Below are 137243 nucleotides of genomic sequence, written 5' to 3'. Positions count from 1 at the left end.
AAAACATGTCTAGTTTTCTTTCCACATGGAAGGAACCATTCATCTTTCAACATATCATGATGAAGGTCGGACTCTCGAGTTGGTTTGCACGGATTAAGAGATCAGTCATCACGGGAAATTGCATTAATTAATTGGTCTTAGTTCATACTAATCAAGCAAATTAAAAAAAAAAAAAGTGGAAAATTTTGTAAAATGGGTTAATTTCCTTCATTCCCCAAGATTTTGTTGAGTTTTTCAGTGTGTATTTATATCGAAATCCTATAGTTTTTGAAATTGAAGATCATGATAATCATATTCCTATAGTTTGTTATATAATATACATAAAGGCTGGGGATTTTGTATTTGAAAATCTTTGAACATGCAGTTGAGAGTGATCATGTGCATCATGCAAAGTAGATCGATTGAGTACTGTGCTAATGAAAATAACAATTCGAAGCTGGCACCAACCCATGGATGAAAATGAAAGAAATTAAGATACTCTCTCTCTCTCTCTCTATATATATATATGTATATATATATATATGAGTAATTCTACTCATCATTTCATGACGTGACATTAAATGATTGGAGATTATTTATTATATTTCATTTATGAACTAATCATTTAATGATATATCATGAGATGATGAGAAAATGGTGTGAAAATGCCGTATGATGAATAGATTTATATATATATATATATATTTATATAACTCTTTATAACTAACTAATTGCTCAACCAGCAAATGTTTGAAAGAAAATCGAAGATTATCTACGTACAAGATTGTATTATTACTTTTTGAAAGAGAGATCATATGATCAGATGATTAAGAGCGGGGAGGTCCAACAAAGACCTTATATGATAGTACATATATAAATGCAAAAATAGATAAATAAATTGGGAGATAGATCTGAATAAACTGCATGGTTTCTTGCCCTGAAGACCAAGAAATAGGGCAGATAATCGAACCACATGATGAAAGTGCATGCAGGAATTACGTCGCACGTACGTGAACGTTACATTAATATATATATATATATATATATATATATATATATATATATATATATTTCCACGTACGTGATCTTCTTGTATGTGGAGGAAGCCACTTAAAAGTACGTTATAACCACGAAGATAAATTTCTTCAAGGAATTAAAACGGAAAATGATGTGATTATAAGTACGTCGTTGAACATTTATATAGCATGCATACAATTAAAAATATATCCAAGATTGATAACAAATATATCATTAATGTTTTTTTTTTTTTTTTTTTAATAGCCCTCTAAAATCCTTGATTTTCTTGCACCATTAATTTGCCTAAGGCCTCGTTTAGATAGTAAAAGTATTTTATCTCATCTTATCTCATCATTACAATTTTCCTAAATTTCCACACAAAATATAATAAACAATTCAAAATTTTTAAATCTCAAAACAATAATAATATTAAAAAATAATATTCTAAAAATATTAAAATAAAATCAATAATATTGAAGGGAAAATGATTTTTTTCATGAATAAAAAAAGTGATAAAAATCACATAAAAATAACATTTATCAGAGAGTATATGGACATGAAATGCGATGCATGATGCCATTTTTCTCAAGAAATTGTCGAAAGTTATTAGAGAGAAATTCTCTCCCTCCATCAGTTTGGAATGATTTGATCTTTGTATTTAAAAAATTTTCAGTAATGCATTTGAATTTCACAAAACAAGAGAAAGAGTCTAACCTATGTTGCAATGGATAAATCCAAGAAAAATGACTATAATCATCTATGAAGATAACATAGTACTTGCAACCATTGAGAGTAGCTGGAGGAGAAGTCCATAAATCTGAATGTATTAACTCAAAAGGACCTTTGGACACTCGATGCGAAGATTGAAAAGGAAGACATTTACTTTTAGCCATTTGACAAGATTCACAAACTGATATATTGTCAATGGAGCCAGTTATTGGAAGCTTAAAAGTATGCTTTAACAACTTAAGAGTTTGGACAGTTGGGTGTCCCAAACAAGAATGCTAGATGGAAGGATGAGCAACAACTCCTAGGAATGTTGTGTAGGCTCTGGTCTTTTTGACAGAAGCAGGAAGTTTGATTGGGTACAAGCCATCTCTACTTGGCCTTTATAAAAGTGTCTGCCCTGTATGATTGTCCTCCACAAGAAAAAAATTGGATGTTGGGATAAACCAATAATCATTATCAATGCAAAACTTGTGAATGGACAAAAGGTTGGTGGCAGCAGTAGGACATCTCAAAATATTTTTCCAAGTAAGGTTTCGAGTAGGAGTTTGAAAGTAGAGATGAGCCTATGTGAGTGATGGATAGACCAGATCCATTGCCAACAGTGATCTCCTCGCCACCTTGATAAGGTTCACCAGTGCCAAGATTCTCCATGTCAGTTATGATATGTTGATTAGCACCACTGTCTGCTAGTCAAGTTTGTTCTTCAGATTTTGAATTGCAGTTGGCAACCATGGCAGCAAGCTGGGATGGTGGATGACGTCCTTGATATGCAAAGTCCATCCTATGAAAGCAATCTAATGCTTGATGCCCATTTTGCCACAAATTTGGCAAGGCGTTTTATTGGTAACAAATGGTGAACCATTGGTATTTTGAGGAGTACGAGATGAGTTATTTGAGAAAGACTTTGGCTTGAAACCATGTTGATTATGGTTCTTGGATGACCAGTTTTATTTTTCATTTTTGGAGGGATATGATTTTGGCTTTTGGGAATAGAGAGGAAAAGAACCCGAGTCAAATTCAGAGGCTAACTTTTGATGTGAGATCAGAAGTTCATAATTTAAAAGCTCAGATTGGAAATCAACAAAGGTAAAAGAGACTTCTCGAGAGGCAAAGGAATAAGAACTGATGAAAGGGTGAAAGGTGGGATTTAAACCACTGATGAGATATGAGATTAAATCATTAGAATCAACAGGTTTTCCCACTGCTGCAAGCTGGTCATAAATGCTTTTAGCAGTTTGAAGGTAGTCATTGCAACTTTGATTACCTTGTTGAAGAGTTTGTAACTGTCTCCCCAAATGGTTGATTCGTGATCTTGAATGGAGCGAGATGATAAATAATCCCATACTTGCTTTGCTGCGTTGAGTCCAAAAACAGAGGACAAAATACTATTAGACAAGGTTGAGTTGAGCCAACCTTGTCCAAAAACATAGATCTTGGGATTATCCTGCTGACTTTCCTTCTTGAGCATAACATCTGTAACAGTTGCTGAATTCAAGGAGACTGAACTCTTGGGATTTTTGGCTGCAGTCTTGGAATCTTATGTAACTACCCTAACAATAAGCTGTGCTGGAGCAATGTCAGAAGTCTCTTTTCTTGATGACTGAGAATGCCGTAATGTCGTATTATATATATACAAACATGGTATATTAACCTGGATTAAAGGAAAATATTCACAGGCGAGAGAGAGTGAAATTTCGTCCAAGAAATCGGGAAAATGGCACCTCCGAGTCTCCGACCTCAGAAAGCTTTCAGCTGGGGCTTTGCTTTCCAACCCTGCTAATTCACCTTCCTTCTCCTTGAGCTTAAAAACCATATTATATATATGAGTTTTGCTACACAACCTCCACCACATTCCACATTTTTAAAAATTTTTAAATTTTTTAATATTTTTTTAAAATTGTTTTTGAGTTTATTCTTTTTAAATTATTTCAAATTTTTTATTCATTATTCATATAATAAATATTTGATAAAAAAATAATAAAAATTAAAAAAAATATAGAGTGTGGAGTGTGAGGAGGTTGTGAAGATTTATTTTATATATAATATATATATATATATATATATATATATCGTTTCAGGAAAAAAAAAAAAAAAAAAAAAAAAAAGCCTTAATAATTACTCCATTCCTTAATGTTTTTTCCATGCCTAAAATGCATGCTTTTGTTTTTCCTAGTAAACAGCAGAAATTTAACGCCCTTTAAGGCATGCAGTTCAGATGAGATGTTTTATTAAAAGTTGAATAAAATATTATTATAATATTATTTTCATTTTGAGATTTGAAAATTTTGAATTGTTTATTATATTGTGTGTGAGAGTTTGAGAAAATTATAATGATTAGATGAGATGAGATAAGATAATTTGGTTTTGTGTAACCAAACCAACCTTAAATCTTTTAGTCAAAAACCCAAAAAATAAAAAATGAAATAAAAGTAAAGAAAGAAAGTCATTACCTCAACAATTTACTCTTTGCAAGTACTTGACACGATCACAGAGTATTGAACAAACAACATTGCCGAAAGCTAAACAAAACGAACACATCAAAGACACAACTTGTAATTTAATAATTAATTATCAAATATCTGTCTCTTGAGGATTCTTTAACTTAGAAATTGATAAACAACAAATAAGTTTGTAAGATGGCTTCCTCACCACTCCTCTGCCGATAAGATATTCTATGATGTTAAGATGTCCATTAGCTGCAGCCATATGAAGTGCTGCAATCAAATATCAGCAGGACTTAAAGGTCAAACACAGATCAAACCATGATTAGCAGAATAAAACAATGCAATCTAAATTAGTGCGAGATAATAGTATCCTAAAATTCAAGTTTCACCAATGGCCATTGAGAATCTAAACAAAAACAACTACTGAGAGTAATGCTACTCATCATCCTATGATGTGGCATTAGATGATTGGTAGTATTCAATCATCTAATGCCACATCATGGGATGATGAGAAAGAGAATGATGAATAGATTTGTTTACTTAGTTTTCACCTCAAAGCACCAACCCTAAAAAATTATTGTTGGCTTGTAATTACCATAACATATGACACTATTTCTTCACCAACCTCCAAAAACAAGAACAGCCTCCAAAACATGTCCTTCCCCAAAAACTCTTGGCAAATGAAAGAAACACTCTTCTTTCTAGAGAACCAATTGCAACAGGATACCAAAATCTGATATATGATGCTCACTCTCAGTGTCTGTATTGTGAAAAATGAAGATTTTAGGATTGCCAAGAAGTAGAAAAAGAGAAGAATAAAGAGAAGATTTTAAATTATTGGGCTTTAAAAACCTAAATCCACTAGTATAGACAATCATGAAGTAATTTACTAACCACTCTTCTATTTCCAAATTCCATCAACCCTTTTGTAGGCTGCAGAAGCAACATACTCCACTACTGTTGTATCATTCTTGAATTGTGCTTGCAAAGCCAACTGCCCATGACTTGAAAGGTTGATAATAACCTTACTGCTCGGGAGGACAGCCTAGTTTGGGTACTAGAGTACTGTAGGTATTCTTAGAATATCTCACTACTATTCATTATTTTATTATTACTTTTCACTATTATTCACTACTATTTAATATTCTATTATTATTTTTTCATTATTTTTTTACTACTATTCACAAAATACCTGAGAATAATACCTCACTAGTTCCTGACCCTAGTGACTTACAAAGTCTTTAAACTTACTAGACATGCCTGAAAGAGGAGAGATTCATAACTATCAATGAGGGATTCCAGGGCATTTGATCATTACCTATTTCCTGAAGCAGAGTTGAGTAGTGAAGCTAAAATCTGATAACTGGCCGTGTAAAGTTAATTTTAGAGGTAGTAGCACAATGATCAAAGATTGAATCTAAAATCTCAATTGCCAACAATTTACCTAGAAATTCAAGGTGAACTTTAAGCATTGAAACAAATTCCTCAGCTCACTGAAAGACCATTGAAGTTTAAAACTTCAAAGCATCAAGCCTCGAAATCAGCCCAAGAATACAATCCTTCAGTGTAACTTAAAAGCTGATCAAAATTCGTTCTTGCAAAACTGTATCCCTCCCTGATCCCGATAAATACTTGGTTTCTCTAAATGAGATTTAGATTGACAGCTCAATCAACTTAGCTTTTAACATCATTTCGTTTTACAAAAAAATTATTAAAAATAAAATAAGAAAACGGATAATGCTTTCTAAATATATATAGATATATATAAACGGCACAAATGTAAGACTGTTCCATAATCCATAGCATAAATAATGAGACAATTAAACGGTCAAATTTAAATATGCAGCAGATACAACCAAAGAGAGGCAAGCTTTATACTAAAGTTGTAACCTGTTCGGCCGAGCGAGTCACTGGAATCAAGGGGAACACCAACAGACGCTAAACTAACGAGGTCGTCGAGATCATCGAATCTAGCAGCCTGTGAAACAGAGAAAACGCAAAAAGAAATTGCACGAAGAAGGAGAAAGGAGAGGAAAGGAAAGATAAAAGAGATGGGAAGTGGTGTAATGGCTCTTTGTTAGGGAGGCTTGTGTGGGATTTGTGTTGGGAGATTTTGTGAAGAGGCAGTAGGAAGTGTGAAGGCATCTTGGAGAGCTTAACGGCTACTTTAAACGGTGCGTTGCAATTAAACGATAGGGGGCGTTTTGAGTCTATTACAGTACATTAATTGTGCAAACTAGTTATCCTTGGCTAAAATTAATTTTGAGCTTACTATTAGTGTTCTAAATAGGGTTGTAAAAGAGATATAGTTACAATCGTGAGTATGTAAGTACCGTAAAATTATTTAAAAAATAAATAAATGCGAAAATTATATGAAAATAAATTAATTTTTTAATAATAAATTTTATTTTTTTTAAAATAATTACACGTTATTTATGAATCTATAACTATATGTAGAATTAGTCGCAATGTAAATATAGTTCTGGCTCAAACTTTGAGCACGAGTGCTTTAAAATTAAAAGTGTCTGATGTAGTTATTGTGATAGAGGATATGATATTCCTCCTTGTATTGATTTTCTTCTTTAGAGAAATTTGCTAATAAAACTCATTTGTTTCTTAACAAAAAAAAAATGTAGTCTCTCTTTTACCCTTTCCGTTTCGTGCGCTTACGAATGTATATCTTTTTATATTTTCCTTTTCATTATCTAATCGCTTTTAATTCAAGACTTATCTTTTATTTCTCCGTTACTTCTATTTTAAATAGAAGTCTATCTGCACATATCAATCTCATATCTTTTCTCTTATTTAATAGCATTATCACCCTCTACTTTTGTACCTCTATTCTTCTTGTCTCCTCTGCAGCCAGCCCCATCTCACCCCCGTTCCTTTTCTTTCTCTTTCTGTAACTAGTTTCCTGTTGGCATTTTTCTCTTCTTATTTGGACTTTTTATTTTTCAAAGACATTTTCCATCGTCCAAGATCATGATCTCCAAATACCGTTAAATTCTTTTGTCTTTGTTCCTCGATCCGTGCCTTGACACTCCCTGTTTTCAGAAATTAGTACTAGATCTCGTCTATTTTTGTTTTCTTCACAAGGTTCTTTCTTGGTAAAATGTCATTTTTTTTTTTTGTTGTGTTAGGCACCGTTTGTTTGCCGAGAAAAGAAAAGGAAAAAGCTATTCCTGCCGAGAGTCTGGAGAATGGACCCTGATTGTATTTTTTTTAATCAAGTATTTTATGATTTTTTTCCAAATGATTAAGAAATTAAAAAAATGTGCTAAAAAAAAACTGCACATCTCGGCAAAAATGTAGATGAAGGACTCAAAAGAAAATAGGAGAAGCTAGTTAATTATGAATGGCATGGTTTTTCTATTCAGAATTCACTAACTTCTTCTATTCCTCGTCTTAACTCTCGTTATCCTTCCACATTTTATGATGTGATATTAAATGCTAGGTTCGTAAGTAAAATATAATAAATAATTTTTAATTACTTAATACCACATTATAAGATAATAAAAGGATGATGAAAGTTAAAACGATGATTAGTATTATTTTTTGTTAAAATTTTAAAAAAATATTATTAGAATATAATTTTTTAATATAAATTTTATTTTAAAATTTAAAAAGATTGAATTATTTATTATATTTTGTGTGAGAGTTTGAAAAATTTATAATAATAAAATAAAATAATTTTGTGTATCCAAATCGGGCCTAAGTTTAGAACCTTCTTGGGATTGAAAATAATTGAGTTTTTAGTTTCTCGTTTGTTTTCCTGTTTCGTCTCGGGTAACTACGCAATAGTTTAACAGCTCATTCTAACGGTGGAAGAGAGTCAGAATGCAAATAAATATTAGTACATTTTGTATATGCTAGTTTTGTCTTTTTTGGTAATTTTAGTGATTCTTGCGCTTGTTCATTTGGGTTTTTGGAAATTATAGGGTAAACTGCAGATTAAAGAAGAAATTCAGGTAAACTGTAGCATGTTTAATGGTTTGTCTCATCAATCTATTTATCTGGCTGCCTTTATTATTCTGGAAATTGTCTCATCGCTGATGCTAGTTTTTTGCGTACCTTTGAAATTATGGTTATAGCTGTTAGCCTTCATGTATGAGATGTCCGATAGTTTCTACAATGGAATGTGGCCTGAGTTTATTATGCCTCAAACTCATAGATCTTGATTGGTTTGAGCTCTAGGTTAAGTCTCATAAGTGCAGATACTATCTCAATTGAACAACTAGAGGTTCTGGAATTATAAGGCCAATCATGAACGTTATATTGAAGGCTCAAATCTAATTGATTATTAATTGTTACAACTTAGAAAATCTAATGAATCGGGAATTTGGGATTATGAGGTTTGGCAGCTTAATTTTTTGATATATTTTCTTCTAGACTATTATGAATTATTAATTCATACAGAAAAAATCTATTTGCATGCCTTTTTTTTTAACACTCCCAACGTACTACTGAAGTGAGTTTTCACACAATGATAAAAAATTATTGATGTTTCAACTCTTTTATTACTATAATAAATCTCACAATAATTGGCATGTTGTTTCATAAGCTTGTAAGTAAGAAATAATCAGTGATACATCCTGAATGATATCATCAACGATTGCATGTTTGATGATAGTGTTTGCCTACTTCTTAGAGTCAATTGGTTTAAATCTTTGATTGTGAAGGATCAGGAAGACATTTATGATGATGTTGTAGATTATTATCCATATGAGGAGGAAGAAGATGATCTAGATTCAGTTTGCTTCAATAGTTCAACATGTCTTTGTATTGGTAATCGAAACTGGGGAGATAATGGATATGTCACGTTAGGACGCCAAGAAGCGAGGTCAATCTATCAACCAAATTTTCAAGACTCTAGTGCAGGTTCATCCCTAAAATCTAAGGAGGCTGTGAAAACTGCAACTGGGCAACGGACAATTAGTGCACTCAAACACGAACCAGCTGATAAAGATGTTGAAGAAAGCAGCAGCAACATTTGGTGAGGTTGGACTGGACATGGGGCCATTTCTGTAAGTAGTTGGGCTTCAAACTTGATGTCCTTTGTATAGTATTTTCCTACTTATAACTTTGTGAAATAACGTACAATCACCTTGAAAAAAGAAAAGAAAAATGCCAGGCGAGGTAATTGGTTCAAGATCCCGATTTCTCATAAAAAAAACCTAACTAGAAAAAAGAGACCTAAATGCAAAATTCTTGTTTCTTAAGTTCAACTACAACAAGCTTAAGCGATGATAGAAACTCGTCCGAGTCAACTGAGAAAAAGAGTCTTTATGTGGTGAATCACCAAGTTGTGTCAATATCTTAATCCCTTCTGAGGCTAATCAGAGTTCTCGTGCTTGGCCGGACACTCCAACCTCAAAAGAATAGGACTGGAATCAGAGATGAAAAAGAGTCAAATTTCATAAGCAAAGAGAAGGAAAAAGATAAGAATATGGGCGGTTCGACCAAATTTGGTCAAGTATTTTCAGGTCCACTCGGGAATATCAACATTGTGGCTGAGCAGTCTGCAATGAAGCAGCAAATAGTGGACATGGACATCAGAAGCATGCGCAACAATTTATCAAATCTTTGGCAAAGATGAAGCTTCCAATGGATCTTGATAAACTGGAAAATGAAGTTGGGGGGATATTTACAACCGTAGGTTAGAAATTGACTAGAAGAAGAAGGATGATCGCGTGCAAGTAAGTTTAACTTGCCTTAGGCCAATGGGAAAAGGAAACACAACACAACCCATCTAATCTGGTTCCACCTTTGAGCAAACCTATTGCAAAAAGTAATCAGTCCATAATACTTAATTGTAGAACCCACGGCCATAACATGAAGAATTATGTCTTAGAGACCATAAGTGGCATTGACTTAGTAGTAAAATTCACTCGTGTGAGATTCAATGGATGATGGATTGCGGCCTCAAGTATCAAAGAACAGGAGAACATGAAATTCATCAGACCTACATTGTTAATGAGTCAAATAAATTACTAAAAGATATAAATATTAAAGGACTACATAAGCAAATAATTATAGAAATCGGGATCTTTAACCACTTACCATGCCATTATTTTGCAATGTTATTTTTCTTTTCTTTTTTTAAAGTGATTGTACATTATTTCTCAAAGTAAAAAGTAGGGAAATATTTTTCAAGGGATATCACGATTCAAGTCCGACCCAACTTTAGCAGATGCTGTTGGTGCTTTCTTGCAGTAGCTTTATCAGCTGCTTCATGTTTGAGTACCCTCTTTGCACGTCGCCTGGTTAAACTTTTCGTAACCTCCTTAGGTTCTCGGGATGAACCAGCACCAGAGTTCTGGAAATCTGGTTGATAGACTGGCCTCACTTCTTGGCGTCTTCACATGACATAACCATTGTCCCCCCACCTTCGATTCCCAATACAAGACTTGTTGACTACTAAAGTAAACTGCATCTAGATCATATTTTTTCTCTTCATATGGATAATAATCTTCAACATTATCATAAATGTCTTCCTGATCCTTCACAATCAAAGGTTTAAACTAATTGGCTCTAAGAAGTAGGCAGACACTCTCCTCAAACATGTAATCATTGATGTTGTCATTCAAGATGCGTTACTAATTATTTCTTACTAACAAGCCTTATGCCAATTATTGTGGGACCTGTTATAGTAATAAAGAGTTAAAACATCGATCATTTTCTATCATTGCAGAAGAACTCACTTCAATAGTGCGTTGTGGGTGTTAAAAAAAGCATGCAAATAGATTTTTTTCTACATGAATTAATAATTCATAATAGTCCAAAAGAAAATATACCAGAAAATTAAGTTGCCAAAACTCATAATCTCACATTCCCAACTCATTAGATTTCTAAGTTGTAACAATCAATAATCAATTAGATTTGCGCCTTTAATGAGTGAACGATTGACGTTCATGATTGCTCTTATAATTTTGAAACCTTCCACCCCTTTATAATATATATAAAAAAAAAAAAAAATCAAAGTGTCATCCTAAAAACTCAAATGGATGTTTACCCGGGGGAAATGTTGGTTTGTCACCTTAAGTGGCCCATAGAAGGATGCATGTCATGCTACAAATAATAAATAATCTACAGAAGAACACCGAAAATAGTACAAAGGAATCCCACTATTTAATGAAAAAGGAACAATTATGCTTGTCATATTTTGTTCAAGTTCACAAGCCATAAACCAAGAGTAAAAACCCTTCTCTACAAAATCCCATAAAAAAAAAGCCAATCGACCTTGAAAGCTTTCTATTCTCTAAATTTAGGACTGCAAACGAATCGAGTCGATTCAAGTCGAATTAGAACTAGGGGTCACTAGCTCAATTATCATGTATATCTGCTTGAACTCGACTCGAGCTCGAAAAATATTAGAGATTTCTAATCGAACTCGGCTCACCTAATATATATTAAGATCAAGTTCGACTCGAACTCGAATACCAAAAATAAATGAGAAAATATGAGCTCGAGCTACGCGACTCTGTCTGGACTTGGCGACTTGAATACTTGTTTCAAGTTTCATGGCATGGGTTCAATGGTGGAGGGTGGCAGAGAGAAGTGGCACGACTGAGGGCAATTGGGGTGGCAACAGCGGGAAAGAGAGGTTGCTGCTCGGCGATGACAAAGCAAGACATCGACAGCAACACACATGGATGTAAAGGAGAGAGAGTTGCGGGGAGATGAAAGAGGACGAGGCGTAGCGACAGTGGCGCAAGGTGGATGATGAGGCAGAGGAAAAGGAAAGAAGACAGAAGAAATAAGAAGAAGAATGTGCAAATTCTCTGCAGAAGAAAGAAAGAAGAAAGAAGAAAGAAAAAGAAGAAAACGGGAGAGGGAGGCTGGGGGAACAGGGCATAGAAGAAGAAAAATAAGAAGGGGCTCTATGGTTTTGGTCAAAACGCATAAATCAACTACAAAAAGCCCAAACTCAAAAGACCAAAATAAAATAAACAAAAGACACATTAAAATAAAATATACCATAACCTTAGCAATTAAATAAATAAAATAATATATATAGAAATATATTACGAGTATTGTGATGAGCCCATAACGAATTGAGGCGTATTTAGACGAATTTTCTTTACGAGTCTACACTAAGTCGAGTCGAGATTACATGAGTTTAACTTGTTTAATATTTGAACTAATATTAATGATTGTGAACAGCTCATTTATCAAATGAACCGAATCTGAATCGAGTTTATACAAGTCGAACTCAAGTTATTCATGAGCAACTCTATTCATTTGCAGCCCTATCCAAACTCAAGATATCCAATTAGCTACACGACTAAATTTGGAAAAAGTAGCATGAGACCGGTCTCGAGAAGAACAAAAATAATTTATTTTATATTTTTTGTTTTTTTCATTGATTCTTTTTATATTCTTAAATATTGTATTTTAAAACAAATATTTATAATATCATTAAAAAAATATTTTCTTAATCATAAAATAATAAAAAAATTATCGGGGTCAAATGTCGGTGACCAATTTTCATTTCGAAAAAACTCAGACTAACATGCAGCCCTCAAACGACACGAGGGCCACACGTTATTCTGCATGTAAGGAGAAGTACTGATTATATAAAGGGCATCTCTTGTCGCTACCTGCCGTCAAATAAAGGGTACGTTTTCATTTTATTTTTATTTATAAAGACTACTTTTCCTATTTAGCTATAACTTTTCAAATATAACTTATGAATAAATATAAATAGAAATTATTGTTAGAAGTAACTATTTTATATATATAATATGACATTATTTAGATTATATATCTCTCAATTTTAAAATAAAAAAATAAAAAATTAAAAATAATTATGTAATAAGTATAAAGTATGTACTGTTATAATAATTTCTCTTTAACATTATTCTAATGGCCCCAAGCCAAGATACTGGTAGGAGCAGTAGAATTAAATGCGATGACATAACACCTCATACATGAAACGAATACTCTAGGCGCAGAGGGACTCCCACCCTTTAGTTTCTGATTGCAGGTTACAAGAGGACATGACGAACATTATGAAAAACTTCCTTAATATTTGGCATCGACTATGGGATCTCTCATTTCCTATACTTTAACCAACTTTTCATATGTTTACGGCAGTACGTGCTTTTCATATCGGGAGTAGAAACCATACAAAGCCAATACAATTTGAGAGAGAGAGAGAGAGAGAGAGAGCATTCATGTTGTTCGGTGGTGCCCAAACATTGATTTTGCAAAGGATTAGAACCCATGTCACTTTGTTCAAACACAGGTTCAAGACACCGAGAAATGCAAAATCGCATAACAGAGAGTATTAGTATTGGTCTAGTAAAATCATCTCTTTTACATATCTACTTTGCCATTCAAGCAAAATTCTCATATTGGCTTATGTATATTTAAGACAAAATAATAATAAAATATTATTATTTTATTATTATTAATTTTTTGTTAAAATCAATTTTTTTTTTATATATATTTTGCAATTAGCATCAATTACATACATTTGTTATTAATAATATAAATGCAATAAAAAATATATTTTTTATTGTATTATATTAAAAATATAATAAAATGAAAAAATATATATAATATATTATAATAATAAAATGAATGTGCAAGTGAAGGTTTGTTGTGTTGTTGAAGGAGGGAGAAAAAGAAATGATTTTGAGAGAGAGAGTGAGAGGAAAGAGAAATAATAATTAAAATATAATTTGTAGAGTGAATAGTGATTATCTAAATTTAGATAAGTATTGTTCAAAGATAACTAAATATTTGGATATGTATAAGTCAATGTAGAGAATTTTAGGGTCATATTATATAAATATGACTTTATATATGCATATATATAGACCAATATTAATGTCCTAAAGGACATGAAATGAATTAAAAAGAAAAGAAATTCAAAATCTGGAAATGTAGACATGAAGCCGTTCACGCCATAAACACACTCACAATCTCGGTTTTTGATTTTACAGCTGTTTAATAAACTCATGGAATTGCCTTTAGAAAGGGACCAAGGTAGAAAGTGATGAAGCAGTTGGATATATTATTAACTATGAGTAATGTTATATACAGTCGTAAAGTGCGTAAGCGCCGTGCAGTTATTTTAAAAAATACTGGGTCTAATATTAAAAAATTAATTTCGTTTCGTGTGGGTCTCGTATTTATTTATTTTTTTCAAAGTGATTATACGGCGATTGCACACTCATGACTGCAATTATTATTTCTCTATTAACTACTCATCATCCCTACACCACATATCATATATAATTTTTTATTTTTATTTTTTCTCTTACCAAATGTGTATTGTATAGATGTTAAGTAGAATAATTCCTTTAGTTTAACAAGAAAAAAAAATCAAATGTGGTGTGTGGTATAGAGATAATTAGTAGAATGACTCTATTATTAATGATGACATATAGTGATTCTAAATATCTACACAAAAATAGAAAGAAAGAAACAAAAAATATTAATATAATTGCTTCTCATCACTTAAGTATCTTCAATTATGAAAACTTGTCTTGTTTACTTTTATAGAATTTTTCATCTCATTTCATCTAATTATTACAATTTTCTCAAATTCCTACACAAAATAAAATAAACAAATCAACTTTTTCAAATCTCAAAATAAAAATAATATTAAAAAAATATATTTTAACAAGATTTTATTCAACTTTCAACTTTTATCTCATCTCATCTGTGAAAAAAAACAAGACAGATCGCAATAATTGCCACCTTTAGATATATTGTCATTTTCACAAACAACTTTAGAAGCCATTCAAAATTTTCAAGAGTTTGTGCCCTAGTCGATGTTCTTCCAAGGATCTTGGAGGGAAACTCTTTATCAATTATCGATCAAAGCATCGAATCATGTAAGCATTTTAGTTGATGATGATAGTCGTGGTGCGGCTATAAGATGATGAAGTAATGGAAGGCAATCCAATTTTATCACTTGTTATGGATAAACACCTTCACCCTCCTAAAGGAAAAGTAATCCTCCATAGATAGTATCAAGAATAACAAAGACTCGACAAAAAATGATAATGATTTAATCATATGTTAGGAAGCCTCTATCCCGTACGTGTAAGAGCATTGACATTGAATTAGCCAAATACTTTTTCATCTTTAAATTTAATAAATATCATCCATATTCGCTCCACATTGAATTAGCTAAATTGTTTTCATCCAAACTATAAGCTACAGCAAATCGATTCTTCTTTCCAAATATGAAAAGAATTATAGCAAGTCTAAAAATATTTTTTGAGATTATTATATTATATATATGAGATTTTTATTTATATGAGGTTTTACCATCTATATACATATGAGATTATTATATTATAGATTGTTAGATTGTGAAAATAAAAATAAATATGATTTGTTGGAGGTTATTGAAAATTATGAAAATAAAATAAAAAAATATAAATAATAAAAAATAATAATATTTTATTATTATAGAGAGTGTGATGACTAATCCAACGTAGACTTCAAGTTTTGAATGATTAGCTAAAGATGAAAAAGCTATATATTAGTCAAAATTTGAAGAATAAGATGGCCAATCCAATGCTAATGCTCTAAAAGTCCTATAATATAGACGAGGTCAGAAAAAGTATAAAGGGAATCTCATTGTAATGAAATATGCGAGAAATCTCCATACTTTAATCAATATCCATATTCTTTAATGAATGATGCTGTTATATCGCTCCATTTTATCCTTTCATTTTGATTGCTCATGTATTTATTTATTTATTTTTTTACATTTTTTTCTTTTACTTACTGATTAAAAAAGTGATTATTAGTATATTGATATTTTTTTAATATTTTTTAAAAATGTTTAAAAATACTAAAAAAAATATGAATAAGAAAAATGAAAAAAAAATAAAAAGGGAAATTTATTCTTATTTAATTCACCACTCATGCTATTTTTCTTTAAATAAATTTATTTGTAAGTCTATTTATTAAGACACCAAGCACATCGCTAAAGAATATTGATATTTTAATATTTTTTTTATGAATATAATCGGTCCCACATTAAGTAGTGTGTCACACAACATGCTTATAAATAACTTAACCCTTTTTCTCTGTAGGATAGGGCAATCCATTCAAGGGTAGTTCCATTGGTCAACTCATTCAAGGTCATTAATATAGGTATATGGGTGGTCTAAACAGTGTTTCCACAAAAGTGTTCTCAACTTCTTACAAGAAATTCATTTGGATTATGAGTTATGTTATTATCTTCTAATCAAATTCATTTTGATTAGTGAAGAGTTTAAAATTATAGATATAGAAAGAAGTTTACATGACTGGAACATATCACAGGTTCCAAACAACTAAATTTACAAGCAATCTACATTAGCTGCTAAATTATCGTTTCTAACTGATTACACTAATATGGCAATAGAAAATCAATTTTTTGAACCAAGAATATGAGACACTCCAATTATTTTCTAAAGAATTCATGTAGGCGATAAATACTCCTTTTGGCATATAGACTTGTAAAAACTTAAAATGATTAGGTATTTTCTATTAGAAAAAATTAAAATACTTTTAATATATAGGTAAAATGATTAGGTATCACAAATAATATATTGCAATAGGGTTTGACATTTTGACGTTTCTACCCTTTTTCTCTCTACGAGAATAGGGTTTGTTGCTAGGTCAAAATATGCTCGGTTTGGCCTTTACGTAGGGTTGCATGGCAGCCACTGATGGTGGCACCGGTCGGTCCTTTGCTGACTTGGTGGCCTTCGTTCCTCAACCCATCCCTGAGATGGTGTTGGCGCATAGACCTCCCAAGATGGTAGTTGGGGAGGTGTATTTCCAGTTTTCAAAAGAAGAACTCGCATGGTCTACGGAACCTTTCCGTTTCTCGGTTGTGCTTAAGTTTTTGAAGTAGCATCCCTCCTTGGATGCAGCACGTGCTTTCATTCACAGCAGATGGGGACTATCGACCTTTTCGTTTCTCAGTTGTGCTTTCATTCACAGCAGATGGCGTCCTCGTCATGTGTTCCTACGTATGGCTAAAAGCAGATTCTACCAAAGCCTTATCGTGGGATATGGTTGCGAGATTAATGAAATCTTTTATCGTGCCTTTCACTGGACTCCAGAATTTAATGAAGATGAAGAACTTTCAAAGGTACGGGTATGGATTTCTCTACCGGGTCTTCCTCCAAATTTTTATCACGAAGCCTTTCTGAATATACTTATGGCGCCTATTGGGACGTTCATTCGGCAAGATAATCCGACTCGATGCGCTATGAGAACGGATGGAGCAAGATTATGCGTGGAAGTTGATGCTGTAAAGCCTCCATTGACCCACTTTTGGATTGGGGCTCCAGGGCTACCATCTAGTCGAAAGCAAGAAGTGGTGTACAAAACGTTCCCAACATATTGTTCTACATGTAAAATGTAGGGTCACAATGCTCGGATGCGCAGAACAGGAAAGGCTAGGCAGAATGGGAATGGACAGAAAGGGAAGAAAGGCCATCACGAGAATGGGCAATCTGTAGCTGTCAATGGGGAAAAGCCAAGTTCAAATGAGTCTACGGAAAACTCTCCTCTTGCTGTTGGTGTGGAAAATGCTATGATAAACAGTAAGGAAACAGAGGGGGCAGTGGAGGATTTGGTTACGTTGGAATTAAATCTTCTGTCTGAGCCGATGGGTGATGTTCTGGTACGGAAACAGAGGGTGCAAAGGATCAGGTCGGTGACATGATGATAATTAATGAAAGCTCTGGGACTGCTACGGGTGTTTTTTAGGGGGAGCCATCTATGATGGGCTGCTCAAATCCGATTCAGAATTTGGATTTTTTTGAGGTTCTGATGTCTAGTGAGGGGATGGAACTAGTTGAGGTGCAGACTAAGACAATGGGGGCAGAGGAATCTGCGGATGAAATAGGAGTGGAGCTGCTTCTGCTGGAAAATATAGTTTCAGAGCCAGAGCCAGACATTCAATTAGAGGTATTCAATCAGGAAAAAGAATACCTTATGGAGCCAGAGGCCAATGAAGGTAAGAAAAAATACAAGAAAAAGATGTTTGTTAAAATGCGTAGCTCTTCCCGGGTTCATGCCCTAGTTTCTAACCTTGCCCAATGACTGATTCCATTTTTGTATGGAATATTAGAGGGGTTAGGACCTCTCAGAGTAGATTAAAGAAGTTGATTGGAAAATTGAAGCAAAAAATTGTTGCTCTTTTAGAGCCTTTTCAAAGTTTAGAGGGTGCTCGTCAATTGGCAAGACAGTTGAATTTTGATAATTTCGTTTCTAATGAGGTTGAAGGGGCAAAATATGGATTTTCTGGAATAGTATTTATAAGGTGCAATTTGTTCGGATGGGTATGCAATTTATTTCAATTATGGTTGGTGAAGGAAACACGAAATTTTTGCGTACAGTAATTTATGCCAAATGTACTTTGGCGGAGAGACGATTCCTTTGGGACAATCTCAACATTCATAATGCAGGGTTGTACCCTTGTGTCTTTGTGGGTGATTTTAATGTTATAAAAAATGATTCAGAAAGGAGGAGAGGTAGGCCTCGGCCTAGTATGGCTATGGAGGATTTTAATAATTGGATCCATCAAGCGAGTCTTATGGAAATGGCTACGAAAGGAGTGTTTTTTCTTGGTGTAATGGGCAATCGAGGCTTGCTCGTTCTTGGGTGCGGCTGGATCGTGCTCTCATGGATAGTTCTTTTCTTACTTTGTTTTCTAATGCTATTTGTTCATATTTGTCGCGTCTACTTCAGATCATGCTCCCATGTTCATTGAATTTATGAAAGATCCTTTCTCTTATGGCCTGACTCCGTTCCGTTTCCAGCAGATGTGGGTGGATCACCATGATTTTTTGGATTGTGTACGGACAACATGGGTTGTTCTTGTGGACGGGTCGGCTATTCAGATTTTGACTAGAAAATTAAAGCAAACAAAGGTGTCACTTCAGGAATGGAATAAAAAAGTCTTTGGTCATACTTTGGATCTTATTGATGCTCTTGAAAAACAGGTTGAGGAGATTGAGCAACAACTTCAATTAAATTAGGAGGATAACTTGGAGAGGAAATTACACGAGTTAGCTTCGGATTTGGCCACTTGGAGGTGACGGGAAGAAGTGAGATTGGCACAAATGGCCAAGTTAAAATGGCAGGTGGATGGCAATCAGAATACCAAGTTTTTTCATGCTTGTCTTGCCAATAAAAGAAGAAAAAGTATTGGAAATGCGATCGAATACGGTGATTTATGAGACGCCGGAAAGTATTCACCAAGGGGCAGTGGAATTTTTCTCTTCTTTCGTTCAACGGGACCTACAGGCAGAGCAGCCTAGCCTGAAAGAGTACGTTGCGCCAATCATTTCAGAGGAGGAAAATGCCTCTCTCACTCATCCGCCCTCTCTTGAGGAAGTTTTTGAGGCTTTGTCTTCCATTTCGTTTCAGAGTGCACTGGGTCCTGATGGGTTTGACTCGAGTTTCTATAAGACATGTTAGGAGGTGGTTAAAGCTGATGTGTGGAAAGCAGTTTTGGAATTCTTCATTTCAAAACACCTTCCTAAGTTCTTTACGGCTTCATATTTGGTTTTAATACCAAAGGTGGAGTTGCCTACAGGATTTGATAAGTTCTGCCCCATTAGCCTTTGTTCTGTTTTTTATAAAATCTGCTCCAAGATTATTGTAACTCGCTTAACAGGTCTATTGCCTCGTCTGATTTCTCCGAAGCAAGGTGTATTTGTTCCTGGACGAAGCATCTTTGAGAACATTAGTCTCACACAGAAAATGGTTCAATCTATTAATAAAAAAATCCATGGGGGTAATATTATGTTGAAAGTGGATATGGCAAAAGCTTATGATTGCGTGGACTGGGCTTTTCTGATTACGGTCTTGCATAAGTTTGGATTTTCTTCTCAATTATGTGATTTGGTGCATTTCTGTATTTCTAGCCCTTGGTGTTCAGTTATGATGAATGGTATAGTCAAGGGTTTCTTCCCGGGAGGTCGAGGTCCTCGTCAAGGTGATCCGATGTCACCTTATTTATTCATCATCTAGCAAGAGGTGCTATCCCGGTTGATCCATGGCAGTGTGCGAGAACATAAGTTTGGGATTTTTTCTCAGGCTCGAGGTACGCCTATTGTTTCTCATTTGATGTATGCTGATGATGTTATGATATTTTTCAATGGAAGTCAGAGGTTGGTTCAAGTTCTTCAGCAAATTCTGAGCCAATATGAGAGGTAGTCGGGATAGACTATTAATATACAAAAATGGGCATTAAATTGTTTGAACAAAATTTCCTCTAGGCGAAAGCAGAGACTTTTACGTAGTATTGGGTTCATGGAGGGGACTTTTCCTTTGCAATACCTGGGAGTGCCGATAATTTTGGAGAGACTTAAGCAGGTTCATTTAGAAGACATGATGAATAAAGTGAGGTAAAAAATCAGTGGCTAGAAGATGAGGCCACTATCTACTGGTGGAAAACTCATTCTGTTGCGGCATGTTTTATCCAGCATGATGATTCACCTTTTTGCTGTTTTACAGGTTCCTCAAATTACCATCTCCAAGATCCACAGGTTGATGAGTTCTTTCTTTTGGGGAGAATCAGATAGGCGAGATAAAAGAAAAGGGTGGCGTGGAAACATATTTGCAAACCTGTGGAGGACGGGGGGCTCAGGTTACGGGCTCTTCAAGATGTTTAGAAAGCCTTACAAATGCGTTTTGCTTGGAACCTTATTCAATGTACTTCTTTATGGGCCAATTTTTTCAAAGCAAAATATGTGGGATCAAAGCCTTGGTGCCTAATACAGGCCTCTAAAGGGTCTAGATTTTGGCGAATGGTTGCTAATTGCATTCCGTTATTGTTGAATAATTCTAAATGGAAGATTAGAGAATGTGAGATCTTTTTTCTGGTATGATAAATGGAGGGATAATGGTCCCCTAATGAATGAGATGCCCCTAGTGGGTCCACCCTTGCTAAAAATTAAAGATCGTCGGTTGTCGGACAGTTGGGATATTGATCTTTTGGAAAGTTTAGTAGGGCAGGATAAGGTGGATGAGATTTTAATCTCTTTATCATGGCCTAATTCGGGAAAGGATGTTCTGGTTTGAACTCCTACGGAGACATGTATGTTCTCTGCTAAATCTGCTTGGAATTGTATTCGTGTCAAAGGATCTCCTCTTGATTGGCATGCTTGGATTTGGCATAAGAACCTTCCTTTAAAAATGTCTACATTTCTGGAGGGCTTGGCATATGGCATTGAGCGTGGATGATAGATTGCGCCGTATTGGTATTCCCCTTGTTTCCAAATGTGATTGTTGTAATGTAGGTCATATTGAAGATATGAGCCATGTGCTCTTTGCGGGTGATTTCCCTCAAAAAGTATGATCCTTTTTTGGCACTCTTTTTGGTATTCCTATTGGAAGAGCTTGGAAATAGAATTCTAGGACTTGGTTTAGGCGTGCTAGCTCATCTTCGTAGGTGGGATTTATTATGGACATCATGCCCATCATTGTTACTTGGTGCTTATGGAGAAGAAGATGTCTTGCTCAGATGAAAGGTATTCTGGAATCTCATGAAGCTTTTGTCCATTCTATTTGTGTGTGGTTAGGTTCCCTTTGTCAGGTGGCTAAGCAACCTAAGTGATTATCACTTCGGGATGGCATGATCCTTGAGGCCCTGCGGATTAAACCAGTGGTTCTTAAAGTCCCTTGTTGCAGAGCGGTAAGGTGGGTTAAGCCCCCATCGGCGTGGCACAAATTGAATACAGATGGTAGTAGTTTTGGCAACCTAGGTTCTTGTGGAATTGATAGGGTTATTCGTAACGATTTAGGGCGACATGTTCAGGCTTATGCCTCACATGTTGGCTTTGGTTCCAATACTAAAGCAGAACTCATGGCGCTCCTTCAAGGTTTGAGAATTTGCAAATCATTAAATATCACTAAGGTGATAGTAGAAATCAATTCGAAGGTGGTTATTTCTTGGTGGCTTAGAGGGAGATGTGGTGTAAGGTACCTAAAGGATTTTTGGAAGGAAATTGTTGGGTTGTCCCGTACTATGCAATGCCATTTTCAGCATGTCTTTCATCAAGGTAATAGGGCGGCGGATTGGTTAGCCAAGTCTGGGGCTTCAGGCACAGAATTGGCTTATTCTAATAATTGTAATATGCCTCGAATCCTTCGAGGATTGCTCCGTTTGAATTTTTTAGGCCTTCCCTCGTTACGATGTTAGGTTTGGTTTTTTTTTTTTTCTATGGTTTTTATTGTTATTCTTGATCCATAGACTTGTAATAGAAAAGTTTTTTTGGCTATGGCTTCTTTGGATTTCTCCTTGGGCCTTGTTTTTGTTTCCAAGGTATTCCTCCGCTACAAATGATAATTTTATTTCAATAAAGATGGGAGGGGGTCACTATTGGACATGTGACCTTCCGCTCTTTAAAAAAAGAAAAAACAAAGGTATCATATATAAAGTTGGCAACATTTTAGAACCTTCTAAGTCAATATGGTGGTTGTAGAAATGACATCAATTAGAAGTGCTAGCTTCATAAAGGGATTATACAAAAATAAATTTAAAATCGGCATGTATTGATATAATACGCAAGATCTACTAATTTTCCTGCGATCCAAATAATCAATTGCAACATATGTGGTCCTTTTATAATTTAGTTTGTCCCTAGATAGTTACCTTATATGGTTAATGTTAAATGTTGGTGACGGTCGGTCAATTACTATTCACCCCTATATACGACATTTTGCTAATCGCCCTCCCTCTATGCACCAAATCCTAGTTCTACCCCTACTCTTGGATTCAGGTATGAGATTTCTAATATTTTCTGCCACCTTTGAAGCAAATCAAAATCTAGAGAAAAAGATACTTGAGAGAAAGAATTCTTATTGCTTTTCGTGTGTTGCTTATAGTGAGGTCCTCTGTTTATATACATGTACGTAGATGAGGAGTGGGAAAAAGAGTAAAAGAAAGAAAACTAACTAACATAATTAGCTAGGTTAGTTACAAATTTAATTGAAAATGAATTCAATTAAATCTGTAATAGTCCCCTCAATGTAACTGTACATAAAAGGTTGAAAGATTATAATGACTCAACCACAAGGGTTTGTAATGCAGTGATCAGATCATATGTAAGGTCTTCCTAGCAAGAATGTATTAGTTCAAGAAATGTGCAGATAAATAAAAGATTGATAGTACAAAATTAGTATGCCTTGATGTCTCTATCAACCACTTGTTTTTTAAGGTTGCATAAAAGTTTTCAAAAAGTTTTTATGCGATTAGAGATCGATGACGAGCACTTCCTCCACTAATTCTATGATATAAAGTTGGGCTCTGATGGTGACGATGATCGGGAGAAGGTTAGGGCATTTGTAAAGTTCTTGAGGATATTTTTATCCTATTCTAAGTCAGAGTAAGAGCTGCATACCCATAAACATGAAAAAAAAGTATGATAAGTATTAATGTCGTGTTTCGTACGCCTTTGGGCCATGTTCTAGCAACTAAGGTCTTCAAACCTAGACCTACGAAAATGAAGAAGAAAGAAATTGGGAGAGGGAAGTATGATAAGTATTGGGGAGGGATGGATAAAATTAATTTGATAATATTTGTTGTGGCTTTTATTTTATCCAAGACCCAAGTTGTTCTTTTACAATCTTTGGTTCAGCAAATATATATGAATACTCATGTTGAAGAAATAAAAGTAAAGGCGAAAGAATTGTTGATATAGATCATGTATGAAGAGTATTATATATGCCTTGTATGGGACTTCCAGCACGATTCCTCCAAGCAACGATCCTTCTTCATTTGATCTTTATATACACGATTCTGATTCTTAGAATTTTTGGGAAGATTTTGAGGAAGAATCTATTAATGCTAATTTGGGTAGCAAGTCCACAGTTGATTAATATTTGTCAAAGAGTTGTGAGGTGCGAACTTCCTCATTATACTGAGTTGGTGGATGATCAATGAAGCCAAGTATCTTATTCTTGCGAGAGTTGCACCAGATGTGTTGGCTATTCCAATATCTAGTGTTTCTAAAGAGTCAGCTATTAGTATAGAGGGTGATCATGCGCTTGACCTTTTGGTAGTTCACTAGTTCCAAAAATAGATGAAGCTATCATTTGTACACAAAATTGGTTGAGAGATCCAATTACCATTTATTTACATGTTTCATTAGATAATATCAAGAGTTATGAGATTGAGTTGAGTTTATAAAGCTGTTTAGATTATAGTTAGCTTGGATGAAATTGGAATTGACTATTTTTTTTTTGAAGTAAAAACCCTTAATCCATTCCATTATAAAAATGATACAATACAAGAAGGAGGATCCTCCATAGTTACAATAAGATCAGAAATGGTAAGAGCATCTTTTGCAAGTAAATGGGCTATAAGATTGCCATTTCTCCTAACATGAGAAACTTCCTATCTTGCAAACATCTTAAGATAAAAACCTGGCCTCACTCCAGAACATACTAGAGCTACTTAGTACTTCTCTATCTTCGACCAAGGCCTTTGTGACTTGCAAGGAATCACCCTTGAGTATAATCTGATGCAGCCTAATCTCCCATGCCACTTTAACAGCTTGTAGAGCACCATATGATTCAGCTAGTAAAGGATCAGGGTAAAGCTTTTTCCTCTGCCTCATTGTTGCAATAACCTGGCCAGAACTGTCCCTTATAGCCACTCCTATACCAATATGTCCATTGGCTTTGTCTACTGCCTCATCCCAATTAATCTTAAACCAATCCGCTGGTGGAGCTTGCCAAGAAACTACTGGGAAGGTGGATTGGTTGTTACTGCTGCATTGGTCTAATTTCTTCTCTGCCATCAAGTCTAACACTGATCTTGCCACTCTTACTATGAGGTTTGGATGAGAGAACCCCTTCTTGAAGATAAAAGAGTTCCTTCTCTACCAAATCTTCCTTGCCACCACCACAAACTCTCGAAGTTCCTCAGCACTCAGAATCCTAGTTAGTGAATCAAAAAGCTGTATCATAGGGGATCTAGGAATGGAACATTTATGTAGTCTTTTGGAGCATTAACTCCACACATCCATGGCTGCTTCAAAGCTCCAAAGAACATGTTGCACACTTTCTTCTTCTCTGCAACAAATAGGGCATAGAGGGTTGCTCATAATTTTCTTCTTAAATAGATTGGATTGAGTGGGAAGGGCCTCCTGACATGCTCTCCATCAGAAAGTTTTGTCACCAGGTGTAACATGCATCTGTCAAATCTTTTTCCAAACTTGCTTGAGGCAATTACTAGTTGAGCCTTGGCCTTGAGTAGCTACCTCCCTCGCCTTTTCCATGTGATAAGCACTCTTAACTGAGAATGAGCCATCCTTTGTCCCATGCCAAATGATTCTATCCCTAGTTTACATGGCACTGATAGGAGTTTCCATAATCAACTAAGCTTCCCTCTCCTAAAAAATGTCTTGAATCAGTTCTTTTTTCCACCTCTTAGTTTCAGGATCGATTAAGGCAGCAACTTTTGCATTCCCATCTAAGATCTTAACTGGACTAGTGACTTTCCTTGGGTTAGCAAAATCTAACCATTTGTCTCCCCATATACGAATTTCTGAACCTGTGCCTATCCTTCAAAAAGAGCCAGCCTCTAAAACATGTCTGGCAGCCATCGAGTTTATCCATACAAAAAAGGGTTTAGATCCAATCTTAGCTGTTTGTAAAGTCAAAGAAGGGAAATATTTGGCCTTTAATACTCTAGCTACAAGGGAGTTTGGATCTTGGATTAATCTTCAGCATTGCTTAGATAACATAGCAATGTTGAAGCATTCAAGGTCCCTAAATCCTAATCCCCCTTCTGATTTTGCTTGACCCATTCTCTTCTAGGAAATCCAATGAATTTTATGCTCCTTGTCTTGTTGGCCCCACTAGAAATTTTGAATGACACTATTGATGGCCTGCAGTTGAGTTTTTGGCAGCTTGAAAATGCTCATGGTATATGTAGGGAGGGATTGGATTCTTTGTGTTGCAGGATATGAACATTGCATTCATTAATTGAAGTGGGATAATTGTTCTAATACTTTTTTTATTTTTATAAGAATATAAATGTAGTGTCTGACTTGTATTTGAGTAACTCATATTTCAAGATGTTGTTTGGTCCCAAATGAAACTCTATAAAATTACTTGAAACTCGCATGGTTAAGGCATTTTTGATGTAATATTCTTTGTGCTTGCACTCTATGTAGGTTACTTGTAACTCATATAGTTAAGTGAAGTTCAAAAAAACATAGCTTCCATTGAACCTAGAGCCTTTGTTGCCATTGGTTCTAAGCAAAATGGTAATGGTTTTGCAAGGTTTAATGCCACCTACAATAACACCCACACCAATCCTATTGTTTCGAGATCAATTGCCACATCTCAATTAGCCTTATAGTAGTTAATATCTAGGGTTCTCCATCTACCTATTGAGCGGTAAAGTGATAGGGTCTGTAGTTTCTTCCTCCGTACTTCAATAAATAATTCATATGAATGTCTTGATTTGAGGAAAACTTCATTCGGATTAGTAAAATCCCCTTCAAAGACACCTATTTCTTTGCCAACATATTGATCTTGCAACCACAACTAATAATTCAAACTCTTTCGGATCTAGCTTGTCTAGTAGTTGAGTTACAATCTGGTAGAAATCCTCAGCTTCAGTAATGCATTTATGTGCCTTTAAGGAACTAACATTTCAAACATCATGGGCAATCAGGCATAATCAAAGAAAATGAGCAACATATTCTTCTTGTCTTTCATTCACAAATAGGATACAATGAGTTGTCAACTATCTTTCTTTTAAATAGATTTAACATTGTGGGGAGCCCCATATTACATGCCTTTCACCTGAAGTTTTTAATAGAGTTTGACACTTCCATACCCCATAAGTCCCTTCCGAGTTTTGTTACACCAATCACCATTAGAACTATGCCCATTAGTACCCATTATCCCAATCATTTCTCTCTTTTAGTAAGTTTTATGCACCTTTGAACATGAAATGACTACTTAGAACATTTCCATATTTGGATGTTTGTCTGTAGATAGTATTAGCAGTAGTGAAGACTAGACTAGTTATAAAAGAAATAGTGTACAGGTGGAGCTCCAAATGCATTAACATGGTTTATGGAGTAATGATTGATATGAGAATATCCCTACATGTATCCAGTTATGGATGTAAGTTTCTCTGATGAATGAATGATAACAGTTTCCCTTAAAAAAAAAAAAAAACATTTCCATATTTGTGTCTTCATGCTATAATAAACTCAGAGGCATTTGATAGATTAGTTATTATTGGAGATAAAAGTTGAAATATTCAAAGATCCACTAGAATCGGTTTACGTTGTTGTTACTGATATTGTGCGCATTAGATTTGAAGTATTCAAAGATCCACCAAAATCGGTTTGCGTTGCTGTTATTGATATTCCGCGGATCAGATTGTTGGCTTACGTTGTAGTTGTAATACTTTTGAAGCTGATGTATTGGAATAGAGTTACTGAAAGTTCTCTATAAATCATTCGCGTTGTATACACTTCAAAATTAATGAAATATATTTTTGCTCATGCAACCTTTCCTTTGTTAAATTTTACATGGTATCAGAGAGCCAACAAGACTCACGTCTAAACTATCCTTCCCAAAATGTCTCCCTCCCCAAACTCCTCAAATACCAATGCTTCCAACTCCAGCCTTTCCACCTTCAACCCATCTTCCTCCATCAACCTTACGAAACTCACATGTACCAACTACCCAACATGGAAAGCCACCATATTACCCTACCTCAAAGGCCAGAAAGTCTTTGGCTATATCGATGGCACCCTCCAACAGTCTGCTACAACAATTTCTGCCTCTGATGGCTCCTCAACCTCCAACCCAGCCTATGATTTTTGGAAAACCCAAGATAATCTTATCCTTAGCTGCATTAATTCTTCCCTCTTGGAGGAGGTACTAGCCCAAGTTGCTCATTGGAACAAATCTGCTGAAGTTTGGTTGGCATTAATCTCTGCCTTTGCATCACAGTCTCGAGCCAAAGTGATACATGTTCGCTCTCAACTCTCTACTCTACGGAAAGGGAATCAATCTGCCATTGATTACTTCATGATGATCAAACGTCTGACGGATGAATTGGCTATTGCTGGCCAACCTCTGCAGTGTGACAATATTATTACTTATTTACTTGCTAGACTAGGTCTAGAGTATGATTCCCTTGTGTCTTTGGTCTCTCATCGTGCTAACTCCCTTACCCTGGAAGATCTTTATTCCATGCTCCTAATGTGTGAGTCCTGCATTCAACATAATAATCAACTTCTATCTTTACCCACTACTTCAGTAAATGTTGCCACCAAGCAACAATTTTTAGGAGGACGGGGTCGTCGCTACTCATCTACTCCTCGAGGCAGGGGGCGTGCTCAATTCAATAGCACCAGTGGAGGTGGTCAATCCACCAGCAACTTGTGGTGTCAACTATGTGACAAGTAGGGCTGCAAACGAACCGAGTCGAGTCGAATTCAAACTAAGGGTTGCGAGCTCGATTAACATATATATCTGCTCGAACTCGACTAAAGCTCGAAAAATATTAGAGATTTCTGATCGAGCTCGACTCGCCTAACATATATTAAGATCGAGCTCGGCTCGAACTCGAATACTAAAAATAAACGAGCTTATACGAACTCGAGCTACTCGCTCAAGCTCGAGCTACTCGACTCTGTCTGGACTTCACGACTTAAACACTTGTTTCAAGTTTCATGGCATGGGTTCAATGGTGGAGGGAGACACCAACAGCAACACACAGATACAAAGGAGAGAGAGAGAGAGCTGCAGGGAGATGGAAGAGGACGAGGCGCAGCGGCAGTGGCGCGAGGTGGACGACGACGTAGAGGAGGTGCGGCGGTGTGCAAATTCTCTGCAGCAGGAAGAAGAAAGAAAGAAGAAAGAAGAAAAAAGAAAGAAGAAAGAAGATGAATGAAGAAAAAAGAAAGAAGAAAAAAAACGAAACAAGAAAGAAGACGAAACAAGAAAGAGGAGTGGGAGGCTGGGGGGGGTGGGGATGGCGCATTGAAGAAGAAAAGAAATAAGAAGAGGCTCTAGGTTTTATCATGGTCAAAACAAATAACTTAATCAAAAGGGGCTAGGCCCTTACTTGAAACGGGCTGGACATCAACTTCACACACACAGTCCAAAAGAAATAAAATACTATAAATCAACTACAAAAAGCCCAAACTCAAAAGACTAAAATAAAATAAATAAAATACATTAAAATAAAATACATTAAAATAAAATACACCATAACCTTTGCAATTAAATAAATAATATAATATATATAGAAATATTATGAGTATTGTGACGAGCCCATAACGAATCAAATCGAGTTTATACGAATTTTGTTCACGAGCCTACACCGAGTCGAGTTGAGATTACACAAGTTTAGCTCGTTTAATATTCGAACCAAGATTAGTGATCACGAACAACTAATTTATCAAATGAACCGAATCTGAATCGAGTTTATACGAGTCGAGCCCAAGCTGTTCACGAGCAGCTCTGTTCGTTTGCAGCCCTAGTAACAAGCTAAGCCACACAGCTTCACGCTGTTACAAACGATTTGATCCTCATTTTCAAACACCACCACCCTGCCCAAATCCACAAGCCAACTTAGCCCCCAACCAACCTTAGCAGCAGTCTCATGAACAAGAATGGCATCCCGATACTGGTGCGACACATCATCTGACCAACAACATGAGTAATCCGAATATCCGAACTGACGAATTTTCTAGCAATGATCAAATTCAAATTGGAGATGGTACATGTTTGAAAATCACTCATATTGGAACTACTTCTATTTCTAATTCATCTTCTACCTTTCTTCTATTCAAGGGCCTGGTTTTCCAGACTACCGAAAAATTGCAGCACATGGGATTTGTTGGATCAAAGGCAGATAACTCATTATTCACTCTTCACAAAACTGATTTTTCTATCTTCCTCCTTATATATGTTGATGATATAATCATCACTGGAACATGTTCAGCTGAAATTAATCTAGTTATTCAGCAACTGGGCTCTATTTTTCCAGTGAAAGATTTAGGCAAACTTTCCTATTTTCTAGGTGTGGAAGTATTGTTCGATGGCCATGATCTTTATTTATCACAAAGGAAATATGTAGCCAACCTGCTACAACGGGTAAACATGCATGAAGCCAAGCCTTGTTCTACTCCAATGAGTACCACTTATGCTTTATCTAAATATGATGGCACAGATTTTTCAAATCTGCAACTTTATAGAAGCACGGTTGGTGCTTTACATTACTTGGATTTTACTCGTCCAGATATTGCTTTTGCAGTGCATCGTGTTAGCAAATTCATGCATCAACATAAGAATATTCATTGGCAAGCCGTCAAATGTATTATTCGGTATCTAAAGTTCACAGTTGGCTATGCACTTCATTTCCATAATAACTCAGATCACTCTCTTCAAGGATTCAGTGATGCAGACTGGGCTGCCGACAAAGATGACAGACGTAGTGTTGGAGCCTACTGTATTTTTCATGGATAAAATCTAATCAGTTGGAGATGCAAACAACAACCAAAAGTTGCTCATAGCAGCACATAATCAGAATATAAATCACTCTCCAACACAGCAGTAGAATTAAATTGGATCCAATTAGTTTTGCATGACCTACAACTTCCCTTAATAACCAGTCCAAAATTGTGGTGTGATAATATTTGAGCAACTTATTTGTCATCTAATCCAGTTTTCCCTGCAAGAACAAAACATATTAAAATTGATTTTCACTATGTTCAGGATCAAGTTTTGGTAAAAAAACTTCATGTCTCTTTTCTTTCCACAAAAAATCAGCTTCCTGGTCTACTAACCAAACCACTTTTCTCGATTCGCTTTCAATATTTACGTGACAACCTTCATGTTCAAGAATTGCTTATTCGATCGAGGGGGCATATTGGAGATAAAGGCTGAAATATTCAAAGATCCACCAGAATCGGTTTACGTTGTTGTTATTGATATTGCGTGCATCAGATTTGAAGCATTCAAAGATCCACCAGAATCGGTTTACATTGTTGTTACTCTTATTGCGCGCATCAGATTGTTGGTTTATGCTGTAGTTGTATTACTTTTGATTTTTAAATAGCTGATGTATAGGAACAAAGTTACTGAAAGTTCTCTATAAATCATACACGATGTATACACTTCAAAATCAATGAAAGATATTTTTGCTCATGCAACCTTTCCTCTGTTAAATTTTATAGTTATTAACTCGTTCAGAATAAAAAACAACATGTAGGGCGATAAATGCAAGCAATGAGAATCCCAATCAATCATCTTCTTAACATAAGCTTCCTCATTCAACCTCCCAACTGGTGTATGAATAAAAAGAGAGAGATGGACCTCTTAAATTAAAACCTAGTTCGACTAAATTTACTGTAGAACACATGCTTCTCTAAGCAAAAGAAGGTTTTATTCCGAGATTAGCATTCAATACTGATCCATAAGGAAAGTATTTGGCCTTGAAAACTTGGTCCCATAAGAGAATTAGGATGTTGTAATAGTCTCCAACATTGTTTTGCTAACAAAGCTTTGTTGAGACATTCTAGATCTCAAAAACCAAGATGATGCACGTGCATATTTTGATATTCTCATTTTATCCCAACCAACCCAATGCAAACCATAGTTCTTTATTTGGAAACGTTACCAAAATCTCTCGATCATCTTACTTAATTCCTGTCATTAACTTTTTTAGGAAGAGAAACATACTCATACTGTAAGTAAGAATAGCCTGTAAATTAGTTTTGATAAGGATCTCTTTTCATGCTTGACGAAGAAACTTAGTATTCCAATTGTTAATTATATCCCATATTTGACTTTTAATGGAATAAAATGCTTGAATCCTTGATTTTCCAACTAAAATTGGCAAACTGAGATATTTTTCAAAGCTCTTTGTTGTGTTGATACCAGTAGTAGCCAATAGAAGCTCCCTAAGTTGAATTTTTGTATTTTTGGTGAGGAACATTGCGGACTTTTTTTATTTAATCTTTTACCATTTAAGAGCATCCTCATTGGCTTGGCCATATTCATCTTTAAAATTTAGCCAATATCACATTTTTTTACATTTGGCTATTCAATTTAAATTCAACCTTCATATTGGATTATCCATTCATTCACTATATAATAATAAAATATTATTAATTTAATAATTTTTTTATTTAATTTATTTTTATCACATTTTGTATCTCTACTAATTAAATATTAATAATAATTATATTCTAATTAAATTAATATTAAAAAAACATATTTTCAAAAGTCATTCAATGCTAATAATAAAAACTATTTGATTAAACTCATCTAAATTTATATCTAAATTTCTTAATTACAAATCAAATAGTATTTTTGTTTGGAGTGAGAAACTAATATTTTAATATTTGTTTGGAGTAAGAAATTAATATTTTAATATTTAGTGAACTAATTATGATTGTCTATATTTGGTCAATCACTGTAGCAGAAATCTAAATTATTTTAGAGATAATCAATCTAATGTAGAGTTTTTTTTATATAAATTATCTAAATTTTAATTAATTTTCTCATTTGATCAAACTAATAAAAAATTAAATTTGCAAAAAAGATAAATGAGAAGCTAATGATGAAAAGATTGATAACAAGAATGACCCTTTCATTGTGCAGCCCATTGTTAAGATATGATTTCGAGAACTAGATGCTAAATGTCCCATCATTTTTCTTTTTAAATCTTAGTTATAGTACGGCTCCTTAAGATCATGTTTTTTATGAATTAAGATACTGCATGCCTATTTAGTTTAATGATGATAATGATTCTTATTTTGTCTGCAGAAAGATTTTCTCCTATGGTGTTGTGGTTCGAAAGCAACAACTACAATACTATACTGTGTACATCTATTGAGAGAAAAAAATAATAAATAAATAAAAGCAGATACGTGGAGTAAGATTACTTAATAGAATTTTTTTTTAAAAAGAATATCAAATCAAAAATTTTATTTTATTATTATTTTGATTTGATTTTTGTAAACTCACTAAGATGCGATTTTGATAGTTAGTTGAGATGAAAATTAAAAGTTGAATAAAATATTATTAAAATATTATTTTTTAATATTATTATTGTTTTGATATTTAAAAAAGTTAAATTATTTATTATATTTTATGTGTAAATTTAAAAAAATTGTAATGATAAGATGAAACACTTCTTATATCCAAACAAGGTTGGTGAGATTTAGATAATGAGTTGAGGTGAGTTAAGTAATAAAATGAGATGAGTTGAGATGATTTGTGAATAGTAATAAAATTATTGAGTTAAGATGAGTTAAAATGAGATATTTTATATGTGTTTGAATTAGAGCTGAGATGAGATGGTTTTAATTTTTTTTAAATTTGAGAATTGTGGATCTCACTAATGATTACATAATCTTTGTAATAATTTAAGTATTATTTTTAAATAAAATTTAATGAATAATTGATAAATAATAAAATATATAACCAAAAAATTTTAACCACTATGAGGCACGGGGTGGGTGGATTTGAAATTACTCAGCATTAGACAAATTGAAAAAGCTGCATCTCGTCTGAAAAGTAAAAGAAAGAAAGACGTTAATTTGTCTTTTGTGAAAACAGGTGAAACGCTCTGTGTTAGCGTTTGGTTACGAAGATCATCTTTTCGTACGAACAGAGTTGAAATGAAACTCTATATCCAAATCCAACCACCTCATTTTTCTCCCTTCTCTGTATCCTTTTATTTTATAGGTTGTTTCCCATCACAAATACAGTCAGCAGCTCATAGGATAGAATCATAATCGGAGGTGAAACTGTTAAAAGGAAATTAATCCAGGCAACTGCCTTATACTTTTCTTGGTAATGGGAAGTTTCCAAATTGAACCTCGGCTTCTACGAATCTTCCTTGTATTTCTAGGAGTACTGACATTAGTCTCTTCAAAATGAATGGATCTTCAAAATTTGAAAAGGTTTGGGACTAAAATGTTGGCATTGGATTCGGTAAACCATAGAACTTTACCTTTTAGCTACAGTATATTTACTTTCATCTTCATATTTAAAGACCCACGATATAATTATTTTATTACAAAATCCTTCCTCCAACCGCTTTTCTCTTTTTCGCCCGTGATTCCGTTTTTTCTCCCAGACCCTTTCTCTTCTTCTCCCTTTCTTCCCTCCCAACAGCCCATGAATCCGTTTTAACATTTTTCTTTTTTCTTTTAATCTCATTCATTTCCTTCCCCATTTCTATCTCCCATCTCTTCTCGACTTGAAGTGTTGACCAAGTAGGCGAAATCCTATCTCCAGCCCAGTTCAAGGTCCATTTTCGTTGAACATGACCCAATACATAGAGATGAAGGAGCTCACAGCTCCCTCTAATTCAGCGTCTTCCTCTCCACCGTCAACTCTCCACTGTAAGATCATCCTAAAGTATATTATATGTATTTTGAGTCTAAATCTCTGTTCTTCTTGTTAAATTTCTTAATTGGTTAGTTGGGGTTTGATTGTGTTTTTCATACTAAAAATTTGGTGTTGAAGTTTGAATGTTTGATTTGGATTGGGCAAAATCTGTATTTTATGGGTAATGCTTCAGATTTGAAGGAGATTGCGTCTCTCATTGAGACTAGTGCACATGCCCAGGAGGTCCGATGAATTGTGTGTGGTCCGACTCACCCCGGGATGCACAGTCGGATGCCCTCGTATCTTCTAAAGGTAACATTAGAGGCCTTGTGATTTTAGTTCTTTTTGAAGTTCCTATTCTCGATAAAATGGCTGCTTTACTTTTTTTTTTTTTTTAAAAAAAGCACTTCAACTATTGAGGATTGGTTACATGACGATGTACATGACATGGATGTTGACCCTGCAACAACCACAACTCAAACTCCTGAAAAACACTCATTACCAGAGCTGGAGATTTACTGATTGATTATAAGAGATATAATGAGGTAACATTAATAGATTGAGGTTTTAAAAAGAAATAACCTTGGACACATGGTGTAAAACATAACATTGTTGTCTCTCAGGCAAAAGCTTGTGCCTCAACAAGCATCGCCCAACTGAAGAACTTGAATATGAGAACTGTTGATGACCTAGCATCCAGGCTCTACTTCTATTACTCTCTTTGCTATGAGCTAACTAGAGATCTTGCTGAAATTAGAGGGTCAGTTTTCCTATGTCATGAATACTTTATTCTCATCATGTTTTATCTGTGTGATTGAGCCAAAGATGTAATGGATGAATGTTATGTCTTATATGGATCCAATGTATGAAATGGGGTTTGCTGTGTGGTCTGCAAAATGTATGCTCAAGAATAAGTTGGTTTGTATTAAGATCTGATTTGTTAAATTAGTCTGTATTAAGAATAAGTTGGTCTGTATTAAGATCTAAAATGGGGTTTGCTTACCTTAAAAAAAAGAAGAAAAATAATGAAATGGGGTTTGCTTGGTCTGTGCTCTGTGGTCTGCTATGTGGTCTAGATGAAACAAGTAAAGATCATTCGCATGAAAAGAACCTCAAACAGAACAAAAGGCCTTCTTGCAATCATTTAAACAGATGTGTTTGTTGGTTTCAAAAATTGTATATGTGATTGTTGGGTAGAAGAATGATTAAAAAAAATGTGTTTGTTGGATAATTAGGTTTAGAAAAAAAATAGTTAGAAAACAATAATTTAAGTATAAATTAAATTATTAATTAACATATAGTTAGTGTAGTTGCAAAAAATGAAAAATATTATTATTAAAAAATAATATTATATTATTATTTTGATGAATCAAATGATTAACCTAATGTGAGGTTATGGATAGAGAGGTTTTGGATTTATGGAAAACATGTACTTTTCATTAAATTTTGAAGATAACTTTGATGAAGTCAATGTTAATGCTTCAAGCACTTCACAAGCCGTAATAGTCTTTTACTGTTGGTTGCGCTTGATCTCTAAGTATCGATCAGGAAAAATCTTTGAGTGAATTGAAGCAGGTAATTAAGAAACCAAAATGACTGATTTTTATAAAGGACAATGTTAGACTACACCCCAAATATGCACACTAGTGTAAATGAGTTTTTTTGTTTTTGTTTTTTTTTTTTAAGCATTTTTTAAACATCCTTAACTTCTAAGAAAAAATTCAAAAAAATATATAAATTCACTAATAGTCACTTTCTTAACTATTAAAAAAATAAAAAAATATATAAATAAGCACATTTGGTGATCATATTTAAAAGTCATAGTATCATTTTATTTTTATAAATTTATACATCAACATATACGTGAAAATGCACACACACGAATTCAGAGAAATTAGATGTAGATATTTAGGCCCAATTCAGTTAGCTCAAGAAAGGAAAAGTCAAGTTTGGCCCAGTAAATTAGGCCCGTTAGTTTTGGTCCTTTGCTCCAGCGGATTCATGGGATGGGGCGAAGCCTTTGTGGAGCCCGATTTTGAATCGATAACATGTTGATTGAGGCCCAGCCCATCTCAACAACAACTCGAGTTAAAGACACAGCTCTGAAAATGGCGCTGCGGTGTCGGCTCCAAAACCCTAATGCCAACGAAGTGGTTCATCTTAGTATGAAGGGAACAGCTTATCGGGGGTCGCATTGCTGTAAATGTAAGAGGTAAGCTTGGATTGTTCGAGTTCTAAATACTACAATTTTACTATCGGATGCGTATGATTTCTTCTTCAACACTCCCTTCACTAAAGAATTGATAGGAGTAGAGTAGAGATGAGACTAATAAGAATCTGCAAAAGCCTTGTCTCACTCTCTCTAGAAAACCCTCTGTCGCATCTCCACAAAACCCCAACTCTCTCTTGCTTAATCTCTGTGTTATATTTCTCCTCCTCTAAACCCAAGAAATCAACATCCACTGTAACAGTCCTGGACTACTTGATCAATCAGCACCAATTCTCCCCTGAAGCTGCTCTGAAAGCTTCATCAACCTTTACTTACCTGAGAAATCCAGAAAACGCGGATTCCGTTCTTTCGTTCTTCAAGGAGAGCGGTTTCTCCCAGACCCAAATCGAGCAAGTGGTTAAGAGAATACCCAAGGTTCTCTCTGCCAAACTTGCCGTTGCCATCAAACCCAAAATCAAAATTTTCCAGGACTTGGGCTTTGCACCCGACGACATTGCCGAGATTGTATACGGTGACCCGTGGATTCTTACTCGGAGTGTTGAACCCTCAATTTTGGTGTTGAAGAGTATTCTGGATTCCAATGATGACATCGTTAGGGTCTTAAAGTCTTTAGGGTGGTTTTTGAATCATGATTTGGGTAAGACTATGATGCCCAATATTGAATTTCTGAAGCGTTGTGAAATTAGTTCTTCGCAGATCGTTAAATATTTGTTTAATTTCCCGAGGTTTTTTCTGCATAAGCCGGAGAGCATTCAGGCTTTCGTTAAAACGGTTGTTGGAATGGGGTTTGATAGAAAGTCTAAGATGTTTCTTTCTGCCATTCGGACAGTGAGTTCAATGTCAGAAGAGAATTGGGAACTCAAGTTGGAACTTTTCCGAAGTTTGGGGTTTTCAGAAAAAGATATTCTTGATGTGTTTAGGAGGGTGCCTCATGTTTTTGCTATATCCGAGAGGAAAATTAAGGAGGTAACTGGGCTCCTGTTTAGCGCTCGGAATGTAGATATCTCTTATATTGTTGACCATCCAGAATTGCTTATTTTTAGCGTTGAGCGCAGGTTAAAACCCCGTCTACGGGTTTTGGAGATTCTGGAAAAGAAAAATGTGCTTAATAGGAAACCTTGTTTAACTACAGTCTGCAAAATCTCCGAGCAGAAGTTCTTAAACAAATTTGTACTTCCTTACTCAAAAGAACTTGCGGAGGTAAATGAGGCTGGTGGGGGTTCATATACAATTGGATGCGTACTACGATGAGCATCTTCAGGAGGGCGCTATTCAAATCAATGTATGATCTTTGACGTCTTGGCTAATTCATTTATTAATGCTTACAATTGGCATGCATGGCAAGTTCAGTTTTGGAAGAGCCATAACTAAAATTTAGAATCATTTTTTGTTTGTTGATCGGTAAACAACAAAGATTAGAATGATGATGTGTAATTAGGTTATCCTCTTTTAAGGAGATAACTTTCATATTCTCTTTTGGTCAATTTCAGTTATAAATAGATGCATAATTTTCTGCAATTTCTTCAATATGGGCCCTATGTTCAAACAGGGCTATCGCTGCATGAGGAGGGCGTCTATATAGTTGGTTACTTTAAACGTTATTTCATTTTATTTTGTCTGCGTCTGTCTCTATGATTTTTATATAAAAAAAAAATTCACCAAATGAAATGTACTGCAGGATACAAAATTTTCTTATTTATATGATGCCATATGTAAGGTGCAGAAGATTCATTATTCATGCGATCCCTATAGCGAGCATTGAACTGAAGCACAGGTTGTATACACATTTAGAAAATTTAATTATCATTTGCTTATGAATAGATGCTGGTGAGCAGTTTTGAGAGGTTGTGGCTTTATTATGAGCAAACACACAAGAATTAAGAGTATACACTAGTCTTGAAGTTTCAATTTGGGCACTTTGATGAGGAGGAGCAATTTTCAATTGTTTGATATTTAATGTTCTTTTCTTGTAGCATTATAGAGGATTACAACGTGGCAACTAGGCGAACTGTCCTTGTACTGAATGAGATCTCCTCTAACTAGGGATGATTCTTTTGCGAAAATTTTCTCGTTCTCTGTGGGCTTACTGTCCCGATCTACTTCTATGTTTCTGTTCAAAGGTGATCCATCTTCCGTACAAGTTGGATTGTTCCTTCATTTCCCCCTTTCCATCATTATCTTACTGCCTTAACGATATCTCAAATGACTTGTGTGCTATTACCATTACAACCTTGACTCTGCATTCAATCGGGACCATATGCACCAAATTTTGGGAGTAATATCTACACTACCGGAGGGAGGGATTGATAGAAGGTGTATGATGAATCTAGAAATAAATTCCTTGTATAAATCAAATCTCATTGGGATGAACTCAGTTAATTTTGATATCAGAACCATTGTTTTGGTGTGTTTGATAGTAGACAACATAAGGCTTTAGAGATAATCAAAAGATAAGGAAAATTATCCTCTGTGGCATCAAGATTAATCAGACCAGAAAGAAGAGGACAACCATTTTAAGGAGTTGAGTACGCTTCAGTTGTTGAAGCACAACCTGTAAAATAGGAGAATCTCCATTTACTGTAGAAGTTGAGTATCACATGATAAAGAATCTCCATTGCTTAACCAAATATCCATATTCTTCTTAGAAAAAAGCTGGGAGCAGCTACTGTTTGAAGAGCAACCACAACACACCCTACGTGACTTAAGTAAAATTATAAAAAACACCCAATAATAAAACTCCACCCATTCCCTCTCTGATTTCTCTTTCCCCCTTCCTTCTTTCGCTACTCTGTGATTTATTCCCTCCCCGTGCTTCATTCCAGCTCCCCCTCTTTTCTGATGAGAGAGAGAGACCCGAGAAAATCATGTCTATTAATGAAACACAGACTACCTTTACTTACAGAATCGAATCGTATGTGTTCGCTGAAATTACATTGTTGTTTATTTTCGTCTGAATCTATTGTACAAATGGGTTCCCATGGATCAATAAGCTTTAATTTAATTGAAGTCTTTACCTCTATTAGAGCAGGACGAAAGATGAGATCGTGGGTTGGACTCCCATTAATTAGACGAAGGTAGGAGAGAGAGAGTTGATGAGAGACTTGAGGAAGGAGAGAGAGCTTGATGAGAGAGAGAGAGAGAGGAGAGAGAGAGATCTGAGGAAATCATGTCCATGAATGAAATATAGACTACTTTCATGATCCGTTTCTTACATAATCGAATTGTATGTGTTTCCTGAAATTACGTTGTTGTTTATTTTGTACGAATGAGTTTCCATGGATTAATAAGCTTTAATTTAATTAAAGTCTTTACCTCTATTAGAGTAGGACTAAAGATGTGATCGTGGGTTGGACTCCCATTAATTAGACGAAGGTAGGAGAGAGAGAGAGCTGATGAGAGAGAGAGACTCGAGGAAGGAGAGAGAGAGAGAGCTTGATGAGAGAGAGTGAGAGATGTGGTTTGCGTTTAGAGAGAAAAAAAAAGGCTAGCTAAGGTGTGCTGTGGATTAGCTGTGAACAGTGACTAATTCGTAGCACAACTTAGGGGTGTGCAAAATTCCGAAAATTCCAACTCCGTCCGACTTCCGCTCCGACTCCGACTCTGACGGAGTCATCGGAATTCAGAGTCGGAATTCGGAGTAGCTCCGAATATCTATTCGGAGTCGGAGTCGGAGTCGAAGCTCCAAGAAGCTACGATTCCGACTGCAAAATTTTTTTTACTGTACACTTGCGCTCGAGTGAGGTGTCGAGCGCAAGTCGAGCACACGTTGTATTGAATATTGGCTCGATCGACATGTCGAGCGGAAGTCGAGCGAACCTCATTCAGAGAGGACCTCTCTAAAAGAATTTTGCTCGAGCGTCACATCGAGCGCATGTCGAGCTCTGATCTTATGTCAGAGCTCCTATAGGAGGTCGGAGCTCCGACCTCTGATCGGAGTCGGACTCGGAGTCGGAGTTCCAATTTGGCTCCAACTCTTATCGGAGTCGGAGGTCGGAAACGAGCACTCCGACTCCAGCCCTAGCACAACCCATTGTTCTTAAAAGAGAATTTGGACAACAACCTTATCTGAGACTCTACTGTTGCGTAATTACTTTAGGATTAACACCTCCAACTTCTGAATTAGTACCTCTGCCACAAACTCTATCCATCTTAGTTAACGGAATATACATGCCCTCTAGTGAGCTTGCCACGTGTCCAGCTCTTTTTCTTATTTTCAAAAATTAAAAATTAAAAATAAACAATAAAAATTATAGAAAAAGGAACTTGAAGGAGGAAGAACCCCCACGGATTAAATTTTTTTTTTTTTTTTTTTTTTAAGATCAAGTAAGTCATTAACATTATTTTTTATTTTTTTAGGATGGTGCGTGTATCCTGTTAGTTTCTTTTTTCAAAAATGAAAAATCGAGTAAGCTTTTTATTTCACTCGAAACAAATAAACTACTAAAAAATTTTAAGTTTAGTTTATTTTTACAGATGAGATGAGATTAAAGTTAAAAGTTAGATTAAAGTTAAAAGTTGAATAAATTATTATTAGAATATATTTATTTAATATTATTTTTATTTTAAAATTTTAAAAAATTAAATTATTTATTTTATTTTATATAAAAATTTAAAAAAAATATAATAATTATATAAGGTAAGATAAGACGAAATGAATTTATTTAAGATAAATTGTGAAAAAAAAAATGTTACTCTTCCCGCTAGTTCTTCATGCTGGAAGTTACCGTTGATACTTTTTTATTTTTATTTTTTTACTTAATGATTAAGTAAATATTTTTTAATAAAATTACGATTTTTTATTTTTTTAAAATATTTAAAAGTGTTAAAAAATATATGTAAAAAAAAGTTAAAGAAAAAAAAACACAAAACAACTAGCGGGAGCTCGAGCAGTGTGAGTAACACTACCAGTGAAAATAGAGTCGGGCTATTTTGCCTCCCAGAGTAGCCTGTTCAAGTTGACTGCTTAGTACTTTTTGAGTTTTTTTTTTTCATTTTTCTTTTCACATTTTGTTAATATATCTAAATATTTTAAAAAAGATAAAAAAAATATCTCAATATATTTAAAATCACTTTCTTAATCATTAAATATTATTTTTTTTATATCAGACGGTCAATGGTCCAACTTGAAAGATAAAATAATTTTTTCAGTAAAAAAAATGAGAAAATATTTACAGCAGCCTACTGTGTGCTGCAGCCGCAGCACACTTAACATTGTAGGTTAAAAAAAAAAAAGTGATGCCATGTAAAGTGTGTGGAGAGTGTAGACTGATGTATAGTCAATCTCAAAAAAAAAAAAAAAAGAGTGGGGCTACTATGTTGCCCCACTCTTACTGCTGGGTGTGCCGCCCAGTGATTTTGTTTTTTTTGTTTTTTCCTTTTTTTTTAACATTTTTTTAATACATTTAAATATTTTTAAAAAATAAAAAAAATACACCAATATATTTAAAATCACTTCTTTAACCACTACGTAAAAAAAAAAAAGGAAAAATTTTGACCAGCGGTCAAATTGAGTGGTTATAGTGAGACGGCATGGTAGACTTTTTCCAAAAAAAAAAAAAATACCTTACACTCGAAACAAGAGTCTGGATAGATGCGAGACTGTCCTCAATCCAACAATGTTTACCTTAGAAGAATCCATCGACGTTCCCTCCTTAGCTTGGGTTCCGACTGACGTGGCTCTAGCCATGTGGCATTTTTATTTTGTAAAAGGAAAATGCTAAGCCTCCCGCTCTCATCTTCCGTTTAGAGTTACTGCTTGCATTAGTTTGTATTTTTTTATATTTTTTTTTAATTATTTTTATACAGATTTTTTTAATAATTTTAAATATTCCTTAATCACCAGCGGTGGCTCATGGCAGTACTCTTTAAAAGAATTGAAATCTGGCAAATCCCTTCCCTCCCGACCCGTCTCTCATTTTCTTCGGAAGGTCCATTTTTTTGCTCGTTTCTCGTTCTCTGCAAATCCTGGAATTTCGACCGCTCCTTCCTTCTCCAGCTGGTGATTCTCATTCATTTTCTGCTGCTCAGTCTATTATTACCTGCCTGCTTGGCTACCAAGAAAATCTTCCAGCAAGAAAGCATAAGTTCTCACGGAGCGTTTCATTTTTTGGTCAATACTGGTTTTGTTATTCATTTTGGTGGCAATTTCTGAAGGTTTTTGGATTAGACAACTGCAAGTCTTCCAATGGAAGACGTGTTAGAACCAATGGAAGTCTTCCAAAACTTCAGTATATATGTATTTACAAGGGCTCTTATTGTACACAAACTACAAAAATCGTATCTTTTTTTCCTTCATAGCCGCCATCGATGGACCCAGAGGAGGTCATAGAACTCTTTGATTTTTACTGGTTCGGCCTCAAAATCTTCAAGAAACAGCACCCAAATCTACATAATTCTTCGGACTTTGAAGCAAACACAGATCATCAAATTCAAGAAAACCAGCGAAAACCAGAGATTTCTCGTGTCCCAACCCTCCATAGAAGGTCCATGAGAGACCAATTGAGCTCCAAAGCAAGCTTCAATTGCGGCTCTGCTGCCGCGCGGTGGAGATGCCGATGTCGAACGGAGGGAGAGGGAGGATATCGTGCGTGCGTGCGTGCGTGCGTGGATCTTCGTTTGCAGGAAATGTAGTTTGAATAAAATATAATAGATTTCGATTTCCTCTTTTTTTTTTTTTTGTTTAAATAAATCCACGTGGCACAGTCGGGATCCAGCCTCGGGAGATGGTCTCGGTGGCTGTAGAACTATACGAAATTCATTGCTGACCAGAAAGCATTGCATCCTGCTACAACTGGTAGCCCCATCCTCCTCCTCTGATCTCACCTTCACTGTCTCTAATGATAACTCCAACAATACCAGTGGTCTGATTCTTTGATAAAGCTGCATCAAAATTAGCTGTAACATAGCCCCTCTCTGGCAAAAATCTGTGCTTTATATTCTTCTATTTGTACTCATCTGAGAATCTGTCAAAAGGGTTTCTGCAACTTCTGGTCTAGTGGTTCTTGGGCCTTTTGATTTCGAAACTTGAAGAACTGGTAATTTACTAATTTCTTCATTTGGATTTCACTGGGAACTACTTCATATACCATACGAGGGGTTACAGAGGGAGGGGTTACAGAGGGCGTCGGGAGGGATGAAGGGTTCCGAAAGGTGTCTATTCTAGGGTTTTCGACGCTGAATTTTACATTTTTTTTTTTAAATAAATTAATGCTGCCAGGTGGCTTAGCCACGTCAAACGGGCAAAACGAGCGGTAACGTTCAGGTGGCCCGGTAGCTTTACCCTGAATGGAATGGGTTGAGTTCGGTCGGTGGCAGCTATTCCTTCTCTTTAAGTTTTTGTCCACCATAAAGTCCTCTGTTGTCGGAATCTCGGTGATGCACGACGTGAATTTTTTCAAATGGCGTCGTTTCTGGTCGCTCGCTCTTTCCGTAGGCTTCAGAAACCCTCCCGCTTTTCCTCTTCCTCTTCATCCTCGCTCTATCTTTGTCCCTCCTTAAATTCCTTGTCCTCTTCGCCTATCCCAACACCAAACCTTAATCCTAACCTGAAACCTAATTATTGTAACCCGTTTAGGCAGTACTACGGGCTCAATCCCATTTTTGAATTCTCCCGTGAGAACTTCAAACTCAATTGGGATTTTAGATCAGTTGCGCATATTTCGACGAGCGTGAGGGAGAGCGAGGAGGATAAGGGAGGGTCGAGACCGTTGAAGGCGGAGGTGTCTTGGATTGACTTGTACTTGCCAAAACAAGCTCGCCCTTATGCTCGTCTTGCTCGCCTCGATAAGCCCATTGGGACCTGGTTACTCGCTTGGCCTTGCATGTGGTATGACTGCTTTACTCTTTTTCTTTTCTTTCCTTCTTTTCTTGTCTTTTTGTGCGTGTGCGTTTTTTTTTTTTTTATACTTTTAAGGATTACATGAGAACTGGCGAGGAGCTTAACCGTGAATATATTGAACTTCATAAATTGATGATGGTAGCAGTGACTTGGTGTTTTTGTTTGCTTTAGTTTTCCTGTTGGAGAACGAAGCTGCTTCAACTCTCTTAAATTCAGAATTTCTTTTTCTTGTTCGGCGTCTCGTGTCAATTAGTATTCAAGTCTGTAGTTTAGGTTTTCTATGTGATTGGGCGCTTTACTGAAGACTATATCCAGTTGTTCGATAGCTATGGTTGGTGACATCAGGAATATGCTGAAAGATAATATGTTTTGGCCTTCCTGAAGAAGTAGTAGACCAAGCACAATGTTTCCCACACCCCAATTCCAGCTGACGGTTTTATTGTTTTGTATGTAAAACTTTGAATAGAAGACTACGGAGGTATGAAATAGGAGCAATAGATGGTAATACCTGGTAATTTTTTTGCAGACTGTGCACTAACTTCTCTTCTGCATTTCTAGCTGATTGAAGCAGGCATAGCCGTTGCATTTGGGAAGTAATTTCCCATGCAATAGTGTAGTTAATAGACAGAAAATACTTTATCAAGAGGCTTCGTTTGAATGCTAAACTTCTCTCAACTCATTTTAACTCATTATTACAACTTTTTCAAATTCCAACACAAAATATAATAAACGATTCAACTTTTTCAAATCCCAAAATAATAATAATATTAAAAAATAATATTCTAACAATATTTTATTATCTTAACTCAACTCAATTCAACTCAGTTCAATATCCAAATGCAACCTCAGTAAATTTAAAAGAACTCTTTTACATTGTTGGAAATTAGAACTTGGATGCTTGTTTTATAATTCACCTTTATCAGCACAATAGGGCTAGCTCCTGGCCTAATTGTAGGGTTAAGTGGGAAGCTCTTGATTCTGCAATGGGTTGATTGCTTGAAAGAGGAAAATGCTTTCCAACATTGTGTCCTCTCATGATCTTTGAATGTGCAGGCATTATGGTCATCTCTAATAGACCCCATTAAGCATAAAGTGACCATTCTTCAAACTTCTATTTTCTTATGGCTTCTGAACGGGCTCCACCAACATACCTACATAACCACCAACTGTTGGGAACGATTTACACTATCCCAAAATTACTGAAACCTAATTTGAAGCCCATAACTCCCGAGCCACCTCCCAATGAAATAGGAGGCTCTTTCCTCACACTACTTACACATACAATGCTACTCCAAGACTATGGTATGCCTCTTCCACATATTGTCTATCATTAAAATCTTTCTTAAAGCTGCCATCCAAGCAAAATAAGTTGCCCTAGAAATTATCTTATTTTTCGAAATATTCTTCCAATGAAATGAAGAGATAACTTGGCTGCTTGAGGGACAGGTGCAGTAAAGAAAGACTTGGCCTCAAAGTACGCTTTTGGATGGGATCCAATAGTTGTTGTCAACACCATCTCTTCTCCACCTAAAAGAATATAACTTTTCAAAGAATGCAAAGAACAAATCTACCTCCCAGTCTATGCTAATCTAATAAAAGTAAGATTCTATAGTGGTATGTTATTAGAGTTTGGGAAGTGTTTTGCAACCGAAACCTACTTACAACAATTCATATGAAACAAATCTTGGAAGATTGTCTTCAATGGTTGGGCTCTACACCATACATAATATCAAAATCTGATTTGGATCCATTGCCCACCTCAAATCTAATAATATGACAGAAATCCCCTCAACCCCTCTGAATATGTTTCCGCACTCCAGAGCTTATACCTACTTTTTTGATCAATAAAAATTTGTTTACCGATAAAAAAAAAATGTTTTTCCGCACTCCAACGTCAAGAGGCCCGTTGACCTCATATGAACACAACCCTTCATACCCTGACATTACCATACATGGTATCCACCACCAATCTCTACAAAATCTCTCTCCCCATTGCATAATGTCATAACTGTTTGCTTTGGAGAGTTTTCTGAAAAGAAAAAAAAAAAGAAGAAAAAATCCCCAAACCTCCTTATGCTATGCGTAGAAATCTTAGACCACTTGATATGGTAAACTCATTGCGACCTCCACCCAACAAGAGGTCCCACTAGAGCTTCTCAAGACATTGGGCTACACGAACGAGGATAGTGTAACGATTGAAGGAAGGCCCAAGCCACATTTGGGCCATACTCTGAAAGGACTATTCAATGGTAGAATTGGAGCTTATAGAAATCATCATAAAGAGCAAGAACTTCTCCCTCCCAAGTAATATTGCCACCTATATTCACTTACCACAGGGTATCGCAATCTCCCCCCTTAAATTCCTTATGTCCTAGTCATGTCTTTCTATCATAGGTGACACAGCTCAAGAGTATAACACACCCACTATTAATAGAGTAGCTTCCAACCAACTAGGCAATGTTGTATTTTCTCGATAATGCCATCTGAGATGGATTGTACCTCGAAGGATGCCCCCAATGAAAGTTTCAGATATTTCATGGGCAAGCCTCCATAATTATAAACTGCTCCTGCTGGTATTGATTCTGACTTTGCCAAATTGATTTTCATCCCTGGGATGGATTTAGAGAAAAACATTGTGTTGTTGTTGATACATCCTTATAATTATATATTTGAATTTCATAGACCATTCAGCCATATTAAATTTTTTTATTTTTATATCGCAAGTAGTTTGGGTGCTGTGTTAAATTGTAATTTTGATAAATGCTATTAACTGGGGATCTGAAACTGTTGTTTATTGGTTTAGGTCAATTACCTTGGCCACATCCCCAGGACAGCTTCCTGATTTTAAGATGTTGACGCTGTTTGGTTGTGGAGCTTTGCTTCTAAGGGGTGCTGGATGTACCATAAACGATCTTCTTGATCGAGATATTGATATAATGGTAAGTCTCACTGATTTCTACCCCTTCAGGTAAATGTAAACATGTTATTTATACTGGGATACAATGTTTGTTTTAGTTGCTAAAATTTGTCTCATGAGTATGTTCTATGCATATTTGTGGTGATTTGGAGCATTATGTGTTGTCATTTGGCGAGCACATCAAATAAGCGAAATGGCTTTGCTTTTTTCATGACTAAATGTTGTTTGTTTTCTTGAGATTCCAATTTTTTGTGGGAAATGAAACATGTTTAGTTTAAATTAGGATTCATGCTTACTGGATGTAACAAAATCATAAACTTTTCTATTGGTTGTCAATCTACCACAACCTTCCCCCTTTATTGGGGGACCGGCTGTTTATTGGTAGGACATTAAAGAAAAAATTATTTACTTTGTTGTGAGTGCTGTTGTTGGACTTAATTGATGATGGGATAGTGTAGCTGTTATTATTTATATTCCCAGATCTATCTTCAGTCGTTGCACATGTTCATTTTCATATTTGGAGGTGGAGATTGTTTTACCCATTTTTGGGAGTTCTGAAACTTGTAATTGAATCTGTTTTCTGAACAGTGTATATATGTTTAGTGTTATAACCTCATATTTTTTATGGAAGGTTGTGACTCTTTCACTATTAGATTTGCTACTTGGGTAATGATTATTATCATTATTATTATTTTGCTTGAGGTTGAAAAGAGTGCACCATAACAAATACCATTGAGGCCTGTGGTGGATAGTTGGCCTATGGTCTTTATGTATCATTGAAGCCACTTGATGCAGACTGTAGCACCTGATTTGGTGAATCAACAAGCGATTTTCTATTTTTTTTTTTCAAATATAATATGTATTTTCACAGCACTAAATCACATGCACAAACAAAGCATAAATAGATAACTAAAGAAGGAGAATAAGTTTCACCATTGATCCGGCCAAAGACATTGTGTATTTCTAGTAGGAAAGTGGACATTGTTTAACTTTTTGTGGGGACCGCTGGAAATGAAAAACTCGAGAGTGAGCCTAGCTGCCCTTCCTGTAACTACTGAAAGTACCTGAAGAACATATGAAAAAGAAGGAATTCTATGATCTACGTTAACTGCCAACCGCTCAGTAAGACAATCGGGCATACCTCAATATCGAGATATCCTTGCTTTCCCCCTAAAGTTCCTAGAGCCCCGGTTTGCCAGTCTACATAGGTGTCTAGTCTAGCCTAAGAAAACCAAACTCAATCAGCTATATCTGCAATCGCTTATGTTGGTCTTATAGTGTATTGATAACCATCTTTCTCACCCATCCCACCATTTAGTATGAATGGAGTAAGGGACGACCTTTTTTCTTTCCTTTACCTCGTTTGCAACTTTTAGATTAGGTTACGTTTGAGTAGTGAGAATATCTGAGAAGTGTTGAGAATGTTTGTGAATAGTTATGAGTAGAGATTGAAGTAGGTTTGTGGGTCCCATTGAAAGCATTTTGAGTTATTTGGATGTATGAAATATGTTGAGTTGTTGACTTTTGGATAGATAGTTGAAAAATGTGTGGGTCTCATCAATGGGTCTGTGAGAGGTGGAGGTGCGGTGGCCTGGGTGGCCGTGTACGGCGGCGCAAGTGGACAGAAATGGGTGAAACCCATTTCGGTTGGGTTACCGCAGGAGAGAGAGAGTTGCGCGTGAGGGAGATTGGTGGTGGCTGGCTTGGTCGCCTGCATGAGGGGGAGTCGCCAGTGGTAACACAAGCCGCACCTCCACCACCTCTCGCAGACCCATTGATGGGACCCACACATTTTTCAACTATCTATCCAAAAGTCAACAACTCAACATACTTCATACATCCAAACAACTCAAAATGCTCTTAATGGGACCCACAAACCCACTTCAATCTCTACTCATAACTATTCACAAACATTTTCAAAACTTCTCAGGTATTCTCACTATCCAAATGTAGCAAGTCTAAAAGTTGCAAACAAGGTAACACAAGCACGGCCAACCACTACCACCATTAGCTTCACCGACATCTCTAAGCCATTCCATAGTAATCTCAAGTCTTCGTTTGGCCCCATTCGAAATCTTGCATTTTTAGACCCACAGCCACAATGCATTTTGCACTGTTCTGTAGTTGTGTCGCCACCTTTTGCACCTCCGTGATCATTTGAAAATTATACTATAGCGCTGTAAGCATTTTTCCAAAGAATTTCTGTGATTTAAATGTATTTTTGCACTAACTCATTTTACTGTAATCTGGTTGGTTGTGTCGGACTGAGTCCGAGGAGTAAGGGGGTCGGATGTACTGGAGAATGGAGTTGTTTGTGTGTTTGGATTGTGTTGTGAATTGTTGGATGTTGGATATTGCGTTGTTTCATGTACATTGCATATTTGCACGCATTATCATGTTTGTAAATGAAATTGGGTTTTCGTGTAATTGCATTCATGTTTATGTGTTTATTGAAAACTGAGTTTTCATGTGAAAGGATTTTTGGGTGCGTGTGTATCACGACCCCAAGCCGAGATGGAGCATTATCTCGATGGAGTTCCTCTGGTCACTCGAGAGCGGAATATACTGAGTGACGTCCCCTGGGTTGTCGCTGGGCGATAATGGGATTGGACGGGATGGTAATGCTCTCGTGCCGACTCCGTAGTTCCTCTGCTGCCGGGGGTTAAAGGATGTTTGGCCACGAACGCGCTGGACGTGGAATTGAGCTTCGCTCGTTACGAAATCACTCGCACGGTCGTTACCCGTGGTGTGACAATGGGAGCCAGGGTGTGCGGATGATCCCTAGGAGAGATCATGTTGCATACGGTTAAAATGAATTATTGGGCTATTTTCTGGGAAAATAGCGTGTGCTGGATAAAATGATTTTGTGTGGGTCATTTTCTGGAAAAATGACGGATTATTATTTTTGGGGCAAATGAGATTTTGGCGTGCGTTGATAAATGTTCATTTTCGGAAAAAATGTTGTTTTGAGAATAATGCATACTTCATCATATGCATGCATATTGGTTGCATTAATGCACTTTTATCTCGTGGGTTGTTTGGATCAAATTTACCTGCGGTACCGTTTTATGGTAACGCAGATTTCGATATAGATGAAGCTGAGGGTGATCCTGAGGATTCGGCTCCTCCTGAGAAGTGATATGAGATCACTCGTTATTGTATTTGGACTTGTATTATATTTTTTTTTTGGATTAATTGTATAACTATTTTTAATCATTTTACTTATGTTAATTTGTATTAAAAATTCTGGTACTTAGTTGACTTATTTAATTATCTGCTATGTTGTTCATTGTACACTATTGCATGTATACACACTTGGCACTATCGTTAGAATGTGTGACCGTGTTGTCATCATCTGGGTGTCTCGATTCCCGTGTTCCCGTACATGAGGGTCGGGGGCTTCACAGGTGGTATCAGAGCGGTTCGGCTCTGGGTAAAACCACATTTCCCTTAGGTGAGGTACCAGAAATATTAATTTTTTTTAAAGTTGTAAATTGAAATTATTTATTTTAAAGTATGATATATTATGGGTTTATTTGCATTTTATTTTATGTTATATTATTTTATTTTATTTTACCTTATTTTATTCTTTTGGCGTTACTTTTGGTTGTGTTTGATTTTGTCTGGAGTTTTAAGCAGGGTTAATGATTGCTCTATGACAGGAAGATGGTGAGACCAAGAAGGTCAACTAATGAGCCCAAGGATGAGTTACCGAGAGGCGATGGGAATTACGGCATGGCAAGGGCATTAAATCGGATGACGGAGTTCCTCCAACAGAATTTTCGGCCGCCACAAGGAGATCAGTATAGAGCGGTGCAGACCGGGTGCACCTATGAACGCTTCCTAGTGCATAGGACCCCTGGCTTTACTGGTGAAGAGGATCCACTATAGGCTAGAAGGTGGATTGAAGATCTTGAAAGGACATTTGAAGTCTGTGATTGCATGGAGGTCCAGATGGTGTTGTATGAGAGTTGCTTGCTGCAAGGCGAAACAGCAAATTGGCGGTAGACTAAGCGGCAACTCCTGGAGATGGAGTTGGGATCTTTTGCAGTTGTGTCTTGGCAGCGTTTCAAGAAAGAGTTTGATGACCGTTTCTTCCCTGTTTCTGTGAGACGGCAGAAGACACGAGAATTCAATAGTTTGGTTAAAGGAGATATGACTGTTGAACAATATGCCAGAAAATTTATGGAGCTTGGGCGGTTCGTTACCCACCTCATTGCCACTGAGGATTTGCGAGCTGAGCGTTTTCAGGAGGGTCTGCGACATGAGATACGCAGAGAAGTAGCTTGCCACTAGATTTTAGATTTTCAGAGGTTGGTGGATTTGGCCATTATTGCGGAACGTGAAAATAGTTTTGCAGTAGACTCCCTCCGGGTCAAAAGAGGCGGTGTTTTGTTGGTGATGGGAGTAGTTCTGGGTCACCACACAAGTTTGTACAGAGGATTGAGGCCCGATCGCAGGCACCCTCCGATGTTCTTGTAGGAGGTCGAGCTCCTGTATGTAATAGGTGTAATAGAGCCCAAGAGTGCGACTGTGGTCAGAGGGGAATCCAGTGTTTTAGATGTGGCCAGCCGGGTCATTTTGCTCGTGAGTGTCCCAACCAAACTCAAGGAGGTAGAGAAGGTCGGCGTGGTGGGAGGAACAGCCAGAGACAACTGGTGCAAGCTCGGGTCTATGCTGTGACTCTCGGTGATGTGGATTACGAGGCTCCACAGACTCACGATGCCGGGTTGATTACTGGTATGCATTTAGTTTAATTTTTGGATTTGATGTTTGGTGTGGGTTGATTTTTTTGAATTTCATTGGTGTATGTGTTTGCCTCAGGTAGAGTTTGTCTATATGATTTTTATGCATGTACCATGTTTGACTCTGGGGCATCTCAATCTTTTGTGTCCGCCACTTTTGCATGGATGTGCAATCTAGTCACAGAGCTTTTATCACAATCCTTGGTAGTGACTCTTTCAAATGGTGAGATTGTGTGGTGCTCCAAAGTTGGTTTAGGCTATCCTTTGGATTTTGGTGGGAGGACACTTGAGGCAGATTTAGTTGTCTTCTAGTTGCTTGGGTTTGACATAATTCTGGGTATGGATTGGTTGCATCGATATTCTGCAAACATTATTAGGCAGGTTTGGGGGGTGAGATGAGAATTTTGTGTTTTGTTTTGAAGTTTAAAATATTATGTTTTAATATTATTATTGTTTTGAGATTTGAAAAATGTGTATTGAGATTTGAAAAAGTTGAATTGTTTATTATATTTTGTATGGAGATTTGAAAAATGTGTAATGATGAGATGAGATGAGAATTTTGTATTTTGTCTTGTGCCCCAAACCTGCCCTAATTGTAGAAGTCAGGTAATTGGCTTTCAACTTTCGAATGGAGACTATTGGAATTTGTGGGAAGCAAGTTGAAGGCAAGACCAGCAGCTATATCTGCAATTCAAGCAAAGAGAGATATAGCTTGTGGAGCAGATGCCTTTTTGGTTCAAGTGGTGTCTACGCCATCTGAGAAGAAGTCTTTAGTAGATATTCCAATTGTGGAAGAATTCCTTAATGTGTTCGTGGATGAGTTACCCGGATTTCCTCCAGTTCACGAGATGGAATTTGTTATTGATTTGGAACCTGGAGCGGCTCCTGTGCATAAGGCTCTCTACCGTATGGCACCGGCTGAGTTAAAAGAGTTGAAAACTCAATTGTAAGAACTAGTTGATAAGGGATTTATTCAGCCTAGTACTTCGCCGTGGGGAGAGCCTATTTTATTTGTCAAGAAAGACGATACTCTCAGAATGTGTATAGACTATCGAGAACTTAACAAGGTGACTATCAAGAACAAGTGCCCTCTTCCTAAAATCGATGATTTGTTTGACCAGCTTCAAGGAGCAGTTGTCTTCTCGAAGATTGACTTGAGATCAGGGTACTGCCAGTTGAGGATAAGGGATAAGGATGTGTCCAAGACTGTTTTCAGGATGAGGTATGGACATTATGAATTTAAAGTGATGTCTTTTGGGTTAGCTAATGCCCCTGCTGCTTTTATGGATTTGATGAATCGGGTGTTTCGACCTTTTTTGGATTCATTTGTGGTGGTGTTCTTTGATGACATTCTGATTTATTCTTAAGATTTGGAAAAGCATGTTTGTCACATTCGTTTGGCACTTGGGAAGTTAAGAGAGCATCAGTTGTATGCTAAGCTAAGTAAATTTGAATTCTAGTCGGAAGAAGTTAAGTTTCTTGGACATGTGATTTCCCAACACTGCTTTGACTAGGAAGAATACTGAGTTTGTATGGTTAGATAGATGCGAGAGAAGTTTCTCGTAATCCACATCACCGGGAGTCACAGCAAAGACCCGAGCTTGCACCGGTTGTCTCTGGCTGTTCCTCCCACCACGCCGACCTCCTCTACCTCCATTGAGCTTGGTTGGGATACTCGAGCAAAGTGACCCGGCTAGCCTCATCTAAAACACTGGATCCCCTCTGACCGTAGTCGCCCTTGTGGGCTCTATTACACCTTATTACATATTGGAGCTTGGCCTCCTGCACGAATACCGGAGACTGCCTGTGATCGGGCCCCAGTCCTCTGTACAAACTTGTGTGACGACCCAGAACTACTCCTCTCACCAACAAAACTCTGCCTCTTTTGACCCTGAGGGGAGCCTCCCGCAAAACTATTTTCCAGTTCCGCAATAGTGTCCAAATCCACCAACCTTTAAAAATCTAAAATCTGGTGGCAAGCTACTTGTTTGCGTATCTCATGTCACAGATCCTCCTGAAAACGCTCGACTCGCAACTCCTCAGTGGCAATGAGGTGGGTAGCGAACCGCCCAAGATTCATAAATTTTCTGGCATATTGTTCAACAGTCATATCTCCTTGAACCAAATTATTGAATTCTCGTGCCTTCTGCCATCTCACAGAAACAGGGAAGGAACGGTCGTCAAACTCTTTCTTAAAATGCTGCCAAGACACAACTGCAAAAGATCCCAACTCCATCTCTAGGAGTAGCCGCTTAGTCTGCCACCAATTTGTCGCTTTGTCTTGCAGCAAGTAACTCCCATACAACACCATCTGGGCCTCCATGCAACCACAGACTTCAAATGTCCTTTCAAGATCTTCAATCCTCCTTCTAGCCCGTAGTGGATCCTCTTCACCAGTAAAGCCAGGGGTCCTATGCGCTAGGAAGCGCTCATAGGTGCACCCGGCCTGCACCTCTCTATATTGATCTCCTTGTGGCGGCCGAAAATTCTATTGGAAGAATTCCGTCATCCGATTTAATGCCCTTGCCATGGCGTAATTCCAATAGCCTCTCAGTAACTCATCCTCGGGCTCATTAGTTGGCATTCTTGGTCTCACCATCTTCCTGTCATAGAGCAATCTTTAACCCCGCTTAAAACTCCGGACAAAATCAAACACAACCAAAAGCAACACCAAAAGAATAAAATAAAGTAAAATAAAATAAAATAATATAACATAAAATAAAATACAAATAAACCCATAATATATCATACTTTAAAATAAATAATTTCAATTTACAATTTAAAAAAAAATTAATATTTCTAGTACCTCACCTAAGGGATATGTGGTTTTACCAAGAGCCGAACCACTCTGATACCACCTGTGGTGCTCCCGACCCTCATGTACGAGAACACGAGAATCGAGACATCCGAATGATGACAGCAAGGTCACACATCTCAACGATAGTGTCAAATGTGTGTACATGCAACAATATACAATGAAGAACGCAACGGTTAATTAAGTAAGTCAACTAAGTACCAGAATTTTTAATACAAATTAACATAAGTAAAATGATTAAAAAGTTATACAGATAACCCAAAATAAAATATAATACAAGTCCAAATACAATAACGAGTGGTCCCATATCACTCCTCAGGAGGAGCCCAATCCTTAGGCTCACCCTCAGTGGTACTGCAGGTAAGTATAATCCAAACAACCCACGAGATAAAAGTGCATTAATGCAACCAACATGCATGTATATGATGAAGTATGCATTATTCTCAAAACATCATTTTTCTCGAAAATGAACATTTACCAATGCATGCCAAAATCCCATTTGGCCCAAAAATAATAATCCGTCATTTTTTCAGAAAATGACCCACACAAAATCATTTTATCCAGCACGCTATTTTTCCAGAAAATAGCCCAATAATTCATTTTAACCGTATGCAACATGATCTCTCCTAGGGATCATCCGCACACCCTGGCTCCCATCGTCACATCACGGGTAACGACCGTGAGAGTGACTTAGTAACGAGCGATGCCCAGTTCCGCTCCAGCGCGTTCGTGGCCAAGCATCCTTTAACCCTTGCCAGCAGAGGGGCCACGGAGTCTGCACAAGAGCTTTACCATCCCGTCAGATCCTATTGTCGCCCAACGACAACTCAGGGGACATCTCTCAGTATATTCCGCTCCCGAGTGACCAGAGGAGTTCCACCGAAATAATGCCCTATCTCGGCTTGGGGTTGTGATGCACATGCACCTAAAAATCCTTTTTAATAAGAAAATCCAGTTTTCAATAAACACATGAATGTAAATGCAATTACACGAAAACACAGTTTCATTTACAAACATGAATGTGCATGCAAATATGCAATGTATATGAAACGACACAATATACAACATCCAACAATTCACAACACAATCCAAACACACAAACAACTCCATTATCTAGTAGATCCGACCCCCTTACTCGGACTCAATCCGGCACAACCAACCAGATCACAGTAAAATGAGTTAGTGTAAAAATGCATTTAAATCACGAAAATTGTTTGGAAAAATACTTACAGCGCTATTATATAATTTTTGAAGGATCACGGAGGTGCAAAAGGTGGCGACACAGCAACGGAATAGTGCAAAATGCACTGTGGCCGTGGGTCTCAAAATGCAAGATTTCGAACGGGGACAAACGAAGGCTTGAGATTACTAGAGAAGGGGTTAGGGATGTCGGTGAAGTTAATGGTGGTGGTGGTTGGCCTTGGGTGGCGGCGTGAGAGGTGTTTGGAGGCCAAAATGCTCAAAACGGAAATGTGGATGATGGAGCTTCACCGGTGGCGGATCGGAGTTGAGGATGGGTGGGTTAGGTTGTTGGGAGGTCAAAGATGATGTGTTGAAGAGATGGTGGCCGGAGGTGGCGCGATAGCTGCGCTGGAACAAATGGTGGTTGGGGCTTGAAGTTGTGCGTGGAGGTTAAAGGTGGCGCGGGAGGAGCTGAAAACATGGGGGTGGTCGCCGGCTGGTGAGGAAGAGAATGGGAGGGGCGGTGAGGCTCATGGCGGCGGGTGGAGGACGATGCAATAGACGGGGAGAGAGTGGCTGCGCGCGGGAGAGAAGAGCGAGAGAGGAGAAAAGAAAATGAGGGTAAAAGAAAAGAAGAAAAGAAAAAAGAGGAAAAGAAAAAAAAGAAAAAGAAAAAGTGAAGGAAAGAAATAAGGTCCAATCCTCACAACTTGGGTCACAAAATGATCAAACAAAAAAGATTTCAAAAAACCAAGTTAAATAAAATAATTTAAACATAGTGATAAAATGAAAATAAAATAATTAAATCCAACAATAAATTAATTTAAAATAAAGAGAAATTTAAAGGCATAACAATAATTAATATTAAGGAAACATATCAAATTAATTTTCACAAATTAAAATTCATAAAAATGAACAAACTAAAAATACGATAAACTTAAAACAAGAGAATCAATTTTTAAATTAATAAAAATAATCATCTAATTAAAAATACACTAAAATACGGGGGTTACAATCACGAACCTCCCTCTCCCTCTCCGTCACACACTGGCATTCGCACGCGAGCATTGAACTCTCGGCTCATAGTGAAACACAGTGGCAAGAGACTTTGTTCAAACTACTTCAAACATGTTTGGCATGTGAAGTCTCTTGATCCGTATGAAAATATTTGGAAAGTGTTGAGAAGTGTTCGTTACCCAAACACAGCCTTAGTTCTTTGAAGGCCAAATAAGGCTTTTGACACCGAATGGAGCCATCTCGCAATATAGTATAGCATCTGCAAGCCCAAAGCACACTTTAGTGCTTGCTCTCCAGCTAGAGATGTTTTGATTGAGTTATTTAGGCTACATTTGGATGCTGAGGTGATCTCAAATAATATGAATTGATATGTGATGGCAGTATTTTGCGGATCTCATTGAGATGTGTTTGAATGTAAATAGGTTGAGATATGTGTTTGAATATATGAAGTAGGTTGAGATGAGATTAACTTTTTTATGAAAAGTTGAATAAGTAGTGGGTATCATCAATGATTGGTTTGGAATGAGTTGAGCTCACTCTAACAACCAAACATAGCCTAAAAAGTTTAAGATGGGCATCAAAGTTGATATGATTGATATCGCAGTTCTAAAATCTGGTCATATTGTAAAGGAAATCTTAACCTAACACTCCCTCTGATATGACCATAGCCCCCTGTGGTATTCGTTTATTTGAAATAGGTCTCTTTGTCCATTTTTAATAGAAACCACATGGACCAATCAGAGACAGTTACGTGGCTAGAGAATTTTAGCTAAATTTTATTTAAAAATAATAAATATATTTTTAATAGATTGTTTTTGAATTTTTTGATAAGTAATAATTTTATTCAAAGAAATAGGTATAAGCTCAAGGACACAGGACATATACAAAGGAAACACCTACTACTTCCAAAAACAAAAAGAAACTGACACCAGAAAAACTAAAACAGAAGCAGAAAATTATCCGTCATTACAAAAGCTTTAGCCCAAGAACTCAATGTACTCTAGAAAAAATCCCTAAGATCTCCCAAAGAGCATTCTTTATCTTCGAAGCATCTCCCATTTCTTTCAAGCCAAATGCACCACATAAGACAAGGAGGAATCATCTTCCAAAACCTCACCGCCTTCTTGCAGCCCTTCAAACCTTTCCACCCTACGAATAAATCCACCACTTCTCTAGGCATTACCCAATGTAATCCTGTCCAACTCAAAACCTCATTCCACAAGAATATTGTCACTTCATAGTGAAGAAAAAGGCGACTTACAGATTCTCCAACCCTTTTACACATGACACACCAATCAACAATAAACATATCTCTCATTCTAAGATTATCAGTAGTCAAAACTTTGCCCAAAGAAGCCACCCAATAGAAAAAAGCAACCTTAGAGGGAACTTTCACTTTCCATATACTTTTCCAAGAAAAAACACAACTACTTTGGCTTGACAAAATTCGGTAATAAGTAGAAACTGAAAACTTAGCATTTCCAGCAAGAATCCACACCATGCTATCCTCTCTTTTTGGCACCAACTTTGAGCTATAGAGTTTAACCAACAGAACCTTAACTTCATCCACTTCCCAATCATTAACATCCCTTATAAAAATGATATTCCAATCATCCTTGTTGTTACTACTACAGTAAGAATCATAAATAGTTGCATTATGATCCCTAGAAAATCTGAAAAGGGTAGGAAATTCCAGCTTAAGAGCACTATCCCCACACCACTGATCATGCCAAAAGAGAATCCTCTTTCCATCTCCAACCTTCAATCTGAAATTATTGGAGAAGGAATCCCATCCTTTTCTAATAAATTTCCACAAACTAACCCCATAAGCTCCACTAGCTGCTTTAGTACACCAATCTCCCCTCAAACTTCCATATTTCACTTCTATCACTGATAGGCCACGACGTTCGGGGAGGGGCCTACAACCAAATCCCAAGTATATGGGAGGAGGTTAAACGTGCAAAGGCATGGACGTAGTGCATGGAAGGCATGGACGTAGTGCATGGACCGAGTCATAGCTGTTGAAGTCACATGCGTGCATGGACTGAGTCGTAGCTTGAAGTCAGTTTCTATTTTCTGCTGCATTTATCTTTCTGTTGTTGCATTTTATCTTTCTGTTGTTGCATTTCTATTTCCGTTAGAACGTGGAGTGTGTAGGCGTCAGTCACTAGTAGTGGCTCTAGGTGTTTCCTTTGTTTTCGGCAATTCTGTTTTCACTTTGTAATTTCAGTTTTGTGAACATGGACTGCTATTGAAGCAGCCGTGGGTCATCAATAAGAACACAGAAAAATTATTCCAGCAAATAATTGTGGTACATCCTCACCCGAAGAGGACATATACTTGAGTTTTATCATCTACAATTATAAGGGACCTATCATTGGCATCATAGCCAGGTTCTTATGGGCACTAACAAGGAACGAATCGAACACTTGGAGTCCGGACTTGGTACAGTTCAAGAAGGACTTCAGCGGATGGAGGAAGCTCTCACTCGACTCTCAAATGTTTTGCTCACCAATCCGGAATCCTCAAATCATGGCCATCACCACTGAGACAAACAAGAGGGAGGTAGACCGATCGTTTCGTCAAAATCAGCCAAGCTAGAATTTCCACGCTTTTCTGGAGAAGACCCAACAAAATGGTTCAACCGAGTGGAACAATTTTTCGAATACCAGGGCACTGCAGAAAACCAAAAGGTTTTCATGGCTGCTTGTCATCTAGAAGGGGAAGCCAACCAGTGGTGGCAGTGGCTTCGAAGAACGTTACAGGAAGATGGACGAGCGATTCCATGGGAACAATTCGAAGAGGAATTATGGGCTCGCTTTGGACCATCAGAATGTGAAGACTTTGATGAAACACTCTCAAGGATCAGACAGCTAGGAACGTTGAGAGATTATCAACGTGAATTTGAGAAGCTGGGCAACAGGGTGCGTGGATGGACGCATAAGGCGTTGGTGGGAACATTCATGGGGGGCTTGAAGGCAGAAATTTCTGATGGGATCCAGATGTTCAAACCGCAATCCCTCAAGGAGGCTATTAATCTAGCACGAATGAGAGATGAGCAGCTCACAAGACAGCGGCGGTTCATGCGACCACCACCTACAAGAGTTCCACTAGCTCTCCCACAAACCAATCGGGTAGCTCCCGTTACCTCGTCAACTCCATTCAGGCGTTCATCATGGGACGAGATGCAGAAGAGAAGAGTGCAAGGTCTCTGTCTTAATTGCAATGAATGATTTACAACTGGGCATAAATGCCAAAAACCCCAGCTATTACTCTTGGAGGGCTATGCGGACGCGGGTAATGTGATCTGTGAGGACATCACTGATCAACATACGGTGGAAATTGACCAAAGGGGAGACACGGGAGAAGTGCAAGAACCAGAACTGGAACCTGAAATCACGCTCCACGCATTGACGGGATGGACCGCCCCAAGAACAATGCGTATAACTACAACTATGGGCTCCCGCGAAGTAATGGTGCTGATCGACAGTGGATCCACGCATAACTTCATTAGTGATCGCTTGGCAAACTCACTGCGTCTACCAGTGGTGCCAACAGAACCGTTCATCGTTCGAGTTGCTAATGGCGAACAACTAACATGTCAAGGACGATTCGATGAGGTATTGGTGAATTTACAAGGCACTGAGTTTTACCTCACCCTTTTCTCTCTACCTTTATCAGGTCTTGATCTATTGTTGGGCATTCAATGGTTGGAAATGTTGGGTTCCGTGGTATGTAATTGGAAGAAATTAACCATGGACTTCAACTGGAATAAGCAAGCCCGCAGATTGCAAGGATTGGACGAACAAGTTGTTCAAGAGGCTACATTAAAAGAAATGTCAAAAGAATGCCGAATGGGCCATACGTTGTTTGCACTATGCATTCCGTCGACCACGAAGAATAACTTACAAGGTGAATTTTCTGAAGTCAAGCATCAAGACTTGCAACGGGTTATACAGGAATACGAGGATGTGTTCCAAGACCCCTCGTGTGTACCACCTATGTGTGAAGTAGATCATTGCATTACACTCAAAGAAGGCACCGAACCGATTAACGTGCGCCCCTACAGATATGCCCATTTTCAGAAGGAAGAAATCGAAAGGCAGGTCCAAGAGATGCTGGATTCTGGGCATATTCGTGCTAGCACCAGTCCATTTTCTTCGCTTGTACTACTCGTAAAGAAAAAGGATGGAAGTTGGCGATTTTGCACGGATTACCGCGCACTCAATAAGTTCACTATCAAGGATCGATTTCCCATTCCAACAGTGGAAGACATGCTGGATGAATTATATGGCGCATCATACTTTACAAAGTTGGATCTCCGAGCCGGCTATCACCAAGTAAGAGTAAATCCTCCTGATATTGCTAAGACTGCTTTTCGTACTCATAATGGCCATTACGAATATCTCGTAATGCCTTTTGGCCTTTGTAATGCACCCTCGACATTTCAGGCCATCATGAATTCTATATTTCGACCTCACCTTTGAAAGTTCATTTTGGTTTTCTTTGACGATATTCTCATCTATAGTTCGACGTGGGATAAGCATGTGGTGCATGTGGCACAAACTTTGGAGATTTTGAGACAGCATAAATTTTTTGCAAAAATAAGCAAATGTGCCTTTGGACAGCAAGAATTGGAATATCTGGGGCATATCATTACGCCTCAAGGAGTGAAGGTGGATGACAAAAAAATTGCAGCCATGCTCGCATGGCCACGACCTACTAATATTTCTGAATTGCGTGGTTTTTTAGGCTTGACAGGATATTACAAAAAGTTCGTTCAAAATTATGGCATTATCGCTCGACCCCTCACCAATCTACTCAAAAAAGGGAAGTTTGGATGGCATGAAGAAGCCGAAACAGCTTTCTCGACTCTTAAGCAAGCAATGACCACTACCCCAACTTTGGCTATGCCTAATTTCAATGATTTTTTTACCATAGAAACCGACGCATCAGGCGAAGGAATTGGCGCAATCTTAACTCAACTAGGCAAGCCCATTGCCTTTATGAGCCGAGCACTGGGAGTCACAAAAAAATCATGGTCAACCTACGCCGAAGAAATGCTTGCCATTATAGAAGCCATTCGCCTATGGCGACCTTATTTACTGGGAAAGAAATTTTTTATCCAAACTGACCAACGCAGCTTGAAGTATTTCCTGGATCAACTTGTAGCAACTCCGGAGCAGCAAAAATGGGTAGCCAAATTAATGGGCTACGACTATGAAATTAATTACCGTCCGGGACGTGAGAACTCAGCTGCAGATGCTCTGTCACGCAAGCCAAACAGCCCAGTAATTAATCATCTACACGTAGCAACGGTAACTTTGTGGGATGAGATTAAAGAGGCTTACGAAGGTGATCGCTATATTCAATCTATTAATCAGACGGCCAAGACTCAAACCGAAGGACCCTATACACAACGTCAAGGACTTTTGTTCTTTAAAGGAAGGGTAGTCATTCCATCGTGTGAGTCATTACGCACTAAGCTGTTGCATGAGGCACACAATACCAAGATTGGAGGGCACTCAGGCGTCTTACGTACATGCAAACGGCTATCCCAACAATTTTATTGGCCGAAAATGCACCAGTCCGTCCAAGAGTATGTCAAACACTGTGAGGTATGCCAGAAAATGAAATCTGAAACACTTCTCCCTGCTGGGCTCCTGCAACCTTTGCCCATCCCATGTCAAGTCTGGGATGATATTTCTCTTGACTTCATTGAAGGTTTACCAACTTCCCACGGCAAGGATACAATCTTAGTAGTAATTGACAGGTTAAGTAAATCTGCACATTTCTTAACTCTCACTCATCCATTTACTGCTAAGAGCGTGGCTGAAAAATTTGTTGAAGGAGTTATTAAATTGCATGGTCTCCCTAAATCGATTGTTAGCGATCGAGATCCCATCTTTATTAGTCGATTTTGGCAAGAATTTTTTCATATGTCTGGTACTCAGTTGAAACTCAGCTCCACCTATCATCCGCAAACCGACGGCCAGACGGAAGTGGTGAACAGATGTGTCGAACAATATTTGCGCTGCTTCGTTCATCAATGGCCACGCAAGTGGACCACCTATATTCCGTGGGCTGAACTATGGTATAATACAACATATCATGCGTCTACTGGAATGACTCCGTTCCAAGCTTTATATGGTCGATTGCCTCCTCTGTTTCCCAATTACCATAGTGGAGACTCTTCGGTCCATGAGGTAGATCAGAATCTCGTGTCCAGAAATGAGCTGCGGCGTCAACTAAAAGCAAATTTGGACACTTCCATTAATCGCATGAAACAATCAGCGGATCAAAAGAGAAGGGATATGGTGTTTCTCAAGTTGCATCCCTACTGCCAGCAATCTATCTTCAAACGTGCTCACCAGAAACTTGCTAGTCTCTTTTATGGACCATACCCAGTCGTGCAAAAAATAGGAGCAGTTGCTTAAGCTTCAGCTGCCGGAAGGAGCCAGAGTTCATCCGGTCTTCCACGTTTCACTGCTAAAAAAATTCGTGGGCGATCGGGTGGTACCATCTACGGAAATGCCGCCAGTCACCGATGAGGGCCTTATTGTTCTAGAACCAAAAAAAATATTGGACACTCGCTGGGTCAAACGAGGAAACAAATTTGAAGAAGAAAGCCTGGTTCAGTGGAAACGTCTACCCGAAGAAGAGGCCACGTGGGAGACAAAGCAATCGTTCCTAGAGCAGTTTCTGAATATGGACCTTGAGGACAAGGATCCAATTGAGGAGGGGAGTATTGATAGGCCACGACGTTCGGGGAGGGGCCTAAAACCAAATCCCAAGTAAATGGGAGGAGGTTAAACGTGCAAAGGCATGGACGTAGTGCATGGAAAGGCATAGACGTAGTGCATGGACCGAGTCATAGCTGTTGAAGTCACATGCGTGCATGGACTGAGTCGTAGCTTGAAGTCAGTTTCTATTTTCTGCTGCATTTATCTTTCTGTTGTTGCATTTTATCTTTCTGTTGTTGCATTTCTATTTCCGTTAGAACGTGGAGTGTGTAGGCGTCAGTCACTAGTAGTGGCTCTAGGTGTTTCCTCTGTTTTCGGCAATTCTGTTTTCACTTTGTAATTTCAGTTTTGTGAACATGGACTGCTATTTAAGCAGCCGTGGGTCATCAATAAGAACACAGAAAAATTATTCCAGCAAATAATTGTGGTACATCCTCACCCGAAGAGGACATATACTTGAGTTTTATCATCAACAATTATAAGGGACCTATCAATCACATTTTTCCAAAGGGCTTTACTCTCCAGTTGAAATCTCCAAAGCCATTTCCCAAGTAAAGCTCTATTAAAAATCCTTAAATCTTTAATCCACAAACCACCACGATCCAATGGTTGACAAACCTTCTTCCAACTAACCAAATGAAACTTCTTTTCCTCACCTTTGCGTTCCCATAAGAAATTTCTAAATAAACTCCCAATTCTCTTTTCAACCCTTGCCGGAAGAGGAAAAAGAGAAAGGAAATAGGTGGGCAAGTTGGACAACGTACTCTTTAAAAGAGTTAGTCTTCCCCCCTTAGACAAGTAGATCCTCTTCCAACCAGCTAACCTTCTTTCAATTTTTTCAATCACCCCATCCCATATGCTAACAGTTTTAAAAGAGGCTCCCAAAGGAAGCCCAAGATACCTCAAGGGCAAAGAAGAGATTCTGCACCCCAATAAATTAGCCAAGTCTGATAAATTCTGAACATCACCCACATGAACAATTTCAGACTTCGATAAATTAACTCTTAACCCCGAAACAGCTTCAAAACACAACAAAAGTGCTCTTAAAGCACGTATATTATCCAAATCAGGCTCACTAAAAATCGAAGTGTCATCAACAAATAACAAATGAGAGATCTTTAAACTATTCCTAGTTTCATTACCCACCACAAAACTGGACAGAAGATTACCCTCCACAGACTTCTCAATCATTCCACTCATAGCATCCATAATCATAACAAAAAGAAAGGGGGAAATGGGATTACCTTGCCTCAAACCACGGGAGCTACAAAAGAAACCAGCCGGATCTCCATTCACCAAAATTGAAAATTTTGAAGTCGAAACACAATGCAAAAAGTTTTTGAATTTTCAAAAGACTTTAAAAATAAAACTTCAAAGCCACCCGTGGTGGTTGGTGGGGCCATCATGGAACCCATTGGTGGCAGAGATTTTTTTTATAAAAAAATTTACTTGCCACATGTCGGTCTCTGATTGGTACTCATGGTTTCTGTTAACAGTGATTGATGGGAAAATAGATGGAAGGTCCTATTTCTAATAAATGCATACCATAGGGGGCTATGACTAATAAAAAATGCATGAGTATCTAAATTGAAATAGACCACAGCAGAGCGGGGTGTCTACCCAAAATATCCTATCGTAAAAGATGTTATAGTTTGGGGGATGGTAATGTGTAATTTTGCCCCCCAAAAAGTAGAGAGGAAAGTAATAGGGATCTGAATTTTCTCCAGCCATTTTAAAGTTAATTTAGTCCTCATTGTACTGCCATAGTCTTGATCCCTGCAACCGTGTCATATTGAATTTGTATTTTTGGGAAACTTTTTCAATTTGGAGACAGTTTATTTTGTGATTGATATTTTTTCCCTCCATCTTTCTTCGATTGAGAAAATATGGGAACTAAGGATATTTCTATTTTATTTTTGATTGATGATTTTTCATTTGACTCCAACTTATTTTTTTATAAGTATTTTACTCTGCATGATTATGCAAGAACCTTCTATAATGCAGGTGGAACGTACAAAGTTGCGACCAATTGCAAGTGGTCTTTTGTCACCATTTCAAGGACTTTGTTTTCTTGGGTTTCAATTGCTTTTGGGCCTTGGAATTCTTCTTCAGTTGGATAATTATAGGTTAGTGGCATTTTCATGTGTGATCCTTGAACTGATAAATTACCAACTTTTTCTGTATCATTTTGTGTCTAGAGCTGAGAGCATCTATCTTCATGTGAGAAGGATCCTGGGAAACAATCAGTAGGATTTTTTACTTCTCTTCAACAAATGTTCATTGAAATTGAATATCTAACCTTTTAAGGCTTAAGAGAGTAATTTATGAAGAATATCAAATTGAGGCAATGACTATTTTCCTTCATATAGAGGCAAGTTCTCATGGTATGACATCATTGAATGGGGGGAAGCTAGCAATGAGTTTATTATCTTACCAAACCGTGAACAAGATAGGACTGATTTCAAGTTTTTTCAAGATCTTGATACAACTTTTGGTTTATTCTTTCTCCGAAACCTGGCTGAACAAAATTTTTCAATAGATGCTTTTTAAATATAGAAATTTCATGTCATCTATGAATTTTCTTTATATCCTCAGTTTTAGTTTGCAAATTGGTTAAATCAGCTCTTTACTGATTCTATTAAGTGTGTGTGGTTCTTGCAAATTGATGTGGCTTGTCTACTTCTGCCAGCCGTATTTTGGGGGCTTCATCCCTGTTGCTAGTCTTCTCCTATCCCCTTATGAAGAGGTTTACATTTTGGGTAATGTTGTTTGCTGTCCAATTCTGCTAACCCATGCAAGTAAAACTTTGTTTTTTTCTTTCCTTGAATCAGCATTTTATGAGTTTTGACTAGTATTCTGACTAAATGCAAATATATCACTGCAGCCTCAAGCCTATCTAGGTCTCACCTTTAACTGGGGTGCTTTATTAGGGTGGGCTGCAATTAAAGGAAGTCTAGAACCAGCTATAGTGTTCCCATTATACATTTCTGGAGTATTTTGGACTCTTGTGTATGACACAATATATGCACATCAGGTATAATTTTATATCTCTTGGAGACTATAATCATACTTGCATTCTCCAACTGCTTCATGTAACCGAACTGGCGTGCATGAATACAATGAGATTTCCTAAGACAAGCTCTTCTAATGGTTTTGTCATTTCCTAGATGGATTTGGATTATTTTTTTTAAAGATATTTTTAGATAATCATTTAAAAATTTAGACTAGAGCTTTTAGAGTTAGCATTCAGCAAATCCAAATCTTTGTTTATTATTTACCTGGGGGTGTCACTGTAGTTTTCTATTTTTTTTTTAAACTTTTATTTTAAAATGAAAATTTTCAGCTGTTTTGACTTTTATCATGGAAAAAGTAGTTTTTTTTTTTTTTTTTTTTTTTAAAATCTTAGGAGGTTGTAAGTTATTCCGAGGAGTTTAGTTTGTTCAAGCTGTGTTTCTTAGACTTTTTTATTATGATATGAAGGGTCCGTGGCTTACAGAACTGTCAAGTTTATTGAAATATGAAATAATTGTTAAGAGTAAATGCATTTCTCCTTGCTACCTAATAAATACTTTATCTAACTTGCATTCAGGATAAAGAAGATGACTTGAAAGTGGGTGTTAAATCTACGGCTTTGAGATTTGGGGATTCAACAAAGGGGTGGATTACCGGCTTTGGAATTGCATGCATCAGTAGCCTCACCCTCAGTGGATTTAATGCTGGGATTGGTATTTATTATGCTCTCTATGTTTGCTACTTTCTGTTAGTGTAATTCACTTATGATAATCTTTTTCTTTTTCTGAAAAAATAAAACATTCTGGAGCAGGGTGGCCATATTATGCATTTTTGGCAGCTGCGTCTGGACAATTGGCTTGGCAGATATGGACGGTGGACCTATCATCCCGTGCTGATTGCAACAGGAAGTGCGTAATTTTTATTTAATAGATTTTTTCGGGCTCTAGTAAAACATAGGTTTACTGTTTATATTCTGTTGGTTGTTCTTTGGCTCACATGATGCATAAAGTCGTTCTATAATTCCTCTAGGGGCCTACTGATAAAAAAAAAAAAAAAAAATTCCTCTAGGGGCGGACTTTCAAAAAATGCACATAGCTAGAGATCGTATTCTGGGCATAGGGTTTTTCTTGTCCTTTCGTTCAGAGAAATGCCTTTGCTTTTTGTAATCTATAGATGATGAGTGAGCCTTGTTTAGATGAATTTAGGTGTATCAGCTAATGCAGCTATTTGCCGTGAAGATCTAGGAGTGTGAGCAGTACAAGCTGAAAGGCTCCCATACGAATATAAAATCTGAAATAATAGACGTAGTGCTTGGCCAATAACATCATTTGAAAGGGCTCATACATTAATTTTAATTGAACACTAAATATAGTGTGCACGCATGTGAACCTATGCTTTCGTGTATCACCTCTTTCTATGGAGAAGAGAAACATTATCACTGGAAAGATTTTTTGAGAAATGCATAGTAGTCCTGGCACTCTCGTTATAGGAGAGTATCTTTGTACTCTTTAGGAGAGAGAAAACCCTAAGGTACCCAATCCCCGCCGTCACCTTGCCACTACCATAGACAAGATCGTCGGGCTCCGGCGACACCGCTAACGGTAGTCCAGCGTCAGTCCTCCATTTGGTGACCTGGAGTGTTTCTTTGGGGATAAATTGATGAGATTCTCGGTGACAAGGAGATCTCCCAGAGGCGACATCGACCGTTGAACCTGTGCCTCTGTCATCGCCACAGACAAGACCGACAGGCTCCGGTGACTCCTCTGAGTGCACTCCGGCGTCGGTCCTCCCTCTAGCGACCGGGATTTTCCACTCCTTTGGTTCGTTGGTGCAGATCTGGGGTAGTTCCATAATTCTTTTCTCGTATAACATCTCTGATTTGCATTTTATTCTCGTATAACATCTTCTTTCCTTGAGATGATCTTGGGAGATGATCTTGTGATTTGGGATCAGAGGATGATGACGCGCGATGTGGATTCGTCTCAAATGGATGGTGAGAGGTGGAATAAAAAATTTTCATTTTTACGAAAGAGGGAGGAAATAGTTTTTGCATCTTTGAATGGAGTAAAAGGATGGCTAAGTTCATGTGTCTATGTGAGATGGCAACTTCATGGGTAGCTAAGGGGATAGAGGATTGTTTAGAACTCATCTGTCATGAGGGATTCTTCCAGGAGTTAAGGATGGGTAATGGAGTTCTCATCATTCAACATCATATTAACGCAGTTGGCGGTTTTTTGCAACTCTCAGATTTCTGAAATGGAAGGAGGAAAGGCTTGTTGGTGATCCTGGAAGGTACAAATGACATCGGATGGAAAGGTTTTCTGCATTCCATTTGATTTGTCACTGGGTCCAAAGCCGTTGTTCTGAAGCAAGCAAACAGAGGGGGAGTTTGTTGATGGAAAGACAGTGGGAAGGCCTCCCTCGGTCAAAGGTGCCTTGTATCCCTTGGTGTTGAGGTCACCGGTGGGTAGTCTGAGCGAGAATAGCTCCGCGGCGAAAGGAAAGGGTATGACACTTGTAGGAGACGAAGGTTGGTAGGTGACATTAGGAGAAGTGGAAGGTAAGCCCCATGTGATGGTTGCCTCTGTCGGGTGTTTGAGGGTGGGAAGTGGAAGGGGGTCTTGTGGGCTGTCAGAGCTCAATTGACGGGAGTTATGGAGTATGTGAGAGATCTTATGCTTAAAGTGGATAAGGGGCTGGACATAGTCACAAGTTTAGGTGGTGGATCGAAAACGGACAAGAGGGGGGTGGGTAGATCCTACGGGTTTGAAGGCCTCAAGTGCGCTAGCACAGGGCATCTCAATGCCATCACAGATAAGGTCGTCGGATGTCAACATCATTGTTCACGCCGGTATCACTTAGGACATCGGCAACTTGCTGTCTGATTGCCCTTAGTCACCAGTTGCAAATGGGGTTAGTACATTTTTCCAGGGTTCACTTTCAGTTTGGGAGAAGCAGACTAGCCTCTTTCAGAAGATGAAAATGGGGTAACAAAATGTAGTGCTTCCCCTACTTATTCTATGCCTCCTGAGGGAGCAGTAGGGTCTAACAAAGTGGCACAAAAAGGATCGTCGGGGGGTTGGAGCACCTACAAGCAATGTCCTCGTCATTGGAACGACGACACCTATGCTGAAGGTGAAGGAACCCTTACTAGTGACAACAACAATGGATAGCAACAATATAGCTGTGAAGGAGGTTTGAGATTTGAATGCAGGACATGGCGGGGAGGAAATTATGGGTTTGTCGTTGGTGCCTTGTGAGGTGGAATATCGAGGGTCGGAAGTGCAGTTGGGAACTATCTCTGGGGATAATGTTGTTCCATTGGTTTTTCTTCCTCCGATAAACAATATAGTGGGTTCACCATTAGATTGGGTTTTGCATAAGGTTTACGAGATTTAGCATATTGTGGGGCTTTCATATGGAAGATGTGAAGACCAATTTAAAGCACTACTCACTGCGATTGAGGTGGGTCACTCGCTTGAAATCAAATCAAGTTTTAAGAAAAACAGGGCGTTAAAAAGCGTCTTCTTGGGAAATCAACTACGACGCTAAGGGAGGTAGCTCCAGTCGAGGGAAGACTGAAGGGAGGGCATTATGAAGACGTCCTCATAGAGGGAGTTTAGGCTGGAGTATTAGTCTTACGGGAAACAAGTGGTTGGGGTTGGGAGGTGTGTTCTATTCCAATTCGGGCTTAGTGTATTCTATTGTATTCGGGCTTGGGGTCATTAGGAGCTCTCTAGTATGGATTAGGTGTTTTTTTGTATACGTCTAGTGTACTTGGTTACTCCTATTGATATATATAATATTTTTACTTATAAAAAAAAATATGCTTTCTTGTTATCGGTTCATGTTTTGTTTGATGTATATTAAAATTTGAGAAATTATGATAACAACACCTTTGCGTTTTGGTTTTTTAATGTTGAGACCTCAGTTTTCAGTGGTTGAACTTTAACACCCGAGTTTCATAACATTTGAAATTCTAGACCTTCATATAATGCTCCGAGACTTTATTGGCTAAAATTGTTGACATGGGCCATAGTGCCACTTGTAACGTAAGCATTCATTAAAAAATAAAATAAAAGAACGACTTATAAAAAAAAAAAAAATAAATAAAAGAACAAAAAGAGGAAAAAAAAACTTGGAGAACCCTCCATTGCCATCAATAGGGCTGGTAGGTGCAACTCGGCGGACTGAGGGGGAGAATCCCGTCCACCTCATGTCTCCCAATGCTGCAAGGTGAGGGAGATCCCTCCCTCTTGCATGCTAGAGTGATGTCCACAACTTTGGTACCACAATGGGGGAGGCCCTCATCACGCATTAGATGAGGATTCCCCAACCTGCGAACACAGTGGAGCATTATTTTTGTTACACTTAGAACTGCATTGCTACACTTGTAATTTCTGTCAAGAAATTGACGGCAAATAGACTGAGGTATTGAGTTTCAAATGTTATTGAACTTGGGTCTTAAATTTTCGTAAGTGAAATATTGGCTCTTAATTTAGAAAGCAAACCAAAAAGTATAGGGGAGTGTTATCAAATCAGTTGATTGCATTACAATTTGTATAAATCTGATAAACATTACAATTTGTATGATTGCATGAACACGTCAGTTGAAATTTATCAAATCATATTAAGAAGTGGATAATGGATCATTTAGGAGGCCTTTGGTAGGAATGAAAACCAAAGGATCATCTTATGAATCACATTATGCTGTATTTAAGTGTTAGTTAAAATTAATGTATTTCCCTCAGGTCTAATGTTCAAATCCTTGAGTGCAAATAATTTTTAAGGGCTACATCCCATTAGTGATATGCAGATTATTTACCTAATCTGTGTAATGTGGGCACGTTACACGGTTTGGAGGTTTAATTCGGTAAAAGACATGTCAATTGCAGAATCTCCAGGGATCGTTGTAAAAAAAAAAAGATATATATATATAAAACTAATGTAGGATCCCCTTTCAAATAATGTATTTTCCATATTTAAATCTATGGATCATCATGATGTGCTTGCATTAGTCCAGACTCTAGATTCCAGACTCCAGCCTCCTAAGATGTCATTTAAAACAAGGGTTATCATCTTGATTACAACAATGGAGTCATTCTCTGAGAAGAAAGATTGGGTGGCTTCAGTGGAGGGTGTTTTTTTTTTTTTTTTTTGAAAACTTTTGGTTGCACGATGCTCTTTATGGCCACATCAGCAATTTCTGTCATAAAGTTCACTGAAAATTAGTCGAAGGTCTTGAATATCTGATATTACAAAACTCGGGTCGTAAATTTTTACAATTGAAAACTCGGATTTTGATGTGAAAAACCATAAAGCAAAGAGGAGTATTATCACCATTTCCTATAAAATTATAACCATAGATGATGTACATCACTCAAAGATCTAGATTACTTGAATTACTGAACCAGCATTAAGGGCAACCAGGTCAGCTCAGCCAATTTTTACTTCTGTGTTCATTTGTTTTTTCTCTATTTTTTAAATGCCCCTTTCATACTCATTAAGAACATCTAATGTAAACAAAGGCAGCCTGTTGTCTCTTATACTCCCCCACCTTTACGCAGTTGAAAAGTACTGAAACTCTGATGATCCATTATTTTCTTGTTATAATGAGATCCATTAACTATTGTGTTTATGCTATATATATCTGACAAGTTGTAATGGGTCTCAATTTAGTTTCTGTTGAATTTTTCTTTCTTCTCAGTTGAGTTTGATCATTATGGTTTTTTTTTTTGTTTGGTAAGCTTTCATTATTATAAACTCATCTTTCTTTATCGAATCTTTACTTCTCTCAGATTTGTGTCCAACAAGTGGTTCGGTGCTATCCTTTTCAGTGGGATCTTATTTGGAAGAGTTTTGTCATAATGGTATGGTTACATTTTCCAGAAAAGATGAGATGGGTTATAGACTTCCAAACTTGCTTTCCCTGCTCCACTGATTAATATCACATTAAGGTCAATTCTTAAATATGCACTCTTCATTTTGCGCTCATTCCATAGACAGTTACAACATTAGTTCTTTGAATTTCTTGGATTACAAAGGATTTGCAGATACGTGTCTCTCTCTAAAGAGGCCATCCGTTTGTTAGTAGTGGTTTTACTTGATCTCCTATTTACAATTTGCCCTTCGTTCCCCTTTATTTGGGCCATTTTTTGCTCTTACTTGATGCTTCAAATTATGATTTGCCCTTGTTTTCCATTGTTTGGGCCCTTTTTTTTTTTCGGGGAGAAACTGTCTCTTTTACTTTATGCGTGTATTTACAATTCTGTCTTTTTTTTTTTTTTTTTTTTTTTTTTTTTTTTTTTTTTCTCTTTGCTTGGGTTTTTTGCTTTTGTGGAGGAAACTGTCTTAACCTTGTTATCTTATATCTTATATAGCGAGATTTGTGAATAGTGTCGTTTTACTTGAAGAGTGGTTTTACAATTTTATCCTTCTTTGTATTTGATGTGTCCTTTTTCCTTATTATGGAAAATATCATCCTCTTTTACTTGATGCGTTTGTCTTAAACTTGTTTTTCTATATCTCATAGATATATAATCTATATATTATATTATATCTTTAATGTTTAACTATAATAAATAGCTTATAGATTTATGAATAGTTTTACTTGAAGAGTGGTTTTACGACTTTGCCCTTCTTTGTCTTTTGGTTTGTCCTGTTTTCTTATTATGGAAAAGTTTAAAAATCATATTATTATTCTGATATAATTTAATTTTTAAAGTTTAATATGGATGCAAATTGAAATTAATATTCTTTTTTATATCATTTTTTAGTGTTAAGAATTTGTCTTACTATTTATAAATTTAAAACCTAAAAATATTAATGTTTAAAAAAATATTTTAATTTTGCAAAAATGATATTACCATTATGAAATTTTAAAAAAATAATATTATATTTAAATTTCAAAACCAAAATTGTCTTTAAGGTTGCAAAATAATTTATTATTCCTATATACTATTGTTTTAAAAAATAAAATTTATATTTGTATTATTTGCAAAATAATTGATAAAGCTAAATAATACTACTTAATCTGATATCATTTTCTCATTTAAGAAAAATAAAATTATATTTTCAGATTTGAAATTTAATCATAAAAACCTTGCATTGCTTATGCAAGTGAGAATTATAAGTGGATTTGCAGCTAAACTCTGTTTTATAAAAGTTTATATATATATATATATAATTTGAGCACAAAAGCAATTAATTTTGCTTTTGCTTTAATTGTCTTATTTAGCAATTAATCTCCGTCTCGTATAACAGTTGTTCAATTGATATCTTGCAACATCTCTACTATTCACCACCTTATAGCTAAGCGTGGTGAACTAGGCATGTGCCACGCACCTGCTATCTCTACCATTACAACTATTTTGACTTCCATCTAGAATAGATCTTCATTTTACTAAAAGAATATTCTCGACCTAAGAACACTTTCAGCTTCACAATCTTTTTGGTAATGGAAATTTTATTGAAAATTCCGAAAGCATAAATAAACTATTACAAATTTTAAAATGAGCAAAAACTCGAATAGAGAGAGTTGATTATGTAAAAATATATACCATGGGAAAAGGGTAAAAGTTGTAGTTTAGAACAAGAAATCTGCAAATAAGACCCTCAAAACATCTAAGTATATTGTGCATACCACGTTCAGGGAATGAAGGCTCAAGATCAAATGAATGAATGAAGATACGTAAGTTAATTGGCAGCACTATAAGCTGCTCTCTCTCTCTCTCTGTATTTTTTTTTTTTCTCATCTCTCTCGCTCTCTTTCTCACACACCAACACACATGCATGGGTGCAGGCACGCATGTGTACAATGGGGTGCTCAAGGTGAGCATCAATTGAGATACATTGCTAAAGGTCCCCTTTACTAGCAAATCACGTTGCTTTCATAACAATGTAACTGTTTGTGTATATGTTAATTCAGGTGTTGAATGGTTTCCTCATGCAGTGGGATTGCAGAACATTTGATGTTGCTGATGTTACGTTGTCCGGAGAAGGTTCTTTGCGAAAATTAGGAATAAAGGGTAGAATATTAAAGCCCCCTATTTTTGTTTCTGGTAACTGAGGGAGATAATTTGCTTCTGTGAGAAACATAGGCAGGTGCTAAAGTGAATTATTTTTTTGGAGTCCAGCTTTGGAAGCCCAATTTTGTCGTTGTAGGTTGTTAGAGAGAGCATTTGTTTCACAGGCGAGAGGTAGGATCAGTCTGATCCTTTGTTTTTAAGGTATTGATTCTAGTACAGCTGCAAGTCATTTTTACAGAAACGTAGCTAAAAAGGCAAAAAAGGTCTGAACATCATTATTATTTCTAATGATCAGTTGCTTGTGTACCAACGACTCAAGTTGCTTGTAGGAGGTTTAATTTAACAATCCTCCACTTATTTATTCTTTAAAGATCAGTAAAGTCGAGTATTATTCCAGCATTTAATGTGTATATGTTCGGATTGAAATAGGATCATCTCCATTTTACTTGAAATGGAGGGGATCTTTGTCCATGTCTCGAGAGAGGCCTAAGATACATTTGGGTTCATATTCTAAAATAGTGGTAGAATTGGAGTTCCATTGAAATTATTCCGAATAGCTTCTTCCTCCTAAGCAATGCGAGATGTAAAATAATGGTTATTTTGGTCATTTCATATCATGTTGACAAATGAAATGACTAATTAAGATATTCAATGTTTTTAGTGTAAGATAGTGGCAATTTTGGTCTTTACATATCATGTTGGACAAATGAAATGACTTAAATATCCATGATTTACATTAAACAAATATTGTCTATTTCACTTGCAATGATTAATTTTGTCTGTTTGGAATTGTACATCATTCGTAGTAGCAGCAAATGAGGTGAATTAGATTACGAATGAGCTGAGAGACCAGTTTGATTCGCTTCTTTTTTCCTTATATTTAATTTGTCATGCTCCCACTCAACTCTCTCTGTATATATATATATACACACGCACGCACAACTATGTTACACTGGATGGATCTGTCCCGGCTTGGTGAGGGGATTACATTTTCTGATATTAGTTGGTACCATATCCGTATGGTTTGATTCCCTGGTTAGGGGATGAGAATCGATTACCTGTCGGAGCTTCTTTATCTATGCGTAAAGCTTTCGTGTAAGTGCCGTTTCAAGCCCGTCCAACTATCATAGAACTGACCTCTCTACTGTAGAATGCTTGGAACCTGAATTGTTTGGGTTTTGGGAGCCAGAATTGCCATTTGAATTCATGATGATGAAATTATTATGGTCACATGAGGTGGTCCATGGATGGGGTGATGATGAGATTTGTTTTTTTGATACATTTGGGGGAGGGGGGTTTCGAATTCTAGACCTCCATTTTAGAGACTGAGATTTATGCCAATTAAGCCAGAGGCCTTTGGCAGCGATGATGGGATCTTAGTCAAGAAGCAATGCAAATCTTTATTTGGCATCTTCTACCCAACCTCTCTTGATAAATTTCCTTTCAACTTTTATTATGGTGTAAACGAGTCAACATCGAACAATAATGATTCAATGAAGGTTAAGTCTTAATCGTTTAATTTTTATTCACACGAGTCAAGCTTGGGTCTATTATCTAAGTTACATTTTATATTCAGGAATAGCTTATTTATCATTTGAGTTCAAATTGATTCACGAGCTACTTAGTTTTGACAATTATTTATGTTATATTTTATAATTTTATCTACAAACAAAAGCATTTTTTTATTGTTTATATATAGATATCAACCATTACATTCATATATTTTCAAATCAACACATGCAATATTATACAAGCTTGTTAAGACATATTTATTAATAGAGTCACCTAACGCATATTGACGAAGGCAAAGGCTATATCTCTCTCCTGTACCCAAAGACGGTCTCTACCTTTCAAGCCATCACATCCTCTCTGGTTGTACTCATCCAATCTCATATGGCTGAACTACCTTATCCTTAACTCTTTTGAACTCTTCGGTTTCATTTTTTGCATTTTTCTTTCTATCCAAAGAGAACGCTGAAGACCTGTTTTGTGGCTCTCCAACCTACACCACCTCTCCTGGACCAACAACCCATTGTAGTGTGTATGGATCAAATTTACCCATTTCCAAGCCCCCATTACACCCTTTTCGCTCAAAGTGGTAGAGTAAAAGTAGGACTTTCACCCTCATTGGGCAAAACTACCTCATCTCATTTTCTTGCATTTTTCTTTTCCTCCAAAGAGAACTTTGAAGACCCATCTTGGCACTCTCTGACCTCCACCACTACATCCCATGCATAAGCAAGCCATCTTCTCCTCCCTTTTTTATTTTCATTAGCACATGAGCCATGTGGCCGTTGCTAGTGCATGTGGATTTTACCCACCATCCCATGCGTCTCCAAATATCCCCATTCCATTTTCGCAATAGATCTATGATCCTACGTTCACTGATCACATTTTTTTTTCTTGTTACAGGAAGCTAGATGTGTCAACTTTTGTCAACAAAGGGCATATATACACATACCACTACCAAACTCATTGCCCTTCGATCAACCACACTAAGCAGCCTCATTTGTTGGCTACACTAACTAGCGTATCAAGCTCTTCCATATCCACATTTGCATCAAGCTTATTTTGATATCTTGATTGTTAACATTGTGTTTTGCACACCCTCCAACAATTCAGGTTTTCGAAAATGGGCCCTGCACAAGGTAAAAAAGATTGCAGCTTTAAGATGGCGGCCTAGGAGCCGGGTAACCTCCGATGCCAAAGTTAGTAAATATTCTTGGAGGGTAGCAAATAAGTAAGAGTCTTGGGATAAGAGAGATATTCTCGTACCTGGGATCTGCTATTTATACTACAAGTCTGAGGAACAAATCGTGCCTGCTTTCATGAAGTCCGTGTTTCCTGTACTATTCCTTTTGTCAAAGTCTTTAAATGCGGTGTGGCTCTGTTACGGCGTCATTAATGTGGTGTATAGTTTGGGTGGCAGAACCATTAATGCGGCTTGGTTCTCCAACCTCCTCCTCTCAGTCTGCCTTACATTTGATCCATTCATGCCGTCTCTATTAGTAGATCAATGGTTCCCTATATATCACGCCTGTTGTGTGGGTGGGCATTCGAGGACTAGACACTACTTGAGGGGTCCTCAAATCGATGAGTTTCATCCCTTGCAGCACCATCCTTCCTACAGGTCATGTAGAGAGGAGTCTCCTAGTGGGCCGGGTTAATGGCTTTCTGTTTCGGGCTGGGCTTGATAGGGTCTTGTGGGAAAAATCCCCTTACAGTGGGAATTTATCATGATTCAATCCCGCCTTCTTACCAAGGCCAGGAACCCTATTTATGCTTTTTGAGGTCCGGGAGGCCTCTGCGGATTGGCATTTTTGACGTCATTCTTATTTTCTATGATGGGCTCTCCTTTTCATGACATCTTTTTAGCCTCATTAATTAAGGGGTGTTAGGCGGCTTTTCATGTTTACGTTGCTTCGTAAACCATATCCTCCGAATCCGAAACGGTGAGTATCCTTGTTGCCACGGTGCATGAGAGTCTAACCTTCACTTTCTTTTTATAAAACGTGGGAGTGGGACCTGGTTTCCGTCCATTACATTGTGATTGTCCTGCTATTCTAGTTCTCTTGATTTTTCTTCTCTTCGACCAGTCTTCTTTGCTACTTCGTGTTCTGGTAGTAACGGCCTCTGAAAATTTATTCAACCCAATGATTCCGGCGGGGGCTCTGCTGATATGGGGCCATTGTTTTTGGGCAGCGGATGGCGCTCGACTACCAACAAACCTATGCTGGCTTCCTTAGCCCTCACCTACCAAGTACTAGCATCCATTTTCTTCGAAGTTCCTGGCCCTGATGAAGGCGTCGTCGATGTAGAGGGTCATTCTGCTAGGGTGGCCCTATACCCTTCCATGTTTTCATGCGGCTTGAGACTACCATTCCCTTGCCTTGTATGTGACCTTCTAGATCGCCTCAAATGCCTAGAGATTATTGATGTGCTGTAGCATTATCTGGCGGAGGGCTTTATTGGAATCCTTCCCAGATGACGCAGACCTCACTAGTCTCAAGTTCCTTTTTGCCCATAGGGTGCTACGCCTAAAGGGGAATGTCTGCAGCTTCAAGGCATCCCATGCTCTAGTCACCTTGGAGTCGAGATACCGCAAAGTGAAAGACTGGTCTCCCAAATTCTTCTTCGTATCTGGCTGCGACTGGGAGTTTCTGGTGGGCCACGTTAACCGCCGGGAGTTCCCATTATGGACAGACTGGGGAAAAGTCCCGGAAGACAAGGCTATGTATCCAACATACACTACTTACGAAGTGAAACGCCTCGCCATTGTGTGAGAATGGGTGCAGAATCATCCTGACCCTATTTTTTTTTTTAGGTCGTCCTTTTCGAGGATAGTTTGAGGAGCTTTCTGCCTCATTTGGGACACCTTCCTTCTTAGGCTGGTTGCTATGCGGCCCCAAGTTGCTCCGCTTCTGAAGTGTTCCTCGAACCTTCCTCTACTAGACAAGGGGAAGAACCTTCATCGGGAGAGTGTTCGGGCCGAGGATAGGCCTTTTCCTGGTGTACGAAACCCCTTAACGCGGGGACCAGCTACATGGGAGGCCAGCCATCTGATTACTATGGTGGTTCCAGTGCCGGTTGCAGCAGGTGAGATGGTGAGTATTTTTCCCATGATGCCTTTATCGGTGGTGACTGTTGAGGTGCCTGGGGGCGAGGTCGAGATGGACGTGCTCCTCTAGAGTATTTTCGTGTCTACCACTCCTGATGAGGGACAACATTCTTCTTCATGGGTTTCTCCTCCTTCTTCATCTCGTTCGGTCGTCGGGAGTCACTTTCTTGAGGCGGCTGATGAAGGGGTGGAGGCTACTTCTAGCAATCACGAGGAGGCATGGGATTATACAGGGGGTAAGTCCCTTCCAAACGTTGCAATCCTTAGGGTTTCGACAAGTCCTCTTGTGGATTCTTTTATCCAGGCCGCACTCCTATAGAGGGGGAGTCCCTTTCTGTATATTCTAGTCGACGATGGTCCAAGGAGTCTAGTCGTCGACCCGCTCGTCCAGGTGGTGTTCGCTGAAGGTGGCGACTCTGTAGGTGATGCAGCTAGTGAGGGTCTCAATATTGAATTACTCACCTTGGCTGAGTATTCAACGGGAGGGTTAAAGCGGGGACCCACTTGCTCCAGCAGAAGTCTCTGTAGGATTGCCCTAGTTTGCTGGCCTTGCGAAGGCCATTTCTTCTCTATCCTGACTGGCCATGGAGGGGTGCCGAGAGGAAGCCATTGGTTGGGTTGTTGAGTGCTTGTCGAGTTTTTTCCACAAGGTTTGATCCCTTCTTTCCCTCCTTTTACTTCTTGTTTTCCTTCACTCTCCCTTTTCTTAGTCTTTCCTTTATGTTGCTAGGGCACTTCTCAGCTTGCGGCTTTCATCGTGGACAATCAGGAGGCAGCCGTTCAGGTGAGCTTGGTCTGTGCTCGTGGCAAAAAGGAGGAGAGGGAACAATTGAAGTGCGAACTCGAGAGGATGAGGCTCGACCTGATGAGCGCAAAAGAGTGAAGAAGCTAGAGCACCGCCAGAGGAAACACAAGCAGAAATGGTAAGAGGAGAAACCCGATTAGAGTAGCTTAACCAAAGTCTTCAGAGCGACTTATCCCAAGCGTAGGAGGAGAAGGACCGGTTGGAGCAGCTAAACCAAAGTCTTCAGAAAGCCACCCACTCCCTACAAGGGCAGCTGAAGTAGTTTCTAAAACTTTGCGATGAAGCATGGGAGCATGAGGTCGTTGAGGGCCATGGATCAATGTGACCATTCCTTCTGGAGCGTCCAGAGCTGCGTTCAAGATCTTTCACCAAGTACCTTCAGCGGCTCGTGCTTGCCAAAATTCCCACCAATGGGGCATCCTTTCAAACCAACTACGACCTGGAAAGGAAAGAGATGCCAGATGCTTTCCCTGGTATAGTCGTTCGTGCGCTGACATTTGTGGAGCCAGCCAACCTTGCTTTTGTTGTTGTTGAGACCGTTGCTCCTGATGCTGAGGCTTGAAGATTTAACTTGTTTCGTTGTATTCTTCTTTTTTTTTTTTTACACATGTACCCACATTTTGTCACCTAGCGACTTGTATATACATACATACATACTGACTAGTGCACATATCTTGTTTTTCATGTCTCTCATTTGCCCCTTTTTCCTTTCTTCTTTTTGTTTTTGGGTGGCCAGCCTGGGGGACCATGGTAAAAGGGCCCGTAAAGCTCCTACCTACCTCGTTGGCCAGTCACGTTGTGTTTGCTTATCCTCTATGGATAGTCGTTCTCAGAATATGGCCATCATTTTATTTGTTATTTGGGTGGCTATGCCCGGTCGTGCTTTTGAAGTTTTTTTGTCTACCCTACTAGCATCCGGTTTAACTTTTTTGACTCCGCTAATTGCTTAGCCTTTTGAGATGTCTCTAATACTGACTTTCTTCCTCTGCATTTTTGCTGCGCTCTGTGCAAGTTTCTGGGTTCTGAAAGTGGCCATGGATTGTTAGGTTGACCTCCCTTGTTGACTATTCAGTGCCCCTGGGCCGAGTAATGGCTAGAGGCCCAATGGGCTTTAAGTAGTGGGAATGAATCCGTTATAGTTACCATGCTAATTCTTTCCGGACGGGTCCAAGAAGAATTCTTCTTATTTCCTTTGACCTTATGCCCTATCAAGTTCCCGGCCTACCTGGTCGTATGTTGGGCAACCATTTGCATTTCGCATATGTGGCAACCCCATATCAATTACGCTTCCACATTGAATGGCGCCCCTTCGATTTCTCCGTCATGACTCAATTTTTCACAGCCATTAATTTAACACATCGTATCAGTAGATATGCTCTGCAGCGGTTGTGATAATCAAGGAATTTTGGTTCTCTGTGGGGACACATGGTGATTCATGGAGTTATGGCGCCTCGGGAGGCCAAACGTCAACCCCACCTATATAAGGAACCCTTATTCATGTTAGGAAATCCATTATACTCACTCAACCTTTTCTCTTTTACTTTGTGACTCTTGCTTTACTGCTTGAGTTCACAATTCCTTTTTCCTTTGCTTTTTCTTCTGAAGTCTCTTTGCATTTTTTCTACCTTTCATGGCTTCGACGAAATCTTTACACCCTAGTGCGCGACAGGTCTTCTGGTGGCACTCAGGTCACTGCTGGTCGTGGCAGCCTGTGCGACAGAGGGTTGAATTGCCAATCCTCTGTTGTTGGGGTCCCAGACCCATTGTTCTCATTTTTGCCCTTTTGCTTATTGTGCCTCACTCGTTCTTGCCCTTTTGCTTATGAGGCTCAACTTCGAAGCAATTCTCTAAAACTGGCTACTTGCTTGGTTGCAATAGTGAATGACTTGGTTGTCGTGGTGTCGTGGAGACCATCACTGTCTAAAACACACACAACTGCAGACCCTGAGCTCATTTTTTTTTTCACCCAGAAACATGGACCAAAATCTCAGAAACAATCCAGAGATTTTCAGCTTAGTCCTTTTGGTTTCCTTCGATTTGAGAACAGTGAGGTCTTCTGGATCTTTTAGATTATCCATGGCCGTTTTACGGTCTAGGTCTAAGGTTAGACACTAGAACTTGTTTTGTTGAATATATAAGCTTCACGGTGTAACTTGCTCTTTGTAGTCCTGCATCCTTATGATGTAACTTGTTCCTTGTAGTTTTGCAACTTTATGATGTAACTTATTTCTTGTAACTTGCGGCTTTATGATGTAACTTTCTCCTTGTAATCCTATAGAATTAATAAAACGATTTTGTGTATCCGACTGTACGGTTTCCGCATTTTTCTTGCTGTATTTCTCTCTCTCTCTCTCTCTCTCTCTCTCTCTCTCTCTCTCTCTCTTTGCATCATTCCGAACTTACTACCTTTTGCTGTGTGCCGTTGTTGCTCTTGCTTGTTGATGCTTGTGCGACCTTTTTGCGAGACCTTGCTTCCCTTTTGGATGCGCAGTCATAAGACTTAAAACCCGCACTCCATCAAGGAGAGGTTAGGCTACCTCAAATTAGCCCACCCTTTTTGGTTCCCCAAGGAGGTAACTTCTTCGGGTTGCTGCTAGGACAGTCCGCTCTTTCGCTATGATAGGAGTCAGGATAAGTTCTTCAAACCGCCTTAAAGGAAAGGCCCGCTCTCCTCTGTGGGAGGGATAAGGCTGCCTTTAGGTCGGTCTTTCCCTATTGGGTCCCATAAGGAGGTAAGTCATTTGGATAGTCTGTTACTGAACCCGCTCCCGCTCGTTAACATCACAGGGAAATGTAGCATTTTGGGTCAAGCTGGTGCTGGACCCACTCTTCACTCGTAGTAGAGGTCGGGGTAAGTTTTAGAGTTGCCGCAAGGGCCAAACCTGCTCTCCTCTGCGGGGTGGGGGGGGGGGGGTGGGGGGACAAGGTAACCTTTTAGGCTTACCATTTCTCTTGTATCCTGCGAGGAGGTAAGATATTCGGGCAGTTTGTCATTGTACTTGCTCCCGCCTGTTGACACTTACGAGGAAGGTATAGTTTCTGATTTCGGGTAGTTGTGGACTAACCCACACTCCGTCGCGGAAGGACAAGGCAACTTTAAGGCCTACCTTTCCCTGTTGTATCCCGCGGGTAGGTAAGTTCGGACAGTGAGTTGGCTGACCGCTCTTTGCTGTGATAGGAGCTGGGGTAAGTTCTTCGAGTCGCCGTGAAGGCAGGACCCACTCTACTCTACGAGAGGGATAAGGAGACCTTTAGGCCAACCTTTCCCTGTAGAGTCCCGCATGGAGGTAAGTTGTTCGGGCATTTTGTTACTGGACCAGGTGCTGATCCTACTCTTTGTTGCGGCATAGGTCGGGGTAATTTATTCGGGAGGGCTGTGAGGCCGATCCCGCTCTCTTCAACGGGTGGGATAAGGCCAACATTGAGTTGACCTTTTCCTATAGTGTCTTGCAGGGAGGTGATTTCAGGCAATTTGTGACTGGACCCGCACCCGCCTGTTGACGTCTGCAAGGAAGGTAAATTCTTATCTTTGGGCCACCGAAGGTTGACCCGCACTCTGCCGCAGGAGGGATAAGTCAACCCTTAGACTTGCCTTTCCCTATGGTGCCCTGTAGGGAGGTAATCTGTTGATGATCTTGTTGCTGTAGATTTCCCTAGCCGTGCTTTTTATTGTTGGCACCTTACTAGTAATATGAAAGCGTGGAGCAAATGTTTTGCATTGTTATGAAAAGTCAAGTTTTATTAAATTAAAAGGAAAGTATAAGTTAGATGAAAAGGTGTTACAAAACTAAGGGACACGGAATCTTGGTCTGGGGGGATTGTCGTCCTTCTTTCTCTTCAATGTCGTGCACCATCCTTTCCCCCCTCAAAGTTGGTAGGGCAAGTTGTAGACGGAGGTCTGCCACAGCTTCTTCGGTGGTGCCCAGCCTATTTTGTTCTATTAGTGTCGTCCGTGGCGAGCCCTCCATCCTTATGCTTTAACTCCTGGATGTATCATTCTCTTGCTAAGACTTGCTCTTCTCGGACTTTCCCCACTCCTTTAGGAGTTGGGAACTCCATTTTGAGGTGATAGGTTGATGTGACGGCCTTTAAGTTGTTGAGGGTGGGCCTCCCGATGATGGTGTTGTATGCCGATGGAGTCTTCACTACCTGGAAGTCGACCATCACAGGTGCTGTGCAGGGGCTACTCCCCACAAGGACAGATAGCGTAATGGTTCCCACATGTTGGACAATGCTTCCAGAAAAGCCTTTTAAGGGCATGGGGGTGGGTAGGAGCTGAGTGGGCTCAATACCTATCCTGGTGAAGGCTCCCCAGAATAGGATGTCCATGAAGCTCTCGTTATCGATGAGGATCCTGCGGGTGGTGAAGCTGGCGACAAGCATTGTGACCACTAGGGGGTCATCGTAGGGGTACAAGACCCCTTCTTAACGAGATTACTAGAGTAGGGTCACCCATTCATTGTTTGGTGAGATGATACTTAGTCGAGATATTTTTCTCTTGAGATGTTTGTTGTCCATTATATTTATGGGTAACTAAATTCTCAAGTAGGGCTAGGGATGAACATGCACATTAGATGGTATTTTCAATCTATTTTTAATTTATGTATTTGATTTTCAATTACTAAAACTCTTTTGTTTATTATTCTCAACTCATTGTTGATGTTTTCTTCTCCGAATAATCATAGACTTTATTCTGTTTATGGATTTAGTCATGCTTTTTCTATTGAATGGATTAGCTCTTTGATTATGTTTGGATCAATTATTTATCTATATTGATTTAATTTTTTGCTGCAATATCGTTCCCTAAGTATATTGTCGTCGTTGGATTTTTTCAATAGTGATAATAATTTTGTATTTTAAAAGTGGTGAATGATTTTTCAAATGGTTACATTTGGTTTAATTTTGGTTTATAAATCTATACCTCCCGATTGGAAATTTTGGGAATTGAGTTCCCAATTGAGTTATTCAATAAATTAAGAATAATTAAAATATCGGATTTGTGCAAGGAATTCCCAACGCTATACTGCTCATCAAATTTGAGTACTTTGTCCGTTAGTCACTTTGCTTTACTTTAATTTACATTTAAAATTAATCTTTGTTCTCCATTAATTATTTAATATTTTTCTTTAGTTTTTTTGTTCCTTCTGCTATTCTTTTAATTTATCTCTCTGTGGAATTGACACCCCAAAACTGTGCTACAACTACCATGTTATTCTTTTGGTAATCAAATTTTGGCGCAGTTACCGGGGAGACGGCAGAAGAATTGCTAGATAGTCTTTCTTTACAGCAGTTTGTAAAGTCGGTAACTTCGTTCATTCTTTTAGCTTGCTGCATTATTTTTTTGTTCTTCTTTCTTTTTATAGTATTTTTATTTTTTTAGTATTTTGTTACCTTGCATGCACATATATAGAGACACTTTGGTTAGATTTGCTTGTAGGCCTGCGCTAGAGTTAGAATTAAACTTTTTAAATCATTTATTTGACAATCCATCTAGTTTTGAAGAAATGAGTGAACACGAAGATCAACTCATTAGAACTCTTCAGGATTACCTCCACCCTACACACACAACCAAACCATCATGCATCATGTTTCCAGCTAATACACGCAAACTAGATTTTAAAATAAGGATGATATAGTTACTCTCTACTTTTCGTGGCTTGGAAAATGAAAATTCATATGTGCACATTAGGGAGTTTGAGAAAGTAGTTGTGACTTTTCATAGTCAAAATGCAACTGTTGACTTTGTGAGACTTAAGTTCTTTCCTTTCTCTTTGAATGTTAGAGTTGGCTATACTTGCTGAGACCACGATCTATTGGGTCATGGAATGAGATGACTCAGGTATTCTTTAATAAATACTTTCTCCAACATAAGACCAACGCTTTAAAAAGGCAAATCTCTACTTTTGCATAAAAGGACAGTGAGACTTTGTATCAGTTTTAGGAGAGATTTAAGGAGTTGTTGAGTATGTATCCTCACCATGGGTATGAGAATTGGCGCTTAGTGAACTTTTTTTTATGAGGGACTTACACCTAGAAAACGCCAATTTGTGGAGATGATGTGTAATTGTGAGTTCTTACAGAAAGATCTTGACGAGGTCATAGAATACTTCAATGAGCTTGCTGAAAAAGCTCACACTTGGACTGAACCTAGTGCTACTGAGAGCACAAATAGGTCACGGCCTGCAGGAAACCCAAATGGTGGTAGAATTTACCATCTCAGGGAAGAGGATAACCTAAAGGCTAAGGTTGAGATACTCACTAAGGAGCTAAAGTGTTAAAGACTAAGGAGTTAAAGCCAACACACGTGGCTAATCATGTAGAGTCTTTTAGACCATGTTTTGTGTGTGGTTGGATAGATCACCTCACCTAAGAGTGTCCCATATTTGCTGAGATGAGAGGGATGTATGAGGAACAATGTAATGCCTTAGGTATGTATAAGAAGCCTTTTATTCTTTTCTCTGATACCTATAATCTGGGGTGGCGTAATCACCCCAACTTTAGCTGGAAGTCTGAAAACCAGCCACTTGCATAATCCCTAGATCATATCCTGCACCATATCATGCACCTTCATCTTCAAGGAGTCCTTTAGAAGACACTTTGCCTACTTTTATTGAGGTACAGGGTAAGACTAACCAAAAGTTGAAATCTTTGATTACGCAAGTTGTTGAAGAAAATAAGGAAATGAAGAGCCAAGTGTCCAAATTGATGAGTTCCTTGAGTGTGAATGAGCGAGGTAAGTTCCCTTCTCAAGCTCAGTCTGCACCCCATGGTCAACACATGGCGCAAGAGAATTTGAAGGATGTGAATGCCATTGTGATACGAAGTGGTAAGTCATTACACAACCCAATAACGAACAAATCAGAGGATGTGAAAAAGAATCAAGGTACTAGTGATGCCAAGCTGCCTAAGGAACCTGACGTGACAAAGTGTCCTGTTAACATACCATTCCCTCCAACTTTAAAATCAAACAAGCGAACTTTGGATCCTAAAAATGAAATCCTAGAGAATCTAAGGCAGGTAATAATCAATTTTCCTCTTTTGCATATGATTAACAAGTTCCTACTTATGCAAAAGTTCTCAAGTATTTGTGTACAATTAAGAGAAAGCACCACGTGAAGAAGACAGCGTTTCTGATAGAGCAAGTTAGTGCTCTAATTGAGTAGCAGATTCCTCTCAAGTACAAGGATCCTGGTTGTTCAACTATTGCATGCAGCACTGGAAATCATGAGTTTGGGCAAGTTTTGCTAGATTTAGGAGCTAGCGTGAATCTAATGCCATATTCTATTTATTTGCAATTGAGGTTGAGAGAAATCAAACCAACCACTATGGTATTGCAATTGGCTGACCGTTCAGTCAAAGTACCCCGGGGTGTGGTAGAGGATATTCTAATTCAAATTGGTAAATTTTATTATCCTGTTGATTTTCTAATCTTTGACACTAGTTCTGTTGTTGATACTACTTTTAAAATTCATTTGATTTTAGGTTGGCTTTTCCTTGCCACTGCTAATACTCTTATTAAATGCAGGAATGAGCTTATGAAGCTGTCTTTTGGAAACATGACTCTCGAGGTGAATATCTTTCATATTGCAAAATAGCCAGAAGATGATGATGAGGGCCACTAGACATACATGATTGACTCATTCATGGATAAGGGAGTTTCTACAGCTCATGATTTTGATCCCCTTGAGTATTTTCTTATTAATTTTGAGTTTGATTCTATCAGTGATCCATCTGATGTAATTGATATTTGTGCTATTTTTTATAGAACTCAGGATTATGGCACTCGGGCATGGCAACCGAAGTTTGAGGAGTTGACTGAGAAAGGTGAAAAACAAATTCCTTTAAGTGTGGAAGCACCCAAAGTTGAATTGAAGCCTCTGCCTAAGGGTTTAAAGCATGCTTTCCTTGATCTAGGTGATACTTTTCATGTTATTATCTCATCTGAATTGTCTGAGTCTCAAGGTGAGAAATTAATTCGGACCCTAAGTGAGCATAAGTTAGCCTTATGTTGGAGCACTGTTGATATAAAAGGTGTTAGTCCCCTGGTTTGCTCTCATAAAATTAATTTGGAGGAAGGAACTAGTCCTCATAGAGAGCCCCAGTGTATACTTAATCCATTATGAAAGAAGTGGTGAAGAATGAAGTGCTGAAACTATTAGATGCATGAATCATTTATCCTATTGCTGATAGTAAATGGGTAAGTCCTACACAGGTTGTTCCTAAAAAGTCAAGTGTTACTGTGGTGAAGAAAAACCTGAGAGGGTTTAGTCACTACAAAACTTGTGACTAGGTGGCAGATGTGCATTGATTACAGAAAATTGAATGCTGCCACCCGGAAAGACCATTTTCCTCTCCCTTTTATTGATCAAATTCTTGAGCATGTGGCTGGTCATCCTTCCTATTGTTTCTTGGATGGTTATTCTGGTTATTATCAAATTGAAATTGCTTTGGAAGACCGGGATAAAACCACTTTCATGTCCTTTTGGTACTTATGCTTTTCGTAGAATGTCATTTAGATTGTGTAATGCACCTGCTACTTTTCAACGTTGTGTGATGAGCCTTTTTGGTGACATGGTCGAAAATTGCATGGAAGTTTTTATGGATGACTTGTCTGTTTTTGGATCTTCTTTTGATGCATGTTCATTGAATTTAGAGAGAGTGTTGACTCGTTGTGAGGAGAAGGAATTGGTTTTGAATCGGAAAAAATGTCACCTTATGGTACCTTCAGGTATTGTCTTAGAGCATATTATTTCTTCTAGGGGGATAGAGGTTGATCAATCTAAAATTGAATTAATCTCTAAGTTGCCTACACCTAGGACAATAAAGGATGTGAGATTCTTTCTTGGTCATGCGGGCTTTTATAGGAGGTTCATACAGAATTTTTCCACCATATCTAGACCACTATGTGACCTCCTAACTAAAAATGCCCCGTTTGAGTGGACACAAGCTTATCAAGAGGCATTTAAAATGCTAATTGGCAAGCTTATCTAAGCACCCATAATGAAGTCACCTGATTGGACTTTACCTTTTGAGATCATGTGTGATGCTAGTGTGCTGTATGTATTGTTCTTGTACAGCAAAGGGAGGGGAAGCCTTTTGTCATTTACTATGCTAGTAGAACTCTAAATAGTGCTCAGATGAATTACTCCACCACTGAAAAAGAGTTGCCAGCTATAGTGATTACTTTGGATAAGTTTCATGCTTACTTGATTGGTTCTCCTATTATTATTTTCACAGATCATGCAGCCCTTAAGTACCTTCTTACAAAGAAGGATGCTAAAGCGCGACTAATACGAATGATTTTACTTTTGCAGGAATTTGACATCACCATCAAAGACAAGAAAGGAGTGGAGAACGTAGTGGCTGGCCATTTCTTGAGGCTTACATTTGAGGACACGTCTGGCCACCTACCAATCATGGTTGATTTTTCCAATGAGCATTTACTTTCCATTACTTCTCTACCATGGTTTGCTCATATTGTGAATTATTTGGCTGCAGATGAGATATCGGTGGATTGGAGCGCTCAGGACAAGAGGAAGTTCATGACTGAGGTACGTAATTTCTATTGGGATGACCCTTTTCTTTTCAAATACTGTCTTGACCAAATTTTAAGGCATTACATCCCTAATGAAGAGATTGCTAGCATCTTAAAATTTTGTCACTTCCAAACTTGTGGGGGCCACTTTTCAATAAAAAAACTAGTATAAAAATTTTGCAGTGTGAATTTTATTGGCCCATCTTGTTTAAAGATGCAAACATCTATTGTTGCTCATGTAAAAAGTGTCAAAAGTTAGGACTTATGTCCCGTCGTAATATGATGCCCTTAAACCTAATTTTAGTGATTAAAATTTTTGACTGTTGGGGCATTGATTTTATGAGACTCTTTCCTCCTTCTTTTGGATATCAATATATTATTGTGGCAGTAGATTATGTATCAAAATGGGTAAAGACAGCAGCTTGCAGGAGCAATGATAATAGGATGATAATTAAATTTCTCAAATAGAATGTGTTATCTCAATTTGGTACACCGCGTGCTATCATTAGTGACTGGGGGTACACATTTTTGCAACCGTTTTTTTTTAGGCTTTGATAAAAAAAATATGGGGTGGTACATAAGATTTCTACTGCCTACTACTCCAAACAAGTGGACAGGTAGAACTTGCAAATAGAGAAATTAAGCAAATTTTAGAAAAAAGGGTCAACCCGGATCGCAAATATTGGTCTTTGAGACTAGTTAATGCGCTTTGGGCCTATTGTATAGCTTTCAAAACTCTCTTAGGCATGTCACCTTATAGACCTATTTTTGGAAAGCCTTGCCACCTACCTGTGGAGCTCGAGCATCGAGCTTGTTAGGTCATCAAGTATTTCAATTTTGACAATGGAGAAGTAGGTAAGTTTAGAAAATTTCATTTGATCGAGCTAGAGGAGTTGAAAAATGATGTTTATGAGAACTTTAGAATCTATAAGGTTAAAATGAAAGTGTTCCATGATAAAAATATTTTGGGAAAAACATTTAAGCCCAATGATCGAGTGTTCTTATATGATTCTAGACTCCATAAGTACACAGGAAAACTTCGGTCTAGGTGGACCGACCCTTTTGTAGTGAAGAATGTTTTTGCAAATGGGCCGATAGAAATAGAGGATCCTAAGGATGGTCGGATCTTTAAAGCAAATGGTCAACACTTTAAAGTATTAAGTGATAGGCAAGTTTTGGAAGTGGAAGACATTCCACTTGTGGATCCTGTCTATCAACCTTGACCACACCTTGCAGGTATGTTTTTCTTTATTTGTTTTGTTTTGTTTTATTTTTGTTTTCTCTTATTTTTTTTCTTTTCCTTTTTGTTTCCTAATTGTTTTCTTTGTTTTTCTTTGTAGGTTAGTTTCATTTTGTCATATCAGGTTATCATCTTTGGTGCTTAGTGAGCTACCCATGTCACTCATCAGGTGTATTCTACCATTTTTAGTTACTCCCCATTCAAATTTGATTCTTAAACATTGCGGAAAATATTTCATTTAAGTTGGGGTGGTGGTGCAGATCCAGTATTTAAAATGCATATTGGAATTTTGTGGCATGTTTTCATGTGTCAAATTTTTTTAATTTACATCACACGTGTATCCTTTTCACATGTGTACTCATTCTCATTCATAGCCATCTTCGTGAATTTACCAAACCTACCATAATCATTTTTTGCTGAAGCATTTACAGAATTCCTAATGCATTCATCCAAGTTTTGTAGTAAGATAGTGGTTTGACACATGTATCTAAAGAACTCTTTTACTTAAGAATTTATTTGTGAGTTTTAGAGAGGATTGAGAGCCTACAAATGTAGTAAAGTGCGATTTCATTGATCTGTTGAATTGATCACCTTTTGAGAATATTATTACATGGTTTGTGGTAAGATGGTGATATACTTAGGATATGATGAATGTCAACGTAGAATTAACGTTTGAGCCTTTCAAGCCAACCCTTTGAAGTATAGATCCCTAGTCCCCAACTTTGAACCAAGAAACACATATAACCTTTTTTTTTTTTTCCATATACCTACATTATCCATACCTCTCCACATTGGAGTATAACCTATACACTGATTTTCCCTACCCTTGTTATTTTCAAATGTGTATTAGATGTGGAATTCTTTTTTTTGCAAAGAATTAAAAAAAAAAGAGAGAAAAAAAGGGAAGAATATGAGTTACAAGGTGCTCAAGTGAGTGAGCTTCAAAGGTAAAAATACCAAAGCTAGGTAGAAATAACAGAATATCAGGGTGACATATATTTGTTCACCAAATTGTTTAGCTGAAAATAAAAAAGTCACAAATGAAAAAAAGCGTTATCCGGTGATTTGAAAAGTTGAAGAGTACATTAAGTGAGAGATGTGGTTTATTGAGATGTTCAATAAGATTCCTTAAGTATGTAGTTGAAAGTTTTTGAATCATTTTCCTTTTCTTGTCATATAGCCTATCCTAAGCCACATTACAACCTTTTGTTTTGATCGTTTTGATCCCAAAATAAGCTTGTGGAAAGAATAGTTGAATTCTCATTTGTTAGTGTTCCTATCGCAAGATCAATGCTTGCTTGTTGTTTCTTCACAATTACCTAAATCTCCATGTGATTGTGTGTACACCACTTGTCAACTCATAGAGAGGATCCTTACACGAAACGCTATTATATTCATGAGTTATGGAGTTAAACCTTTTTCTTAAGACGTTCTTGATGTTGCATGTATCAAGGTTAATGATAAGATGATTATGGTTTGGGGAACACACACACACTCTATGAATTGCTATAAGTAGATTGATCTTGATGGGTTATTCGATTCCTTAGTTTCTTTTGATATGTGAATCTGGAAAATGTGAATTGTTGGCCTATGTTAGTAATTCTCATTTCTTTCATCTCTTTAGCATTGATATTGCTATGGACTAGCAATAAGCAAGTTGGGGGGTTGTGATGAGTGTACGAAAGTGCATTCTAAATACCCTATTATTGGACTAAAATGCTAAAATATGAATATAAATTATAGGAATTAATGTGTATTCTTGAATTGAGTTTCTATTTACTTTGGAATAATCCTAAGCAGATTTTTACGTTTAATTTCAGGGTCTATAAAAGAGCATATCAAAACCCAATCAAATTCAAAGCACTTTCAAGTGGGCAAGACGTTGGAACAATCTAAGAACTTTCAACGAGTGTAGGACTTTTCAAAGAAGGATAATGATGGGGTTTGAGGATAATTCGGATGAAGAGAAAAAGTTGGAGTCAAAAACTCGCTAGGAGATAGCCTGAACATACTTTAGTATTTTGATCTTAACTTTTCACTCAAATATCGAATTGATGTGATTTTTAACGCGTTGAAAAAGATATCTTAAAGAGCTAAACATTTTGTCTCTAATAAGGATTTTTAAATTCAAACTCCTGAAGTGTGTACGTGGCTGCCAAGATGAGTCCTAAAATTTAGGCGATTTTTTATGCGGGAATCATGAAGACATTAGGGTTTCTTTCCTATCCTATATAAGCATATCATTAGTGCGAAATTGGGGAGTTTTGAAGAAGAGAGGAGACGGCCTAGCATTGAAGAACGAAGAGACGAAATAAATTTTCATGGCCTTCGTTTGTTTTAATCTTCTCTTGAGATTTTTATTGTCTATTATATTTATAGGTAACTAAATTCTCAAGTAAGGTTAGGGATGAACTTGCACGTTAGCTGTTATTTTTAATCTATTTTTAATTTATGTATTTAATTTTCAATTATTAAAACTCTTCTTTTTTTTCATTCTCAATTCATTGTTGATATTTTCTTCTCTGAATAATCATAAAATTTATTCTATTTATGGATTTATTCATGCTTTTTCTATTGAATGGATTAGCTCTTTGATTATGTTTGGATCAATTATTTATTTATATTGATTTAACTTTTTGCTGCAATTTCACTTATTGAGTATATTGTTGTTGTTGGATTTTCTCAATGGTGATAATAATTTACATATTTTAAAAATGGTGAATGATTTTTCAAAGGGTTGTATTTGGTTATAAATCTATACATTTCGATTGAGAATTTTGATAATTGAGTTCCCAATTGTGTTATTCAATGAATTAAGAATAATTAAAATATCATATTTGTGTAAGGAATTTCCGATGCTTTACTGTTCGTCAAATTTGAGTATTTTTTTCATTAGTCACTTTGCTTCACTTTAATTTGCATTTAAAATTAATATTTGTGCTCCATTAATCATTTAAAATTTTTCTTTAGTTTCTTTGTTCCTGATTCTATTCTTTTAATTTATCTCTCTATGAAATCGACACACCAAAGTTGTGCTACAAGTACCGCATTATTCTTTGGGTGTAATCATCACTGAGTAGAAACCTACCAGGAGTTGGTAAACGTGGCTGCAATTGTAGAAGCTTACTAGAGAGGTTTGGCTATCTAGATCAATTTCAAATGAAAGAGGACCATGTCGTTTACTGCAAGTGGTAGTTCCGAGAAGAGGAGATATTTTCCCAGCCCAGCTAAAGGCAAGGAGATTGCAACAGGAAGACAGACACCGTCTTTCCACCCGTAGTGCCCAAAGTGTGAAAAGCATCACGCCGTATGATGCCTTTACAGATATGGAGTTTGCTTTAGATGCAAAAAGCCCAAACACTTGATCAGATATTGGCCCAACGTTGCACAAAGTAGTGGAGCTGGTGATAACAAGCCAAGGCCCCACATGCATATATGTTGTAACCCAGGGTGATATCGATGCGAACGCATCCGAGACAGAGGAAGTTGGTATCATCATTGGTATTTCATTATTTTTTCTTTTGTTTTTTGCATGGATGATAAGATTGGTATTAATAGTAGTATCACGTTATATCATTATTTGGAAACGTCAACCTATGACGGCTTGTGCACTATTCGATTCGGGCACGGATTTGTGTCTGCAGTGTTTGCATAGATTTGTAGTTTGTGACCAAGCTATTACCTTGAAGTGTTGTAGTGACAATCCCTAACGGGAATATAGTAGCTTGCATCCCTTTAGCTAAGGACTGCCTTGTGGAGTTAGACATCAGGACATTGAAGGCTGACTTGTTTGTGTTCAGTTCGATGGAGTTCGACTTAATCTTGAGAATGGATTGGCTATTCAAGCACTATGCCAAGATAGATTGTCAGAAGAGAAAAGTTGTGTTTGAACCCCCAAGTGAAGACAAGATGAGTTACGCAGGAGCGCCAGTTAAGGCCACCCCTCTAGTGATTACGACTTTGCAAACCAGGAAGTGCATCGAGGATGGTGCCTCAACATTTCTATTAATGACTGTGGAGATGACAATCGAAAGTGAAGAAATCCGTGGATACCCATAGTTTAAAACTTTCTTGATGTTTTCACCAACAAGTTACCTGAATTACCACCGGAGAGAGAAATGAAATTCGATATAGAGTTGGAGCCTGCGACAACTTTGACACACAAGGCGCATATCGTATGGCCCCCGCTAAATTGAAAGAGCTCAAGGTGTAGTTAGAGGAACTGGTAGAGAAGGGACTTATTTGGCCCAGCACTTCACAATGAGGAGTATGTATACAATTCGTGAAGAAGAAAGATGGTTCCATGAGGATGTGCATAGACTACATAGAGTTGAACAAACTGACGATCAAGAACAAGTATCCGTTACCACAAATCGACGACTTGCTGGATCAACTACAAGAAGCAACAGTGTTTGCAAAGATCAATTTGCGATCAGGATATCATTAACTGAAAGTCAAGGAACAGGATGTGCCAAAAACTTCCTTTAGAAGATGGTACAACCACTACGAGTTTTTAGTGATTCCTTTTGGGTTAACCAATGCTCTAGCCGCATTCATGTATATGATGAATAGTATATTTAAACCCTATTTGAATAGTTTTGTTGTCGTATTCATTGATGACATCCTAATCTGCTCGAAGAGCGAGGAGGACCACAAAAACCATCTAAGTATGACTCTGCTAGTTCGTTACTACTTCAATCTTGCTAGGTCACATAATTTTCAGTGGAGGAGTGGCATTAGACCCTAGCAAGATTGAAGTAGTAACGAACTAGTAGAGACTGACCAGTGTGCATGAGATTCAAAGTTTCTTAGGACTGACTAGTTATTACAAGAGGTTTGTGGAAGAATTCTCCAGTTTGTTTGGACCACTTACCACCTTGACTAAGAAGAATGTGAAGTTCATTTGGAATGACAAGTGTGAATAGAGTTTCCTTGAATCGAAGAAAAGACTTACTACAATACTGGTACTTACACTGCTGAAGCCTCTTAAGCCTTTTGTGGTTTATAACGATGTATTTAAAGTAGGACTCAGATGCGTGTTGATGCAGGAAGGGAATGTAGTCGCTTATGCTTCACGTCAATTGAAGGATCATGAGCAGAATTATCCAACTCAAAACTTGGAGTTAGCTACAGTGGTTTTTGCTCTTAAGATTTGGAGACACTACTTGTATGGTGAAAAGTTTGAAGTTTTCACGGATCACAAAAGCCTCAAGTACCTTTCTGAGCAGAAGAACCTTAACATGAGGCAGGGGAGATGGTTGGAACTAATTAGTGTCTATCAGTACAACATCAAGTACCATCTCGAAAAGGCCAACATGGTAGCTGATGCTTTGAGTCGCAAGAGCAGATCAGAAGATTCGTCTATTCCATCAACAGAAGTAAGTTCCCTTTTATGTAGCAAGAGGAAATTGTTGATTAAGAGTCGTAGTCAAGAAGTCATTCTAACCTCAGTCCAACAGTTCATTCGATTGGATTGGAAAGAATTGAAACACCGTAAAAAAGAAGACATCAAACTTGCAGAAGTCCTCAGAAAATTCAAAAGGCCGGAAGGACAGAAAGACTTCAGTGTCAGAGGAGACATAATTTTGTATTATAAGGGCTAGAGAGTTATCGCAGCAGAGCAAGAGTTAAAGGAAAGGGTGTTAAAGGAAGCTCATAACACTCTTTACATTGCTCATCTTGGTAGAACGAAGTTGTACCAGGATCTGAAACAACATTTCTGGTGGTAAGAAATGAAGAAGGATGTAGCAGAATTTTTGAATAAGTGTTCTGTCTGTAGACAAGTTAAAGCAGAACATCAAAAGCTAGTAAGTGAGTTGTAGTCACTACCAATCCTAGAATGGAAGTGGGAATATATCTCAATGGATTTTGTGGGGGTTTCCCAAAGATCTCACCTATGAATAATACTGTTTGGGTGAAAGTTAACAATTTGACGAAAAATGCTCACTTGATACCCACCAAAAATACATATTCTTTGGAGATATTGACGATAATTTATGTATCGGATATTTTCATATTTCACGGAGTACCTAAGATGATCGTGTCAGATAGAGACCCCTCATTTTATGTCTCGATTCTAGTAGAGTTTGCTGAATTTGATGAGCACTAGTGTGAAGTTCAGTAGTTCCTACCATCCACACACAAACAAGCAAATAGAAAGGACGATTTAGACACTAGAAGACATGCAAAAAGTCTCTGTAATGGAACATGAAGGAAAAGCCAACCTGACCTATGAGGAAAAGCCAATACAAATCATTGATTGGAAGGAAAAAGAATTATGGAGCCACAAGATTCCATTGGTCAAAGTACTTTGGCAAAATCATAATGTTCAAGAATCGACTTAGGAGAAAGAAGTTGATATGCGAGCCAAGTACTCCCAGTTGTTTGAAACCTAATCCTCTCTTATTTTGTCTTGGTCTTGACTCAGGCGACGTTGTTGTATTCACCAATGTATGAAGTTGTTTTGATTCAGATCTATTGTGGATTGTCTTTAGTGTGTGCTGTGAATTATTTTCTCTATATTTGATTAAGTATTTTTGCAGTTTCATGGCACACGAGCGAAAGACTACTAGGAAATCAACCCTTTCTGCACAATGAGTGCGAGAAATAAGGGAAAATGCCGAGGGAAGTGACTTGCTAACTTGCAGATAGTTGGCTATTGGCAGAAGACAAAATGCTAGGAGCACCAACGCACTCACGTAATGGATATAGATAGAAATAAGGTAGGTTACAAGGGAGAGGCTTTGCCTCACGAAGAACATTACCAGCCTCTTCACCCGATCGTTGGATGGCTTGGGATAGATTCAGAGTGAGGATGTCGCGTGACAGAGCTAAGTCTAGCTGGGCAGCTGAGGAATTCGCTGCGGCTATTGATCTTGAGCCTGAGACTTCAGGATCTTCTATATTGTCAACTAATCGAGGATGACTACTCGTAGTAGGTCACGTGCCTGATAGTGATGACGAGGAGGTTGAGCAGCACCTTGGCCCTAGACATTTTGGTAATGTGACAAATGATCTAAGGATGATGTTCTACCACTTACCACATCATATTGTACCTATGGATATCGACTCACCCCCGCCCGCATCGACCAGCGACAATACGTCCAGTAATGGACAGTAGGCTTGGTGAGCAACATCCTCTCCTTTAATTGGTATGGTTGTTTTTAGTACATGCGTAGATTTTGAGGACGAAATAGTTTTTTTAGGAGAGGAGGATGTAATAGCCCACCATAAATTCAATAGAGGAATTTTTTTAGGTTTAGGAATCTCGTGAAAACCCAAAAGTTTTCACAAATTGAGAAAATCGTGTAGCTCTTAGTCTGTCAACATAGTCAGTTTTGCAACTTACTATGGTGCCTGAAATGCTATTTTATTTATTTGAGGTACTTAGAAGCTTGAGAATGAGAAACGGTCTGCACCTTTAGTCTGAGAGGAATATTTAGGATTTTGTAGGGCAATAAAACCACTTTCAATTTCTGGAATAACGCCTGCTCGAAAATACATTTTGAATTGTTTGAGGCACTTAGGAGTTGAATTTCTCAAAACGAAGTATGCTCCTAGTTTCGTATGAATATTTAAGATTTTATGGTGTAAAGTTATTTTCACTTTTTTTTCGAGTGAATAGTAGTCTCGGTGTTGGACCTAGATTGATATTCTGATTCAATTTTTACCATGTGATATTGAATTTAATGCTAAGATATCTTTTAGGTTACGAATTTTAACCATATGATGTTTATAATTTATGACTTATTTCATGAAATATTTTAGATCCAATGTTGATCAAAATCAAACCATATGGATTCGGTTTTGGTGAAAGTGTTAAGGCTGAATGCTTTAAGTTGGATTTTTATAAGTTTTGTGGTTTTGGTTTAATGATTAAAAGCATGATAGTTTTTAGGAGATTGTTACGGATGTATTGGAAGCATTTTATTGAAGTTTTGGAGTTCTTTGAGTTATTTGGAAAAGAGAGAAAACCTTGAGAACCAAGGGTTGTGTTTAAGGTTACAACTTGAAGTGTTGTATTGAAAAGATTTGTGACTTTTTTGAAGTGACTTTTGTTGACTTTTCTTTTATGTTTTTTGAACATGGGATATGATTTTGTATGTTGCAATAATTTGGTTGAAGCATGAAAAATGAGGTTTGATAGATTTGAAACAAAAATCAAGAGATTTTGGCAAATGTATGTTTCGACCTAGGCATGTTTGACATAGTTGTGATATGTTTTAAATTTTTCTAATTTTTTATTTGGATGTAGGAAAGAATTTTCATGAGAAATTTAAATTTTGGTGAGTTTTGAAGTTCGGATGTGAAATCCTTAAGTTAGGGATAAAATGTTCATTTTCCCACATGTAGAGGGGTAAAATGGTCATTTTAGTCTAAGATGTATTTTTATGTTTCTAAACTATTTGTGATGAGTTTTTGATATTTAGAAATCTCTACTTACAATATCTCATATTTCATGCATTTTGATTTGTCATGCGACAATCACCGTAAGTTAGTTTCAAATTTACTATCAAATTATTGTGTATGTGTGTTGGTAAGAGAACAATTGTCTATGTTCTTACATTATTATATATGCCATGCCATTCCATGTCACTACATGTATGTCTATTACCCGTTATATTTTGTCACGTAATGTTTATCTATTAAATATTTTATTCTGTCATGCAATTTTTATCTGTTACACACTATATTCTATCAGGAAATGTTTATTCATTACACATTATGCCATGTCACAAAACATTTGTCTATTTCATGTTATGCCATGTCAAGAAACTTTTGTCTCTTTTATGTTATGTCATATCATGAAATGCTGTCTGTTTTATGGTATGTCATGTCATTCATCTCACGTACATGTCACGTTACGTTATGTTAGGTCATCTGTCATTTTGTTTCATGTTACATCACGTCTCGAGTACAAAGTGTATTTCAAAAACAGATTTTTCACATCAAGTCAAGTTAATTTATGTTTATCATGATCCTAAGTGCTACAATGTGGTAATATTCTTGTGGAACCCCTTTATTCACACTAAAGTGTCTAAATTAGTGTGAAATCCCCTGGATTGACAAGGTAAAGATCAACAAACTTCAAATTAGGCCTAATTAACTGGTCACAGGAGCGAAGTCAGACACTAACGCCAATGGTGTCTCCCACACGTTCAATTTCATGTTATACGTACTTGTGTTGGTACAGATACCTGTCACAGTCAATAAAGTTAATCTTAAACTATTTAAGTATCAATATGCTCATGATCCTAACACTTCCTTCTCAGACTGAAACTTCTAAAGTATGTTCAAATCTCTTAAAAAAAAAAATCATCTCAATGCCAATATCTTTAGTACCTTTCACCCCCAACTAGGAATAGACATTGTCCTCAATGTTGGTACTGATTCACTTAAGATGTAAAAGCAGAAGTTTGAAGATATTACTTGAGCTACAAGTTTTAACACATTTGGGTAGTACTGAACTTAAAGGAAAGGAAAATAAACAGACCCTGCAAAGCAGATTAGTGAGAGCAAAAGAAAGGAAGGTAATAGAAAAAAAACTTGAAGCTAATTAAAAATACAATCAACTGAAAGCATTTTTTTTTTTAGCAGCAATCTGCATTATCAGTGGGGTCCTGAAGTGGGATAGTGGAAGTCTCTGATGCAAAGTGTGCCAAAAATAGTTTAAATCTTTGGCCATTAACTTTGAAAGTATTTCCATTTTGTGGGTTCATTATTTTAATGGCACCATGGCGGAAAACTATTTTGACTAAGGCTGGCCTAGTCCTACGAGATCTCAGTTTACCAAGAAACAGATGAAGCCTAGAGTTGTATAGGAAGACTTGTTGATTTGGTTCAAAAGTTTTTCTGAGTATTCTTTTATCATGTAATGCCTTCATATGCTCTTTAGTTAACTTGGAATTTTCATATGCATCTCTTCTCAATTCTTTCAATTTAGACAATTGTAACCTTCTTAAAGACCCAGCTTTTTCCATATCAAAATTGAATTTTTTCACTACCCATTAGGCCTTATGTTCAGTTTCACAGGGAGGTGGCATACCTTACCATAGACTAACCTATAAAGAGACATACCAAGTATGGTCTTGTAGGCAGTCCTATATGCCCATATGGCATCAGTCGACCTTAATGACCAATCCTTCCTAGTTGGGTTCACTGTTTTTTCAAGAATGAGTTTGATCTCCTTGTTTGCTAATTCAACTTGGCCATTTGTTTGTGGGTGATAAGGTGTGGACACCTTGTGATGAATGCTATATAATTTGAGAAGGGATTCCATTGGTTTATTGCAAAAATGTGTCCTATTGTCACTAATTATAGCTCTAGGCATGCCAAATCTAGACACAATGCTATCCTTTATGAACTTAAGCACCACTTGGTGATCATTCTCTTTTAGAAGAGAGTTTTGTAGGGTTTATTTATTTATTTATTTTTACATTATTACATTGTACAGTGTAAATTGGTTGAGGACTTTGATTGTTTAATTAATATTTGGGGTTGTGATTGTGCAAGTTGTTTGGGGGCTACTTTGCATTTTTTATTTCTTTTGTGTTTGTTATTGAGCATTTACTTCTCTTTGGTTTTGTAATGTATGTAATTTAATCATTGTATTTAAGTTTTTTAATTGATTTTTACAGCATTTTTTGGAAATTGGATGCCCTCTAGGGTGTTGGTATTTTTTTTTTTTTTTTTACAGTATTTCAGAAGTCCAAATATTATAACGGGCGTTGGGCCTTCATAAGTGGGTCCAGGTATTCGAAATTGGGCATCTGTGCTGACTTTGAAAAATCCTACAACCATGCATGATGCTGACAATAGGTTGATCTCTTGAGTAGGGGCATAATTGATCTAGTTAGGTGATCTGGTTTTGAATATATTTTAGAATAGAATTGGTATACACTAGTTTTGATAATTGGAGAATCAATACCGGACGGATTTATCACTGAAACTGGAACTTCTGGTGTTACCTGTTCATGTCTAGTTCAGTCCGATTAATCTGGTATTGTCTTAGACTTTTATCCATAAGTTTTTTTTATTTATGATTTTTATAATTTTTTCAACACTAATTTTAATTATTAGAATTTAGTATTTATTATTAATAATTACTAATCTATTATTTTCTAATTATACTAGTATCGAACTTATTAGTTATTAGTGAAATAAACTTATTATACTACACTTATTTCTATACTATATTTCTAGTAAGTAGTGTAGTGGTGTTTAATTTATTTTTATACTATAGTGTCTAATTCCATATTATTATACTAGGGTAGTTACCGGACACGTGCGGCACAAGCATAAAGTCGCAGGTCGAAAGTCGTTAGGAAGAAAGTGGTAGTTGTGTGAAAATCATCACGCGTGGTTCTCATGCGACAGGCCATCCATTCTGACAACTCTTTTCGACACATGCACCAGATCACTTAACTCACCACCACCAGACCTTTTAGATCTAACATTTGTGGTTGAAAAGAGACAAGTGCATTGCCTTCATGGGCCGTCACAGATTCTTATGTCTATCGGAGTTGGTCCAAATTGTAATCCTTCACTTTCCATATCTATTTTATTGCTTTCCTTTTTAGTTTTCTTATTATTAATTAAAATTAAAAAAGAATTCGAGAGATGTTTGTTTGTAAAGGTCGAGTCCTCTCTTTCTATGAAGGGTGAGGTTGAGTCTCTATTTAGACAGAGAGTGTTATCTCTTGGACAAATTATGTCTTGGAGAAATCAAGTAGAGACAAAATTAGAGGGCCCATCACTTCTTGCATGATGAAGTGGAAGTATCATCCCACACAAATAAATTTTTCTAATAAACTTTCTCATGTAATAGCCGTGAGCCCAAAAAGACCCCACAAAACCTGTGCCATAACTACTCACGTACGCAACCCAATATATGATCATCCTTTACTTGAAAAACATTTTTCTTAAATGCAAGAAATGCCAAACTATCTTTCTAAAATCTCGTTCTTAAATAAATATGGTTTTATCCAATAGTTGAAAGTTGCATACCAGGTTAATTAGAGGAACTAAATTCTTCTTTAATAAATTTTACATAATATAGTTTTTCAAATATAAATTCTTGATAGAAACTAGGCCATAATATTGTATACAAATTAACTATCATCCCAAATTGTGTTTGGGTTCTTATATATATCTTTCTTTTTTTAGGCATCTTGGAAGCGGATAATTTCTTTCTCAAAGTAAATATATATCCATGCTTACGATCTACCCAAGTGATCCATCTCGTATCTCCAATAACTCTCAAGCTAGGATTTCATTTTATTGGAAATTAGCTTGTGAGAAGGATTTAAACATCTAAACAAAGACGCAATATGTGTGTGTGTATATATATATATATATATATATATATTATATTCAAGCTTAATGATGCAGTTGCATGGTAGCAAAGTACATACTTTCTCCTAATTGGCATGAACACCTGAGTTTCGTGATCGATGCATGTTAAAGCACCTTCGGGAGGAATAATGATGAGCAACCCAATTCGAAGGAGCTTTTATTTCATGCAATCTCCATCAAAGGAACCGACATAAAGATGAAGCAACGTACGTACGAACGATCAGTGCTGACTTTGAAAAATCTTACAACCACGCATGATGCTCACAATAGCTTGAACTCGAGTAGGGGCATAATTGATTTGGTTCAGTCTGATTTTGTATATATTCGAGAACTAATACCGGATCGATTTATTGTTGAAATTGAAACTTTCGATTTATCAGTTCTAGTCTAATTCAGTTTGGTATTTGTCTTAGACTTTTATCTATAAGTTTTTTTATTTATGATTTTTATAATTTTTTCAACACTGATTTTAATTATTAGAATTTAGTATTTATTATTAAAAATTACTAATCTATTATTTTCTAGTTATACTTATATCTAACTTATTAGTGAGATTAACTTATTAGTTATTAGTGAGATTAACTTAGTACAGTATAATTAGTGAGATAAACTTAATATACTACACTTATTTCCATACTAGACTACTAGTAAGTAGTGTTGTAGTGTTTAATTTATTTTCATACTATAGTGTCTAATTCCATATTATTATACTAGTGTAGTGACCGGACACGCACGGCACAAACAAGTTCACAGGTTGAAAATCATTCGGAGAAAAGTAGTGGTTTTGTGAAAATCACCGTGCTTGGTTTTCACGCACCGCCCACATCTAGTTGTGGTCCTCACGCGCCACCCCTTCCGGTAGCTCTTCTCGACACATGCACCAAATCACTGGTCACACTACCACCAGACCTTTCAGATCTGACATTTGTGGCTGAAAAGAGACAAGTGTGTTACCTTTTTGGGCCGTCATAGATTTTGATGTCTACTAGAGTTGGTCTAAAATGTAATTCATCATTTTTCGTTTCTATCTTATTGCTTCTTTTTTGGTTTTCTTATTGTCAATTAAAATAAAGAAATAGTTCATCTCTTAGGTGTTTGTCTACAGAGGTCAAGTCCTCTCTTTCGCTGAAGGGTGAGGTTGAGTCTCTGTTTAGGCATAGAGTGTTTATCTATTGGACGTTTGTCTGTAGAGAGTATCAGCAATAGTGAATACCAAACCAGTCACAAAAGAAAATAGTTTACTGGAGGAGCTCCAAATGCATTATTTTTATTTATGATATCATGTATGATATAGTGACATCCCAAAATGTATCCGGTCATAGATGTAAGGTAGTTTCTCTAATGAATGAATGATGACAATTTCTCTTCAAAAAAAAAAATGTTAGTGATAATGTGATAGTTACATATACTAAAACTATTGAGTTTATTTATATTATAATATACACGCATTATTTTATAATAATTAACTCATACTAGTATAGTATTGAATTTAACTATAATACTATGGTCTATATAATTAGTTAGACCATACACTTTTTATGTGAGCATTTATGATCAAATCGTAGAAATATATTTATCAAAAAGAATATATATATATATATATATATATGTATATATATTATAATTTACGTAATATGCCTTAAAGTGTATTTAGGTTTATATTAATAACATAATATTAATGTCTATGTTATAAAATTAAAATTTATATGTTATATCAAATGTTATATTAATTTTATATTATTAGATTATTATACCTGAATAATAAGATTTTAAAATCTCATATTATATTAATTAGCAATTTAGTATATAATATATATAATATGAAATAAAAAAATTAGATAAAATATAAAAAACCATATAACATATATTTTATATAATATAAAAATGATAAAATAGTATATTTATGTACCGGTCCGGTTCGATTCGAAAAAGTGTTCTAAAAATCAAAATTGGAACCAGTTCGAATCGGACATGGTTCGGTCCGTTCACTTGTTGAACGATTTCTTGGAAAGTTGAAACGTATAGTGGGTAACAAGACCCGCCCATAAGGATCAATTGCAGAAACATATATTGACGATGAGTGGAATACCTTCTGTTCCAAATATTTCTACGGAGTTGACACTCGGTTTGACCAATTATGTGTTAACATTACACTTGATGACAAATATTTTACTAATTGAATGTATCAGTTGTTTGAAATTATGCCACCAAAGAGAAGAAAGTTTGCAACTCATCTCCACCTGTTCCTAGCTCTCATTCAGACTCACCATTAGAGATTGACTCTACAGAACAAGATAAAAATCTAATACTCATAAAAGTTATTAATTAAGGTCTTATAATAGACATATAATAAAGATTGATTACAATGTTATATTTTATAGAGTCTACAGTACAATCTTGTCAAAGGTTGAGGCACCACTAGAGGCGTGACGTTGGAAAAATATCGTAAAGTGAGTAAAATCAAGGTTAACATTCCTGATGAACATATTGGAGGCAAAAGACAACCAGCAGCTTGGCTTGCATCGCATGTGGGTGCTCTTATACCAACTTATGCACCTTTGGCAACGACTTCATGGAAGGAAGTCCCCAAGATGTTAAATAGCTTATCAAGAAACGTTGTTTGGTAATATTTAAAATATTGATTTAGTAGAATAAATTTCTATATTTTACTTAAATTTAGAATATTATAAATGATAATATGTTTGTGACTTTTTTTACAAGGATGATTTCGAATTAAATTTTGGTCGAAAAGAGGAGCGTAAGACTGTGTAAGAGCTTATGGACTGTGTAAGAGCTTATGGGTAATGCATTTTGTAAATATAAGACGAGATATCATGAGCATTATAATAAGTTTGAGAATAAGAAAGATGCATGCCAACATCATTTTTAGGATGTCCGACCTTTTGAGTGGAAAAAACTTTGTAACATGTTTGAGGATCTATCATATCAGGTATAATTAAATTTAATTATTTTACTTTTTCTATTTTTCATTTCGCTTCATAATATTTTCAATTTCGTTGTAGGAGCGAAATTCTATAAACAAAACAAATAGATCAAAATTGAAATTAATCATCATGCAGGCTCAAGATTTTTCCATCGCCTCTCTAAGAAATTGGTATTGCTATATTTTTTTAATGGATATAGTTAATTATTTGGATGAATCGTAATGACTTTATATCTTAACACATATTTATTGTAATAAGATTCAGATACCAATTATGATCAGACAAAATTATATACTGCATCGCACATTGATATTAATGGAGAGTGGACTCATCCTGATGCCCGTGAAAATTATCTAAGTATTATAACCTGTTTTAATTAATATATTAGAATATTTATGACGATATTAATTCTTTATCTTATATATGTCTAGGATAAAATGGTTGCCCTATGTGTTGAATTTGTATCAGATCAAAATTCCTTAACAAGTGATATTGATATTTTTACACAAGTCTTAGATCAACGTTCAGGATATTTGAAGGGTTTGGATCGCTGTGTAAAGCCTTCTCCCTCTTCTTCTTCTTCCGGGTTTGCATCTATGACTTCTATAGCGCTAGAGAATGCGAATTCCAGAATCGAAGAATTGATTGCAAGGAAGCATGAGTTATAGGCTCAATTGGTGAGACAATCAGACATGAAAATGCCTATCAAACAACATGAAGAACAACAAAAGGAGTTTAGAAGACATATGCAACTCCAAATGCAGCAGCTTATGCAACAGTACAAGCCTCCAAGCAGTTGATGGTTTCTTACGTACAGATTTTGGGATTATCTATTTATTTACGAATAATACCAGTCTCACGGTTATTTATTTAATTCGCACTTATTATAAAATATTTTAGAGTATCAAACAGTTTGTAATGTATTTTTTTCTAATATTTTGAATGTCTATTTGGTTTTTTATTATTGAGTTTAAATAAAATAGTTATCATTTGAACGACCACATAACGTTCGAACGCAATTTATTAAATCGTTCAAACACCATTTATTTTCGTAGCGTTCGCACATAACTTCTCCCGTTCGACCGCTTATACTGTTCGATCTGCCCCTTTAACATTCAAACGGAAAGCTAAATTTATACCGTTCAAACTGGTGTATAAATTATTTTTGTTCGAACATATTTTACAATCGTTCAAACAAATTAATCTTGTTCGAACGTAAAATTGTAACCGTTCGAACGATATTCTGGGATGAATTTCAACCGTGACAAAAGAAATTTCCGTTTGAGCGTGCTCAAACGGTTTCCTTCAAATTCGTCCCAAAATATATTTTTTGGGACGAAATGGTGATTTTCGTCCCAATATATCTTTTGGGACAGTGTTGTTGGAACGAGCCCTGGACAAATTTTTTTTGCCCCAAAAAATATTTTGGGATGAAATGACTATAATTTGGGACGAAAAATTTCATCCCTAAAGAGCGTTTCTGTTGTAGTGTATTCATAAGTAGATATGGCCAGCTCTAGCCACAAACCTCAAGACTAGCAACAACTAGCAACCAATGTACATGTACAATTGGCAGCGAAAATTAACGTACGTTGCAGTGAGTTTGAGAAAAGGATAATGCATGCTAGAGCCACCGTTGAGCTTCCGCTAGGTTCTAGCATGTGTTTTTTTTAAGTGTTTTTTAAAGTTATTTTCACATACAATTTTTTAACACTTTTAAAAAAATAAAATAAATTTAGAACATCATTACAAAACACTATCTTGCATGATGAAGTGGAAGTATCATCCCACACAAATAAATTTTTCTAACGAACTTTCTCATGTAATCACCGTACGTGAGCCCAAAAAATCCCCATAAAACCTGTGCCACAAGTACTTTTTTTTTTTGATAAATAAAACTTCATTGAAATAACAACAATACATCAATTGGTGTCAAACCAAAGTGCATGACTAAAAAAGGAAGGGATCTACTCTCACCAAACATTAATATCAACAATATTCCACGCGTGTCTAGCTAAAGAATGAGCAACCCCATTCCCAATCCGACCAACATGTTGGACACAAATCTCCTGGAAACGCCCCATTAGCAACTTGGCTTCGTTGATCATATTACTAGCACCAGCCCATGATTCCTCTGTTGACTACAACTCCTGTACCACATTCAGACAATCACATTCAATGATTAATTTAGGAATACCAAGTGGAAGGCAGAGTTGTAGGCCTCTCAACACAGCAATGGACTCTATATTGGTTGCCCCATCAACGTCCTCTTCTTGTTTAGTGGCAGCCATCACAATTCCTCCACACATATCTCTTAGTACAATCCCAACGCCTGCTCTTCTCAAATCTTCAAACATAGCACCATCTACATTCACTTTGAGAAAACCCTCAGGTGGGGCTTGCCATTTAGAAACCTTTTGCATCTCCCGGACTGTTACATTACGCACCTCATTAAAAACTTTGCAAAGGGATAAAGCATGGTCAGCTGCTTGTAATGGTTGTATCAACTTTGCCTTCATCTGCCAAAGATTCTGCCTGTACCATAAGCTCCAGGACAAAATAAGGAACACAGTTAAGTCATCTTCACTTCCTTGCCTAGTAACTGTTCTCACCGTATCAATAAAGCTGAAAGAGGACTAAAATTGCTATAACATTGGAAGAAATTTTTGCCATAGGCTAGAAATGGTAGAACAAGTGATCAAAGCATGACTAATATCTTCCTCATGAACATGACAGAAACCACAAAGAGACTCCACTTCAACCTTTTTTCCTCGTAAGATTAGTGAGAGTTGGTAATATATCCTTGCAAGCCTTCCAAGCAAAGTTTTTAATCTTCTTGAGAACTTTCATATGCCATATCCTCCTCCACAAAGTTCTGTCTTGCATTTGCATAAATGATTCACCCATACATCTAGCCATTAAATTCTGAATAAGCTTGTACGCACTCTTGACAGAAAACTTACCAGTTGCTTCCTTATCCCATATCCATCTGTCCAAAATCTGAGTTGGTACCAATCGAATTTTGAGGATCTCCTCAGCTATGTTTGGATTAAAGAGAGCTCTAACCACCTATGCATTCCAAGTTTTACTAGTAGCATCAATTAGACTATTTACTGTCTGTTCTTCATCAAGAAGTGTCCCATTTCTGCTATCCAATTCAGGATATAAAATTCTTGGTCTGGGTAACCAAGGTACCTTCCAGATCTTCACTGCCTCCCCACTACCAGCCCACCATCTACATCCTTTCAACAGCCATCTCCTTGCCTCAAAAATACCCCTCCAAGCATAGGATGGATTTGACCCTAAAGAAACTTGGAGAAAAGAACAATTTGGGTAATATTTGGCCTTGAAAATTCTGTGTAGTAGTGAATTTTCGTTTTGTAGCAACCGCCATCCTTGTTTCGCCAAAAGAGACATATTAGACATGTGTAAATCCTTGAATCCTATTCCACCTCTAAATTTTAAAACACACAACTTCTTCCAACTCAACCAATAGATTTTCCTCTCATCATTCCTTTGACCCTACCAAAATCTTGCCATCATCATCTCAAGCTTTCGGCACAAAGTCAACGGCAATTTAAAACAACTCATTGAAAAGGTGGGTATGGACAAAGCCACTGCTTTTATAAGGATTTCTCTACCCCCTTGAGAAAGAAGTTTGCCTTTCCATCTCTAAAAGTTAGTCCACACCCTAGTCTTAATCCCTTCAAAAGCTTAGGCTTTAGATCTTCCTACAAAATTTGGCAAACCAAGATATCTATCATACTGCTGGAAAGTGTGCACACCCCATAACTGCAACAATTCACGTTATTTAATAGCATCCACATTCTTAGAAAAAAGCACAGCTATTTTGCTTTTGTTTATCATTTGCCCTGAAGCTATTTCATATTTATCCGAAAGACCCTAAATAAAACTGGTTGTGGCAGCATCGGCATGACAGAAGAGAATACTATCGTCGGCAAAGAGAAGATGAGTAACCATTGGTGAACCTCTACAGACTTTAACACCAATCAGATTCCTCTTCACCTCAGCTTCCCTCAACAAGGCTATTAAACCTTTAGTACAAAAGAGAAAGATGAAAGGGTAAAAGGGATCCACTTGCCTAATCCCCTTTGTAGGGACAATGGAGCCATGAGCAGTCCTATTAATTAAAATTGAAAAATTAACAGTTTTAATACATTCCATGATAAGGTTAACAAAACTGGATTCAAAACCCAATCTAAGCATAATGTTTTCTAGAAAACCCCATTCAACTCTATCATATGCCTTGCTTATGTATAACTTAATAGACATATACCCTTTCTTCCCAATCCTTTTATTCCTCAGAAAATTCACTAGTTCATAGGTTGTCAATACATTGTCACTGATCAACCCCCCCCCCCCCCCCCCCCCCCACAAATGCACACTGAGATTTAGAAATTATGGCAGGTAAAAAAACCTTTCAGTCTATTCACAATGACCTTAGAAAACAACTTGTAAACCACATTACACAAGCTTATAGGGCGAACAAGCTCACATGTTTTCTTTTTAGGGATCAAACTAATGAGTGTATAATTGAGTTGAGAGGGCAACTTACCAGTGTTAAGTGAGTCCAACACATCAGTTATGATGGAATCTCCTACAATGTGCCAGTAGGATTGAAAAACAAAGCAGAGATGCCATCAGGCCCTGGTGCCTTGGTAGGGTGCATTTGATTCAAAGCTGTTGTTACTTTAGCCGCTACAAACGGCCTTGTTAGCTCAGCATTCATTTCTACTGTTACTCTTCTATCAACAAGACTCAACACAACCTCCTGATCCCCTGATGCCAAAGTAGTAAAGAGGTTCTTGAAATAATCAACAACCAGCTTATCCCGTTGTCCACCCTCATGCCATGTTCCACCATCATCCTTAAGACCCCTTATAACATTTCTACGCTTCCTGAAAGATGCCTTTGAATGAAAATATTGGGTATTTTGATCCCCCTCTTTTAACCACTGCACACGAGATCTTTGACGCCACATAACCTTTTCTCTTTGAAGCCACAACTGAACTTCCTTTCTAGCCATACTAGACCATCAGGAACTGGATGACAAAAGTTAAGGAATTGCAATTTCTCAAGCTCATTACGGGCTTCATTTAGTTTCCTCCTAGCCTGGCCAAAAGAGACTCTATTCCAGCTTGTGAACTCTTCGCCATAGCCCTTAATAAGATTAAGAACCTCCTCCATCCCAAAACTATTACCCCTGTTGCTCCAAACATGGTCTAAAATTTGTTCACACCTCTCTTTTCCCACCCACATGGCCTCAAAACGAAATTGTTTCTTCATAAGTGGCCTATCCTTACAACCTAAAGATTCGAACATCACAGGCAAATGGTCTGAGTATGCAATAGTTCCATGTAAAACCATAGCTTGCGGGAACAAACAACAGAAAAGAGTATTCCCCAAATACCTATCAAGATGCTCCAAAATATTATTAACACCTTCCCTTCCATTCCACTAGGTAAATTTGGGTCCTCTTAATTCCAAATCTCACAAATTACACTCTATTAACACCTCCCTGAAAGCCCCAATCTGAGTAATGGGTCGAGGTCTTCCACCACGCTTTTCATGCAAGTGTAAAACTTCATTAAAATCTCCCCCTAACAGCCAATGAATTTGCTCAATAGAATTTAAGGTTCTAATGAGATTCCAAGTAGAAGATCTACTGGAAGCCTCCGGGTTGTCATACAAACCCCTAAATCGCCACTCCTGTAGATCCTCAGTTTTGATATGGACATCAATATGATATTTCGAAAAAGATTTTAGTTCAACAACCAAATCAGAGTTCCACAACAAGCTCAAACCACCATTATGTCCAATAGAATCAACTGAGAAACAGTTCATAATCCACAATTTAAATTTACAAGCTTCCATACCTCGCGCCGTAAGCTTTGTCTCCTGCAGAAACAGCAGATCGGGCCCTTCTCTTGTGATTAAATCACGAAGAGCTCGAATTCCTAGTGGGTTCCCAAGCCCACAGGAATCCCAGCAAATTGTATTCATGGTTGTTGACAGGGCTGGAAATCAGCCACTGCCGTTGAAACGATAGGTACCTCATGAAGATCACAAATCTGGACATCATCAGAAATGTGTCTCCCCTTCTTCGCCGAACCCTCCTTCAGCTTCGTTGATGATCGCCGCTTAGCGTGTGGGGCGAGGGTTTTGGAAACCCCCAAGATCAAAGACTCCCTCACGTGCTGCACCTTTCCTTTCCGTGTACTAAGTGATTGAGCCGGACCCTGTAGAACAAATTTCTCTCCCGGAAGAGGAAAAGATGAGGAGCCCACATCGCCACGGCCCATATTGGAAAAAACTTTATCGAGGCCCATTTCCTTCTCCTCACTACCCTCAATAGTCGTCTTCTGCAAGGCAAAGTCCACTAAACCCCGAGAACTACTCGTAGCATTAAAACCGCCCTCGTCCGCCATTATAGCCGCATTAGAGGCATTAATCGTCCTAGTTAACGTTTTCATTATCTCTACTTGTAACTGATTTCCCACCACGTCCGAAGTTACTAGGCCTTTCAAAACAGATTCAACCGTGTCCGTAACCATTGCAGGTCCTATTGAAACCAATGGTAATTCACAAACCTGACCTTCCGTACTAAGATAGACCACCTTAGACGGTTGGCAGCGACCATTTTGATCCGCACAGAACTGCGAGGACCAAGATCTCTCAGCCATTGGCCATAAGGCAATATTCCACCCACTCCCTCCTTATGGCCAGTCTGTTCACAGTCCCGTTGTTGATGCCCAATCTGACCACACATATAGCAGAATTCCGATAATCATTCATCTGAAAACCACACCCAATAATCCGTAGTCAACCCCAAACTAAGTCGTTTCTCCCTCAATAGAGGTTTAGAAACATCCATGCAGACTCGCACCCTTATGAAGTCACCCCATTCATACTCATCCTCACGCAAATCCACTTCCAGAACCTTACCCAAAGCTTCACCAATTTTCTGGCCGATCTACTTACTCCGAGCCATAAGTGGGAGATTGTGAATGAGATCCCAGAAAAGAGCTTCCATCAAAGTAATTTTAACAGTTTGAAGGAGCCCAACAAATTGCTTCAATAAGACCAATTGCTTGTCAAAAGACCATGGCCCATCACGCAAAACTCTCTCTTTATCTTTGACATTCTCAAACTTAGCGATAAGTAAAGAAGAACCCAAATCTTGCAACCTAAGAGTCCTCGCCGGCTGTCAGATCTTCCTTAGAACCTGCTTGAATGCCTCCTTGTTATAGTGTTGAATAGTAAGCAGTTGTACTATCAAACACTTTTCACCACAAACTAAGTTTTGCTGGACTACGGCACCATCAATTGAGATAGCTTTTTGTTCTTGCTCCATTAACGATAACTCACCACACATTGCTTCCAACTCCTCTGCCATGGAAATAAAGGAAAAACCCCGCAATAGGCAGGAGAGCAAACCTCTACTCGCGAAAAGCTATAGAGGAAAAAGTTCTGTGCTATAGAGGAAAAAGCTATAGAGGAAAAACCCAATGAATTGTATGATCATCGTTTATCATGAACTATTTAGTACTCCTAATTAAAAACATCTGGATTCTGTGCATGTGCTTCCACGCTATAAATGCCAAACTATCTTTCTAAAATCTCGCTCGGTCTTAAATAGATATGGTTTTATCCAATAGTTACAATTTGCATACCCGCTCAATTAGGGGAATTAAATTCTTCTTTAACAAATTTTACATTATATAGTTTCTCAAATATAAATTCTTGGTAGAAACTATGCCATAATATTGTTTACGAATTAACTATCCTCCCAAACTGTGCTTGGCTTTTTGTTTTTGATCAAAAATTTTAAATTGTGTTTGCATGATCTTTACGGTACCACCTTCAGAAATGTTAGAAACTATTAAAAACAGAAAGTGAAGATGAGAAGAAACTGATTTGATAAGAAACTGATTCTCATTTGATATGTTTTGATTACACAAGGGTCATATATATATATACACATTACAAAAAGCAGAAAAGTAAAAGGAAGCTACTGAAATTTAACTTTTGATTATGTACACAACATCAATTCAGAACTTTTGTGGACAGTATGGTAGAGGCAGCTTTATGCATCATGTTCCTCATATTTCTTTGTATGCAACCATGCATTTCTTTAGCTGAGCTTATTCTTTTCTGTGCCATCCTTTTTGCTGTTGCTGCTGCCTTTTTCTTTCCATGTACTGCAGCATACTTTATCAGCTTTATGCATGTCTTGAGTGCTACAATGTATTTCAGCCATGCTTTGGTTGTTGTCCTCGTGTGGAACCAGATTGCATTTCACTTTATTACATTGTATTCTGTAAGACTCCCCCTCATGATGGGCATAGATGTTAACAATTCCCATCTTGGATAGTAAGAATTGAAATGTAGAAGTTGGTAAAGCCTTAGTGAAAATATCTGCCAACTGAAATTTTGAGGACATATGCATAGGTGTGATAATACCAGCCAATACCTTTTCTCTAACAAAATGGCAATCTAGTTCTATATGCTTGGTCTTTTCATGAAAAATTGGATTCTTTGTAATGTGGATGGCTGCTTGGTTATCATATAAGAGGGAAGCAGATTGTGCATGGTCAACATTAAATTCCTTTAGCAAACCGAGAAGCCACATGATCTCACAATTTGTAGATGCTAATGCCCTATATTCAGCCTCAGCTGAAGATCTAGAAACTGTTGCTTGCTTATTAGATTTCCAGCTTATTAGTGAATCTCCAATAAATATATAGAACCCTGTGACAGATCTTCTTGTCTTGGGGTAGGCAGCCCAATCTGAATCACTATAGGCCCTTAGATGTAAAGTTGATTTGGATGAGAAGAAAATGCCTTGACCTATGGATCCCTTGAGGTACTTGAGAATCCTATAGGCTGAGTGCATATGAGATTGTGAGGGTCTATCCATGAACTGGCTTAGAACACTTACAACATAAGTGATGTCGGGTCTAGTGATGGTTAAGTAAATTAACCTTCCAATGAGTCTTCTATAAGCTGTAGGATCTTGGAGGATTTCTTCTGTCGTGTGACTCAATTTATGGTCAGTTCAATAGGTGTGGAAACTGTCTTTGTGCCAAGTAGACCTGAATCTTCTAATATCTCAAGGGTGTACTTCCTTTGACAAAGGTTAATTCCAAGTGAGGACCTAGCAACTTCCAATCCTAGGAAATACTTGAGGGGTCCAAGGTCCTTAATTTTGAACTTGCTGTGAATGTAAGATTTGAGTGAATCAACTTCTTCTTGAGAGTCACTTCCAACTATGATGTCATCCACATAGACTAAGAGTGCTGTAAATCCATTGGGACTGACCTTAGTAAACAAAGAATAGTCAGATTTTGATTGATGAAATCCAATGGCAGTGAGTGAATTTGAAAACTTTGAGAACCATTGCCTAGATGCTTACTTAAGTCCATAGAGAGACTTATTTAACTTGCATACCAAGTTCTCCCCCTCAATCTGCTCACTCTTGATGTGATAGCCTGGAGATAATTGCATATAGATGTCCTCATCAAGGTCTCCATGGAGAAAGGCATTGTGAACATCCATTTGAGTGAGGGACCAGTTTTTAATGGCTGCTATAGCAAGGAAAACTCGAATTGTGGTGAGCTTTGCAACTGGACTAAAGGTCTCTTGGAAGTCAAATCCTTCTTTTTGAGTGTAGCCTTTGGCCACAAGTCTGGCTTTGTGTCTTTCAAAAGATCCATCTGATTCCAGCTTGGTTTTGTAAACATATCTACAAACAATTACAGTTTTGTTTGGGGGTAAGGTGGTGACAGTCCATGTGTTGTTTTCTTCTAGAGCATGAAGTTCAGCTTTCATGACATCTTGCCAATGCTCAAACTTGACAGCTTCATTATATGACTGAGGTTCATGAAGTAATGAAAGGGAAACAGAAAAATGACTGATGAGAGGGAGAAAGATTTTTATAAGTCATGTAATCATGAAGGGGGTGATTTGTGGAGGAGGAAAGGAAGGGTTGAGATGCTGCAATCAAGCAATGATATTGATGAAGATAAGCAGGTTGGTTCCTATTTCTAGTGGACCTTCGAAGAGGGAAAGGTTCTGAGTGGGCAGGTGAAGGAAGAGGGAAGGGGTCAGCTAGTGAAAAGGGTTCTTCATCAGCTGGTGAAAAAGGTTCTAATGAAGAAGGTTCTTCATCATTGTGTGATTGAGTGAGGGTTTGAGAAGTTTGGGGAAAGGAAAAGATGTCATCTGGTGGTGCATGAGGAAGGACAAGGTTATTGGGGGAAGGAAAACAGGTCATTGTTTGAAGGGGAAAATGGATTCATGAAAAATGACATTTCGAGAGATAAAGGTAGAGTGAGATTCAATGTCATATAGGTTATAACCTTTGACATTAGCAGGATATCCTAAGAAAATGCAAGGTTTAGCTCTATGTTCAAATTTGGTTCTGTTTTGTTTGAAAGTGCTAGCATAAGAGAGACAGCCAAAGACCTTAAGGTGAGAATATGAAGGTGGTGATGAGAAAAGTATCTCATATGGGGATTTGTTGGAGAGGAGAGGTGTGGGGATTCTGTTAATGATATAGGCTGCTGTTAAGATAGCATCTCTCCAAAATTGGATTGGCAATGATGCTTGAAAGAGAAGGGCTCGGGCAACATTCAAGAGATGTTGGTGTTTTCTCTCAACAACACCATTTTGTTGAGGGGTATATACACATGATGTTTGATGAATGATGCCATATTTTTTGTAAAATTTAGTCATAGCAAATTCAAGTCCATTGTCAATTCTGATTTGCTTAATATTTTTGTTGAATTGGGTTTGTATGAGATGGAAGAAAGATTGCAGGAGAGATCTTGTGTCTGATTTTAGTCTCATTAGGAAAACCCAAGTAACTCTAGAATAATCATCCACAATTGTTAAAAAATAATGAAATCCTTGAAGGGAAGCATGGGAGTATGGACCCCATATATCACAATGGATTAAATCAAAGGGAAATGAACTACTTGAAACACTTGAAGGGAATGAAAGTTGTTTCTGTTTAGCCAAATGACAAATTGTACAATGAGATTTTTCTTTGGACTTTACATTAGGTACATTAGAATGAATTGAATTCATTCTTTGAGAGGATAAATGTCCTAATCTGCAGTGCCATAAGTCAAAATCTTGATGTACAACAGCTTGGTTGACTCGAGTTAGACTAGATGGGCTTGAAGATGGAATATTGGAGTTGTCTGGTGGTGAAGACAGTAGGTAATAGAGACCAGCATGGACTTTAGCAAGTTCAATCGTCATCCATGAAGAGAGGACCTGAATGAAACAAAGATTATTTAAGAAAAATAGACAAGTGTCTAGCCATTGAGTGAGTTTACTGACTGAGATGAGATTGAAAGCAAATGAGGGAACACATAGGACATCAGTAAGAAAGAGAGAGTCTGAAAGTTTAACAGTGTCTATGTGTGTGACTTGAGCTTTTGTACCATTTGGAAGTTGTACAAAAGCTTGAATGCAGCAGGAAGAATTAGTAAAAAATGAGGTGGAGCACACCATGTGATCAGTGGCTCCTGTGTCCATGATCCATGGTGTGTGATGAAATGTATCATGCTGGTCTTGTGAAAGAGTAGTGAATTTATCATGACTTGTGACATTGAAAAGAGAGGGGTTATGAGAGATGCTAGGACTGGAAAAATAATGATGATTACCTGCTAGATTGGAGTGAGATGTTGTTGAAGGGGCAGGTTCTGAAATAATTGGTGAGGGATGCACAGGTGGTGGCATGAGAGGTTTATTGTGTCCTGAGGTCAGCTGAGGGAATTGAGCATTGACAAGAGCTACGAGGTGTTGTGCTTGTGCTTGAGAGAGGTTTAACTGAGAGGTACTTGGTGCAGGAGATGCATGGCTTGATGCAACAGTTTGATCCATATTGGAACCATCAAGAGCAACCTGGTTTGCAGAGTGAGCAGCAGGTTTACCAAAACCATTTCCAAACTTAGATTTGGTGAATTTGAAAGTGGGTGAAAACCCTATTAGTGTGTAGCATTTCTCCTTTGTGTGTCCCATCTTCCCACAATGTCCACAAACCAAATCTATTTTCTCCTTTTTCTTTGAGAAATTTTGATAAGCAAGCAAGGCAGATGGTTATGTGGTAGGAACATCTATGTTTCTTGCTTGCCTTTACCTCTCTTCTTGTAAAATAAGTGAGAAGGTCTTATCTAGAGAAGGCAAGGGGCTCAACAAGATAATTTGCCCTCTAAAAGCATCATAGCCATCATTTAAACCCATTAAAAATTTGAAAACATAGTCCCTTTGCTGAACTTCACCAACATTCCTTAAAGCATCACAAGTACATAAACCACAAGAGCAAGAAGGAAGTGGTCTATAGCTATGCAGTTCTTCCCAAATGGCATTAAGTTGGGTGAAGTAGTCACTTACAGAAAAATGCCCTTGAACTATGCCACTGAGTTTGTGTTGAAGGTGATATATCCTAGCTTCATCAGGCTGTGCAAAGCGCTCCTTGAGTTTATCCCATACCTGTTTAGCTGAAGTCATGAAGAGCACATTAGAGGCTATGTCCTTGGAAACTGAATTTAAAATCCAAGCAAGCAGGATGTTGTTGCATCGTAACCAAGATACATAAGAAGGATCTGCAAGGTCAGGAGTGGGGATGGTGCCATCCAAGAATCTTGACTTATTCTTGATTGAAATGGAAAGAAGAAAATATCTGCTCCAAGAAATGTAGTTGGAGCCAGTCAAGGGTGGTGAAACAATGACAGTGTTTGCATTGTCACTGTGATGCAAGAAAAAGGGGCTATTTGGATCTTCTGCAGGAGAAGAAGAAGAGGAAGATGAGGAGGCCATAGGTTCAATGAAAGATGATTAAAAAAACGAGAAGGTATTGCAGGAAATTATTTCTGCTATGATACCATATTAGAAACTGTTAAAAACAGAAAGTGAAGATGAGAAGAAACTAATTTGATATGAAACTGATTCTCATTTGATATGTTTTGATTACACAAGGGTCACATATATATATATACACTACAAAAAGCAGAAAAGTAAAAGGAAGCTACTGAAATTTAACTTTTGATTATGTACACAACATCAATTCAGAACTTTTGTGGATAGTATGGTAGAGGCAGCTTTATGCATCGTGTTCCTCATATTTCTTTGTGTGCAACCATGCATTTCTTTAGCTGAGCTTCTTCTTTTCTGTGCCATCCTTTTTGCTGTTGTTGCTGCCTTTTTCTTTCCCTGTACTGCAGCATACTTTATCAGCTTTATGCATGTCTTGAGTGCTGCAATGTATTTCAGCCATGCTTTGGTTGCTGTCCTCGTGTGAAACTAGATTGCATTTCACTTTATTACATTGTATTCTGTAAGAAGAAACCTAGCTCATGTTTTAACATCTTTTTTGTTTTTTTGGCAACTTGGCGTGGAAGCACATGCATTGTAAAGACATACAATTAGTAAAACCATTAGATGATAAAGAAGCATACAATAAATAATCATTTAATGGTGATAAATGTATCACATCTTACTTAGTAGGATGAAAGTGAGATGGTAGTATGGTGTATAGAATTTTCCATATATATATAATAGGATTTAAACATTATCTCTATGTCGATATATATAATATGCATTAGGCAATCCATGCGCCGTTCATAATTTTGATACTGCCCAATGCATTTTGATCTCAAAAGATGTACTTTAAGTAATCAATGCATCAAATGCAGCAATGCCAATAAAGAAATGTACATTAACATCAAATGCGCCGTTTTATTTCTTTCTAAAATAGTAAAATATAGAGCATTTTTATTTCTTTCTAAGCAAAATAAGGGAATATTTTGGTTTGGCTTGTACGACATTTATTTTCGAAAGCAGCGGTATTGCTAGTGAGATATAGCCAAATTACCTTTTGGAAAACCGAGTGATCTCCAAATATAAAAAAGAAATGGAAAAAGTACGTAAGGAAATATTTGTATGCAATTTAGTACAAATGACATATTTGATCAAGTTGAAGCTTCAATCACGTAACCGTATATATCCATCATTCTTTAGTCTTTAGGTATGGGTATGGGATGAATAAGCAATGCTAAAACACGGTCCTTAGTTTCACGGTCTTCAATTCCATGCCCATCTCCGTGCTGGTACATGCATTGGGACACTCTTGCAGTACTGTTCATTCCGATTTCAATGAAAGTTTCTCTGAAGGAGGAACTTGCACCACGTTCCTCACTAATCAAAGATCTTATGAACTCACGAGCATATATCTTTCTCACTAGCACCAGTATCATTCATGTAACATTGTATTGATTTAGTATTATCACCCGTCTCTATCTCATCCTGATTTTCAAAATACAAATATATAAACATATTCTCCTATGTTAATGTAAAGTAGCATGAAAAATTCATGATTAAAGATTAGGAAAAAATGGTTTGCAAACCGTAGATGTTCCGAGATCATCTGCGAGTTGCACAGTCAATGCTATCCAGCGAATTATATCTGGATACTCCTCCAATAAATCCAAGGCTTCCTTTGTTATAGGGTTGGTCCCAAAAAAAAAAAAGAATGCACCAGTATATTTGGTCCTGTTATTGTAATCCATGCATTTCCAAAGTATTCTAGAAGGCTTGGTGTATATATTTTGTAGTACCACTTTGCCTCCAACAAATAAGATCGACATAAATCCGCCCACTATACCATTTGAGGTGGATCAGCAAACCAAAAGAGTTATTATACACAATCAATATTAGAGTAAATGATGATGCATATAAAAGTAATGGCCATATATACCTCCCTTTTAAGGTACCGAACACTGTTGAATCCTTTTTCCTTGAGAATGTTAAAAGCTATTTCATTAATCGAGTTGTAGAGGGTAATTAAGGAAACAAATCTGCATATAATGAGGAAGCTGTTCCATTGCATTGATATCCCATCTACATCACAAAGATTACACTTTAAGTACTTGCAGAAACGATAAGCCATATATGAAGCTTTCGAGGCTTACTGCTACTAATACAAACCTTTCAACAACATCTGTGAAAAGCTCAAGTTCATCCAAAGTGCCATATACATCATACACATCATCTATTGCCGTAATCAATGTAATGAGCCTTGTTAACATTCTCCTCTCATACCCAAATTGAGGTTCAAATGATATTCCCATTGTCCATAAGAAACTCTCCACCACCCTATCCCTCGCAAAGCTCAATTCTTCAAGGCCAGTGCTCTTCCACCACCTTTGTTTGAGCCAAATAAATAATATCAGTTCATAACTGTAGATACACAATTTGTTAACTTTCTAATAATAAATATATATATATATATATATATATATATATTAAGTAAATGCCCTTGTGTCTATTCTCGTACTTGTTGTCCAAATTACCTCGATACTGCTTTTAGATCTTCTTGGTGGATTGCTTGTACCATGTTGAAATCTAATCTTGCAAGCTCAAGCAAGCTAGGGTTCAAATCTTCTCTAATACTATATACATCAATGAACCACCTTGCTTCCTGTCAGAATAAAACAAATAAAGAGCAGAGTACACAATGAAATTGGAATGTTTTCTCTGTAGTATACAATGCGATATTGTACAGGTATATATATACGCTGTAAAGGAATCAAATAAGGAATAAAGTTTGTTATGGGCAACCGTAGAGAATAACAAACCTATTGTCTACGGTATTTACACAGAGTGCACATTATGTGTTTGAGGTAATGCTCAGCTCATGTATTATCTAAGGAACATCAAAACCATCTATTCTAATACTTCCAACCTTATCATTCTCCAACGCAATGGAAGCTCTAGAGCGTGGTTCACCATTGCCCGAAGATTTTGATCTTTGCTTTTCTCTACAGTCTTTGAGATGTTTGGTTGCAAAATGTCTTGCTTCCTCCAAGATGCTTTCACCTTCTATCAAGAGGAAGGACGCTTCGTACAAAGCCAACACTTCTTCAGTATTATTACGAAGACAATCTTTGAAATCTCCATTTTCATCGGTGAAACTCTTGAAAGTCTCTGTAGTCAACACAAATCGCCAAATATATTTGAGGGGTTACAAATCTGACATTTATTTATTAATATTTTACAAAGCATTTGCAGTATATTGTTTACCTTGAGGTACTTTATATCCGTGTTGTCTTAGAAGTCAAAATTCAAGAGCCGTGGCATATAAACTCTGCTTCTTGCACACATGATCACCAAGTCTTTGCAAGACATCAATCAGTTTGAGTTGCTCTAAAGGATCCACGACAACTTTGTGAAACATCATTGTAACTTCTCCCTTCAACTTATCAACTTTTTTGGTGAATGTCTCCCCCAGCCAAATCATGCAATTTTTTCATCAGTCGAATCACTAGTATTCCAACAAAAATGATAAAAACTACGAACTAAGACAAACAATGAAATGAAAAACACAAATAGCATAATTTACCACATATTCACTACTTAATGATTGGATGTATTCATAATGCCAAATGGGTGGATGATAATTTGCTGATCATCGAACAATAGTAACATCATGACATGAGTTTTCTTTTCTTAGATATGAGACAGGTGTTTTAGATGGGAGTAGTATTGTAACACCCCGATTCCCAAAAAGACATTTTAGAATTTTTGGAAAGACAGTGTGCTACTACTAAACTTAAACTTAAAAACTTTTCTTTTTAACAAAGCGCCAGATGCGAAAGATTTCCATAAATAACAAACTTCAATAAATATTGAAAATCCAAAATAAAGTCTACGGAAGCACTTATTTAAAAAAATACGGAAGTCTCATGTGCTTATCAAAATAATTTCTTTAAACTATAAACCATAGAAATAATCATAGCATAATCTGTCTAGGCCTCTGCCTCGCCTCCCGGGGTTAAGTCATGTTCTGCAGTCTCATCCTCATAAATGTCATCACCTGGGGTAGTTTAAAAACATAAAAACAACTAAAATGAGTCGAATACTCAATAAGCAATACATCATACAGTAAACATAATAAACATAAGGTTTCTTGAAAAACGTGCATACTCACAAATACATATGTAATTAACATGAACATGAACATGGACTTATATTTTCATTTATCATAGGCCGTTTCCCACTATTGACCCCCGTAAGTTAGGGTTAGCAAATCTAAGTAGATTCTGATTCCGCCTGTGGTCGCGGGTTATGGAATCCATACATAAGGAAGACATACTAGGTGCACTACCAGCATGCACGACCTGGCAATGCAATATGCCCATAACATAGGTACCGTCTCCATATCATAACATAGGCCGTTACATATTTTATCAAAATCATATTTGCATACTTATCATTTCATAGATTTCAAAAGAAATCACATACATACTTGTCATATCATGTCATAGATTTCAAATGAAATCACATTCTTTCATAAATATCGTGATACATGTTCTCTCACATAAATTCATGACTTTCATAGAAAATTTTATGCATAACTCTCACATAAAATAAAATAATTTTATGCATAACTGTCACATAAAATCATGCATTTCATAAATAATTTTATGAAATAACTCTTACGTAAAATCATGCATTTCTTAAATAATTTTAAGAATAATCTCTTACATAAAATCATGTATGACTTCCCATAATTATTTTAATGCATAAATTATCACATGAGATCATCAATATTCATAAACTTTCACATAAAATCATAAATTTTAATAAATAATTTAATGCATAAATCTTCATATAAAATCATATGTTTTCATAAATATATCATGATTGGGTACGTAAAGAGGAGCTTCCAAAGAAGGGCATACATGCAAAATATTTTTACAAAAGACATGCCGTTTACGTACATACGTGTGTATGATCATGCTACTTACCTTGCAGTGCTAATCCACTATTTTCGACACGTAAGCCTATGCAACTGAGAGTGAGAGCGAGTTATGAGAGAGAGAGAGAGAGAAATTGAATAGAGAGATTACGGGGAGGAGGTTTATGCACCACGCAACGTGCATGGGGCTTCGGGGCGGTGGCGCTGGGCGTCACTAGGTGGTGGAGGCTAGATCTCCGGCATCGTCTGTTGCTGCTGACGGTGGAGTCGCGGCCCAACAGTGGCGGAACGTGGCTCTCGGTTTGGGCGAGGATATATCCTCTGTTTCGGTGCAGTAAAACAGAGTATTTTGTTGGTGTGGTTTCTCAACGGCTAGGCTACGGTGGTGGAGGGAAGAGCTACGGTTGCTGCGTGTGGGAAAGCAAGTGGTTCATGGTGTACTGCCGTGTGTGTGGTTGTGAGGTGGTTGGTTGTGTGTTTGGAGGTGGATAAAAATCGAGACTCTTTCGGTGACGGACTTGCGGGTTGAGTGGTTCTGTGTGGTGCCCGTGAAGGCTTGGCTGAGCGACGGTGGTGGAGGGCAGCGTTATGGATGGTGTCGGCATGTCAGGTGGCTTCCGTTCGTGGTCCTGGTGCTGTGCTAGAGGGGTTGAGTGTGGGTTTGGTTTCAGCTTGAGGAGGAGGCTGGTGATTGTTCACGCTGAAAAGAAATTTGGCTCAGGTTGGACGTAATGAGCCTAGCTCTATATATAGACTAGTGACAACCCTAGTGAAGAAGGAGAAGAAACGTGTGTCCATGGAAGTGGATTAGATTTCGTGCGTGTTTGAAATACAAAGAATAAAATCCGGTAGCTAGGAGTTATATTATGAAGAGGAAAATAAGAATAGTGATCGTGTTTGGACTCTAACACACACGTGTTTGGAGTAAAAAAATAAATAAATAAAAAGTAAAAATAAAAAAAACTACCAAAAGAAAATAATAATAATGGAGCCTTAACTTTAGGTTTAAAAAATTTCATCTGATAATTCTCATATGGGCTTTAACTCATTTATTGAGTTTAAAAAAAAAATTCTATGTAATTTATCTCTAAAAAAATATAGGATCGGGTCGTTACAATCTCCCCTCCTTATAGAAATTCCGTCCTCGGAATTTGCTAGACCTCAAAACCAACGTACTTATTCTCCACATTCTTTTGTTGTCTTTATTCTAAATCCGTGATCATTTAATCGAACCTATTATTCCTAGACTTTTAATCCTTCGATATTTATTCTTAAACCTCGCTAATTCTCCAAAATTGTAAGCCTTGATAATGAATTCGATTATAAGCCTAAAATAATAAGTTCATTAAATGATTATCTGAACTCCATAGAAAAGTAAATAAATTCTCCACATACAAAAATAAAACTCTCTACATGTAAAAATAATCTCAAATAAATCGTAACCTAAGACTCTCCAAATTCATCTCCTAACTCCTATAATTCATGTTGAGATAGAATTGTGTTATCTATAGCACATGAAATATTTCCAATAGTCATCATGAATATCACAACCTACTTACCTAATATCCCAACAATAATCAATATTTCTAGTTGAGGAAATTAGTTACCTATATTCTCATTGATGGGTGTCACGCAACTGTGCCAGGGAGAAAACTCGAGCTGGTGCCATATTCTTCTGTCAGTCTCTTGTAGCTTGACTAGTAGCTATGTTCTTCCCAGGACAGTCTCGAAGATGATGTCCTTCCTTCCCACACTTGAAACATGTTCCGGTCCCCATCAAACATTTTCCTGCATGCCTCTTACTACACTTCTCACACACGGGGAGCCATCCTGACTGACCCTGTTGTGGGCGTTGTCCGTTATCCTGAAAAGGCCTCTTATCCCTATGTGATGCTGGTTGGAGTTGCTGCTGCTGCTGCCGCTTCCTTTGATTATTGTAGTCGATACTTTCTTGAATGTCTTCTTCAGCAATGGTAACACGGGTGACTAGTTCCGTGAAACTCCGAATCCTGATAGTACTTACACGCTCCCTAATTCTACGATTTAGACCGCGCTCAAACTTTTCAGCTTTCTTTTCCTCATCTGGAATTAAGTAACTGACAAAACGGGACAATTCCATGAATTTGGTAGCGTATTGGTCTACTGTCATTGTTCCCTGGGTAAGATCTGTAAACTGACGGGCCCTAGACTCGCGAAGCGTCTGAGGAAAGAAACGCTCCAAAAATATCTTCCTAAAACAATCCCATGTAACAGGGACTCCATCTCCTAGTTCAATCTGCAACAGTGCTCGTGTTGACTTCCACCACTTGTTTGCCGCATCTGTTAAGTTGAAAGCAGCATAAGTCACCTTCTGATCGTTTGTGCAATAAAGTGCCTCGAAGATCTGCTCCAATCGTTCAATCCAGCTCTCTGCATCCATTGCATTTGATCTGCCGTCGAAAGTAGGTGGGTGCTGGCAAAAGAACTGTTCTAATGTGCATCATATATGTGGGGTTCACCTACCACCATATCACCATTGACCATCCTTTGAAAGAAATGTGTCGCTACAGCAGCGAGTACTTCTGAATTATCATCTTGTACGGTATTGTTCTTAGAGGGGGGTATGCGTGGTCTTCTTCCATGGGGTGCCATTCTAACATGCATGTTTTAACAATGTCAATCAAAATACATTCAACTACTAAAAGAAAAATTTATAACATACTTACTGCAGAGCAGAACCTACCTTGGGGAGACCTTGGCCTAGACATTTCTTCCCTTCCTTTTCTATTTTCCATTTTTTTTAAAAAATTTTGCAAAAGTTTTCTTCTCTTTATTTTGAAAAGTCTACAGAATCTTTAAACCAGTCTCTGATACCAATTGTAACACCCCGATTTTCAAAACGACATTTTAGAATTTTCGGGAAGACAGTGTGCTACTACTAAACTTAAACTTAAAAGCTTTTCTTTTTAACAATGAGCCAGATGTGAAAGATTTCCATAAATAACAAACTTCAATAAATACTAAAAATCCAAAATAAAGTCTGCGAAAGCACTTATTTAAAAAAATATGGAAGTCTCATGTGCTTATCAAAATAATTTATTTAAACTATAAACCATAGAAATAATCATAGCATAATATGTCTAGGCCTTTGCCTCGCCTCCCGGGGTCGAGTCCTATTCTGCAGTCTTATCCTCATAAATGTCATCACCTGGGGTAGTTTAAAAACATAAAAACAACTAAAATAAGTCGAATACTCAATAAGCAACACATCATATAGTAAACATAATAAACATAAGGTTTATTGAAAAATGTGCATACTCACAAATATATAAGTAATTAACATGAACATGAACATGGACTTATATTTTCATTTATTATAGGCCGTTACCCGCTGTTGACCCACATGAGTTAGGGTTAGCGAATCTAAGTAGATTCTGATTCCGTCCGTGGCCACGGGTTATGGAATCCGTACATAAAGAAGACATACTGGGTGCACTACCAACATGCACGACCTGGCAATGCAATATGCCCATAACATATGTACCGTCTTCATATCATAACATAGGTCGTTACATATTTTATCAAAATCATACTTGCATACTTGTCATTTTATAGATTTCAAAAGAAATCACATACATACTTGTCATATCGTGTCATAGATTTCAAATGAAATCACATTCTTTCATAAATATCGTGATACATGTTCCCTCACATAAATTCATGACTTTCATAGAAAATTTTATGCATAACTCTCACATAAAATAATTTTATGCATAACTCTCATATAAAATCATGCATTTCATAAATAATTTTATGAAATAACTCTTACGTAAAATCATGCATTTCATAAATAATTTTATGAATAATCTCTCACATAAAATCATGACTTCCCAAAATTATTTTAATGCATAAATTATCACATGAGATTATCAATATTCATAACCTTTCACATAAAATCATGAATTTTAATAAATAATTTAATGCATAAATCTTCATATAAAATCATAGGTTTTCATAAATATATCATGATTGTGTACGTAAAGAGGAGCTTCCAAAGACGGGCATACATGCAAAATATTTTTACAAAAGACATACCGTTTACGTACATACGTGTGTATGATCATGCTACTTACTTTGCAGTGCTAATCGACTATTTTCGGCACGTAATCGGTCACCTATAAAATAAACACGTAATTTGCATAAATTTCTAATTAAACATGTGATTTTATTTAAAACCTAAACTACTATAATATTCTATATTTCCTAAACCTAGATTCTTCTTAACATTAAAATATTCTCATCTTTTAATCCTAAAGAGGCATGGGTATTTTTGGAAAAAAATACAAAGGGCATTATTGTAATTTAACCAACCCACTTAAAATGATTTTACGGGCTGCATGCATTCGGGTTGGGTTTTACGCGGGTTACATGCATTCGGGCAGGGGCTTACCGAGAGAGGAAGAAGCAGTCGCGATGGTGGCTCTGGTGGCTGAACACGGCGTCAACTCCGATGAGTGGCAGCTATGCAACTGAGAGTGAGAGAGAGTTATGAGAGAGAGAGAGAAACTGAATATTAGAGAGATTACGGGGAGGAGGTTTACGCACCACGCAGCGTGCATGGGGCTTCGCGCGGTGGCGCTGGGTGTCACTCGGTGGAGGCTAGATCTCCGGCGTCGTCTGTTGCTGCTGACGGTGGCGTCGCAGCCCAACAGTGGCGGAACGTGGCTCTCGGTTTGGGCAAGGATATATCCTCTATTTCGGTGCAGTAAAACAGAGTATTTTATTGGTGTGGTTTCTCAACGGCTGGGCGACGGTGGTGGAGGGAAGAGCTACAGTTGCTGCGTGTGGGAAAGCTGGTGGTTTATGGTATACTGCCGTGTGTGTGGTTGTGCGGTGGTTGGTTGTGTGTTTGGAGGTAGATAAAAACCAAGACTCTTTTGGTGACGGACTTGCGGGTTGAGTGGTTCTGTGTGGTGCCCGTGAAGGCTTGGCTGAGCGACAGTGGTGGAGGGCAGCGTTATGGAGGCTGTCGGCACGTCAGGTGGCTTCCGTTTGGGGTCCTTGTGCTGTGCTAGAGGGGCTGAGTGTGGATTTGGTTTCGGCTTGAGGAGGAGGCTGGTGATTGTTCACATTGAAAAGAAATTTGGCTCGGGTTGGACGTAATGAGCCTAGCTCTATATATAGACCAGTGAAAACCCTAGTGAAGAAGGAGAAGAAATGTGCGTGCATGGAAGTGGATTAGATTTCGTGCATGTTTGAAATACAAAGAATAAAATCCGGTAGCTAGGAGTTATATTATGAAGAGGAAAATAAGAATAGTGATCGTGTTTGGAGTAAAAAAATAAATAATAAAAAAAAAAAAACTACAAAATAAAATAATAATAATGGAACCTTAACTTTAGGTTTAAAAAATTTCATCTGATAATTCTCATATGGGCTTTAACTCATTTATTGAGTTTTAAAAAAAAATTCTATGTAATTTATCTCTAAAATAATATAGGATCGGGTCGTTATAAGTATAGAGGGTTTGCAATTTCGGACTGAATCAAGAACGGTTAGACACATTGAGTAGGCCATTTGTGAAACTTTGATTAATTAAATGGGTTAAGCTGTGGAAATTATATATATGATTCACTTATATCCGCACATATATATAGTCCTCTTGTTGGTATCGTCCCTATTGCCACGGTATTAAAGACACACCCTAATAGGATTTAAAAAGGTTTCCTGTTCATGGAGACAAATTACGAAGGCTAAAGGCCGTGTTGGCAGCGGCACCTCCAAATGAAAATGAGGCCGTTTGAGAGAAATTTGACAAACTTAACGGAGACAGGTGGCATCAAGTTATGAGGGCCCAAGGACAAAGAGAAATTAGAGAGATCAGAGGTGAAGTCCTTATGTTTTAATTTCAGTTAAAACAATATTGAGAAGAAATGTGATAATTAATGACCTTTACATGTTAAAAGAATATTGAGATCAATTGGCATATTAAATGTTTTAATATGCTTATTATGTACTTGTGCATGTTTTTAATATGCAAGGCCGCAAGGAAGTAATCACGGAAAGATCACATCAAATGTTTTAAAAAGGGCAGACAACAAAAATTGCAGGTACGAGCATGACCCAGCTTATTGGAGATCACTTGACTTCCTCATTTATAATTTAGAACGTCATTTCCAATTATATAATCATATTTGGTACATAGTCTTATAATACACATGAGTACAGGCTTATAAATACTCTAAAATATTTATTTTTTTCTAACTATATACAAACAACCAATATATAGCAGCAGCCTAATCCCTAAGGTTAATAATCCAATTTCAATGAATGATTATAGACCTATCTCCTTGTGCAATGTAGCTTACAAACTAATTTCCAAAGTATTGGCCAATAGAATGAAAGGGGTGTTGGATTTGGTGATATCGTGGAACACGAATGCATTCATTCCCAAAAGGCTGATCTCGGATAACATTATGGTGGCTTATGAGCTACTCCATTGTATGAAATTAAAACAGAAGGGTAAGGAAGGCACTATGGCTATCAAGTTAGAGATGTCAAAAGCTTACAATAGAGTGGAGTGGAGCTTCTTGGAAAATCTTTTGCTTAAGATGGGTTTTGGGAAGAAATCGATTGACCTCATGATGGAGTGTGTAAGGTTAGTATCTTATTCTATCCTTATTAATGGTGAAGCTGGTGAGGTCCTTTTACCATCCAGAGGTTTGCGCCAAGGAGATCCTTTGTCTCCATACCTGTTCCTTATCTGTGCTGAAGGCCTTAGTTCTCTGCTTCAAAATGCTGAATCCAAGGGTTTGATCAAGGTACTACTGTCTCAAGGGGTGGTTTGAGGATAAACTATCTCCTTTTTGCTAATGACTGTGTAATTTTCGGTAGAGCCAAACTAGTTGAGTGGTATCAAATCCGAGATCTTCTTGTTTTATATGAGAGTGCTTCTGGACAAACTCTGAACAAAGAGAAAACCAGTATTTTCTTTAGTTCCAATAGTAGAATGGAGGCAAAGGATTTCATTTTGGAGCAGGTAAATGGGGTAAGGTGTAATGATTATAACCAATATCTAGGCCTCCCAACTGTAGTTGGAAGGGCAAAGTATAACACTTTCAAGTCTTTAAAAGAGAGGATATGGAAAAGAATCAATAGTTGGAAGACTAAATTCTTATCCTCTGCAGGGAAAGAGATCCTCATCAAGAGTGTAATTCAGGCAATCCCAGCATATACTATGAGTGTATTCAAACTGCCTGGACTTCTCCTCAAAGAAATTGAAGCCCTTTTGTCTAGATTCTGGTGGGGCCATCATGGAGAAGGGAGAGGGATGCACTGGAAATCATGGAGGGCAATGGGGGTGGTCAAGAACCAGGGAGGTCTGGGGTTTAGGGACCTCAGCAGTTTCAACAAGGCTCTTCTAGCAAGCAATGCTGGAGGATGATCAAAGAACGAAACTCTCTGGTCTCCTTGGTGTTCAAACATAAATACTTCCAAAATGGTAATGTGTTGGAGGCAAAACTAAAGGGTACCCCTTCTTTTATATGGAGAAGTCTCTGGTCTAGCTTGGACCTGATCAAAGAGGGATCTGTTTGGAGAGTTGGAGATGAAACTAACATAAAAATTTGGAAGGACAAAAGGCTTCCCAGCCCAGTAACCTATCAGGTTCAAACTCCCATAAATACTCTTGATCCCGAGGCCAGAGTTGCTACATTGATAGAGGAAGACAATTATGAGTGGAAGAAAGACTTGGTGAAGGCAGTGTTTAACGAACATGAGGCAAAGATCATCTGCTCCCTACCTATTAGTAAGAGAAGAGCCAGTGATAGATTGATATGGATAGGATCAGGAAAAGGTGAATTTACAGTTAAAAGTGCCTATTACATGGAAACAGAAAGGCTGCATAGAGTGGCAGGAGAAGCCTCGACAAGGGGAGGGGATGATGGGGTTTGGAAAGAAGTTTGGCAGCTAGAGGTCCCAGGCAAGGTTAAATTGTTCATGTGGAAGTGTCTCAATAATATTCTTCCTACTAAAGACAATCTTAGTAGGAAGAACATTATTGAGAACAACATATGCCTAGTCTGTTTAAGGGAAAGTGAGACACCAGTTCATATTATGTGGGAATGTCCTGCTGCAGCAGATGTGTGGGGGGGGGGGGGGGGGGGGAGAGAGAACAGCTTGCTCAGTAAATGGAAGGGGCAATTCTCTGATTTCCATTCCCTGTGGAATGAAATGAGACTAAAGCTGAGTAAGGAGATCGTGGAGTTGGTGTCAGTAATGTTCTACCAGATATGGGTAAGGAGAAATGCCTTCATTTTTCATAACCAGTTTTCCAAACCTGAGTCCATTGATATAAGGGCTTGAGCTTATTTATCTCTTTTTAAAGAATGCAACAAGGAGAGGTCCAAGTGTGCTGTAGGGACTCAAGAGAGAACTTCACTTCCAAGATGGGAACCCCCTACGTGGCCATATCTCAAAGCCAATTTTGATGCTGCTTTCGAAAAAGAGAAAGGTTGTATGGGAGGGGGTGTGGTGATCAGAGATTCAGATGGTAGTGTACAAGTAGTCTTGACATTCTATAAAGATCATGTCTCATCAGCTCTCCAAGACGAAAGTGCTGCCCTCCTCAGAGCTATGGAATTGTGTTCTGAACTTGGTTTTAACCAAGTCTGTTTTGAAGGGGATGCGAAGCTTGTTGTTGATGCAGTTAACTCCAAATGAGGAGATAACTCATGGTTGGGCCAGTTGACAGAGGATATGCAACAAATGATGAAATACAATCAAGCATGGCGTCTCAATTTTGCTTACAGATAAGCAAACGAAGCTGCTCAAACAGCAGCAAAACTGGCTATTAGGAATGTTAGGGAAACCAATCTGGCTAGAGGAGGGTCCCCTAGAGGTTTTAAACATAGTCCATGGGACTCTTTAATGTATGATGTAATCGTTTCTTGATCAATGAAAATCATTTCTTAAAAAAAAAAAAAATATATATATATATATATATATATAGTAGCAGCTGATCATGCCAACTCTCATTAGCCGCCCTTGACTGATTGACCACAATATTCTTTATGTAATTCGTACATGAATGAGCCCTTGACAACGTCACAAAGAGATGATATATAGCCACCACAAGGGTCGATATAAAAGGGCCATATGCTTGAAGGCTGAAGCGTACGTTCCACAGCAATCCATTTAAATATCAAAAAAGCAAAGCTTCACTAATGCCTTACATAATGTGTCTTAGCGTTCTTCATTCAATCCGAAATTGCAAACACTCTACATTGCTCCCACCTAAAAAACGCGCTCAGCTTTAACAAGAGGGAAAGGGGGCTATGTACCCCATCCTTTACAAAGCATGGCCCTAGAAGAAAACTCAAGTACTATTGATTCCACTATTGTCCGACGGTCAGCAAATTACCATCCTTGTGGCGCCCATGGCCCCCATGTAAGGAGACACGGGAGTCGAGACGCCGGGATGATGACAATAGGGTCACACATCCCAACGTTAGTGCCAAGTGTGTGTACATGCAATAGTGTACAAAAACAACACAGTGGATAATTAATACAACGAAGTACCAGAATTGTTAATACATTTTAAACAATCAGTAAAAAAGTTTAAATATTATACAGTCATCCGAAATAAATATTTTAAAAGTCCCAAACCAAAACAAGTGATCCCAGATCACTCCTCGGGCGGAGCCGAATCCTCAGGCTCACCCTCAGCCTCATCTGCTTCGAAATATGCGTTACCACAAAATGGTACCGCAGGTAAGTATAACCCAAATAACCACGAGATAAAAATACATTAATGCTACCAATATGTATGCATATGATGAAATATGCATTAAATCCAAAAATACTATTTTCCCCGAAAATAGATATTTTTCCACACACGCCAAAATCTCATTTGGCCCAAAAAGAATACTCCATCATTTTTCCAAAAGATGACCCAAATCAATAAAATCTCACTTTCCCAGAAAATGAATCACATAAAAATATTTTAATCACACACGCTATTTTTCCAGAAAACAGCTCATTATTCCATTAACCAATGCACCATGATCTCCCCTAGGGATCATCCGCACGTCCTGGCTTCGTAGCGATGCTCAGTTCCGCGCCCAGCGCGTTTGTGGCCAAGCACCCACTACGCAACGAGCGATGCCCAGTTCCGCGCCCAGCGCTTTCATGGCCAAGCATCCTTTAGCCCCCGCCAGTAGATGGGCCATGGAGTCAGCACGAGACCATCTCGTCTGTTCCCATCGTCGCCCAGCGACAATCCATGGGACGTCACTCAGTATATTCTGCTCCCGAGTGACCAGAGGAGCTCCACCGAGATAATACCCCATCTCGGCTTGAGGTCGTGATACACACGCACCCAAAATCCTTTAACACATGAAAACCCAGTTTCCTTTACAAACATGATCATGCGTGCAATATGCCATGTACATGAACAACACCAAAACCAACATCCAACAATTCACAATACCAACCAAACACACAACTCCGTCCACAATCCATCCGACCCCCGAACTTCTCGGACTCAGTCCGGCATGTCCAATCAGTTCACAATAATATGGGTTAGTGCAAAAATATATTTAAATCACAATAGTTATTTGGAAAAATACTTACAGCGCTATAATATGATTTTCGAAAGATCATGGAGCTGCAAAAGGTGGCGACACAGCAACGTAACAGTGTAAAATACACTGTGGCCGTGGGTCTCAAATACCCACTTTTGAATGGGGACAAACTAAGACCCGAAATTGATAGGGTAGGGCCTAGAGAGGTCGGTGAAGCCAATGGTGGTGGTGGTTTGCCGTGAGTGGTGGCACAAATGGTGGTTTTAGGTAAAAAATACCCAAATCGGAAATGAGGTTGGATGTGCTTCACCGGTGACGGATCGGAGCTGGGTTGGGTCCATTGAGTTGCTAGGAGGTCGATGATGAAGTGGTGAAGAGATGGTGGCCGATGGTGGCGCGACGGCGGTGCGCGAAGGAAGAGAAGGCCGCGACTGGGTGTTGCGCGTGGAGGCTATCGGCGACGAGATAGGGGCTGGGATTTGGTAGGTGAGGTCGCCGGTCGGTGGGGGAGCGAATGGGATGGGTGGTGAGGTGCACGGCGGCGCGCGGCGGCTGGGCTGGGAGAAGAGAGAAACGGGCGGGGAGAGAGAGAGAGGAAGGCCGCGCGACAAGAGAGAGGGAGAGGAGAGAAAAGAAAGAGAAAAAGAAAAGAAAAAGAAAAGAAAAGGGAAAAAGAAAAATAGAGGGAAAGAAATGAGGTCCAATTCTCATATCTTGGGTCACAGAAAATGATCCAACGAAAATGATTTTAAAACCGCAAATTAATTAAAATAAATTAAACGTAATGATACAATGAAAATAAAATAATTAAATCTCACAAGCAATTAATTTAAAAGAAGAACAATTTAAATATACAACAATAAATAAATATTAAGAAAACATAACAATTTAATTTTCACAATTTAAAGATCATGAAATAACCCATTTAAAATATCCGATAATTATAAAATAAGAGAATAAATTTTTGAATTATTAAAAATAATCATTCAGTGAAAATACACTAAAATACGGGGTGTTACATCCTTCCCCCCTTAAAAAAAATTTCGTCCTCGAAATTGGCAAGGTCAAACATAAGGCTAAGACAAGAATAAGATTCAACTAGGAGCAAACTTAAGAAACATACCGCCAGTCAATCAAATAAATACGGATACTGCTCTCTCATGACTGCTTCTCTCTCCCAAGAAAAATCCTGAGCCAACGGATCGCCCCATGACACCTTCACCAAAGGTATTGTCTTAGACCTTAACCTTTACTCTTTCCCATCCACAATCTGCGTCAGGGCAACTTCATAAGAAAGATTAGGCCGAAGTTCAATGCGTTCAGAGTCGACAAAACCTCTAGCTGTCCAAAACTCTTCTTCAAAGATGACACATGGAACACATCATGGACATCCCCAAAATAATCCGGCAGAGCAACTCTATAAGCAACTAGCCCAACTTTCTCTATAATCTGGAAAGGGCCAACATACCTCGGACTAAGCTTACCCTTCTTGCCAAAGCGCTTAACCCCCTTCATCGGAGAGATTTTAAGGTAAACCCAATCGCCTATCTCAAATGATAAGTCTCTTCTCCTTGTATCTGCATAACTCTTTTGGCGACTTTGGGCTTCCGCCATTTTAGTCCTTATAAACTGAACTTGGTCCTTCATTTCTTGAATTATCTCAGGCCCAATCAATTTACTTTCACCAACTTCATCCCAACACAATGGTGATCTACACTTCCTCCCATACAAAGCTTCATACGGGGCCATCTGAATGGAGGAATGAAAATTGTTGTTGTAAGCAAACTCAATTAGCGGCAGGTGTTTCTCCCAACTCCCTTGAAATTCCATGACACAAGCACGCAACATATTCTCAAGAGTCTGGATAGTACGCTTTGATTGACCGTTTGTCTGAGGATGATATACAGTACTAAACTTCAACTTAGTGCCTAAAGCTACCTGCAAACTCTTCCAAAAATGGGACGTGAACCGCAGGTCCCGATCCGACACGATACTCTTGGGTACTCCATGCAAACACACTATCCCTTTGACATACAACCGAGTCATCTTACCCAAAGAGTTGGTATTATTGATAGGCAGGAAATTGGCACTTTTGGTCAACCGATCAACAATCACCCAAACTGAGTTCTTTCCACTAGGAGTCCTCGGCAAACCCACAACAAAATCCATAAAATATAATCCCACTTCCACTTAGGAATAGGGAGATGTTGAAGTCTACTAGCAGGTTCTTAAAGCTCAGCCTTAACTTGACGGCACGTGGCACATTTCTCCAAAAATATGGCGATATCCAACATACTCGTATTAGTCCTCCAGCGGCACATCACGACCAGTAT

General features: G+C 37.6%; 4 protein-coding genes and 2 pseudogenes across 7 annotated transcripts; 3 read left to right on the top strand and 3 right to left on the bottom strand.

The window, feature by feature from the left end:
* Positions 1-10335: 10335 nt before the first annotated feature.
* Positions 10336-11236, bottom strand: LOC121255127 (annotated as a pseudogene).
* An 18610-nt stretch (positions 11237-29846) lies between these two features.
* On the top strand, positions 29847-30659 carry LOC121255126 (uncharacterized mitochondrial protein AtMg00810-like). Its single transcript, XM_041155408.1, has one exon. The coding sequence runs from the start codon at positions 29847-29849 to the stop codon at positions 30657-30659; it is 813 nt and encodes a 270-aa protein (XP_041011342.1).
* Positions 30660-36621: 5962 nt separating this feature from the next.
* Positions 36622-38319, top strand: LOC121256558 (transcription termination factor MTERF6, chloroplastic/mitochondrial-like). Of its 4 annotated transcripts, none has more exons than XM_041157399.1 (3): positions 36622-36747; positions 37491-38047; positions 38256-38319. In XM_041157399.1, exons 1-2 carry the CDS (start codon positions 36644-36646, stop codon positions 38014-38016), a joined length of 630 nt encoding a protein of 209 aa, XP_041013333.1. In that variant the 5' UTR covers positions 36622-36643; the 3' UTR covers positions 38017-38047; positions 38256-38319. The 4 variants fall into 4 exon arrangements, 2 of the variants coding, with proteins under 2 accessions (XP_041013333.1, XP_041013332.1); XR_005939022.1 differs by lacking the exon at positions 36622-36747 and having other exon boundaries at positions 36854-37731; positions 37821-38047; XR_005939023.1 differs by lacking the exon at positions 36622-36747 and having other exon boundaries at positions 36854-37731; positions 37809-38047.
* A 5706-nt stretch (positions 38320-44025) lies between these two features.
* On the top strand, positions 44026-75459 carry LOC121255649 (4-hydroxybenzoate polyprenyltransferase, mitochondrial). Its single transcript, XM_041156076.1, has 10 exons — positions 44026-44590; positions 47406-47541; positions 66026-66147; positions 66711-66780; positions 66906-67055; positions 67611-67746; positions 67845-67941; positions 72832-72903; positions 74685-74723; positions 74985-75459. The coding sequence occupies exons 1-8, from the start codon at positions 44163-44165 to the stop codon at positions 72899-72901; spliced, it is 1209 nt and encodes a 402-aa protein (XP_041012010.1). The 5' UTR covers positions 44026-44162; the 3' UTR covers positions 72902-72903; positions 74685-74723; positions 74985-75459.
* Positions 75460-120965: 45506 nt separating this feature from the next.
* LOC121255125 lies at positions 120966-122749 on the bottom strand (annotated as a pseudogene).
* A 3277-nt stretch (positions 122750-126026) lies between these two features.
* Positions 126027-126767, bottom strand: LOC121255124. The gene has a single exon (XM_041155407.1). The coding sequence runs from the start codon at positions 126765-126767 to the stop codon at positions 126027-126029; it is 741 nt and encodes a 246-aa protein (XP_041011341.1).
* Positions 126768-137243: the final 10476 nt, after the last annotated feature.

This window comes from Juglans microcarpa x Juglans regia, chromosome 3D, assembly GCF_004785595.1.
Source record: "Juglans microcarpa x Juglans regia isolate MS1-56 chromosome 3D, Jm3101_v1.0, whole genome shotgun sequence".
Classification (NCBI taxonomy): Eukaryota; Viridiplantae; Streptophyta; class Magnoliopsida; order Fagales; family Juglandaceae; genus Juglans; species Juglans microcarpa x Juglans regia.
Note: the sequence above shows the minus strand (reverse complement) of the source record. Positions and strands in the feature narration are given on the sequence as shown.

Excerpts from the sequence above, each read along its gene's own strand:
- LOC121255126 (XM_041155408.1), top strand. The coding sequence starts at position 29,847 with ATGAGTAATCCGAATATCCGAACTGACGAATTTTCTAGCAATGATCAA.
- LOC121256558 (XM_041157398.1), top strand. The coding sequence starts at position 36,856 with ATGAGACTAATAAGAATCTGCAAAAGCCTTGTCTCACTCTCTCTAGAA.
- LOC121255649 (XM_041156076.1), top strand. The coding sequence starts at position 44,163 with ATGGCGTCGTTTCTGGTCGCTCGCTCTTTCCGTAGGCTTCAGAAACCC. Across the intron at positions 66,781-66,905 it reads TGAAGAGGTTTACATTTTGG|CCTCAAGCCTATCTAGGTCT; the intron begins GTAATGTTGTTT and ends ATATCACTGCAG. Across the intron at positions 67,747-67,844 it reads TGGATTTAATGCTGGGATTG|GGTGGCCATATTATGCATTT; the intron begins GTATTTATTATG and ends ATTCTGGAGCAG.
- LOC121255124 (XM_041155407.1), bottom strand. The coding sequence starts at position 126,767 with ATGGATGCAGAGAGCTGGATTGAACGATTGGAGCAGATCTTCGAGGCA.